The sequence below is a fragment of the Eretmochelys imbricata genome, chromosome 26 (genome assembly GCF_965152235.1).
Source record: "Eretmochelys imbricata isolate rEreImb1 chromosome 26, rEreImb1.hap1, whole genome shotgun sequence".
In the NCBI taxonomy this organism is placed as follows: Eukaryota; Metazoa; Chordata; order Testudines; family Cheloniidae; genus Eretmochelys; species Eretmochelys imbricata.
In genome coordinates this window covers 5,969,769-6,080,743 of record NC_135597.1, presented here as the reverse complement: position 1 = coordinate 6,080,743, position 110,975 = coordinate 5,969,769, and the positions used below count along the sequence as shown (strand labels likewise).

Here is a 110,975-nt window from a genome sequence, read left to right as displayed (position 1 = left end):
CTGAGGCACTGGTGCTGTGGACGCCTCTTGTGCTAGGAGCTGGATTGAGACAAACTCATTTCACACACGGGCTCCAGACGGGAACGGCTTGCAGTTGCTGCTGACCTGGGCTGTGTTTGAACCAGGGACTAGCCCCGGGGCTAGCCACCCCACCCGCGTGCGATCCATTCTTCACCTTCGATCCATTCTCCATCTTTGCACCCAGCCTCTATTGTATCCAAGCCACATTTCTTAGGAGATGGGATGAGGGGAGTCAGCTGGATGCTCAAGTAAATTTGTTCATCTCTAAGGTGCCACAAGTCCTCCTTTTCTTTTAGCTGGATCAAAGGTTCTGCTTTCGGCCCATTTCTCATCTCACCATCCGCTGCTGCAGGCCAGACAAATATGCTGTGGGCGGCATATTGGGCAGCGCAGTCCCCATCGCGAAACCATTGCTCTGCAGACCACCCTGGGATCGCCCGAGTGTGGGAGATGGTCTAGCAAGGCAGAGGCGGAGCATGCAGGAGGAATGGAAGAGAAGTGGGGATAGTAGAGACTAGGCTGGGTGGGATAAACTAGGGGGGGAGGCGGGCTGCTTCCTTGAGCTGAGAAGGGCCATTGCCCCCCTGAACTGGCTGTGAGGTTATTTCAGGGATCCATCCCTGGTGCACAGTGGGAGTTTGGCAGCAGCCTCTCTTAGCCTTATGATCCAGCTCATGGCTCTCTGAGCCCAGCTCCCTGGAGGGAAGAGATGAGGTCATGGAGTGGAAACGACCGGGCATGACTGGCTGCAGCTATGGTACAGGCAGGTTCTCATCTCGTGTCTTTCCTCTGGTTTTGGTCCGGATGAGCCTGGCTTCCACGCTGGGGTGTTTGCAAGCGACACGCAGAGAGGGGCAGTGAGCCAGGTCCTACCGCCCCTCCACTACAGCCGCTTGCAAGGCACATATATCATGCAGAGCGTGCTGGCTCTTCCGAAGAACTCTGCAGCGGTGGGACTAGAACCCAGGAGTCCTGCCTCCCAATCCCCGACTCTAACCACTAGAGCTTGCAGCCTCCAGCGCCAAGAGCAGAACCGCATCTATTCTTTTAACCACTAGAATACACTCCCTCCTCGAGCTCAGGATAGAAGCCAGGAGTCCTGGTACCCAGCCCACCCACCCCTCCCCCCGCTTTAGCCACTAGACTCCCAATCCCCTCCCAGAGCTGGGAATAGAACCCAGGAGTTCCGACTCCCAGCCCCAACCCGAGTCCAGCGGTGAGACAGGAATCTGGGAAGAAGCAGCTCCTCCCAATCCGCTGGGTGTCTCTCCGGCTACCTCCATCTTCTCAGCAGCAGCAAAGGACTCAAGGGGGTAGGGCAAACTGGGGAAGCGGGGAATGGAGGCTGGGAACAAATGCAGCCCCTGACCATTGCAGAGCTGCATGAACCAGACAAGGAGCCTCGGGGCAGACAAGCAGGGCCCGTGCCCCGGGAGCAGGGGTGCTCTAAGGGATTTGGTTAGAGGGGTGATGGCAGGTAGTTGGGGACTCAAACACAGCAGGGGGAGCTGCCCTGGTTCTTGTACAGCGGGTGCGCTGCATTGCTGGTATGCAGCCACTCCTGGGGTCAAATCTTCACAGGTGCATCACAGAGCTAAACCTCTCCCCCCCCTGCCTTGGACAGCCTGATGCCCAGGGGGCATCATGCCATCTGGGACTTGTGGGCAGGAGCACATGCTGGAGAGGGAAGGCAGAGACAGGTTTCCCGAGGGACCGTGCCATGTGACTGGAAGCACGAGCCACAGCAAGCTCTGCAGACCCCTAAAGGTGAGCGGACTGTGGACGGGCTGTGCTGGAAACCCAGCTCTAGCCCTAAAGGATGGATCCCCGGCGTGTGTATGTTAGACCGAGCCCGAGCGTCCCGCGCTGGAGGAGGAGCTGGGCAGCTGCGAAGGCTGTTTAGACAATGCTTTAATCTCTTGCTTCCTGCTCCAGTGTCCTGGCAGCCCCCCAATGGAAGCCCCACCCTCTCCTGCCCAGCTGCAGCTTCAGGCCCATGCAGAAGCGATGGTGACTTGCACAGAGCCCGGCCCTCTCCACCCCGGGACAGAGCTCCCTTAGCATGTCGCTGTGGCCAGAGGGGACAGGGAAGTGGCCTCTGGGTTTAGTTCCCAGGGGTTTAGTCAAAGCTAGGAGACTTACCTTCCTTCCAGCTCTGTCTGATCCCACTAATCCCAGCACTGCACCCCTGCAAGGATTCCTCAGTCCTTCCTCCCTTCTCCCCCCCACCCAAGCCTCGCTCTAGGCATCATTCCCCAGCCCTGCACCTGACTGCACCATCCTGGAGGCCACAGTGGCTTTTATGCCCCAGCTCTGACCCCCGCATCCCTTTCACCAGCCCAGCACTGACCAGCACTGCTGTGCACCTGGGCATGCACAAGGGGCTTTGCTCCCCAGCCCTGCCTCACATCGTGATCATCTCCACTTCTCTCTCCTGCACTCTCTGGGCCTTCCTTCCCCTCTGACTACAGCCACTGCTCTTTCGGCTCACCACACACACAGGAAATGGGGCAACACCTCCCCAGCCCTGCTCTTCCCAGGCCCTGACTTGAGAGCTCTAGTTATCTTGTGCCCTGAGCAGGCAAAGCCGACCCTGCAGTGTCCAGATGAGTATTGATCTGCCCCCGTCGCTGGAACCAGAGCCCTGTGAGGTGGGGCAGACTCCACGCTGTTGCTGCTCTAGGGAAGTAAAAGCAAGGGGGATCTCCAGAAGGAAGGGATTAATCCAGCAGGGCAGCTGAAGGTGACAAGGCACTTGCCTGCACTTCCCTTTAATCAACATTCCTACAAAGGGGAGGGAGAGTTGGGAATAGTGGCCGAACTGGCTCTCAGGCTGCCCTTCCGCACTAGGGTTGCCAACTTTCTACTGGCACAAAACTGAACACCCTTGCCCCGCCCCTCCTCTGAGCCCTACCCCTTCTCCAATGCCCCTCCCCCACTCACTCCATTTCCCCCCCCCCCGGGGCCAGAAACAAGAGGTTTGGGGTACAGGAGCAGGCTCTGGGCTGGGGGGTAGAGCTGAGGGGTTCAAAGTATGGGAGGGGGTTGGGATGTGAGAAGGGGTCAGGGGAGCAGGCTCTGGGCATCGCTTACCTCAAGCAGCTCCCAGAAGCAGCAGCAGCGTATTCCCCCCGCCGGCTCCTACACGGAGGCGCGGCCAGTCACCCTCCCCACAGCTCCCATTGGCCGCGGTTCCCACCCAACTGGAGCTGCAGAGCCGGCGCTTGGGGCAGGGGCAGCGTGCGGAGCCCCCTGGCTGCCCGTGTGTGTAGAAGCTGGAGGGGGGACATGCCGCTGCTTTGGGTCACTTATTACCCCCATCCCCCAGGAGTTCCCAGCTAGTGCCTCAGTGACAAGCTGCTGCCACTCTGTGCAAGGGGGTGAAAAGCCTCTGGAAAGTGGAGTCAGCTCAGCAACCTACAATACCTTACTGGTTAGTTTCCTTTTGTCAGAGAACTGAGACATTCCTTCAATGATCCAGAGCCTCGGGCACACAAGAACGGGCTGTGGCTGAATTCCCAGAGCCCCCTGCTCTTTCATCTTTAACCCCTCTGCAGCGAGAGCCTGCTGGGCTCTCCCTCAATGAGTCTATCTCATCCGCGCTATCCAGATAAAGAGGCGTCTTGGAAGAGAGGATGGAGCCCGGGCTAAAGCAGATCCCTCACTTTCTGTCCCCCCACTACTCCACATTGCCTTTGCATGAGAAACTGAGCACCAGTCCATTGCTTTAATGCTGACAGAGTATAAACAGCTGATGTTGGCACAAATCACTCAGGGTCTGGAAAGATCTAGGGGAGTTAGCATAGAGCTGGTCCAGTGCCGCAGTGGGCATTCTTGCTACCGAAGGCATGTAGCCCAGAGTTGAATACACACAGACTGAAAGCTGCTTTCCCCAGCAAAGCCCGCCAATTAAAGACTGGCCAGAAACTCAGGCACCTGCTGGAAAGGGGTGAGTATGTGTGTTTAAACAATGAATTCATTTTCCTCCGCCTGAGAAGAGTTAACAGGGCACCTCCTGCTGGTTTGCAAACATAAAGCACCATATAAGAAAAGCCTTCCTCCAAAGGAGATGAGGCTGGGGAGTACACAGGATGAGAAATGAAGAATCAGAAAAGAACAGGCCTACTACAGTAGATAAATCCCGCAGGCCGAGAGGCACCACCGATTCCAGTCAGTCACGATGTTCCGATAGTGAGATCACAGTTGTTTGAGATGGGCAAGGATCCCCGCTGTGGGTCATAGCGGGCTCGATCTTAGTGAAAAGGCTAAGAACAGGCTCTGTTCCACCGCCACTCCCCTTCCACAGCACACAGACAGTGCCAACAAGTTAAACCTCAAGGCTGCAGTGAGCAGGCACGTGAGGAGGACAGCATGTGGGCGCAGGGATTGGTTCACACGGAACGCAATGCAGGACTGGGGCCTTCATTTCTAACATGCAAGCAGACATTGTCAGATCCAATCTGAACCCCCAGAATTAGATTTGGTTAAAAAAAAAAAAGTTTCACAAAACTTCAGACCAACAGAACTACTCCCAGGATTCCCCCCCGCCCTCCATTTTTAAATTCCAGAGGAAATAGTTAAATAAATTCATTAAGTGAACAGGCCCTTGCCAAGTTTGCAAGGTGTTCATCACAGCAGGGTCAGAAGAAACTGACTAGGAAAGCGACTAGTCAGTTATCATGATTCATTTATGTTTTGGGGGGCAGGGACTGTATTTTTGTTCTGTCTGTACAGTGCGCAGCACAGAGCGCTCCTGGTCAATGACTGGGGCTCCCAGGAGTTACCACAATGCAAATAACAACACTGAAAAATGCAAAGAGCAAGCAACAGCATAACTAGTGACACACAAGCTGGATTTTTACAGTCCTCTGTGTGAGATTTAACAATCACTGGTGGTCTTGGTAACACAGGGAGGGACAAGAACTTGGCCTTGTCTCTGCTAGTGGAATTTCTCCCATTTCTCTCTAGCCCATCTTCCATCAAAACAGTACATTTGCCTCTATACTACACAGGCAAGGAGTGTAAATAGCTCATGTCATCAAGCCCAGAGGTTAAATCCTAGACCAGGGGTTCTCAGCCTGGGAGTTACGTGTTGAGGGGTTCTGACCACCCTGCCTTTCCCTGCTAAATGGTTGCGGGTTGCTGGGGAGATCCCAGTTAGATGCGGGAGGTCCCAGAAGGGGAAAGCCTGAGAACCACTGCCCTAGATCTCACTGAAAATGACCCTTGCAATGAGATCTGAATGACATGCATTCAGCTCCTAACAGGCTGGTGGCCTTTGTACCCAATGCACATACAACGCCATAAGGAGAAAGAGCAGCTGCCTATGAATGATCCTTTCAGAGTGCTCTGTAGCTGGAGACACACAGCCACAGCCCCACGTCGTCACATGCCTTGCTGACCCAGAGAGCTCCCACCAAACCAGCTAACATCCACAAGGGTCATCACAAAGTCTGTGCAGACCTCACTCACCTCCCTGGCTCCTCCTTGCTGAGTGGTCTTCGCCCTGCGATCCTCCTTCTCAAAGTACAAGCTTTCACTCGCCCTCACGCTGCACTGCTCCTGCTGATCTGAGCCCGGACCGTCCTTCGGTCACAGATAAATATTTAACGCGCAGACTGTGACAGAATCAACAAAGCTCGACTGTTTCCTGTTTGCTAGATAACACGGTGCTAGCCGGACAGCTCTAGGAGCATGCAGGCATGGCCTGATTGATTAGATATTATTCCCTTCCAGCAGGGAAAGCCGGGTGCACAGAGCTCATGTCTCTTACAGCACTCACTCGCCTGGCATTGCATTCACAATATTAAGCTTTAGCTTTCACCCAGGGATTTCAGAGGTCTCTAACCTAAACCAGTGATGCTATCACCAATTTACAGAGAGTCTGTGGCTTCCCCAAGGAGGGAGAGCTAGGACTAGAACCCAGGAGTTCTGACTCCCAGCAGGGGGCAGCTTTAAAGTTTAGGCTGGATAGGCAGCTGCCGTGGGTGGGTGCGTGCCTGGGGGAATTTTCATGGTGCAAAGGAGATCTCCAAGGAGAGCACCAAGTTCCAGGGAACCAGCACTAAAGAGGAAGAGGCTCTGAAAACGTCCGCTCAATGCGCAGCAGTAGCCAAAAAAGCGACCAACGTTAGGAGCCATCAGAAAAGGGGTGGATCGGAAGACAGTAAATATCACAGTGCCTCTGTATAAATCTAAGGATTTATAAATGCCTGAATGCTGTGGGCAGTTCTAGTCGCCCCCTCTCAAAACAGATCTATTGGAATTGGAAAAGGTGCAGAGATGGGCAACGAAAATGAGTTGGCGGATGGAACAGCTTCCGTATGAGGAGAGGTTAAAAAGATGGGGACTTTTCAGCTTGGAAAAGGGACGACTACCGGGGGCGGAGGGGTGGTGAATACGATGGAGGTCTATAAAGTCATGACTGGGGCGGAGAAAGTGACTAAGGACGTGTGATTTCTTCCTTCTCATGACACAAGAACTAGGGGTCACCCAATGGAATGAATAGGCAGCAGGTTTAAAACAAACGTAAGGATGTACTTCACACGATACTCAGTCAACCTGTGGAACCTGTTCCCGGGGGACGTTGGAAAAGCCCAAACTATAAATAGGCTCAAAAAAGAACGAGGTAAGTTCATGGAGGATCAGTGCATCAATGGCTGTTAGCTAAGATGGTCAGAGAGGCAACCCCATACTCTGGGTGTCCCGAGCCTCTGACTGCCAGAAGCTGGGCGTGGTGGCGGGATGGATGGATCACTTGATGATTCCCTGTTCTGTCATTCCCTCTGGGGCACCGGGCACTGGCCACTGTCGGCAGACAGGACACTGGGCTGGATGGACCTTTGGTCAGACCCAGTGTGGCCATTCTTATGTTCTTAGGAGGCTCAGAAAAATAAGTTCCCCGTCCTAGTGAGGAGGAGAAAACAGACAAGACCAGAGGCAGTGCCAGACCAAATCTGAGCAGGGGTATCCTGGTATCCTGGCTCTGACATGACCCGTACTGGCTGTTTCAAGAGCAAGGTGCAAGAAAGTCCCCTAGTGGCTAATTAGGCAATAACCTACCTGTGAGTGAGCTTCCTTCCTGACCTCCATGAGTCAGTGCCCTGAAGCAGGTGGGGCTTTTATCCCTTCTCATTATTTATTCTGTCCAACATAACTGAATGATTGTGGGGGGAAGGGGTGGAGGGAAATGGGGGAAAGTGAGTGAGAGATGGGCAGGTTGAGGGGATGGAGGCAATGAGCCAGGGGAGGGAAAACACTATTAGGGACTGGGGCACTGGAGAAGAGAGGAGGGTCCAGTCTGTTTTAAAACAGCCATAACAATGCTGATGCCCTAAGGAAAGGGAAAACAATACCTGAAATGTAGCCATATAGGCACATAGCAAGTTCTAACAGTAGCCATGATTATAATACAGTACTTCCAACTCCGGGAAAGTGCCTGCTGGATTCCCCTACACTGAGCTCCCCGACTTAGCACATGTCCACACGACCAGTGACAGCTGCAGGCAGCTATGTCTCTACAGCGTAGGCACTTGCTGCAGTCATGGATGGGGTGTTTCCACACTGTGGTAAATCCACCTCTCAGAGGGGGGAGCTAGGTTGGTGGAAGAATCCTTCCACCGGGGGGTTAGGTCAACTTAATTACTTTACCTGGGGCATAAAATTTTTCACAGCCCTGAGCAATATAGCTAAGCTGACCTCAGTTTTAAGCGTAGACCAGGCCTTAGATTGTATGTGTCCCACACCTGGGCCCCTGAGGCCCCAGTCACTGGTTGGAGGCCTTTGTTTACTCATGCTATTCTCATGAATAGTAATAATACAGAAAAATAAATTGTACCTGCATCAGCTCTGGCTCAGATTTTCTACTGTGATGGGGGGATATAGAAGAACCTGTAGGGAGAGAGAGATTTCATGCTACCCTTTATTTTACTCTGCTTCTGCCTAGGTCCTCCTGCCTGGGCTAGGCTATGGGGCCTTCTCCCGCTATTGCTGAAGTCTAGGCAAGTTTTGCTATCTATAGTTCAGGCCCACTGGCTTAGTGCATGCAGTCAAAGTCACTGGCCTCATATTTCACACTGAAAGCTCCATAGAAATGAGAGATGGGGAAAGACAGATGAGATTACACCTTGTCTATGGCACCTCAGGCCAAGGCAGTATGGTTCCCTATGGTATATTCTCCAGGGCTCTGTCCAGCTTGATTTTCCATAACTCAAGCAGAAAGCTCTCGCAGGGGACTGAGGTCCAGCAAGCGGCTGCACGAGGCATTCATGTATAAGCAGGCAGCGTAGCTAACTCCATGTTTTACCCTAGGAAAACAAGTCAACCCCTGGATGTCCTAGCATATCCCAATGGGCAGAATGAATAACAAGAGTGCAAGCAGGGGGCTACGTCTGCTTGTTGATATCTCATCTGTACAGGTACCTGCCTAATAGAGCTTATGTACAGGCTGAAGGCTCAGAAAACCACTTGTCCTGCAGGGAAAGTTCTTCCTTTGGTATTTAAAGATGAACTCACCATTATCCAGTGGAATCAATGCAGCAGAAGCATTTTAAGACACCAGAGTGGGCAAGCGCTGAACAGCACATGTTAAACAATAATAATAATAATTAAGTAATAAGGTGTAGTAAGCAAGCCATCTAGCTCTGGGTATATGTTGCTGAGCTGAAGGTAACTGACTAGATTTCACAAGGTGAAAGGAAAGCTGATAAGAAAAGCATGCCACAGCTGGGCCCTGCATCGCTTGTTTGGCTTAGCACTACCCTTGGTCTTCGTGCTCATAACCTTCCAAGGTCTTACTGGCAGCAGGCTCAGGCGGCAGGACTTGACCTGGCCCCGTCTCTCTTGAGGATGCTCGTGAAGTACATCAACACATTTCAAAAGCCACACTCTGTCGCTACCCCCATCAGATCATTAAGCAATTGGAAGCCCCCCTCAGATGCCTCCAGGAAGGGCACACGTGACAGCCACTGCTGCTGCCCTCCAGCACCTGGGTTTGTGTGCTCCTTTGTGCCTGGCCTAGGTTAATGTTGATCGAGTCCCCGCGAGCCCAGAGGAACAGCCGCGTATCTATTTGTGTCGCCTTGTGCAAGGGGGGCATACTTTCCAGCAGTCAGCAAGGGCTTCCCATACCACACAGGATCGGGTCCACTCCATGCACAGGATGACCTCTACTGCTTAGACAAGCACTGTTGCACAGGGAGAAGAGACAAATGCAGAATGTCAGGACTCCTGGGTTCTATTGCCAGCCCTGGCACTTATTTGCTATGTAACCTTGGGCAAGTTACTGAATGCTTATGAATCTCGGATTCTCATCTGCAAACTGGGCACACTGAGAGGCTGAATGTATCACAATTGGTGAAGTGCTTGGAGATCCTAAAAAGGAAGACGTGAGAGGACGGGGCCTGCGGGTATATGGTATAGCTGTTCTGGCAGCTCTGCCTGCAGTTGGGTCATTTTTGGACCAGCAATACAGCGGAACAGCATGAGGTAAGTCGAACATGTTTTGTTGTGGTGTGTTGTTAAGGCATCAACTGCAGCCTCTAATCGCCTCTGCTCAGACCTGCCACAGCCCCAAGGGGGGTTCTGGTAAGTAACCACAAAGAGCAGCATGGGACTGGTCATGTTTGCAAAGCCACCATTCAGAATTTAGCAAGAGGGGAAAAGGATTCTAAAGAGAAACAGCAGGTGTAACTCAATCTCCATTCAGAGATCTAGGCCAGCAAGAGAACCAGATAGCTGAGTGTTTGTTTAACCTCTGAAAAGCCCACAGAAGGACACCGTACACTAGCAGGAACAAGCTATAGGATGAAGTTAATCCCTGCTGAGGGAGTCACTCTCAGAACAGGGCTCCATCCCCTACAGCAAATTTGGGAGACATTTGCACATATTCCAAGGGGCAGTGATAAATGGACAGCAATGATTGTCTAAAACAGGGGTCGGCAACCTTTCAGAAGTGTACGCCGAGTCTTTCATTTATCACTCTAATTTAAGGTTTCGCGTGCCAGTCATACATTTTAACGTTTTTAGAAGGTCTCTTTCTAGAAGTCTATAATATAGAACTAAACTATTGTTGTAGGTAAATTAAATAAGGTTTTTAAAATGTTTAAGCAGCTCCATTTAAAATTAAATTAAAATGCAGAGCCCCCGGGCCAGTGGCCAGGACCCGGGCAGCGTGAGTGCCACTGAAAATCAGCTCATGGGCCGCCTTTGGCAGACGTGCCATAGATTGCCTACCCCTGGTCTAAAACTTAGGCCCCTGATTCACATCGAGATCATTTTAAACAGCGAGAACAGCACAGTAATAAGGTGCAGTAAGGCTCATCGCTTCCTCTTGGTATTTACATGGCTCTCCTCACTACAGGATCTGTAGCATTACAGGGGAAGGGCAGAGGGGCCCTAAAAGGCAGTTGGCACCAGCCTATACGCAATCATTGTTGACAGTAATAAAGCCGGAACTAAGCCCAGCAGTGTTTTCTAACTGTTATGCAAGATCAGAGTCATGTTATACACATTACCTAATCCTCCTTCAGTCATCCTTGGTGAACTATCTCCTCCTCCACAGAGATCTCCATCCTAGGTTAACCTAGTTTTACTGTGTCTTTGTAACGCACATGTCACTTGACTCATATGAATGTTACCCTCCCTGTCAAACTTGAACTGGGAAGAATTTCAATTGCTGCTCCGTAATGCCACTGAGAGGGGGTAGGGGAAGAACTGCTGCTCTAGGGTGAGGAAGGGGGGGGGCGGTTTCAAGGAGGAATCGGAAAACATAGGCATCATATATAATATTTATCACCACCCTCTGTAATCTTACTGGGTGTTCACATGCCACTCCCAGCTTTACGAGAGAAAGCCTGTCTCAGCAGATCGGGCACCAGACTGGCTGTCAGGAGAGCTGGGTTCTCTTTCCTGCTCAGCCACTCACTTGTGTGTGACCTAGGGCAACATCCTTCCCCGTCCCTGTCTTGTCTGGTTAGACTGAAAGCTCTTGAGAGCAGGGATTGTCTCCACCCATTGTGTACGGCGCTTGGCACACAGGTGCCCTGATCTCAGGTGAAGATTTGAGGCCCTCCTGGAATATAAATTAATAGTAAGACCACATGTGAGCCTGTGACATCTTATTCGATGGCCACAGTTCAGAAAATGGAAATTATCTCTGCACAGACATGACCAGGGAATTAAAAAAAATACAGAAGCACAAGAGGGAAGAGTCCTTAGCCTCGATCCATTCAGATCCTTGCACTTGACTTGGGGGAAATGTCTCTCCCGCCAGCTTGTGCTAAACAGGGGCCGGGGCGGAGGGGGGAAGAGACAGCGGAGGAGGCCGGGTGCAAGCGACTTATCAATAAACCCTGTTCAGTTTTGAATGTTAAAAATAAAGCAACACCAACATCTCAGCACCTGACCTGGGATTCTCTGCAAGAGCAACAGCCCCCTCTGCTGGTGTAACGGCAGCACGAGCCGTGAACACAGCAAATCCAGGCAGAACGTGGGAATCGGGCACTGGCTTGTCGAGTTTTCAGTAGAGGGGGTGGTAAAGACGAGCTACCCCCAAGTACAATTTAAAAATGAAGCCCATTCCAGACCATAATGCTTCCCCGTGAAAGCCCTGGGAGTGTAAAGGACAACACTATTTACAGAATAGCGATTGGGGGACAACTCACAGGCATTTGCTGGAATAGTACCAGCTACTGCTCTGCCTTTCAGACAAGGATCTGAGCACCTTACAACTATAATTAACCCTCAACCTACCTGGGGAGGGAGGTGAAATGTAGGAATATCAGCAACCTCTAGCCTGCAATGCAGCAGCTGTGGTGAATGCACTATCCCACAGTTTAAGGTAGGAAGGGAAGAAGAATCCATTGGAAACAAAAGAGGGAATTTAGCCAGGCACAGTAGTGTTAACTGAGTTGGAGTTTCACTGTATTTAAACACCCGCATCTTTAAGAAAAGACTAGCCATCTTTAATCACTATGATTATTCAGCCCCTCTTACGCAGAGGACTCCGTCCTAGAGCACAGCTCCATGAGCCATGCTAAGAGGAGAGTACCTACCAGATCCAGGGCACCACAGAGGTACTCTGAGGCTATGGTGATAACCATGGTATTAATACACCTAAATAAAATAGAACTTCCTGCACCCCCAACCTGCTTCTTCGAAGCCTCCCATCAAGTCCTGAGTCAGCCCAGCCAGACTTAGCGGCAGGAGACAGTGTGGGCCAGTGCCTCGGGCAATGGACAGAGTCAGGAAACCTGCATTCTATTCCTGGCTCGGCTGGGTGACGGGTAAGTTACTTCCCCTCTCTGTGTCTGATTCCCCATCTGTCAAATACTGATCTTCCTTTTTATAGGGCGCGAGATCTCTGGCCAAAGTGTTATACATAAGAAGTAGGTAGCAGTGTTACCATGTGAGATCACCACAACAGTGGTGTGGCTGCAGGTCATGTGACATGGAAAGGGCATTCCTATCCCAAAAATATCACTCTGAGGAACAAATCCCTGTGCAAACAGAAGCAGGATTTTCCTCTCCAGGCCTTATATGCCAATGACTGGAAACCCACTGACCAAAGCAGACTGTGAAGATCTTCAAAAAGATCTCACAAAACTAAGTGATTGGACAACAAAATGGCAAATGAAATTTAATGTAGATAAATGTACAAAAAATAACCCCAACTATACATACAATATGATGGGGGATAATGTAGCTACAACTAATCAGGAGAAAAGTCTTGGAGTCATCGTGGATAGTTCTCTGAAGACGTCCACACAGCGTGCAACCGGCTGTCAAAAAAGCAAACGGGAAGTTCGGAATCATTAAAAAAGGGATAGAGAATAAGACGGAGAATATCTTATTGCCCTTATATAAATCCATGGTACACCCACATCTTGAATACTGCGTAGATGTGGTCCCCTCAACTCAAAAAAAAAAAAAAAAAAAAAAAAAAAAAAAAGAGAGACATACTGGCATTAGAAAAGGTTCAGAAAAGGGCAACTAAAATGATTAGGGCAGAGGTGGGCAAACTACGGCTCGCAGGACCCTCCTGCCCGGCCCCTGAGCTGCTGGCCAGGGAGGCTCGCCCCCTCCTTTGTAGCCTCAGCTCTCAGCGCCGCTGGTGCAATGCTCTGGGCATGGGGCTGTGAGCTCCTGGGGCAATCCCCGGCCTGACCTGGTGCTCTGGGCTGTGCGGCTGGCTCCAGCCGGGCGGCCCAGGTGCCTGCCCTGACGCAGCTGGGCCACCAGCCACTGGTGCTCCAGGCAGCATGGTAAGGGGGCAGGGAGTCCGGGTTGGATAGAGGGCAGGGGAGTTTGGGGGGTGGTCAGGGGCGTGGATAGGGGTTGGGGCAGTCAGAGGGCGGGAAACAGTGGGGTTGAATGGGGACAGGGGTTCCGGGGGCAGTTAGGAAGATGGGATAGTTGGAGGGGGCAGGGGTCCGTGGGGGGCAGTCAGGAAGGAGAGTAGGGGTTGGATGGGGCAGTGGGAGGCAGTCAGGGAACAGGGAGAAGAGGTGGTTGGATGGGGCAGGGATCCCGGGGGGGGGGGGGGCAGTCAGGAAGGAGAGGGGGGGTTGGATGGGGAGGCAGGGGGTCCGGGGTCGGTCAGGGGCCAGAGAGCGGGGGCAGGGGGTGGATGGGGCAGGGGTCCTGGCGGGGCTGTCAGGGGACGAGAAACAGGAGGGGACAGATAGGGGGTGAGGGCTGGGCCATACCTGGCTGTTTGGGGAGACACAGCCTCCCCTAACCGGCCCTCCATACAATTTCTGAAACCCGATGCGGCCCTCGGGCCAAAAAGTTTACCAGCCCCTGAATTAGGGGTTTGGAACAGGTCCCATATGAGGAGAGATTAAAGAGGCTAGGACTTTTCAGCTTGGAAAAGAGGAGACTAGGGGGATATGATAGAGGTATATAAAATCATGAGTGGTGTGGAGAAAGTGAATAAGGAAAAGTTATATACTTGTTCCCATAATATAAGAACTAGGGGCCACCAAATGAAATTAATGGCAGCAGGTTTAAAACAAATAAAAGGAAGTTCTTCTTCACTCAGCACACAGTCAACCTGTGAAACTCCTTGCCTGAGGAGGTTGTGAAGCCTAGGACTGTAACAGGGTTTAAAAGAGAACTGGATCAATTCGTGGAAATTAAGTCCATTAATGGCTATTAGCCAGGATGGGTAAGGAATGGTGTTCCTAGCCTCTGTTTGTCAGAGGATGGAGATGGATGGCAGAAGAGAGAGATCACTTGATTATTACCTGTTAGGTTCACTCCCTCTAGGGCACCTGGCATTGGCCACTGTCAGAAGACAGGATACTGGGCTTGATGGACCTTTGGTCTGACCCAGTATGGCCATTCTTATGTTCTTGTTCTTATGATCCTCAGACGCACCACAGTGAGTTGGATTTAAATAAAGACTCCAGAGCCAAATGACTGTCATTTAATTTTTAACTTTTTTTTTTAAAGATGACTTCCAATTTACATTAAGACAGTTCTAACAAATTCATTCCTTGTTCACAAAAAAGAGAAATTATATTAAATAATTTCTGCCAATAAATAACATTTTTCACCATTTTTCTTTAAACATAACTAAAAAAAGCAAGAAAAAAGGAGGCAGTCTCCAGGCAACGGGCATATGCTCCTTCAGCGGCGAGAACCTAAGTTATCATCACCATATCCAACACATGTTCTTAGGGGCTTGACCGCCTCCGAGCTGTTCCATTACAAGAATCTAGCTAGGTAAGATTTACCCGAGTGTGGTGGTGTGCCAAGAAAGGCCCTTAAAAATAGGTGTGCGGGATGGCATCACAGTAAAAGGTTCTCCCAAAACAAGGTGAATGCACCTTTGTTCCCAATGCTAAAATATCCCATTGCTGACTCCCTCCTTGTTACATGCACCTTGCTATAACATGCAAAAATAAGACAGGCTGCTAGGGACAGCCTTGTGGAGAAAGGAGTGCACTGCCCTTAATAGTCTGGAGTTCCATGGACTGATTGTACTCCTTGGCTTTTGTGTTTTTTTTTATTATTATTTATTTTATTTTATTTTTTTGCAAAGTCTCATTTGTCAAGCTTCTGCAGCTGGCTGGCAAGAGGGGATGGAAACAGAGGACGGAATGGAGCTCTGAGATGAGGCCTCTTTAGACATGCATAGTTCCAAGGCAGAACCAGCGCTGGGTTTCTGGGAGATGGGATGGGAAGCTGGAAGAGGAGAAACTACTTCATGTCTCTGCAATACTTTTGCACTGGGAGCAGGGGAAATATTTAAGCACCTCCCTCTCTCAGACATGGCTTTGAAGGCCACAGTTCTTTGCACTCGTCTGTTACAATGCAGAAGGACAGGAGCCCCTCTCACACCAAAGGCTGTGGTTGTGGGATGATGCTTTGCTGGGAATGAGCTCTGCTTTCTTTCCACAGCTGCCCAGCTTCGAGGTATCTCTCCCCCTCCTTCCTTGGGACACAAAGAACAGAAGTGAAGGGGACTGCAAGGTTTAAATGCTTAGCACTGAAGGTTGGTTCACATACTGTTTACATTTTAAAAGCAAAAATCCTGGCCACTCCTGGCTCTGATTGCAGGTGGAATCTCAACATGCCCAAGACAACCACAGCTGGTGATGGTACACTCTTCCCCGACTGTCAATGCACGATCACCACTGCTCACAGATGGCTACCCACTTACAGCACCACTCGGCGCAACAGGAGCTAGTTAACCTCTGAATTAAACAGGAAAAGCCAGGACAGGGAAGGTTACAAGATGAACATCAATTAAGGGGTAATTAACACCCACTCTCCCCAATCTGCGCTGCTGCTCACCCCCTCGCCCCATTAAGAACACTGCATACTGTGCTGAAGAAACACAGACCCTGGCACTGTTCCCATAGCAACGGGAGGCTGTTCTTCGCCTGACAGCATCCTATCTGCATGGGCTTGTGTGGGATATGGAATACGTTTCCAGCAGCTCTCAGCTTGATCGAATAAGGAGGGGAAAGACCGGATAGCTCCTGCATGGGGAAGCCATGAGTCACCCAGAGAGCTCCTTCCGCCCACAACATGCTGGGCTAGTGACTGCTGTCAGAGCCGCTCAGTACTGCTCATTCAAACTGATTGTGACTAATGTGAGAGCTGGGCTCCTCCCCATCGGAGACAGCCTCATTGACTGACAATTAGCAGAGGACTCGGGACTCCTGTTTAAGGAACACCCAACAATTAACAAGCTTAAAAACAAGCCCCCTCTGGCTCAACGTATTGCTAAGTCACAAGCCAATCAGAATTTAGGAAGCCAGCTGTCACCCCCAGTTATGTCCCCCGATTATTTGAGGATGGATAATTGCGGCAAGCACACAGCTCCAGTAACTATGGTTTCGAAGCTCCATGCTTTGCAAACACCACTTAAGCAATGCTATGGTGAGCCTCCAGGTTTGAAACAGAAACTGATCTTTTTCTTTGAGGAGTAAGGGCAAAGAGGGTTACAGTAGAAGCTGGTAGGGCTGAAGTGCGACCTGCTTTTAAAAAAAGCACAGAACAGGACAGCGTTTCATGAACAAACACCTTTTCTTTTCAAGAAAGCCAACACCAGCAGCCCAGAGCCCACGAGCAAAGCTTCCGTTGTAACTGGCGCAGAAACAACGGTCAGTGTTAAGCTTCCAAAGCGTGATGAGCAGAGGATACCTTGGCAGTGTCTTCTCCTCCCACCATTACTATGTACAGGAGGGATCCCACCTAGTCAAACATCTGCCCCCCGTTATTCACTAACCCCTAAGGAGGGACAGATTCATCTCCTTCTGGTGCCTGCCACATGGCTCTTGAACCAGAGATGCTGCTCAGAGAAGATCTCAGCCAGGTCAGAGCGTGTAGGGCAGCATACTGCACTACCATCCATCTTTTAAAAGGAAGATGTAATGTTTAGGTCTATTCCTGCTTTGGAACAGATGCCATAGAAAGAAAAGGGATATCGAAAGGGACCCCTTGCCCCACATGGAGTAAGAAACAGACAAGCCTTCCAAAAACACTCACTTTCACAAAGCGGCAGTCATGTAAAAAAAATGGTGACACGTGACTGTAAGAGTCCATCGCTAAAACCCCCATCTGCTCAGATGCAGTGTCCTAAATAACTGGTATGAAATTAAGTTTGTGACATATCATTAGAAGTGACAATTTAAAAGATTCCTGTAAGGCAGCTGCCTTCCTCTGGGACTGAGAATCAACGACTATGCCCACAGCATGAAGGAAAGATAGTAACATCAAGGGACTTCAAGACAAAACAGAGAACAGGGTGCGTGGATCAGCTAGAGGGTAGAGTTTAACCCTGCTCATCTGCCTCATCTGCTTGGTGGCACAAGATGTCATACATTTGTTCAAGTGGGAAGGCGAGTGAAAAGCAGCCAGGGACTAGCATTTGAGTGATGCTGCTTTGCAATAGAATAAGGAGGAGGGGATTTAGCTAAAATGACCAATAAGGGAAAGGCAGGAAATGAGGAGTTTGCATTTTGTAAAAATAAGCAACCAGGTTTGGATTTTTCAAAGTCGGTTTCAAAACTGGATTCAGTCAAAGTCTGAATAAGTAAATGAACCAAACTGGGTACTTTGCTTATTTAGATTCCAACTTCAAAACACTTTACAGTGTATAGTGGCCATCTTTTGGCATCCCCACTGGTGCATTTATAGTAGAAACCCACCATCCCCGAAAGAGATCTCCTTTCCCCCAACTCACTAAGAGATATACTATACAAACTGCCTTCAAGAATCTCTAGCCCAGATCCACTGAGTTCTTCAAGCCACTTTTCTTCTCTAAAAATTATCCTCCGCAGTACAACCAAAGGACACAGAGGTTTCCAAGAACGTACGTGTTTCACAAGTCCCTCTCTGCACTGACCATTCAACAGCACAGATATTTAGGGGAAGTGGGCAATGATCAATATACATCACCAATCCTTCCCCATGCCATCTATCCACTTATCTGTGGCCAGGTAAATTACTCCCTCTTTCAGATGGAGTCACTGATGTTCCCTGGATGGCTCACCATCTTCCATACAGCATACATCTTCCATACCTCCACTGGCCACTAGGTTCTTGCTCGCCTAATCCCTTATGGTGGGTGGGTGTGGGGTCGGTCTGTCTGTCCTGGTTGTTACTGCCTGTGGCAACACCAACACCAAGGGCTTGTCAAGACACAGTGCACGGCAAGCTAGGGTGTAAATCCTAGTGCATTAACTGGCTACATGGATCTTGCTGTTGTGCACTAAATGCTCCCTAGTGTGCACTGACCTACTCCTGTTTCAATGGACTGTAAATCAAAATGCATGGTGTTCTGTAAAGAACATTTAGATGCACTTCAAGTGTTGTCTGTATTGATGGAACGATGCAAATGGTTTGCTTCACAGAGTCTGAAAACCAGAAGCTTTAGAAAGAATGGTGACTAGAGGGGATGCTTTCCCATGCCCACCTTCCAGGTCATACTAACAAGTTTTTTGTTCTATTGGAATCCTGAAAAAAATATGCTAGAACTGGAAAATTTGTACCCTTATCCCCAAGAGATAATGCAACACCCCAGCTGGAATCTGAACTATCCACTTTAACATCACCTAGGATAAAAATTCTTCCAAAAAGTGAAGGATGGGTCTGAGCCAGTCGCACCACGCAGCATGCCATCTTCCACAAAATCAATTGCTAAAGCAGCGGATGCAGCTAGACAACAAAAGTTGAAGAAAACAACAGCAAACTCAGTGAAGACAGTTGTGAAAACATGTTTTAAAATGAAAGTTGCTGCTTTTGAAAGCACAGGCTAATTTAAAACTGTACCAAAGTCAAAGTTGCTTGGGACTCTGTGTGGGTTTTTTTTTTTTTAATCCTCAGAGGATCCCCTTCTGTGTGGGAGAGGTCAGCTGTACAGCACAACACTTCATATATGCACTAGCAATTAGATTGGTTTCTAAATTAAAAAAGATGGACTTTTTATATACTGAACATAAATTAAAAAATTACAAAATGGTCACCTTTCTTACAGAATGGATGCAAACTGGATTATGAACGTGCCTCCAGGTTAAGTTTATTTCTCCCCATCCCTATCCCACCCCAATAATAAATAAATAAAATTCATTAAGTTTTGGATCCTTTAGTGGTGCAGATTGGGCATTAGAACCATTACTAAGCTTTCTTCCCTGTGCCGTTCTTTTCCGCAGAGTTTGTTGAGGTTACCAAGTTCACCGGCCCGTCTGGGTGCACTGAATCTTTGCGCGGCGGCATGCGTTCGTTAATGCGGTCCAACCCTCTGGCTTCTTCGAAGCTGCGGATCTTGTGCTGCGGTGAAAATCCACGGATGGCTAGAGCAAGGAGGGGAAAGAAGAGCGTCAGTCTGTGCAACAGCATACCAAGGAACAGCCTATCAGCACACACCATACTACAGAACCGAGAGTCGTGGCTACAGAGCACATGTCTGGTTAAGAAAAAGTAAGTAGCAGATCTCTGTATGATTCTGTTATTGTCTCATGCACTTGGCAGAGTTCTATTGGTGACATGTAGAGTTGCATTACCTTTCACTAAACTGATTTCTAGGGCCCAGTTCAATTTACTCAGCAGCACAAATAAAGCCAGTGCTCATTTGCATGGTTTTCACTTATGACTTCCCTTGCGATACTGTTTAGCGGGGGCAACTTGCAGGCCAGACATGTGCCCTGTGTTCTGAAGAGTTAATGCAGTGAAATAGCAGCACACTTTCAAAGCTGAAAAACGTAATACTAAAAAAAATAGTGAGGACAAATCAACAAAGGGTGTTTTACTTCAACACAAAAACCACGCACTGCAACACCACAAAGAGGAGAAAGAGCTAATCCTTGGATCGGAAAGGAAGCATTTTATCTTGCATGACCAGGAGCTAAACACATGGGACAGAGCCCCACTGCAGATGCGTATGTCTTTGTTTCTACTCAACCTTGCAGTAATTCAAGTTCCTTGCAGGGACTGCCCTACACAAAGCATTTAGCTGGTTTGCTTTACAATAGATTTAAGTAAAAGGTTTTGCTCCAAGTGTTTTTAAAGATTAAATTCTTTCGGATATTGTAATCTCCAAATAGTGCGGTTTTACCCAATGTAAATCCGATAAAATTGCGAAGGAGAATGTAAGTTTCCAAAGCAGTAATTTCATTACTCTGGTATTACTACTTTAACTGCAGAGAGGATACTGCCTCTCCACACTGTGTTCACTCCACCCGAAGGTTAGGGAAAGGCTGAGATCAGATCCCAAGGAGCCACGATAGCAATAAATACAACCAAATATTTCCTATATTGTTTTGGTCAACTGTTCTTGCAGCCTTCAGAAACATATTGTCAAAGGCCCGAGCTGAGCAACAAACCATCCAGTGATGAAGTTTCAGGAATCAACACTAGGACCTTGATGAGACACCCGAATTCTCAGTCTGGGATCCTGCTTCAGAAATACAGCAGTCCCAGAAGCCTGGTCTCATGAAATTAAGCATTCCAACTCATCTCTGGGACACCAAGGCTGAGACAGATCTGAGGTAGCCCAATATGTTATTTATTTCCCCAGAAGGGGCCAATCCTCCCCCCTTTTTGGTGATGCAAGAGTAAAAAGCTTTCATACTGCTGATAAAGCTCCTTAAAATTAGCAGACAAACATGATTGAGTCTCTCGCAGGATTCTAGCCATACCTTCCCGTGCCTCTACCGCTTCTACTGTGGCTGTAAGACAGGAGGAACAGTGGCATGCAAAAATGAAGACAGAAAAGAGTGAGTGAACTAACATTACTGCTGCCATTAGAGACCCACAACCTTCCCCGCCCCAGTAAGGATCGTGATGAAGATCAGCTGGCAGAGAAGGACTGACAGGAACTAGAGACAGAAGGACTGGAAGGGGATTTCACTCAGCTGGGATTTTCAGCTGAGGATTCAAGCTTCAGGCTGTTTGGGAGCCTCCTTCCTCTTAGTGGCACGAAGTTCACCATCCATGTCAAACTGCTGAGTCCAAAAAAATTAACAAAGCAACTAACAGGGCTGGCCTTTCAGCACCCCCTGGGCCAGGTGCATGTGTGTCCCATGACAGCCATGGGGCTGGTACCTCCCGAACTGAAGAATGCCACATTTAATGGGCACCAGCTATTGCCTTCAGCTTAGTGATGCTCTGGGAAGGAGACTTCCATGGATGGAACTCACTGCCTCCTGGAGATTGCAGTGCACAAACCTACCTGTGGCAGAAGTGCCCTTGTCATTTAAAGAAGCAGCTGACCTTAACCAACAGGCTGGCACTTGGACAGGAGGGGAAGGAAAGGGGGTTGGCTCCTTTTCTGGCAGCGGAGTGCTGAGTAGCACAGTAACTAGGCTGTTCGGCTCCTGATGTCTTGAAGTAGAACGCAGCACAGGCAGATATTTCAAACCTACTTGGCTTCAACTCCTCCCACAAAAAGGGTTACTAAGCAACAGGACACCATAAGGTTTCAGCAATGTCATGTCTCCCTCCGCCCCCGGAACGGCTGTGATTGTCAACGTGCTTGTGCGCTTAACCCCTGTCAGAACACCTGGTAGCAGGGCATTCTCAATGGAGGGACCTTGACTGGAATCTATTTCCCCTTTAGGCTTGAGAGTGCCTGAGATTGTTAAATCCTTGTGGCATAATGCACAGGTCACGTGTTCAGGCTTCCAGACAGAGGGTGAGGAAGGGATAGCGTTGTGCGTTAACATTGTAGCTCTGGGTTGAGCATCTTTAGTTGACTCTTGTTAATCTCATGTCATTAAAGATCTGTAAATGGCGCAGAGACGGTGAGAAGGGGAGCAAACCAACTCCCAGCCCCCCCGCCCTCACAATGAGGGCACAAGATGACCCAATACAACACTGAATGCTCACAACTCAGTGTGGACATTATCTGTGGAATGCATGACAGAACAGGGGAGTTTCTAGAGTGGTTTTTGAAGGAGGGCATTTGGTGCATGTTCCAAGCATATGGGTAGCATGGAAGGCAGCATGAAGTTAGGAGTGGACAAGAAGGACAAGGAATGACCAGGAGAGAGGCTTGGGGAGGGCATGAGAAGCAGGATGGTGCTTAAGAGCTGAGCATGGAGATGCAGGTAGCAGTGGAGTTATGATTGCCTTGAAGGTGAGAAGCTCAGACTTCATACGGAAGAGGGGAAGTCAACAGAGACTGAACGAGGAGGAGGGAGAACAGGGTAAGAGCAGCAGGAATTATCTAATTGATCTGCCATCTCTCTCACTATTATGATCAAACCACAAAGCTCACTATGAAGCTGTGTAAAGCTAAAATCCTTCACTTCAGGTCAAAGCGTAGCTCTTCAGAAACTTTGGGACATGTCTGCATTGCACCTCACCTCTGAGGAGGTGGGCGTTCTGGGGAGAGGAATAACCTAAAAAAGCAATAGACAGAAGTCTGTGTCCTAAGCTTGTTTGCATCTCTCCGGTCTATAACATGCATCATCCTTCAAACTAGAGCTGCATAAAACAATGCTACATGACTAAGTCCAGCTCTAGTCTTTTGTATCCCAAGGTCATCAGAACACTTTCAAGGTGAACACCTGCTCTCTCACCTACTGACTTTCTATTCTCATGCCTGTAGCTTAATCAGTGTGGCAGAAATCACCTTGGACAGAGCATAAAGTAAACTCGCACATCTCCTTGGACAAAGAAAACCTACAAAGCTTGGGAAGATGCTACATCCTCTAAACCCAATAGCAAGTCTCCTCTCAAGCACCCATAAAATATTTAATCAAAGAGACACAGTCCCAGAACACATCTCTTTCTGAGCCATCAGGAAATCACCCAATGCTCACTGGAAAGGAAAGCAGGCCGATTATATCCAGTACTGAAGATCTGGCAGCAGGAAAGGATTAAAACACTAGATTACGGGATTCCCTCTGGGGGACACACGTTACGATAATAACTCATTCCCTGACCACCAGCCAATCTCCACCCCCTGTGGCCTGAAACACACTACTTATGTGAGGTTTGATCAGTGCTACTCTCAGAACGTTAATATAATTTGAGACTGATTGGTGGGAAGCCCAGGTGGGGAGCAACAAGCGTACTTGCCAAAAATACAGAGAAAGTAACAAGCATACAGGAAAGCTACTCAAACCCAATGGACCAAGTCACTGGGATTGCCAAGTTTGAACTTCAAAAACATACTTGAGAGAACTAACCTATTTCAAAGTAAAAATATAAGTTCCCCCCCTCCTGGAATCATAATATTAGGGTTGAAAACAAAGGGATTTATTTTGACAAAAAAAACCTAAAAAGCAGACTCATTTATCGTACTATTCAGGTACATTGTTACACAGCAGCAGCAGAGTAGCTGAAGCAGAGAATGCCTGGAGGCAATGTTAAGAGCGGGGGGACAACCCTTTGACCACGAGATTATACTAGTATTTTAGTAAAGACCTCCCACCCAGTTTGTATCACTACATACCAGGAGTTCTCAACCGTTCCCTCCTATGACCCCACACAATGGTCCTCCCGAGAATCCTTTGCCCCCATTCCCATGGTGCTGCAGGAGAGGAACTGTAGGAACTGGCCCAATGGTTTATGGTGGCACCCGAAGGCCAGATATTTCCGTGCTAGCTCTGCTTCAGCAGAACACCAGATATGGCAAATAGAGAATCTTGACTCCTCCAAACAAGTGCTGGTGGCTCCCTCGCATGTCCCAAGCCACACGTCGAGAAGCACCTATGTACACGTGTAACACTGGAGCATGAGATACACTGTGCATGGAGCTCACTGAAAGGGTTATTTCACATGTACTCACCAGTCTGTAGAGTCTGCTTTCCCCCTGAGAGGACTCCCAGGGGCAGTGTACCTGTGGGAGTCAGGCCCTTGAGAGTCAGCACGCTCTCACTCTCCTCTCTGGAAAAAAAAAAGGATGCAGAAGGATGGATTACTCTTATCAGAACCAGCATTTAGGCAAGAGGGTTACAGCCAGCGGCATGCTCACTAAAATATTCCTTCCCTCCTAGGGGAATGCTACGTACTTACCTTTGGGTAACCCTCAAGCCTAGGTCTGTACCATCTTGGCAGTAAACTGCCGAAGGTGATCCAAACAGCTTCCATTTGATGTCTTTTTCCACCAGGAAGTTTAATACAACCTTGCAGGCTCAGGTGCTCTATTTACCAGGACGACGTGCAGCAAAGCCAATGGCAACTTCAACCAATACTTCCTTATTTAAATGAAATGCACCTCTGATCTGGAGGGATCCCCACTACAGGTCTAATCTTTTCTGTTGATGAGGATGCTAGCTTTGATGGGATGGAGGTTTTTGTAGTCCCCGAAGAACAGGACTGACCATCAGCTTTGCAGCACCAGACTACGGATAGATGGGAGCAATTTCCCCAAACCCAGACACCCCATTTTGATATAGTTTTGCAGTCTCTCTCAGCTAGATTCCTGCCTGCATACTACCACCTTCACTCATACGGGTCAGACAGAGGAGCAACCCCCCACTACCCAGATTGCACTTTAAGCTCACACACAAGATACTCCCAAGTTGCCTTCTTACCGGAGAACTGAAAAAACACGCGCCATCTTCCCAATGGCTCTGATCTTATTCCTGATGATCTCCTTACGGACGGTCGTGCCTGCTTTGAAAGAAAAAAAATTGTGTAAGGATTTTCTGCCCCCCTTTTAAAGCCACAGGTAATGTCAGTATGCGGCATCTGTCTGGCTCTAGGAAAGAGAAATCATGGATTACAAATTTACAGCTATGTTCTCTAGAAAACAATCTCTTGGGAGGGAGTAGGAATGGAAATGAGAATGGTGACACTGACAAAATGACACAGAATAAAGGTCTAAGGAAAGAGCAGAACCACCAGAAGAATGGATCTCACAGTTCTTGCGGGAAGCAGCAGATCTTTACTCGACAGGTCAGATCACGTTACACAGAATGTAACACAAATGACTCAGCCATGTAGACAGTTTGGTAAGGCAGAACACAGACAAACCTGACCGCTGATGAATACCTTGGAATGCTGGGCTGTGCTTGTAGAATGGAGAGTGGTCACACAAGCATCACCTCTGGCATAAACACACACTGCCTTGCAACTCTGCTTTGACTCTCACTCAAACATACAGTGAGGTAGGTGTACTCCCCTTTTACTATGTATGCTGGGAGAAAAACATGGAAGGTGATTGATGATAAAATAGGATAGATACATCTCCTCTCAGCTAAGACTCTTCAAATGGCACTATCAAACATTAGAACAGTACAAGCCAAACTGGAGATTGAACATGCACCAATGGTTCAGCCATGCACAAGGTGGCTGCATTTGGAAGCCAAATAGAAATGTGACCCCAACTCTCAAGTTCCTAGAGGAACATAGCAGGGTTAAAAAACACACGGCGCTTATGTTAAAACTGAAAGGAGGACGGAGAGCCTCCCCAACTAGTCAGCTATTCAAATCCACTCCAAGGAATCTGGTGACACAGGCAGTGAGAATTAAGCTTGCAGCAAATTCTAGCTGGGTACCTTTCTGATAGCTTGAAATGTAGTGATCTTCAGGGAGAGGAGACACCAAGAAACAAGGAGATGAAGACAGAGATAGAAGAAACAAATTTAATTTTCATGGGAGGGAGGGGGAAAAAAATCAAAAATGAAATTCAATGGGAGAAGCGGGTTAAAGTCTCCACCTGTTGATAGAAGTGGCACCTTGTTACATTATACCTCCCTACTACTTCCATGCCACATTTACTTTATTTTCTCTCAGTACTTTTCCATTTATCAAAATTTATGTATTACTCCACCTGCATTCAGCTTTCTTCACACATCATCACTTCAAAAATCACTAATCAGGACCAAATAATTGGCTGCTATTTCTGGAGCTAGTATGAAAAGGAAGGACAAATTGGCCCAGTGCTTGAGTGTTAAAGTTTAGATCTAGAGGGGCAGAGTAGCAGCGGGAAGAATGTCTGCAGCAGTAGATTGGGTAATAACGTTTGAGTCAGAAAAAATAAAATGGGGAATAATCCCATGACCTCGTAATGCCAGGAAATCATTCTTCAGATTATCTAGCGAGGAGTGCATTGCCACAAATAAGTACAACCCTATGCACTTCACTGTCACTAGATCGCAAAGGGACAGTTTTGTTTCTAGTTCTAAAGTGGATGCCAATCTCTTAGCTTAGCTTTAAACCATTCCCTCACCACTGTTATCAGCCCAACTTGTAATAAAGGTTGTTACCTTCCAAAGTTTCATCACCATCTGAAATCAACTCATCATCAGAGCATATGTTGAGGATGTTGACCAGCATCTCTGTGACTGCAAGAAGTAGTGACAAATCGGTAGGAAGATTAGAGGGGGCTGACGCTCACACTGCTCAAGGGGGGAGGGTATCTGAGATGGTGAGCTGGATTGAACCAATGAGATCAGTCATTTATACATTTGAAGAGGGAGCCCAAAGATATTTTATAGCTACATTCTGCAGCATCTTTCATTGCAGAGGATCCCAAAATACATTTGATTAGATACTTGAGATCCTCCGTCATAGAGGTGGGCGCAATCTGAGCATTGCACAGAATGCTGCACAACTGCATGGGAACTGGTCAGGGAGTGTGGTATCCACAGTGTTCATGCAGAAGAGATTGGGTCTCAGTTAAGAGCCCTTCCCATTCCCCCTTATCTCCCCCTACCCCATAAAAACTGCATAATACTCCATCTGTTTCAGGGAATGTCGGCTCTTCTGGAATTTCAATCTTTAGTTCCAGAGTCAACATTTTAGACCTTTAAGCTATCCCCAAAACCTAAAGCCCTGAAAGAGAATCTAGACTGTTTGGGAGAGAGCAGCGCTCCTTTATGAAGAAGCTGGAATTTTGGCACAATCTGTTTTTTTAGGCAGCCATACCTTATTAAAGCTGAAATCAAAGCCTCTCCCTGATTGTGGTGAATGCTCTTTCTGATGGACCACACATCTACATCGTATTTACCTCTTTCTTTGTGTACCATGGAAGATGTCAGCACAGTTGGGGGAATTACCTAATCAGGGCTGGTTCATCAGTACAAAAATACTGTGAAACAGGGACCATTTTATTTAACTTCTTGGTAATGGCAAAGCAGACTTTTTTCCCCAAAGAAATTTAAAATCTGACGAACTTTAGCAATCAGAGTTCTACTAATGTACAATAGGTCATGATAAGTCTGAACTACTTATCCATACCATTTTACACTGCCAAGCTGCACCACATATTAAAAACTTCCGAGATAATCCCTTGATTTGATATTTACAGATATTTAGTTACCCTCAGGAGGCTTTTATCACATACAGTGCTATGATCTGTCACTGTTTAGGCCAAACAGAAATCTGAATGCTTTATTTTTCTTACCCTTTTCCCCTACAAAAGGTAAAGACCATGTGAAGACATCCATGAAGTTTGGAAGCCAGTAGGGGTGTGGAGAACAGTTGAACTGTCTGATGTTCATGACATTGTTTTCATATTTCAGCACAGCAGCTAGAAAAGGAGAGGGAGGGAGTGTGTGTATGCAGGCACTGTGAGCTCTGAGGCGCAAAGACGGTCTCCCTCTAGCACTGAGCGTTAGTGATCAAACAATGACAACCAGTTCCATTTGCGCAGCACCAAACTACTACTTATCTAGAATTAAGAGGCTTAAGTGGTATTTTCAGTTTATCGACGACTACAGGGCATGAAGTTTTAGACATTTCACAATAGCTCATCTTCCATATAGCTCCCCAGGACAATATAATGAGACTCTAAAGAAAAAGTACACTCTGCTCAGAAGCCTCAAAACGGTCACCTCAAAAAAACCGTGAACTAGAAACTCTTGGATCCTAAGTAAAGGTTAGAAAGATAGGCGGAAAGTTTCCCTCACTTCTTATTTAATATCAGAGGGGTTACAGTTTATGAACATGGACAGCAACTGCATGTTACAGTGGCACAGTCACCATTACCAGCATGTATGTCATTCCCCCAGGGCTTATAACTGGACAGTTTAGTTATAACAGCATGCAAACTTGCCATCTTAGAGGGGGACGCTTTAATAACCAATTAAAGCCAGTTAAAGTCAGAGTGGGAAAGAAGGGCTCTTGCTTAAGTTTGCTACTTAGTCTAGTTTAGACTAAGAAAAATGCTTTAGCTTTTAGTTTTAGAAACAAGATTCACAACTGCTTTTAGTCCTCAGTGTGGTTCTAATTTCACAGCAATCCTCCTTTTCCCAATGCATGTCAGTATTCATTTAAGGGCCCCTGATGACATGGTACAAGCTGACACTCCCACAGATACCAGAATCAGAGGTGAAGGCCTATTAAGCACTCTTGACCAAGCAGTTTAAGATTGCTCCCTCTGAAGCATACACTTGGTCTGTGTCCAGAGTAACTAAGTGATTGCCACCAACTCCTCTTCAAGACTATTCCTCTGCCCTACAGATCAGGCTCTTAGGAAAGAGTTCCTGCTCTCAGCCTAAATTTTACCTTTGCTCATTTTCATCCCATTATTTGTATTTCTAACCACCACGGACTATTCTGAACAATTTTCTTCCTCCTTCTCCTTCATGTTTACATGTGTCAAACGCTTCTAGCTATAGTGTGTCCTGTGGACCCACTGACCTGATGATGTCAACGAAACAGTGCGTGACTTCAGTTAGCAATGACAACAATCTGCTGCCAATTTGAATGCAGCTGCAATGCTAATAGCAGAGCTACTTCTCATTCAGTGCCATCACCCAAAAAAGGAAAATAATGTGATGCTGAAGTATCTAAGTTCAACTGATTAAAGGAAAGAAATTCAGATCCAAAGCTACTAACTCCATGGTTTCTTTATTCCTTTGTGCACTGGTACTTCAACACATGGGTTGGGATAGGGTCAAGTCATTCACAGAGTGGCAACCTTCACTATGAGTTTACAGGCTTTTGTCAAAATGACACTTAATGAAGCTCTTTTGGATTCAACCCTAGCTTACCCCAGGCACACATCACATTGAAGAGGAGATGTTTTCTTAGGCTTCCATCAGACCACTGTGGCAGATAAAAGGTAATACTAACTTCAGGGATCTTGAGGAGCCTGTTTTGAGCTGTCCCACCTCCTTCCCCAGCTGTCACTTCCCAGACACCCACCTCCCCCTGAAAGCTGAGAACCAGATGAGTGGGAGTAGAATCATATCAGCAGGTCAGGCCAGGCTGGTAGAAGAGGGGTAGCAGCACACAGCAGCTAGCACGATGCAGTTGGGCTCAGTGACTAGCATGTTCTGGCTCACAGGCTGTGCGCGCACCTAGGGAAGTGGAAGAGGCTTCATTCAAATGAGAAGGATGGAGTGAGCTGGGGCTACTGCCAACAAAACAGAAGGAGGAAGTTGGAGAGGGGTTTCCTAAGGGTTAATATTAAAACAGCACTGGCATCCAAAACAACTGCAGAGATGTGGCCTTGCCAGCCTTACCCTTGTTGTTATACACATCTAGGTAGTTTGGTGCAGAGAAGATTGTGATTAGCGATGGAAAGCCTGTTGTCTGGCTCTTCCTGTACATTCGGTACCTAGAAGGCAGGGCATGGTGTTAGCATTCTGGTCTGGCTAAGGGTAGGGAAAAAAAAAAATCAAGAAAACCCATTCTTGCACAGTCCTAGCACTGCAGCACTTACCCGGCATCCTGGGCTTCATGAGCTCGGATTACAGATAACAAACTATTGTTTTGCAAAAATTCACAAACGGCAGGGTAACTGAAAAGAAGAGTTTTAAATACATTAGTAGGTAGCAAAGACAAAAATCCTCCCTCCTCTAGGGATGCAGGAGAAATGAGAACAAAGAGCATTAATGGTCTCATGAGCTTTGGAATTAAATCTTTAAATGAAAGCACTGCACATAGTTGTGGGCTGATTTCAGACGTACTCAGCATCTTTGCATAGGTCTACCCTACAGCTGGGAGCAAGCCCCCAGCCTGGCTGGCAGACTGATGCTTGCATGGCTCAAGCTAGTGTGCTAAAAAGAGCAGCGTGGATGTTAGTACACCAGTGGAGGCTTGCACTAGCCGCCGAGCTCGGATCCACCTGATCCTCTGGCTTCGCGCTTAGGTGGCTAGAGCAAGCCTCAGCCAGTGCAGCAACGTTCCCAATGCTATTCGTAGCATGCTAGCTAGAGCCCTGCAGTCACAAGTCTGTCTACCCAGGTTGGGAGACTCACTCCCAGCAGCAGTGTAGTCACATCCTTCAAAGCCAATGAAAGCTGCAACCACTCAGCGCCTCTGAAATAAGGCCACAACCATGTACAGTGCCATCTTTTAAAGATTCATCACAAAACACATTGGAAACAGTAGTCAGTCTGGATTCCTATGCTAAATCCCAACCAGCCAGGTTGCAAGGAGCCAAGTACAAAAAATTATTTTTTAAAATTATTTCTTTCCTTCTGAAATCCCCTTGATACTTTCTGGCCCCTGAAAGGCTCTCCAAAAGCACCACAACAGGTACCAGAAGTCTCATTACAACCTTGGATACTTGCGATTTCATCAAGTGATGCATCCTGGGGCAGCTTCAGGGAGTCAAGTACCACCCAAGTAGATTTCCCATCGGGGAAAAACAGCTTTAAAGCAAGTTCATGTATTTCTGTGCTAACACAGACAACCCAAGAACTTGGTAAGTAGGGGCATTTAACACCACAATTGGATTTCAATCCCTCTCTCCATTTGATTTTAAAACACTACCCAGGGCAAGTCAGAAGCCATAGTTCATCTGAGCCCCACTGAAACTCTGCTTACCTGTAGAAATAGGAGCAGCCTCGAACAGTGTTGTGAGTGAAATGCTCTAGCGTCTTCTCATTGCCGTAATCCTCTGATGGATCAGACCAGAGTAGGTCACACATCGGACCAAAGGCTGGAGGCTCTTTAAACCTGTCTAACTGGAAGGTGCACACAAAATGAGGACAATTGTGGAGGTCAAGTGGCTTTGTAATGAAGGGGCACATGCCCCTAAGCAGAAGAGCTCTGGAGATGGGCTAGTTCGAATGAATTAGGATTAGAGCTTTGGACACCTCTCTTACTGAGTCTACTCAACAGATTTGAGCTTCCTCCCTTCCCTTTTTCCAATCTTCTGGGGAGCAAAGTCTGAGTGGCAGCCATCTGGTCATCACTTGGATGCTCATGAGTTACCTGGCTTTCTGCCCCTGCCTGCTTTCCCTTTTCCCTCAAAACATTCAGAAGAGATCTTCGCTGTGGGAGAACCAGCATATACTATCTGACTAAGCTCCCTGGTCTAACCACTAGAGAATGTTGCCTACACTCAAAGTGTCTACAGAAATTCAATGCCATCAGCATCAAGGATGTTATTAACTTGTTACATGGTGGAAGAAAAAGTAAATTCTATACAACAACAAAACACATACTGCAGACTTAAAAATGCAAAGTATACCAGTGACAAGCTACCAAGTAGCAATTTAGGAAGAAGAGTTGGAACCAAGTCATAGTAACCAACCCAAAGGCCTTTAATTAGCCTGGAGTTTTGCTGACTGAAGGCCCAACTTTGGGACAATCTGTCAGGCCCTTGCAACCAACCAGCTCTGGCTGTGTGAGAGAACTAAGGATGAGGTGGGAGAGAGGAAGAAAAGTGTGTGATCCATTACCCTCAAACACAAAGTAGCTTGAGCTGTGCTGCAGAACTACAGACCATAATGCTGTCTCAAGATACATGGGGGAGTATCAGAAACAGCAGATAAAATGGAGGAACATCAAACGTCCATAGCTTGTTTTTCAACAAAGAACGTCAAACTACTTATATGCAGCAGCCACCTGTGGGGTGCAAAGGCTGTTAACCAGTGCACCGAACGCTCCATAATAAGGACTAAGGAGTGTAATGTCCGTGCAATAGACAGGGCTTTGGCTTGTTTACATAGTGTCCAAAAGGCCCACACACACTGAACTGCTTGGAACTCAATTTCTTTACCTCAGAAAGAAAAAAAGCTGATTTTTTCCTGCTTGGATCTTGGGCTCCCAGGAGGGTATCGAACCCGATGCTTAAACTGCAGACAACCCCTTTCGGTAAAGGGATCAAAGAAAGCCCTATTAAGACCAAACTTCAACAATCCAAGATTCCAGAGGAAGCAATAACTCATGTCCACCAGAGATGGGTTGTGTGAGTATGCAACTAAAAATCGAACCCTCGTAATACAAGTGCCCAATAAAAATGTCAGTGTGAATGACGAGTGAGATTACTTACTTTCCTAATGTCATCTAGACATGTGATTTCTGGAGACAGTCCTCCATGGACGCACAGGAACTGCTGGTTTAGGAGGGCGGCGAGAGGAAGACAGTCAAATGTATCCATACATGCATCATACACTCGCTCCGAATATTTGATTCGACCTAATGGGGAGAGCAGGCGGGAGAGAGAGAAGATGATTTATCTTCTACCCAATGTGGGTTGATCAAGTTGAATGAAAAGGTTCCAGACCGTTCGTGCATTCAGACTAACATACTACAGGAACTGGCAGCAAAGGCCTTGATCTGTAGGAGCATTGTCAGAGAGATTCCAGGAAGCCAATATAGACAGTGAAATAGAAACAGTCTACACCTATGACATTCTAAGCAAAGCTTTCCTCTAGCCCATTAATAGAGCTGTCTAGGAAAATACTTAATGACCCTGAAAGTCAAAAGGCTTCCAGTGTGGCCCCAGTTAGGAACTTTTACTTTAATCTTCTTCCCTCAAGCTCAGAAATTAATTTATCCTAGTGCATATTACCTCCATACCAAGAACTTCCTGGAAGAGGCGCCTCAGCATTTGCCAACGGTTAGAAAGAACTTGGTTGACTAATAAAATCACGTAAATATCTTACAGTCATATTGCACCTTTCATCTCAAAGGACCCCAAAGAATCTTACAAGCTTCAACTACTATGCAGACTATACACTAGGAACTGCAACAGCTGTTTAACTTGGCACAGCAATACCATGTAATGGTTTAGATCAGGAATTGCAGTTTCAGTTGGATACAAGTGCTCCAAGGGAGACTCGGGGAGGCTAAGGAGCTAGAATTTGACCAGGATGCCAGGGGTTAACACACCAAGTCTTACAAGAAATAGCATATAATCTTTAATGCCCACATATGGTCAGGTTCTCAGCTTTATGCCTCAGCCTGATATCAGGGGGACAATCAACTAGTAGCTGTTCTCTCACCACGCTGAGGCACTAGCTCATTACTGATTCAGAGAGCAAAGAGCCCTTCAGGGCACTTTCAGCACCATTCCCTGCCACTTGTGTTATTTCAGGGGCTCCTGAGTACTGACCTGACCCAACCTTTTCCGCCCGAGGCCCGACTGGATTAGAACACAAAGTGATCTGGTTCCTTCCCCTACAAGGAGCCACTGAGAACAAGTTCTCTTATTGAGCGTGCTGAGTTGGCCCAAATGGCTCCAAAAAAAAAAAAAAAAAGTCACATTCAACAATCTCCACATTAAAATGCATTCTAAAAGCCAATGTTTTCAATTTCTTTTTATGGATACAACAGGAGGTGCTGTTCTAAGCAGCAATATGTCCAGACACCTGCTGGCTTAACCATTAATGCTCTGCAATTGGATGTCTTTTGCTGCTTGTTTTAACAGACAGGCTAGGAAGGTTTTCAGTAAGCGTCACAGAATTGATATGGGTTTCCTAAATGCAGAAACTAAGCTTTCACAACAAGCTGCCAGACGGATTCAGAAACGTTCCCCCTCAGGTGTTATTGAAGTAGTAAGACCCTACAACATCATGCAGTCACATTAGGAGATCACCATATCCAAGTACACATCGTCTCATGTCTGGCAGCCATCTTAGATGGTGATGTTTCATCTCAACCATGTCTTGGAAAAATCTTACTGTTACTGTAAGATTGACCTTCATCTACAAGGAAAAAGTGGTATTACTGAATTTTTCGTTTTCTCCTGCCCTTATTTCTGTGGCTCAAAAAGGCTTCTGTAGTGAAACATTTATGTACAAGAAAAGGCAGTTTTTGTTTATTATGCTTTTTAACAGGGGATACTGGGAACAGAATACAGAACCTTTAACCTCTAGCACACTGGCTCAAATCCAGCCCAGCTCAGTCAGGAGCATTAACGACCACCATCAGATGGCTCTTCATTGTTCAGCACGAAGCAAGCTGTGCCTCAGCTCATTTCTGAACAAACAGGTACTTTCCTGTCACACCTGACCCCTCTGACAGCAGTCTGAGCCACAGAACTGAACTACTGCATGTCTTCTAGAGACGACTCTTTCAGGTAAGGGTCAAAGCACACACAACTGCTGCCTCTGCTATCCTTGTTGTGTGGAGAGAGGATCTCAGTCTCCAGGGCTGGCACGCCACTTGACCTTTCACCAGCACTAGTTTCACATACTTTAAAAAGTTATAAATACTATATTTAACTAAAATAAAATTATCTTAGCGGTAATGATTCGCCCAGTACAAACACTAGGAAGAGTCCTTTATTTTCTTCCAGTTGTAATCACCAATTCCAGCTGCACAAACTGAACTGAAAGTCACTTGGCAGTAATTATAGGGTGCTAGGTCTAGAAGCTGTGGGGGAGACGGGGGGACTTTGCATGCAACCATTTGTCAGTAAGACAGGAACACAGGAGATGGGCTTGTGCTCCTTTTATCTGCATTCATATTCCTTTTACCAAGAGAACTCAAATGCTACTTTAGCATATGTTCAGTACTCAATAGGATTGGTTCAACCCAAAATACTGAGCAGCATTTAAAGCAACGTGCTAGAATACTGGAAACAAGAGGACAGCTAGGTGCAGATACATTTGCCAAAGCCAGCTGGGCCATCCATGGCAGGCCCAATAGAGGACTTCCTGGCCAGGTCGTGCTAGTGCATCTATGTCATTACTGAGGAGAATTGGGCATACTTACATTCCTGTTTAAAGGTGAAGTATTCTGTGAGGTGCCTGCACTCATGGTTCCCTCGAAGCAGGAACAGCGTTTTGGGATGATTTATCTTTAAACTCCATAAATACAGCACACACTACAAACGAGATGGAAGGAGAAGATGGTATGTCATAAAACCTTTTGTAGGGCACTAATCATCTATAGACTTTACTGAGAGTGTTTTGAAATAACATAAGGATGGCCATACTGGATCAGATCAACGGTCCATCTAGCCCAGTATCCTGTCTTCTGACAGTGGCCGGTGCCAGATGATTCGAAGGGAATGAACAGAACACGGGAATTAATCAAGTAATCCATCCTTTGTCATCCAGTCCCAGCTTCTGGCAGTCAGAGGTTTAGGGACATCCAGAGCATGGGGTTACCTCCCTAACTATCTTGACTAATAGACATTGATGGACCTATCCTCCATGAACTTATTTAATTCTTTTTTGAACCCAGTTACAGTTTTGGCCTTCACAAAACATCCACAGCAACAAGTTCCACAGGTTGACTGTGTGTTGTGTGAAATATTTCCTTGTGTTTGTTTTAAACCTGCTGCCCAATAATTTCACTGGGTGACCCCTAGTTCATGTGTTATGTGAAGGGTTAAAGAACACTTCCTTATTCACTTTATCCACACCATTCATGATTTTTTAGACCTCTCACATTGCCCCTTAATTGTCTCTTTTCTAAGATGAACAGTCTTGGTCTTTTTAATCTCTTCTCATATGGAAGCTGTTCCATACCCTGAATAAATTTTGTTGCTTTTCTCTATACTTTTCCCAACTCTAATATTTTTGAGATGGGACAACTAGTATTCAAGGTGTACCATGAATTTATGTAGTGGCATTATGATATTTTGTCTTATTAGCTATTCCTTTCCTAATGGTTCCTAAATTGTTTGCTTTTTTGACCACTACTGAACATTGAGCAGATGTTTTCAGAGAACTATCCACTATGACTCTAAGATCTTTTTCTTGAGTGGTAACAGCTAATGTTGACCCTTTCACTTTGTATTTATAGTTGGGATTATGTTTACCAATGTGCATTAATTACTTTGCTTTATCAACAGTGAATTTCATTTGCCATTTTGTTGCCAGTCACAAAAGGATCTCACAAAACTGGTTAACTCTTCTCAGTCAGCTTTGGACTTAACTACCTTGAGTAATTTCATATCATCGGCAAACTTTGCCATTTCACCGTTTACCCCTTTTTCCCCACACAATTTATGAATATGTTCAACAGCACTAACCCCAGTACAGATCCTTGGGGATCCTGCTATTTACCTCTCTCCACTGTGAAAACTGACCATTTATTCCTATCCTGTGTTTCCTACCTTTGAACCAGTTACTGATCCACAAGAGGACCTTCCCTCTTATCCCACACTACCTACATTGCTTAATAGCCTTTGGCAAGGGACACTGGGCTTTCTGAAGGTCTAGTACTCTATCACCCTTATCCACAAATTTGTTGACCCCCCTCAAAGAATTCTAATAGATTAGTGAGGCATGATTTCCCTTTACAAAAGCCACGTTGATTCTTCCCCAACATACTGTGTTCATCTCAGTGTCTGATAATTCTGTTCAGTACCAGGCAAATTGGTTGAAACCATAGTACAGAAATTCATTTTACCAGCCTATAATCTTTAGGATCACTTCTGAAGCCTTTAAAAAAAAAACCCAACATGACATTAGCTATCTTCCTATCATCCGGTACACAGGCTGATTTAAGCAATAGGTTACATATCACAGTTAGTAGTTCTGCAATTTTGTATCTGAGTTCCTTCAGAACTCTTGGGCAAATACCATCTGGTCCTGGTGACTTATTACCGTTTAATTTATCAATTTGTTCCAAAACCTCATCTACTGACACCTCAAGCTGGGACCGCTCCTCAGATTTGTCACCTAGAAAGAATGGCTCGGGTGTGGGTATCTCACTCTCATCCTCTGCAGTGAATAGCAGTGCAAAGAATTCACTGAGCTTCTCTGCAATGGCCTTATCTTCCTTGATTGCTCCTTTACCATTTCGATCGTTGAGTGGTCCCTCTGATTGTTTGGCAGGTTTCCTGCTTCTGATGTACTTCCAAAAATTTGCTGTTAATTTGTGTGTTTTGCTAGTTGCTCCTCAAATTCTTTTTTGGCCTGCCTAATTATACTTTTACATTTGACTTGCCAGAGTGTATGTTTGCTAGTCCTGCCATGACTGCAGGGGACTGGACTAGATGACCTCTCGAGGTCCCTTTCAGTCCTACGATTCCTTTCTATTTTCCTCCGTCAGATCAGACTTCCAATTTTTAAAAGATGTCTATTTATCTCTAAACACCTCTTTTACTCAGTTGTTTAGCCAAGGAGGCTTTTTTGGCGCTCTTTCCTGTTTTCTCTTTTATTTGGGGTGTACACATAAGTTGAGCCTCTATTACAGTGCTTTTTAAAAGGTTCCATGCAGCTTACAGGCATTTCACTCTGGTGACTGTTCCTTTTAAATTCCATTTAACTAGTCTCCTCACTTTTGTGTTCCCCTTTTTGAAGTTAAATGCTATTGTAGTGGGTTTCTTTGGTATTTTCCCTAAGGATGTTACATTTAATGACATTTATGGTTGCTATTACCAAGCACTTCAACTACATTCACCTCTTGGACTGGATCCTGTGCACCATTTAGGACTAAATCAAGAATTGCCTCTTTCCTTGTGGGTTCCAGGACTAGCTGCTCCAAGAAGTAGTCATTAATGATGTCTAGAAATTTTATTTCTGTATCCCATCCTGACATGACACATTACCAGTCAATATGGGGATAATTGAAATCCCCCATTATTATTGGTTTCCTGATTTTGTAGCCTCTCTAGTCTCTAAGCATTTCACAATCATAGTCACCATCCTCGTCAGGTGGTCAGTAATATACTGCTACTGCTATACTCTGATCCAAGCATAGAATTTCTATCCATAGAGATTCTGTGTTTGATTCAGTTAAGATTTTTACTATATTTGACTATGCTTTCTTTCACATATAGTGCCACTGCCCCACTAGTGTGACCTACTCTGTCATTCCTATATATTTTATACCCTAGAATTATCGTCTCTCTTTGATGATCATCATTCCACCAAGTTTCTGTGGTGCCTGTTATATCAATATCCTTATTTAATAACAGGCATTCAAGTTCATCAGTCTTAAAATAAACCCAAAAAGTTGATTTCAAGTAGAACCTTAAGAGCAACCTAGTTCCATAAGCAGCATCAGATCTTATCTTGGTCAATTTCACCAGTGGGGGGGAAAAGCCACAGCACACATTTCTCTATATTAGGCTTGAGCTAGAGAACTGACAGATGAGATCTCATTCAACTGAAACCAACTTTGCATTGGGTGGGGGCAGCTTTTCCTTCCTTCCTCCCTATCAGCAGAAACCAAAGTAAGAACACTCATTTTCAGAGCAGCTAAGCACAAACAGATGGACAGTATCTCTACAGCTGTCCCACCTGCAACCTAAACTGGAGATCATTATGTCCTTGCTGACCATTATATCAAGTGTGTTGAATATTAGTTAGAGCCTCATGTTTCTAGTATGGGGGGAAAAAAACCAAACTTCTGAGTACATGTTATATTCATGTGATATAGATGCTTGAAGAAATGAAAAAGCCCCAAACAGGAAAAACTCAAAACCCTTTGGGGGCTGAAAAAAGTTTCACAAGCTTGCTTTGAACAGTGTCACTGAACAAGTGCCTCAGTGTCACTGTGGAACAGACCAATATCAAATTGACACAACAGCCTTACTAGGGCCAGGGAAATACTCCAAGCTAGCTTGCCAAGGAAGCTCTGAAGATAAATGTTCTAAAGAGAAGATACTTATATCATCCTGTGGTTGGCAAACTGACCTAACCAGCTGATTTGTCTAACATGGGAGAAGTGATATCAAGTTTGCCTTGACGATTTTGAGAGTTGGAAGGTAATCTGTTATGACAACAAACAGTATGGCTTGGATTAAAGTTTGTAACAAGCACTTGCCCTTTAGGCTGACATGCTGCAAAAACTGTACATTCTTTCACAACATGAAAGATGAAGGTTGACATCAGAAAGCAAATTTTGCACTTAATACATGCTGGTTTGGGTGCACAGTATTCCAGAAACCAGCTGCTGTGGTACAAAAATTAATTCCAGAGCAGAGACAAACCAACTTCAATCCAGTTTCTATTACAGATGGCTAAAACATCAAGGTACTTAAATATTGAACCTCCAGGCAAACTCTGATTTACTCATTTGAAACCTTAAAATCTCCAGAGAATAAGGAGCCTTTCTGCCTAGATAAATGTAAGGATTTCCAGAGCCCCATGTAGTTCTGAAGCATCTCTCTGCATGTTACAGAATTTAAACCTTAAAGGAAGAGACATGCTTACACAATCCTAATTTTAATTACTACTACAGATAATGCAACATTGTCAGGTAATTTAGGTTGCCCATTTAGATCCAGAATAAAATGTTTTACTAAGACTATTTATAGGAGAAATGTTCCCACAAATTTATAAATATTCTGCAATTTCAACTTTATCCTGATGTGTTTGCAACCTAAATGTCACAGATCAGGGGTAGCACATGAGAACCAGAAAATGAAAGTTACTATAAACGACACAAACTAACATGAGGGATGGAGACAGAAGATCAGGGAACTGACTAAGCTGGTTTCACTGCCTGAGGGGGGAATATAGAAATGATGGAGTGGAAATCAGAGTTTAAAAGTTCTTTCAGTTTTAAATCATCTCTCATCATGTTAGCAACCTGGGGAAGAGCTATTTAAAATACGTACTTTTAAAAAAAAATATAGTCATGTAGAATAATGGATGTAACCATGAAACAATGCTTTCTGACAACAGAACAAAATCTACAGAACTCTAAATCAAACTTTACATTTTAATCTCAAATTGTGTATGGATATTTCACAATTACCTGAAAAAATCACTGGTGTTGAGAAAGGGAACACATAAGGAGAAACATAGCTCAAAGACAGGTTTCAGAGTAACAGCCGTGTTAGTCTGTATTCACAAAAAGAAAAGGAGTACTTGTGGCACCTTAGAGACTAACCGATTTATTTGAGCATGAGCTTTCGTGAGCTTACAGCTCACTTCATCGGATGAAGTGAGCTGTAGCTCACGAAAGCTCACGCTCAAATAAATTGGTTAGTCTCTAAGGTGCCACAAGTACTCCTTTTCTTTTTATAGTTCAAAGAGCACTGAACAGCTTGTTGATGTCTCTACAGGAGCCATGATAAGAAGTAATAGAGATAACTACAGTTGCATTCATGTGATTTTTTTAGTTGGTGTTTTACAAAGAGATCCCTTATCCAGATTTTCCAAGGCTCTGTGCCTAGAAACAGATTACTAAATGGTTACAACATTGCAGTAGCAACTTGAGACAATTATGGATTACCAGATTTAAGAATGCAATTTCCCTTTTTTTTTGTCTGTGACCTTAAAGCCTAAAGCCATGCACCAAGGCGTACATGAATATTTAATTTCTTCCCTTACAAACTGACACTCATACAAAAGATTTACCACTACTTACAAGAAGGAGATCAGAATTGCCTGCAATAAAGCATGATGGAACATTTCCTAAATGAAGCATAAGGAATCAAATTGTAGGGGGCCTTGAAGAACCTTTTTAAGAGTCCCTTTATGCAAATACATAACTAGCATTATAAACAGAGATATGTTCCTTTAAAAAAGGTCAGCTGAGACTTACAAATTAATAAAAATTGCATCTATAAAGTGCTTATAAATAATAAGCCTTCCATCCCTCTTCTGAAATAGGCAAGTATTGCCATTCTATAGATAGGGAAACAGGTACGGGGGTGGGTGAGGAATGGCAGTCATTGGCAAAGCAGGGAACAGAAAGAAAGAGCTCCAGAAGTCTATCTTCTGCTCAGACCGCCTTTTTTCTTTAATGGGTTATGTATTCTGGCATACTGCTAATGTAATGGATGGACAAAGCAAGGGAATATGATTAAATGTTTGCTATTTGAAAATATTATGCAAAAACAGACATTGAGAATTATTCAGTCTTATTGCAGGATGGGGTAGAGAATGAATCCAGCTTCTATTTACAATTGCACATAGTTTGGTGTGTTAAATCAAAGTGAATTTACAGCTTACATGGTTTAGCAAGAGAAGCTTATCACTGCTTTCTTTAATAATGCTAACAAGACAGAACAGAGTCAAACTGAAAGAAAAGGTGTAAAAGCAAAACATGCCCTCCCCTCTGAGAGGGGTCAGTTTCCCTTCAAACATTCATTGCTTTTTTCTCTCTGATGTAATATCAGAATCACCAGCAGGGTCAACCAGGCTGTGATAAGCACACTTGTTAGAAATTGTAGTGACATTGTCAAGGTTGGCAGGCCCCACATTAAGTCTACTAGAATATTAATTTTTAATGTGAATTTTGTGAAATATGCTAAAATTAGAAATCCCACTCTAGAGACCAAAGTTCTCTTAAACCACAATGAAGAGCTACAACCATGACCATGCAAGGTTTCCTGTCAACATGTCTGAACCTTTATTTGGCTAGACAATCTCTAGGGGTTTGGTCTCCTGAATCCGGTCAATCTTGGCCACTCGGAGGAGTGCTCCAGAAAATGGGTCTATTAGAGCTATTGTGTCTTTTTTTAAGGACACTTCTACTGGTAATTGGAACTGGAGTGAGCCAAAACTCATTTTACATGGGCCAGTCATCAGTGCCAACCTGAAGGTCAATTTTTGGTGATTTCCTCTGATCATGAAAAAAAAGTACATCTGGCCTCCAAACTGAGGGATGCAAAAGAAAGCAAGCACTCTAGGTGTGCAATTTTATATCACACCTCTTTACTGCTGCCTTCTAGTTTTAGTGAGATTTATAGGAATTCTACTCGATGCATATACCTGAAAACCAAAACAAGAGCTGTTCGATCTAATTTTAGGCTTACCAACTTTGACTGTGTTGCTTCAATATTTAATCATCCTGGATAAAACCGTACACTCTAGCCCTGCCGAAGTACCATACATTAAATTCTGTAATTAAACAATGACAACAAGGAGCCCTGATGTAATCTAACTTGGCAAATTAATCCAGCAAAGCTCTGCACCACCATCACTTCACCTCTACTGATAGATAAAACTGATTCTGTTTCTGGGCAATTCTTTTATTTTATATCTAAGAAAACAGATTTTATTAAATTGTATTATGGTACCACACCTAGAGTTTCCATGTAAGACGAGAACCCCATCACATGAAGCACTGTGCACAGAGTGAAAGATACTCCCAGCACCTAAGAGCTTTCAGTCAAGAGACAAGATGGGGGGCCAGAAAGAGGAAGTGAATCGTCCAATGCCACAGACGGTTACTGGCAGATCTGACGTAGAACCCAGATCTCCTGAGTCCCAGTCCAGTGCCCTGTCCTTTAGCCGCTGATATTTTCAAGGGGAAAAATTAGGTTAAAGTATCACTCCTGCTGTTGGTGCTTATACATTAGGTCCTTTTCTGAATACAGTGCACAGGAGACACTGGGTAACACACAACTGCTGAAATGCCTGTATGTAGGAGCCTCTAAGACAGGAGATCCTCGCAAAAGTGGAAGATGCACAGAATGTGTTTGACTAAAAATCTTATAGAAACCACACAATAATATAGGCATGTTTTAAAAAGCAGCTCCTCTCTCACTTCCAGATGATGGGGATAATCAGTCACCAAACCCCCTTCACATCACTGGCAGCAGAAAAACTGTCTGCTAGTGCACAGGCTGTTTATTTCTTAAACTTAGATGTTTCGTATGTGAAACAAAACAGTCCAGTAAACAGCCAGAACTTACATAATAGAATTACAAAGACTGCAAAATCATGGCTCCTTACAAGCAAGAATACCAGTCAGCTTTTACCACCAGACCTGCAGGAGATCTACAATACTATCTATAACAAAATGAATCTCTTTTTCTGAGAAAGGCACCCATGATATGAAAGGAAGGAAAAATTCATAAAGAGGAAGCTATGTGGAACTGATCTCAATCCGAGCCACAATTCTAACCAGCCTCTGAATACTGTAATATAATGGCTTACAGTCTTGCATCTGAGAAAGGGAACAAATGAAGTATGTTTATTTAGCACAGATATTGCCTGCATGTTAGGCTCCATTGTGCTAGGCACATAGCCTATAGTATAGCATCCAGACTGCATCTCACTACAAGAGATCACTAGGAATGAGAACATTTTCCTTTACTTTTAACTTATTGGGTGTGAGTTTAGTGCTGACAGCTCTGGAGACCAGATGCCTCTGTTTATCCCTAGAACAGGTACTAAAACAGCAATAGCAACAATGCCAGCTTCCCTCACAGACTGCTACACAATAGGGATCAACAACCCCACTCTGGAGAGACAAAGTTCAGTCTCTAGGTCCTAGTCAATCCCTGTCTTCTGCAATAGCTGCCAAATAATGAGCTAAATTAGACCCAGTTGCAATGATGGGTTTAAATGACAGGCACGGAGATCAAACGTTTCCCGGAGACTATTTCCCTTTTGCAATCAGAAGCCTCAACTTCTGTACAACAAAAAAATGTTGTGGCATCTTTGTGCTCATTTTAACTATCACCATAGGATGCTGCTTTTAAACTACAACACACAAACAGTGGGTCCAGAAAGAATTTGGTAAAGATCTCTGAGCTGACCGAACTGACTTTTGGGCATATTTGAATACTCAGTTTGTATGCTATGAACAGCCACTTTTACCCTGGCAACCCATTGATTATTAATGGCCACACAGGTATCTTCCAGGGGTCACTTGGGTCCCCAACAACTAATACAGTTTGCCTTAACACCTCCCTGATCCCCAGTTTTGCATCCTGCTTCCTGACTGCATACATCAGGATGCAATTATACAATTACATCCTATTTCACTCAGTTAAAAGGTCATGATCATCAGTAGCTCTGGGCAGACACTTGATAATATCCCCTCCCAGCATATGGATGCACAAGCTTGTGCCATGACTCACAAAAGGGCCTGTGGATGCCAGCATTCCTCACCTTTTTAAACTGGAAAGCACAGCAAAATCTGGTTGCCTTGCAACTACCTGAATCTCTGTCATAAAGAGACTGTGCCTGCAAAACTAAGGCACTCAAGTATCTCAGATCACAGCAGCCAGCCTTCTGAATCCAGTCACCTCTGAAAATGTTTTCACTGTATATGTTAGAAACCCTGAAAAAACCATAAAGAACTAGATTAACCAGCCACTTGTTAACTAGCCACTTCTTTGCCCACACAGCTGTTGTCCAAGCTGTTTGCTGAACTGCTGACATTTCACTATAGAAACTGGTGCTGCTGCAGTTTATTACACACCCAAATGGGAATCTCTCTAGGCAACACTTTGCAACATATAGGCAACACTTTGCAGTAGGTGGAAAGAAAAGGCACACATCAATAAGCACAAGGGAAACAAGCCTTCTATATTCTGTTTTATCAGTGACATTTGGATCAGCCCCCGCATGTACTAATCAAAGCCCACCCTGCTTCGTGAAAGATCAATGCTTGCTCTGTGGGGAAAGAGAATGCTTCATGGCTTTATCTCCCCTGCGGACTCAAGGGAAAGGGGGAGAGGAGGGTCAAGAATGGCATGAAAGGGATTCATGCTGACAGCTTACAAAGAACAGCTGTCCCAAATGTCTCCAAAGACTGAAAGGGTTGGGTTGCTCTACAAAGGTCTCCAACTTTTAAGATGTATTAGGCTTAAAAAGGGACCAGACCAAGCAAAATTTGACTAACTCAAATTTGCTGCCTTTATTCCGTGATAAGATTTTCTCAGCTCAATTCTCTCCCCAGAAAGACTACTTGGTGATCCATTTTCCTTGCCTGCTGTACACACTTCTTCCTGGTTCTGATACTTTCCCATTTTTAGTCCAAATTGCGCCCACCACCATAGTACTTAAGCACTTACTCCTTAATCTTTCTCCCACATGCTAGACAATCTAGCCTATTGTGATAAGGCTGGGGAGTGGGGAGTCACCTCCCTGTCCATGTTCTGTAGAGCATATGCTGTTGTGTATGCACAACTTTAACATCACAAAAGAAATATTCCTCAGATCACTGAAGGATTAAACTGGCATCCAGCAATATCTCTGACAGGTAAATCCATTTAAACACACAACACTGGAGTATGCACAAACCAAACTGTTTAAGTAGGAACAGTATGAAACTACAGTCCTTCCTTCTCCCTTCCAGAAATAATACACAAAGGCACCAGTGCCAGCACTCCAGAAATCCTATTGGCTGAACATGAGAAATCCAATCTCTCAAGCATCAATGTGTCCACTCTCCCAGCAACTGCTCAGTGTCTCACCTTGGCTTAAAGTCAATATGTAGGAGCCCAGAAGTATTAGGATGAAAGGAGACCAGGCAGCTGCCAAAACACAGTCAGTGGTACCCCACTAAATACCCTTCAAAGAACTATTTACACTACATACCCTTATTGCTGCCTTTTGTAGTCCCCGACTTATATCTTAACTGATCTCTGCAAACAGAAATTCTGCTTGAGTTCCAATAGGTCAGGTCTTCATTACCTTTGTTCTCATATCTGACATTAACTGACATTGCTATGCAGCATCTTATTCTATTACCTTTAGAAGCAAGACCCACAAGCCCTGGCATCATTAGTTTGGCCATCTTATGTCCTCTGACAGTCTCAAATGTCACTTGTTATACTGTGTCTGTACCTAGAATAAGCACTTCTTTAGTAGTCAACTCCACTTTCATGCAAAGTGAGATAGCACCCCTGAGGGTCTGTGGCATTTACTAGTAACTCTTCCACATGGAGACAAGCCACAACCACCTCCTGACATGAGAACTATGTGCTTGTTCAGTTACCAGGAACCATTCAGAGAGCTAGTAGCTAACTGTGACTGATCAAAGTCAATTAAATCTGTCCTTTAAGACCAACAATTCTCAACTTTGCCTAGCTGCAATACCACATGATCAGTGAATGGAGTCACAAAATTCTGGTGTGATGACAGACATTACACTGACAAAGCATGTAGCTACAACATAGTTAGGTATGTAGTTAGAGGACACTCTACTGTGATTATTGTGTGGCTCATTCGGGCCAATGTTCTGGACGAAATTCCACCCTCTAACTCCAGCCTTTTACATTCATGCAACACTGAATACTTTAGGGGCTAATGGGTAGATAGTATCTCTTCTTCCTCTGCTAGGAAACTCACTGCTTCCTTGTGTGTTATGGGCGATATGAGGAGTGCACCTGTGATCAACTCTTCCTCTTGCTCTGCTCACAATCAGACAGCCAGCCACATGTGAAATTAAAGCTACAGACTCAGAATCAAGAGTTTAGACATTAACCCTTCCACAGTTGTTTTCCTGTCTCTACATATTGAGGGCACAACTTTCAACTTGCCTCAAAAATAATGTCCCATTGGTTAATAAAACTTCTCTAATAAATCACACTGCAAGTAGAGGACCTATAGGCAACGTGCCTTCCTCTTATGCAGAAGCATACTAGAACCTAAAAATGGTGTAAGAGATAAATATTTGTTCGGCTTAGTTCAGACTTTAACATCGTAATCCCCAAAGGCACAGGTTTATTTGTCACCTCTATACTGAAGTAGCCTCTGTCCACGTAGTCTCCCAGGAAGAGGTAGCGGGTGTTATTGGGTGATCCTCCAACTTCAAACAACTTCATCAGGTCAAAGAACTGCCCGTGAATGTCACCACACACTAAGGGGGGTGAAGGAGAGCAAAAAAGGGAATTACATGCTGAGAAGAGAAAGATCATGGCAGCAACAGGGAGCATGTCTTCATTTTGACCTAAGCTACTGTGGCATTATATCCAGCTTCTGTGAAAACTTTACCTATGCTACCAAAATGCTCCCTCTTCTGGGAGTAAAGGCAATTTTAAAACCCCCACTGCCTGAAAAATGATGGAAAGAACACGTAGCAGCAGATCTGCTATTTTTGGCAGCTTGCAATTCTAGACAGCCCTTATATGTGACTTCAGCTTCAGAAAGCTCTCTCTGACCTGTGATTGGAGCCTCTACTTCAATCATTGTCTTCTCATGCCTCAGAATGGCAGCCCCATCATTGATTATCTTCAATGCTGCATCCTCTTCTAGCCGCCCTTCCTTCACCAAATGGCTTTTCAAGACATCAAGCCTGGGCTTTCCATCCTCAAACACTTCCTTCAGTGTGAGCCGTTGCGTGGGAGGAAATGGGACAGCTAGAAAACAGAAGCAAAGACATTAGCAATGTGTCTCTTTAAAGGGATTCATACTCACATTTCAGCATTAGACTTCTGTCCAGCGCTCAGACATGAACAGTCACAAGCATCTGTTTCAATACACATTTGTCTTCTCAAATGCAACAATATCAAAGTTATGCTTCCAACCCAACTAACAGGCAGCCTCACATTAGAACTCACCATATACAGCCATGCAAAATGTTATCTGTGTACCTGGGGCAGGTGAAAGGGGTGCAAAACTACAGTAGATGTAGGAACTGAAGTGTTTCCTGACTTTAGTGAGGGAAACCACTACCATAACACTGTTTTAGAAGGGATGGGTTATGGGTGCAAATATTATATACCAGTAGAATAACTAACCAAATGTACTTGTTTGTAGAGGACAGCAATCAAATGTTGGTTATCTAGAGCTTAGGGGATGACCGTTAGTGCTTACAGCTCAACCTGCATAGCTTATCAGGAAGTTGCTTTCACCACTACAACACCTTGCACTTTATTCAGTGCATGCACAAATTAAGTGTGACTCATACAGGCTCAGCTCAGGGTACCACTTGGCTAGCCATGATGATACCCTGTATTCATTTATTGTACATATTCTAAGGCACCCATCACTTCAATATCTAAGCATACCTTTGAGATGCACTGCTTAACTTTTACCACATTAAAGAAGGTGACACGTCAAAAGCCACTACACTTTCATGAAACAGAACTGTGTTATTTGTTAGAGGCTTCCAGGAGAAAGGAAGTATTTGAAATTCGGAAGAAAAATTTCTAATGATTTGTTAGAGGTGTCAAATTAAGGTTCCCATCTGCTATCTCTCAGGCCAGGATAAATTAAAAATAATAAAACACAAGTGACCCTTGCATAGTATTTCAAGGACACAGTGTTTCTATTTCTGAAAAATTAGCTCCAGAAAAACTGAATGCTGTGGGTGTTCTCCAAACAGCAAGAAAGGGAAACTAAAGGTAAAATCCAGTCATGCAGATGTAAAAGTGTCCCCCAACTAAAGATGGTGACAACATACAACTTAACTTGCTTGTAGCTATTTGCCTCTCTTATCACAAAGATGTAGTGTAGAGATGATCATGGGTCCTGCTTCCATTTCCTTGTAGAAACATCTTAAATAACCATGTATCTTTTCAACCATCTAGCTTCGGCTTTTCTCCCACAGCCCCCATCACTGCAGTATCTAAATACTCAAGATAAAGCATTACGAGTAAAAAGCAAAGGAGTACTTGTAGCACCTTAGAGACTAACCAATTTATTTGAACATAAGCTTTTCGTGAGCTACAGCATCTGATGAAGTGAGCTGTAGCTCACGAAAGCTTATGCTCAAATAAATTGGTTAGTCTCTAAGGTGCCACAAGTCCTCCTTTTCTTTTTGCGAATACAGACTAACACGGCTGCTACTCTGAAACCCGTCATTACTAGTAAAACGCTCCATAGCGAACAATTCTGCATTGGGAAGAAGAGGCTAGGGTACAGCTATATTAGGAGGAATTCTGCTTCTAGGGATTCCCCTGGGGCACTGCACACCACTAGGAGCATAAATTGACAGGAAAAACCCCTTATCTGGCCAGGGAAAATTCCTGTGGTGCAGGTACTGTTTATGCAGATCCCTTATCAACTGTGACACAGGCCATAGTGCATATCTCTGTGGAGACTGTAATTAGCACTGCTGTCCCTAAGCAGTTGAGGACTGCCCTTGGAACTACCTAGAATCCCGAGGGCACAAAAGTGGCTTAAAGACACCTTAGTCACTCCCACCCCTGGGTGTGCCTGCATGGGCTGCATCTCCAAGTGTCACAGCACACAAACCCAACTGTGACTAGGTAAGGTACCAGGTCTTTCCCATCCCCAACTTCAATGTTATGACCTCGTGCTGGGAAAATGGATTTGCTCTTAACTCTAAACCATATGCAACACAAAAATATTACTGAAATACAAATGAAGTTGATGTGCCTAGCAATCATCAATGAAAGAGGTTCAATATGCCAAACTGCTGAATTTATAGGCACGGTAAAGTTGCTTATCAAACAATACAGTGACTAACAGGAATGTAACTGATCTCTCTTAACTGCAAATACAGTAGCTCCTTAGGGCTTGTCTTCACCTATGATGGAAATGGAGATAAGCCCTAAGGAGTGAAGATCGGCTAGACTGCAGACCGCTCTCCCATTGACTCCGATACTCCACTGGAAAGAGAAGAGTCAGGGGAGTCGACGGGCTAGCATCTCCCATCAACACAGCATAGTGTGAACCCCGCAAACTTGAGTTACGCTACTAATTACAGGTTTCAGAGTAACAGCCATGTTAGTCTGTATTCACAAAAAGAAAAGGAGTACTTGTGGCACCTTAGAGACTAACCAATTTATTTGAGCATGCTCAAATAAATTGGTTAGTCTCTAAGGTGCCACAAGTACTCCTTTTCTTTTTACGCTACTAATGTAACTCAAATTGTGTAGCTTAGATCGACTTTCCCCCATAGTATAGACATGCCCTTAGTTTGGAACCCAGGGGCAGAGAGAAAGACAGCAAGTCTACACCAGAGGGTAGGTCTACACTGCAATTAAAATCCTGCTGCTGGCCTCTGCCAGCTCACTCCAGCTAAGGCGCTGTCTAATTGCAGAGTAGACGTTTGGGCTGAGGCCAGAGCCAAGGCTCTGGGACCCTTAGCCTTTAGAGCCCTGCAAGCCTGAATCAGCTGGCATGGGCCAGCGAAAGGCGTATAATTGCAGTGCAGGCATATGCAGAGAGTGTCTTAGAAGCCGAACACTATTTTCCAAATAACGTGGAATGTAGGACAGAAGAAGAACAAGACTGGATGTAATGAAAAGAGACCCAGTCCAGCACTCTGTGACTGGAATAATGTGACGTAACTTTATTAACTGAAAGTTGTCAGAAAGAAATTGCAGGATTTGGCAGCTGAGTAGGGTTAGAAGCAGGGGAAGGAAAGAAGGAGAGGGACACTAATGAGTGAAGTACAAATCTGTGTACAGCACCCAGCACACTAGGGCCTCATCCTGATTGAGGCTTTCAGGCACTACTGTAACTAATCATATTAAAAGTTAATTCTTGTATGGAACTCAGCAGTCGTCCTGCCACCTGCTAGCTCCGCCTTATGGCGGACTCATAGAATTTGAAAGTCAAATGACTCATAAGGGAGAGAAGAAAATTCAAGGTAAATCAGGAATTATTTTATGTAGCCAATATACCACTGACGGGTTTGGTCACAGAGATCCCCTTGGGACTGTCACCTGATGTGCTCAAATACCTCCGAGCCCGTTTTCCCTGCCAGTTTGGGGCTCTAAAACCCTGCCTTGTTGAGCCAGACATGCTAGCCTGCTGCAACACAGACCGGACCACGCCCCCAAAGCTGCAGACTAACTAAAAACAGCCCAGCAGGTTACCTGTCTCCAGCACCCAGACACCCAGTTCCCAATGGGATCCAAACCCCAAATAAATCCATTTCACTCTGTATAAAGCTTGTACACGGTAAATTCGTCAATTGTTCACCCTCTGCATCACCGAGAGAGAGATATGCACAGCTGTTTGCTCCCCCAGGGATTAATCACTTACTCGGGGTTTATTAATAAACAAAAGTGATTTTATTAAGTATAAAAAGTAGGATTTAAATGGTTTCAAGTAATAACAGCCAGAACAAAGTCAGTCACAAAGCAAAATAAACAAAACACGCAAGTCTAAGCCTAATTCATTAAGAAACTGATTACAGGTAATATCTCACCCTCAAAGATGTTCCAATAATCTTCTTCCACAGACTAGACTCCTTCCTAGTCTGGGCCCAATTCTTTTCCTTGGTACAGTCTGTGTTAGATCCAGCAAACCTCTCAAGTGGTAAGCAGCGGTTGTCTCATGACTGGCAGCCCTTTTTGTCTTGCTCCACCTCCTTTTATAGCTTAGGCACAAGGCGGGAATCTTGTCTGTGCTTCTCCCCACCCCCACCTCATCAGTGGAAAAGTACAAGGATTAAGATGGATTCCAGTATCATGTGATATGGTCACATCTCACTGTAAAACCCCTAGTCTCCATTCTTCCTAGGTTGGGCCACGAGTACACAGGAAGGCGTGCAGGTAACTAAACCATTTACAACCAACTGTCCTAGTCAATGGGAGCCATCAAGATTCTAAACAACCATTAATGGCCCACACTTTGCATAATTACAATAGGACCTGAGAGTTATATTTCATATTTCTAGCTTCAGATACAAGACTGATACATGCATACGAATAGAAGGAATATATTCAGTAGGTTATAACCTTTTTTATGACAGGTTTCAGAGTAATACCCGTGTTAGTCTGTATTCGCAAAAAGAAAAGGAGTACTTGTGGCACCTTAGAGACCAACCAACCCATTTGAGCATAAGCCCCCGTGAGCCACAGCTCACTTCATCGGATGCAGACAGTATGCATCCGATGAAGTGAGCTGTGGCTCACGGGGGCTTATGCTCAAATGGGTTGGTTGGTCTCTAAGGTGCCACAAGTACTCCTAACCTCTTTTATGATACCTTACAAGAGACCTGTTGCATAAAGCATATTCCAGTTGCATCATATTCACACTCATAAGCATATTTCCATAAAGCATATGGAGTGTAACGTCACAACCACGTCATTGCTTTCTCAAGTCTTAAAGATGGCCAGTAACTCTAACATCACCCTAAGCATTTAAAGCACTTAAGAAAAAGTCAGACCACAGAATTTAGGATAGCATGTTTAATGAAAAGGGTATGTGACCACAGAAGAGGCAGTGACCATCCACAATTCAGAAACAATCCAGGAAAAACTTCTGGCAAATTCTGCCTTGCCATTTCCCAGTAGTCTTAATTAGTAGAGTCTTATGTAAGATAAAATGAGGATTATTTGTGCCAATACATTGATGTGAGCAGCCAAGAACTTTTATATAAGTTTCACCGCTAGCTTTATGTGATTGTTAACTCCCAATGGAATCGGATATACATGATCAACTTATTTTCTGCTCCGCCAATTTGTCCACCACTCTGCAGTAACCCTAGCGGAATGGGTGCTGCATACATACACCAAGGAGGAGAATCTGTGCCAATTATTACTGCTTCTCCTACTGTATATGGGAATATACTCCTCACTTCACTTCCCACAGACCAAGCCAAAAACAGTGTTCTCTGTTCTTTATGCCAGTATTGTCAAAAGGTGCTGGAATAGTAGTTAAGCATGTTGTGATACCTGGAGAGGACCAAATATGCCAGAGTCCACAAGGAGGACAGATGAAAAATCCTCCCAACCAGACAGAGAGGTCAAAATCTGAGGCTCTAACCAAAACAAAACCCAACCAATATTATTAAGCAATGATTATGCCTCCTGCACACAGTAAGTGATAAGGATGAGCACTTAAGTAATTAGTGTTGCCAAAGCAAATAATCCTGTTAGCCAGCATAACTTGAATAAAGGCTTTAATCAACTCACTGCAAGTAATTATTCCATGTACTAATTTTTACCATTATAGATTTTGCCCTCATTTGCACTCAACCCCATTGAAATGGTCGATACTGTAAGAAGGTGCTGTGGAGGAAGTTTCTTTATAGTACTACCTTTAGTTAGCATAGGGTACAGGCTGCACCATCTAGTGGTTAGATCAAGAGACTGGAAGCTGCACAATCCCTGGCTCTGCCATCGTCTCACACCATGGGGCTATACATTTCTCTCTGGACCTCATTCTCCCCCATCTGTAAAAGGTATAAATACTTACCTATCTCACAGGGGGATGAGAAGGATAGTTACAGACTGTCAAAGTAATCTGAAGATGAAGACTACTAAATTGATCTGACACGAGGCTCTCAAGACACTGCTCATAAATACTAAGTTTAAGAAAGTTCAAAGAGGGTGGAAGGTGCACATAACATTGAACTTCTCATGATCATTCACTAACATCCTCGTGCCCGCTCCTTTTGTTTACCATCATGTCCTGTGTCAAATCTAATTTAGACGACAAAATCCTTGTGGCAGGGGCATACGATTTTGCAAAGCACCATACACACCTAGTATAATGAGTAATAGATTAGAATTCCTGGTTAGCAAAACAGCACACATTTTATACCACATGCCATGCAAAGACAAAGGGACACGATGGCACGTGAACTTTGAGGTGTAAACATCCATGATCTAAAATGGATTAAGGGGTCAGTTGTGTTTCAAGGAGTTCAGTAAAAGTAAGAGGATAGCAATATCCTTAGCACACTGCAGTGCAAGAATGCATGTTTGGTGAAATTAACATGCTCTATATTTACAAGTCCAGGTGTACACACCAACTGTAGGTATTCTTAGCCTGCAAACTAAGAGGCTGAATATGGCAAAAGGTTATTTACAGAATGACAACCTGACAAAAAGCCACTTCTCTGAAACACTGCAAAACCAGATATCAGGCAGCTCAAGTGTGGAACCCACTCACCCACAAAAAGTCACTCTGCCACTGCCAAATCTCCATGCCCTTTAAGTAGAAGGCCTGCACCTTTTCTACATTACAGCTTAAAATGTTCATAAGATGGTTACAGCTGCACTAATGCTACACATCTATTAAACATGGTAATAGTCTTCTTGAGCATAGACTGGGTTAGGCAATGCAATCCAGAGCATAGTTTTTTAACACTGTAGTCAATGTGTTCAGAAAAAAATGCTTATCACCCATCAAAGAAATCATGGTAACAAGCATTAAACAAGATCAGAGTTAAGTAATCCACACCTTTAAAAAGATCAGACCCATGCCATGAAAACGGAAACACAAAAACTCTATTACTACCATTACTCGGACAATTGTACAAAATAACAACCAATACTCATTACTGAAAAAGGAATAAGAAGCATTTGCCTAAAATGATGATTGGTACAGACTAATTTGTTCCCAAGCCCTCCATTAATGGTTCTGATGGACAGAACCAGACAGAGAAGACAAATTTTAAGTTTCAAACCATCCAAGACTTCCAGTCAAAAGCAGCAGCTCAGGATTAAAATGACAGAGTATTGCTCAGTAGTGAACATCAGAGAAATTATGCTGCAAGTCCTGAACCCAATATGGGAGCATACCTGAAAAGTCATTCACTGCAATGGGCTCCTTCTCTTGTCTGCTTCTAGTCAGATGACTGGAGGAATTACAGCTGGTTAGTTCAACAGATGGCTAAAAGCCTGGGGGGGGGGGGGGGGGGAGGAAGAAGGCATTTCAAGCATTCTGAAAGAACAGCTAACAGTTCTGACAAGAACCATACCCTTTCAGATAGTCTTTCATCTTGGTACAAGTCACAGTGGATTTTGGCGAGAGACTGTCATTTCTACACTCATACAAAAGTTAACTTGAAAGAGTCTCCTTTAATAGATTTAGGTAATAGATAGTACGTAAATCTATTTAAAGGAGACTCTAATAGCTTCCAAACATTTCATGCTTTCTACCACTTTGCAACTAGACATCTAAAAAGTTTGACAATCAGCTAACAGTCTGACAATTCATGACAACAGATGTCCACCTGTTACAGCAGAGATAGCTCAGGGGTTTGAGCATTGGCCTACTAACCCCAGGGTTGTGAGTTCAATCCTTGAGGGGGCCATTTAGGGAGTTGGGGTAAAGCTTGGGGACGGGTCCTGCTTTGAGCAGGGGATTGGACTAGATGACCTCTTGAGGTCCCTTCCAGCCCTATGATTCTATGAAATAATTATTGCCAAGATCAAACCCAGATGCTCAAGGTAGGAACATTCACAATAAAAATGCTGTACTGGATTCAATTCTGTAAAACCAAGAAACTATCTCCTGTGTTAAATTATGAATAGCATGCATGTCAGGTCTCTGGCATTTTCTATTCCAAAACATTGCAATGCTATATTTCCTGAGATCTTCTCTTTTTGTCCACTTGTAACTTAACATTCTTCTACTCAACAGAGCTGATTGCATATTTTTAGGGTTCAGACTATTACTTCACAGTCAATTGGCTCAATCTGAACAAATCCACCTGGTTCAGTGATGAAAGTAACCAGTGTGCCATCCTGTGTCCACAGAAGGCTAAAGTTTCAGCAATGCGCAAAGCTGTAACAGTAATTAACAGGGAACAAATACTTGGATAGCAAGCAATGGATGACATCTTTATACAGCCACAGCAATATTCTAGTCAATCTGTGTCACTATTTCTCTTTATTCCATGGCACCATAACAAGATCCTCCTTCAGCCTGCGTTATGCTGCAAACTTCCGTCACCCCACACATGCAGAACTTACTAATTTACTCTTCTATATCACCCTTCATCCCAAGACCTTAGAGCATTTTAGAAACAGCTCAAACCAAGTACACAACTGAGAGATGGGAAATGAACAGACATAGTGAAGTTAAACTGCAAGGGGAATGACAGGTAGGCAGCATGTAATCCCTCCAGATGAAATTTGGGCAGAACTCTTGGGCTGACATCTCGAAGACACATGAAAAGAGTGCTATGGAATTTTTAACAAGCCATCAGTATCTCTGTTTTATACCCCAGCTAACAGCAGCACCAGTAGTTCCTAGGTGCTAGGATACAAATAAATAATAGACTGTCCTCAGCAATATGCTGGGGCATTGGGCCCATACTGACTCAGAAGGAAGAATACCACATATTAAATCTTCAACACACGCTTCCTGCAGCACCTTGGATCAACCCAACCCTGCGTCACCTGCGAGATCTGACAGAAGCACGATGCAAAGGTTAAAGGTGGACATTTGGGGGGAGGGAACAGGAGAGAGAAATCATATTTAAAAGTAGAGGCTGTAAAGTGGAAGAGACCGAGCATGAAATTGCCTTTACAACCAGAGCTGTAAACATTAATGGCAGGCAGAGGCTTCCCAATATTTTTAAAAAAGACCAGGCCTGTCCTATGGATAACTGCTATAGGTGTACAGTCTAAACAGGAAACCAAGTTAGGTTTCTTACCTTTTCCCCAGACTGATTCCTCAAAGGGGTTGAACCCAGGCTGACCCTTAACATTTAAGTAAACTCATCAAATTCAAACCTGCTGTTAGTTCCCCCAATATATTTATAGCTAGAATTAAATTTTCCACTGAATAATCTTTACTTCTTGAAATGATCATCTGCACAAATCTCTGGTAACCCCAGGATCTCTTCATTCCTAGAGCCCCATTTTGAGATCTGTTTCATCCTAACTTTCTGAAGCATGGACCAACCCAGACAAATAATCTTTGCCATTATTCAGTTTAAAGCAACTCTGGCACAAGTAGGGATATTGATGAGCCACAGCAGAATTACCACTTCAGCTAAATAAGCACCATGGAAACTAAATAATCACAACATGAAGCAAACAACAGCTCCTCTAACCTGTTACCCACCGCAGAATATAACTTGCTCCATTAATGTTTGATCCTATTAATCCAAACGCAATTCATGCCTTAGGCAGGCCACTTAATAAAACGAGCATCTACCTCACAGGGATGTCACAATCACTATGTAAATACTTATTATTACACCACTTTATTGCTCTTTGTTCCTCTCTAACCACCTAAACTTTTGCAGATTATCGTATTTCCCTTGTAAATCGTAATTTTCCTTTTCTGGTATGAATATGGTGCCCGAATCTCAGAACATCCACAAATCCAGTTGAATTGGACAAGAGCTACAAGTTCTCAGCACCTTGGAAGTCAGGCCAATCATCATCATGTGGGTATTTACTGTCGCAGACAGCCAAGGTCCCCATGACAGTCCCTGGATTCACTTTCAATGTCCCTATTAACGTAGATATGCTGAATTTCAGACTCTGAATATCTTACCCTCCTTCCCTGTTTTTACAGAATACTTTATTTTTTAATGAATGGTGACTACCTCAAATAGATTAGGAGTGTTTAAGCACCTGATTTCCGAGGGGTGATTTTAGGGCTCCCTAAAAATTTTGATCTAATATGAAACCGGTCTAAGACAGCTGTATCTTCTGAATGAAAATTAATCCTTTATATGGAACAGATTCAGAAAGCTTACCCTACCCTTCATACTGAACCAGATCATTTCTTCTGAAATTAGGATAAAAACAGCTGCCTATAAAAAATCCTAAACAATCTACACAATATTTAAAAAAATCATTCATACTAAGTTGAACAATTTTTTCCATGGGGGAAGAGGGAAACACAGTAAGTTATCACAATACTAGATTCAAGTCACCCTGAGATATACCACTGAATTGAAATGCTCCCTTTAGAAATCAGAACCTAAAGTCTCACCACTACATCGCTTATTAACTGCATTCCAGTAAGGGAGCAATGCTCAACCTTTGAGGCCAAGTTCACCTTTCTGTTCCAACAGCGTAACAGAATTTGGCCCTCTATGTCTATTTATAAGTCACATGCATCTAATTCCAATAATCAAGTTACACTTTAATGTTTCAAAATGCAAACAGACATAATAAAGTATGTGCCAAGAGTGTAATCACTTTTAAAGCTCCTTTTGAAAGTGTACCCCACAGCCCTTCCCACCCTGTGGAGGGACCTACTGGTAAATACAAGGAGGTTAGAAAATAAAAGCCAACTAAATCTGAGTCCACAAGAACAGTTTGGAAGCAACATACAACACAGCCTAACCTTCCAGCTACTGCTCTGAGGCCACGTCTACAACGAGTAACTTCTGCTGGCACATCATTGTTAGTCAGGGGTGAGATTCTCCCCCGCCCCCAACTATATTTTTATTTTGGCAAATGCCCTCAAGCAGATGCAATTAAGTGCTTTAGCCAAGATAAACTGCATCTACACTGGGAGCATTTGTTGGTATAGTTATGCTGGGAAAACTTTTCCAATGCAAACTAAGCCTAAGACAGTGTAGAACTCTGCCATTTCTCACCTCTCCATTTAATGGAATTCGATATAAGACTCTCTGCACACACAGGGGGGCATGTTGCTCCCCTTTTCCCCAGCATCTGTAGAGAGAGGACTATGGTTTCACAAAAGTGCCGTGAGATTTGAAATAGGAGTACTATTAAAACAGAGGCAACTTAAGACTGCTGCTATGCATCAGCCACCCAACTCATAGCAAGAAGACAGGTTTCAGAGTAACAGCCGTGTTAGTCTGTATTCGCAAAAAGAAAAGGAGTACTTGTGTTAGTCTCTAAGGTGCCACAAGTACTCCTTTTCTTATAGCAAGAAGAGCAGCTACAAAACTTTCATTATGTAAATTAACTCTTCATGCATGGATTCATTGCCTGCCAATGGGATTTCCCTGCAAACCAAGCTCAACATCTCGGCTGCAGCCGAGACCCAAATTCATGACACATGTCTTCTGGGAAGACCAGTAGTGTTAGCCTTCTACCTGCAGAAGCCCTGTTTTACTTCAGTTTTTGCAAGACAGTCATGAAAATTTACCCACTGGAACACTAAATCTATTCGCCCACCTTTCCCATTGATGACTAAGACACCAATATTCTACTTGCCTGGGAAAGCTGAATTTAGTTTTAAAGTGTCTGCACTGCTATGCAACAGTTCCAGCTCCTAATGAGCCAAAGCTGAATGACTGATCTGCTGTCTTTGGTTTGTCTTGGATTTTAAGCTTATTGGGGCAGGGACCATGACTTACTCTGTTCTGACTTAGTACTCTGATGGCTCAGTAACATAAGGAACCTGAACTGCAAGCTCAAACTGCTAGATGCCGTAGAGAAAGGAGAGCAGTAAGCCCTGAAAAATCTTTGAGACACTGAAGCTCTACAGACTTTTCAGCAGTTAAAAATACACATATTACTATGAAAAAATCACTCAACAGTATGCCACCCAACATCAGATTTGTCATTTTCCTTTCATCAGCTCCATCAGATTGGATAATTTCCTCAGCTGACTAGAGAGGGTCATCACTAAGCTTGGAGGGGGAAAAAAAAAAAGCATGAGGTCCCCAGCAAACAGCTGCAGCTACTTAAAAAAGTGAGCTAACCAAAGGAGACCAGAAGGGATTCCTAGATGTCAGCAGACAGGGAAATTCACCACCTGTTTTCACAAGGTTAGCAAGCTGACAGCTAGTCCACTAATAGATTATTAATACAAAAACAGTAGGGTCTTTGTATCAAAGACAAATTCCCCACCTGCTGGTAAATGTAAATCTGACGCTACCAGCGGCATGGGGGGGAGGGGGTAGAGGAGGTTGAGGGGTTGGCTCTAGTTTTAAACCTACTTTAAGTGAACGTGATTTTGCACATAGTGTACTTTTAAGATCAGACTCAAGACAGCTCTGTAGGCATAAGCTGACCTGTTCCATATGGGAAACCTAAGCAAAGTAACGTCCACAAACACTTTCATAAGATTCCACTGCTAACTGTGACACAGGCATGCAGAGCCCAGCCAGCAGGCCTTAGACCAAAGTGTTGCATTATACTGAGCAAGAGACAATCACTACCAGTAGCAAAGATTTCAATTACTTGCATTATCCACTGCAGAAAAGTTACCAAGTCACACGGTATAATCGTGGATGACACAATTTCTCTGCCTTCCAATACTCATCATATGGCTGAATGCTTCAGTGTAAGCGCTGTTTACACTGGGATCAGTTCTGGTTACAAACAGATTCTAAATCACCGTACAATGTCTTTACTCCACTGTTCCCGGTCATCTGCACCCAGACAATGTCTTGCAATCACTGTGATAGTTTGTAGGAAAGATGTTGCAATATATGGTATTATAAAACCTAACCCTCCAGTCCCAAAGAGCCTATATTAGAGCTCAATTGGAGCAGTTCACCTCCAAGCAACTTATAAAGCGAAGCAGGAGCAAACCCCCTTTATAAAATCACCTAAATTCAATCACCATTTTAAGAGGAGTTATTCTACCCCATTGTAACATATCAAAAGATTCTTATACAAGTCTGTAAGAAAATCACAAGCTGTGATTTTGTTGTAGAAACAGAAACTTTTAAACACACATCACATCTTCTTGTAGTTCCCACAAATTTGATTAGCACTGCGATCACATGCACCAAGTCGCAATACCACTCACTCAAATTTGGTCTGGCCAGCTCTCCGTCATGCCATCCGCTCATGGGGTTTCAGCGCCACTCACTCAGAGTTGGCCCAGCTGCCCCTCTGTCATGACGGGAGGTGGCCAGGCCAACTGAGTGAATGGCACTGCACCTGGCACACTCAAATTTGGCCCTGCACCAAAGCCACAGCTTTAGCAAACCGTGGCAACATCTTTTGAACCGAAAAAATCATGACTTTCTTACAGCCTTACTCATAAATCAGTTATAAAACCTGGTAAGTGCCATAAAATTAATCCTACAGGTATGAACATGGGTAAAAAGTGAAATCACTTTACAGTAATCATACAAAGAAACCTACAACTATCACCAGAATGAACATTCTTCTTCATATCTTTATTATTGGCCATGCTCTAGGAAATCTTCAGGTTACAAATTTGAGCACTGCAATTTTATAAGATGAATTATCTTGCTACTGGTTTTAAAGCCATTTTATGCCTGATCACCATCCCTCGCCTGCTTATGAAATGGAAAGCCTTTTGCAGCTAGCTATGGGAGCTAATGCTGCATATTCTCTCTCACCTGGTCCTGCTCAGCTTGGGGTGGGGGCAGAGGGGCAAAATGTAATTCTCAGAAACCATCATCATTGCTCTTGCAGAAGCCAGAAGGTATTTATCATCACCCCCACCCTCAAAAAAATTAACAGTGTAGAGATGGATTTAGATTTCTGGATCCCACATAAATAAAATCTAGGAGTCTCACGTAAGTAACATACCCAGGCTCCCAGCTGGAAGAGGTCATATTACTCAATACACTCACCTCCACCTCTGCTACTAATGGCAACATAGCAAGAATCTATTATAGCTTCATAGGTGGAGATGCTGCTGCTAGAGAAGCCAGAGAGACTTCCTCTTCAGAGATAGGAGGTTTGAAGTCAGGAGTGCAGTCTAGATACTACTAGACACTACCATTCCCTGCAAATTAAGTCTTTTAAAAGAGCAGAACAGCATTTCATTCTCCTATCCTTCCTGGGGTCTGCCACATCAATGTGGACTTTCCTCATGTATCCCATTTCCAACCCCCATCCTCCCAACTCTGTTTTTCATCCTGTCAGCCCATCAGCCTTTTAGTCAGAGACTGACCTCCCTGTGGAGCCCACCAATACCAATCAAACAGAAATCATTCTGTTCTCCATAAGCTTTCATTGTACTCCTGACCCAGGACTCCAACCCAGCTCAGTATTGCAGGCCAAGAGACCAGTCTTGAAGAAGGGCTTTACAGCTGAGTTTTATATATTAACACTGCTGCTTTCACATAGCCCGCTCCCTTGCTTCAAACTGCTTAATAACGTCTAAACCCATTAACACACTGTACAGCTAGTAAACATACCCGGCATCGCAAGGCAATCCGTACAGAAGCGTAAGGGACTGAACAGGAGATGCCTGAAAACCAATAAAGAGTCATCAGAGATAAACTCAGTCAATTACTGGTCTACAAGCTAATATCTTGAGATTAACGTGTGGCTCTACCTCCACTGGGACTCCAGGATTTACCTAAATAGCTCTGCTCATCACAAACAGGCCAGCCTTCGTTACTATTTTAAGCCGGCACCCTGCCCTACTTCCTGCAGACTCAATTCCTAAGCAAGCAGCCTTCCTTCATTTTCTAGCCATAAAACCAGTTAAACACTGAAAATGATATTACAGCTAGGAGTGGTAGATTCGAGTCATGTCTTTTTTGTTTTATTAAATGAAAAATGCTAAGCATTTTAATTTCATCAAGATACCTGGCTGATTTGAACTCATTTGTTCTGACAGCTAGAGAATTGGGCTTCTGAGCAGCAGGTTCAGACCTTAATATGAAGAACAGAGTTTTAACCTTTCACAGAAGAATATCCAGATAGTAGGAATAGAGAAAAATCACATTATATACAGAAGATTCACCCATTAACATCAACTCTTGCCACTTACACATGGGATTCTCCCCCTCCTTTCCATGTTGTTGCACCATTCCGGCACTTCATATGTGGTTCTCCAAAGGAATACAAACGCACCTCAATATTTTATATTTTCACAAAGCCTCATCAATGATTTCTAATGATTTTATACCTTTGCTACCATATTGTAGGCTTTGGTAGCAGCCTAGACACCTCTGCTAAAATGCAGATAAATCAGAGGATAGCATAATGACGAGAGAGCAGTCATATTTTTAGCTACCAAGACCCAGTTTAGAGCACTTGCTCAAGCCAGGTTCATATTATAAAGGTTGATAGACACATGAACTGGTGGTCCCACTTCTAATATACAGGACCGAGCAGGAGACATTTAATCCCAGATGCACATTATAGTTTAATCTTTCACTCTTCCATAAGGTATTAGAGTGCCACGGTCTGCAATGCATTTGATTTCTGTTGCACTTTTGGATATATCATCACATGATCTGATAGCATTAGCATGAGTTTTGCAGCAGACAATTCAAGCCCCGGCTGCAAGCTGTCCCATCTCAAACCACATCAAATTAAGACCACCTGAGCTAAGAAGTGTCTTTGGGGCAGAAAAGATCAGTCATTAATTAAGGAATATTCAGTGAGATCTCCAGATTTCTATAGCCCTTAATGGTATAGCCATATCTATGCTCAAGATCTTGAGCCTTGTCCAGATGAGTACTTGTGCTGTGACACCACCTGGCTTTTCCACTGATGTGTCTTAAGTCAGCTGGTATTGGAACTTTTAGCGCGGTGCTCCAAAGATTTGAGAAAGCTCCCCTCGTCCCCCAAACAAGTTTGCACCCTTTGTCCTTACTTTTAACCACTACCTACAGCAGGCTCTCTCATTAGACAAGATAAACCAATTAAGTTGGTTTATCTTGTCTAATCTTACAAAAGAAAACATTAAATATTATGGGAGACCCTCACACATATATTTATGTCTTTTAATAAACATTTCCCTCCTATTAAGGTCCATCTCTGTGCCTCCTTATAAGATTCCCATTCCCAGTGTATGCAGTTTTAGGCTAGTATTTGATATTTTTATCCATGTGTTGTGTTATGAAATAGCTGTACAGCATCTGTGAGTACCTCAGATAGGGGAGAAATATATTCAACTTCAAAATAAGAATACTGTGTATTAACAAGGTATATATTTTAAAACCACAACTTTTTACGAAGTGCAAGGCCTCAGAACAGTTTTGACCTAGCATGGTAAAGCAGCGAATTTTCTAGCTCCTTCTTGATTCGCTTTGACACAATCTGAAGGAACCCCTTCAAAGCCACAGAAAAGCAGAATATACCAAATTAGAATCAACCCTACAGCTCTCACTCAGTGGTAAAGCTCTCATTGAAATCACTGGGAGTTTTGCCCGAATATGGACTGCATAATCAGACCCCATCTTTCTAAAAATAACAGCTGCCCTATACTAAGAGTTGCCCATGCCACAACTGATATATGGGACATGGCCTGCACAAAAAGAGCAAGATGAACCATCTTTTGTGCATTTATATTCCACTCAAAAACTATGCCTCATCTGAGCTGAACAAGCATACTGTTAAGACATCACCTTGACCAGCACACAGTGTCTTCCATTCCCATAAATACTGAAATCTCCAAGTTTTGGCTACCTCTTATTAGGAGTCCTTCTTTCCTAGACTTGCTATTTACTCTCTTGGCTAATTCCTCAATGGCATGCTGCCATAGGTCTTGAGATCTAACTCACGTTTGGAAAATCCAAACCAAGAACTAGACTCCTGAAACGAGAAAGGAAACACTGTTTTATCTTGAGAACTAAACGTTCTTATGATAAATTTGTTGGGTGAATTGTCAGAGCAGCAGCTCAAGCACTAGCAAAGAAAAGCTGAGGGCTTGTAAACTCACCCCCTCTTATGCTGTTCCCTTAATACAAATAAGCTGCATATGCAGCTATGAGACTGACAAAGTTTGAGTGTTTGTGAGAGAGGAGCACACAGGGAGTTCTGAAAGATGATAAACTCTATCTTAACCCGAAGAAACAATTCTTGTTTGTGGGAGATGTCTATCAATGTGGTCTCGACCAAAGCAGGAACTGCTAAATGCTAATCCCAGCATTAGCTATCATTCACAGCATGGCCTTAAGAAAGTCACTTTATTTCTTAAGGGCTTCAGTTTGCCCAGCTGTAAAACAGTGAATATGCTTCCTTATTTCACAGAAGGGTTGCAAATTAGTGGCTAGCCAGCAGCACTATATAAGTGTTAAGTATTACATTATAAAGCTATTACGTGGATTACTGAGAAACATGAAACGGTGGTTGTAGCCAAAAGAGAAAATACTAGATTTTAGCAATTCAGTTCCTCATAGCGATTAGTCAAGATCCCAACACACTGACATAACTTGGTGACTTTTTTTCAGGAAGAAGTAAAGATGAGGCTCTCGTTTCTTTGCCTTGATCTGGCCAAGTGTTGAAATAACAATATCAGGTTTTTTTAAGAACTCTTCATAAAGACAAATGTAAATATAGCTCAGTAGTCAGGCTGCTCTCTCCAGTCCACTCGAGTCATCAGGACATAACTTTTAGTTAAGATAAAAAAATCAGGATCCCCACTGCAGACAGCTACTCTCACTGTCACCACTACTTTCCAGACTATTTATTTTACACCCAAGGGTGATAGTTTATCCTTCATGTACAATGAAATAGAACCTTTACCGTACAACAGACATGTCTGAAGGCCTATTTTTACAAGTTACTTCTTTGTAGATCAATGCCCTATTTACCCAGAGGAGGAGAGGTGTACAGCATTATTCCCTGACAACATGCTTCACCTCTGTCCTGGATGATCCACCAATAGGTGTGAGAAGGGAGGTCAGCCCCCATGGTACACCCAATTCTTAACGACAGGTTTCAGAGTAGCAGCCGTGTTAGTCTGTATCAGCAAAAACAAAAGGAGTACTTGTGGCACCTTAGAGACTAACAAATTTATTTGAGCATAAGCTTTCGTGGGCTATAGCCCACTCCATCAGATGCACAGAATGGAACATAGAGTAAGAAGATATATATATACATACAGAGAACATGAAAAGGTGTAAGTTGGTATGGCAACTTCATGTTCTCTGTATGTATATATATCTTCTGACTCTATGTTCCATTCTATGCCTCTGATGGAGTGGGCCGCAAACCACGAAAGCTTATGCTCAAATAAATTTGTTAGTCTCTAAGGTGCCACAAGTACTCCTGTTCTTTTTACCAATTCTTAACCTCACTGCTGAGACTGCTAATAAGGGGACTGAATAGAAATTTCATTTGCAGTCCCATTTCAGAGGGTTCACATCTAACTAAAGTATCACATTCCACCATTATGAAATGCAACAAAACTTCAGAGGCTTTTGATCTATGCCAGGCCTTTTTAGTAAAAAAAAAATATGCAAAACTATACCTATCTTAATAGCTGAGTGATTTTGCTTCAAGTAATGTCTTGACAGCTTCCACTGAGACCTACTTCTGGCCATGTCGAAACTATTAACAATGTTTGAAGATTAAGATGTTTGGTTAAAACAGACATCACTTGGTTTTGTGCCGAGCTGCTTAATAGTGATATCTCATGAACCAGAAATACAAGGGGGTCTAACACAGGACTGAAAAACTGAGCTGCTTTAAAATAATAGGTATAAGTAGACAAACTTGAGGAACTACAGTGTTTCCACTTGCTTATGACTGAACATAATTAAGGCTAATGTTTTCACAGTCCTTTGGAAATGTAAGTTCTTAAGACAAACATTATTAAAATCTGTAACAGAACAGGAGAAACTTTTTCAGTGCAGGAATTGAACAAAATTAGCTCTGATTTCTCTTTAGGTTTAAAATGTGAATACATTTTACAACCACCTTTTAATAAGTGCAATGCAACCACCTTTTAATATTTTTTTTAAAAAAATCGATGAAATTCCTCCCAAGGCATCCAAAGCCAGTCCAAATCACAGCACTCTAGCTATAGGGCAGCCTCCTTATGAGACTATCCCCCATGCTTCACTACATACTGTCAGCATGCATTTGTGTAGTGAATGATCATACGGTCTCCCTTTAAGCTCCAGTGAACAACTCACTACATGTGTGTGAGCTCCACCTGGCTGAGGACTAATTATCAAAGGCCATTCCCAAACTCTGGCTTTCTAGATATCGCACTGCTGTCTAGACCCAAAGATACTCTCTCTACTGAATGTATTCAATCTAGTGCATCCACAACGCACACATCGTTGTTAATAGGATTTCCCAGAAATGAGTCCAAAGGCTCAGCTACAATGTAAGCTAACATTGTGTTAATATACAAGAGAGCTGAATTGACATTACCCTCTCATTTCTAGCAGCAATATTAAACTAAAATCACAAAAAAGACCAAATGTTAAACATCTAACCAACTCACAGGAACCTCAGGGTCCTGGCTGTCACCCTGTTTCACTTTGTCTATGTATCAAGCAGCAGCTATTAACATCTGAACAGGTAAAAATTAATTTGGGCCCAGGTTAGAGTAGTAGGTAGAAGTGACAGTGTAAGCACCTAAATGGTCAGCAGAGGCTCCATACATGTGAAATTTGACATATTTCTGTCCATATCTCGGTCCCTGTCACAGGATGGGTTCAGGGTAGCATGACTGAATATAACAATTTAAGATGCCCAAGTGAGCAGCTGTTGTAACGGTGCAATTGTATAGCAGGGACGGCTGCTGAGCAAAAATTTAAACAAATCAAACATATAAAATAGATGTTCTCCAATACGTGGGTATGAGAGATGGCATTAAATTAATTAGGGCAGCTAAATCTACATTGTACAAGCTTCCAACTAATCCAGGAACTTCTCGATTAACATTTTGCCCTCCTCTCTATTAACCGCTTCCAACATCATCAGCTCTTTTAAAATAGCATGGAGGAGGTGAGGTGCTCAGCCCAGGGCAGCATGCACCAAGCACAGCATGTCAAAGCAGAAGGACTTCAGGAAGACACTCAGCCGCAGGCACAAAACGAGGTGCCTTGCACATCAGGGGCTAGGGAGGGCAAGGGCAAATCTCCACCCTTCTTGGAGCCCAAAGCCCATCAGCACTGGCCAGGGCTCGTCTCCGTGAAGCTGAGTGCCCAGACTGGAAATGGGCAAGTGGGGTCGCCCACGTGCCCACACCGCCCCACCTGCGGGGGGAGGGGGGACACAACCCTCAACTCCCTAACCTCGCCCCCCTCCTTTACCTGTGAAGAGCGAGCTCAACAGGAAAGCCAGCTCCCCACCCTGCACCGCTCACCCGCCTGCTCCCTGCAGGCAGGGCCCCCCCCAGCCCCCGCACGCACACTCGGGGGCCCCTCCCCAAACGCAGTAACCGCCCCCCCCGCCGCCGCCGCCGCCGCCTCTAACGGTGCCCAGCCCAACCGCCCCAGCCTCCCCCTACGGGCCCAGACCGCGGGAACCCCCAGGCCCCTCCCCTCGGCAGTCACAGCGCGGCAGCCCCGTCGCCACAGAACGGGGGGAGGGGGGGAGGGGCAGCCCCGCCCGCCCGGCCGCGCCCCGGCCCCTCCCCGGCCCCTCACCCTTCACGATGCGCTCGGTCGTGGGCAGCTTGTTGTGGCCGCGCCCGGTCATGGTGCCGCCTCCCCGCGTCGGCTCCCGGACCGCCCCTCCCCGCGCGGCCTCCCCCGGGGAGCTGGGACTCCGACGGCGGCTGAGCAGGCCCCGCTGCTGGCGGCGCCGCAGGGATCCGGATCCGCTCGGTGTCCGGGCAGCGGCGGCTCCTCCCGAGCTCTTCTTCTCCCCACCCCGTCCCCGAGCCTACGCCGTTAGCGCGCAGGCGCCGCCCTGCCTCCGCCTCCCGAGCAGAGAGCGCGCAGGCGCCAACCCCCTCATGTCCTCTCGTGCGCAGGCGCCACCTCCCGTCCCTGTGCTCCTCTGCGCGCATGCCCCCCACTGGTGTTCCTCCCCAGTTCCCCACCCCCCCGCCCGGCCCGTGCCCGGCGCACGCGCACGGCCCCGCCCGCGCTGACGCTCTCCCGCAGGCGCCTTTCGGAACGGCCCGCCTCGGAGGGCACGTGACCAAGCTGCGGGGAACCCTTTCCTCCCCACCCCCCCCTCTTGCCTGACCAGTGTTGCTAGGTGACGAGGGTCCGGCCCTGCTTGCGGCCTGCGGCGGGAGCCAGGCGTCCTGAGCCCAGGGCTAAGGGTCGCCTCCCGGAGCCTGACTCAGCTCCTGGACCGCAGAGCTCGTGCCCCCTCCGGGAGGAGACCCAGGGTCGCCCTCGCTGCCCCCTTGGGAAGAGGGGGCTGGTGCTGCTCGCTCTGAGGGCAGAGCTGCAGGGGCCCCCTCCACCCCTTAACCCAGCATCCTCTTCTCCCAGAAGGGACCGCCTCAGGGGAAAGGCCTCCTGCCCAACGGCGGCAGAGGCCCAAAGCGTGGCCCAGACCACAGGATTTTGCATCCTGCAGGAAAGCATGGCAGGGTCGTGAGAGGACACTCCCTCTCCTCTCCTCCCCCCACCCCGCCTCCCCCGCTTCGTGCAGTAGTTTTCCTTTGATGACATGTGTAGGGATTGCGATGCACAGAGGACACTGCCTCCACCACTCTGCCCCACCGCCCACCTACCTGCTAATGCACATTGCCTCGCCGCTGCCCTAGAAATAACAGGCTACAGGGCACTCAGCCATCATCCCTAGCCCCAGGGCTCAAGCTAGCCCTTCAAAAGGCAAAAGGAGACATCACGCACTCAGAACACAGGGCTCCATTAACGCACGCTCTTCAAAGGGTATGCATTTAACAAAACAAGAATATTAGGCTCACCTTTAAAACAGGAAAAAAGGGAATTGCAAGTACTCCTATACAGGCAGAGTAATTGAATGAGACTGACAAATTTAGAGATAAAGGATAGGCAGCAGTGACTGAAACCAGAAGCGTGAGAATTATTGGTAAACAGGTACCCATCTTTAGAGAAAACAGTTTAAATGAGCCATTTTTAAAATTGGGGAAAAGTCATTTTAAATTAGCAGAGAAGAAGGGTTAACTGTAGCAAAAATTGCAAACGTTTCTGGGATTTCAACTGAGCCAATAGTCTGAGGTACAGAGTTGCTGACAGAAATAAATAAATAAAGGTACTTGTGTAGCCATGATTTTAAAACAGTCAAGCAGCTCTGGTCTATACTCAACATAGCCAAGTTAATCCTGCAGAAACCTTACTGATCAACCGTCTGGATGAGCATGCTTGATTTCTCAACTCAAACACTGCATTAGGAGGACAGCAGTAAGTCACATTTGTCCAAAATTTATTGTTCAGTGTTATGTATTATAAGGGCAGCCAGGTTGGTTCAAGGTTTGTTTGTTTAAACCTGGTGGGAAACCGTTGTTTTTGAAAGCAGTAAAAAAAATTTATTTAAACAAAAGTGATTACAACCAGGCTACTGCAGTTTTGGGCTAAGCGTACAAGAGCCTGGAACGTGATATTGAGTCAAAACTGACTATGCTCATTTTAAAAAAATAAATAAAGCAGCAAGAATGACACAGGCACCTCTGGCCCAGACTCGCTTCATGTGAACTAGAGTGAAATCCACAAGGCATCCCCAAGCCCCTCTAGGGGACTCTAAAGTCATAACAGGCAATTGGCTTGCTGCATGCACAAAGACAGCATTTTGAATGGACATATCGTTTTAAGAAGGTGAACACTTACAAAGTCAAAGTGTGAGAAAGGGGCACCACAAACCAAAGTATCCAACCGATCAAATGATGCATGAGTGGGCATCAATGCCATCTTCTGTTTAAAATGCAGCACTGCACTTAAAGCCAGCATCCGCCCAAGCTGGGTAATCAGAAGTTATAGATGGAAAAGTCATATTACATCATCCAATGCAGCCCAGCCTTCTAATGTAGGATCGCTCCCTCCAGGCCACCCCTACATCCCGCACCCCCCAGTCTAGTTTTAAACATCTGAAGTAATGAAGCTTCAGTCTTTTCCCAAGGGAGACTATTCTGCAACCTAAACAGATCTCACCGCAGGGAAGTTCTTTAATATTCAGGCTATATACTGCCTTTAAATCAGAATTCAATACTGCACAGAGCACACTTGCCATTCTCTTTCATTACAGAATAGATTTTAATTTATGGAATTTTACAAATAAAAACTTTACAGTTCACAAGACATAAGTTATGTTCTTTGTTTCAAGAAGTGTTTCAACAAGTATTTCTTATAACACCTGAGATATTAAAATACTGAGATGGAACTTGAGTTTCTAATCAGATGTGTAAAGGGAAATATAAATAAAAACACTCACAAGCTCAACTTAATGTCAATTTCCTTTCTCAGCCATCCCTCCGGCCCCTCCCACACACACCTTCCCTCCCTCAGGTTTCTACCATCCTGCACAAACAAGAGAGAGGAGCCTCTTCCAGGCACCCCTTTGAAATAACACATTGATTACCTGCCTCCCCCAGCTACACGTGTACGTAGAGAATGTTTCGTAGGTAACTCTCCCTAATTTCCAGCCTGCAAATTTCCTGATGTAGTCAGCTCCCAAGAACACCTTGAAGGGAAACTAGAGAAAAGACTCAGGATTTCTCTGTCATGTTCAAGGGCTCGGAACAGCCCAGAGGAAATTACACATCGGTTCTTATAGTTTCCTACCACCTGGAGCACAGCTTAGTTTCTAGTTGGTTTGTTAGTAAGTACAATTTGGGGGGGGGGGGGGGATGATGATGTTCCAGGAGATGGGCCGATTTGCCAGATGCTGACAGTGCAGTGCCTCCTCTCCGTGTACCATTGAACCATCCTTGCCAGAGATAGCTCTGGAACTATGAAAAAGCTAAGCCATTTTCTTCTCCCTTTTGGAATGCACTAGATGTCATGTGCTTTCCAAAAATTTCCTTGAGAGAGAATAGGCAAGCCAGACCTTTCCCCTTAAAACAGGGGTTAAATCTCTCACTCTCAAACATTACGTAACTCAGCTAGAGGGCTGCAGCTCTCCTACCAGTGGTAGTGCATGCTTTTTGACCGCAGGCAGTGTCCCTCTCTAGTACTGTTCCCAGAAGCTTGCCTCCTCACTGTTACAATGAGAACTTCTCCTGGTCAGCTGCTGCTGACAGATGCTGGCCTGACCAAAAAATTTCCCGTGTGACTCACACAAAAGAGTGCCATCCTATTCCATTCACCTCTCAACTGGGCAGCAGGAATCCCACAATGATGGTTATCCTGTGGGAAAGGACATGGGTCTACTGCTTTCCAGAGGCCCCTATTCTAGTTCTTTTATAAACATGTCAAGGAAGGGTTTGGTGAAATGGAGTTGGCAAAGTTGGGCCAACCCGTATCAAGCATTCATTGGTAAAAGATGGTCTAAACTAAGTAGGGTTTAGGCCTGGGCCATAAACAGCAAGAATGGCGTGAAGAAAAGTCTTTCTCCTGGCAATGGAGGAAGACAGTATGCCAGCTACCTAAGATACAGGCAGTGAACGTGAGATACCGCTGACAAGGCTGTGGTCCCTTGCCCAAGTTGACAGAGCTGCTCTGAAACGGTTTTGATCCTTTTCTAAAATAGGGCAGCCCAGTAGGCTACTATGGATAATTGGTCATGTAAACAAAAGGCTGTATTGCACAGATTACTACAGGGTTCTACACTGTACCCTCTCTTGTTCAACATGTTTACAAGGACTCTGGGAGTGCTACAAAGGAGACAGGGACTATGGTTTCTGCCGTATGTAAATGACACCCAGCTCTCTCTCTCCATTAGGGCCAATCGTGGACGGATGACTGACAGCTACAGGAGATTGGGGTTTGATATCCAGTCTTCATTGAGCACGTTAAAAGGAAATAGTTAGGCATTAGAAGGCAGAAGTCCGGCAGTCAAACCAAGTCATGATCCTGTTGGAGGCGCTGAGCCTGCCACAGCGCATGCTGTTGTCCCAGGTGGTTTTGGTTATGACATCTATTCCTTTGGAGTCACTCCGATCTCAGCTTGCCCTTACTGAAGGGAGGCAGGCAGTGGGCCTGGGTGTAGCTGCCCAGCTCACATTTACCAAAGAGGGGCCTAAACCCTTGAGGTGTAGGGTGTGAAAGCATTGGGTATGATAAGTGAACAGGCCTTTCACCTTTCTTCTGAAGGGTTGCAGGGGGAAACCATCAGGAATAGCTTCTGCTCAGCCTCTGCCACGAGGACAGCACAACAAGGCAACACAACTTTGTGTGTCAACGGACAAGTTACGAGACAAGGGACTGGACAACAATTGTTCCCTTACCAGGGAGCCGATCAGGCAGACGGAATGATCATGAGAGAGAGAGAGAGAGAGAGAGAGAGAGAGAGAGAGAGACTGGCAGCAACAAACTCGACACTCCTCACAGAAATAAGAATAATCACCATCCCTAGCTCTTATCTCGTGTTTTTCATCAGTAGATCTCACAGCACTTTACGATAGAGGTCAGCATCATTATCCCCATTTTCCAGATGGGGAAACTGAGGCACAGAAAGGGGGGGGGGGGGAGTGACTAGCCAGAGGTCACCCAGCAAGCTAGTAGCAGAGGCAGGAACTTCTGTTAGTCAGCAGCCACAAATTCACAACCATGGGAGGCAGAATCTGGAACAACCCAAGGGTGAGGGGAACCTCATTCCCTGCCCAAGCTGAAGGGGCCAAACATTAACAATAAGTCAGTTCATCTAGGAATCGAAGGAAAGCTAGCCCAGAAGCAGAGCTCTGAAATGCCTTTAACTCCCTTCCCAACTCCTGCTGCTACCCAGAGCTGGGTTCCAGTTCCACAGACTGTGTTCCTGGGACCCTGTGCCGTGAAGAAAAAGTACAGTATTTAAAAAAACAACAACCTTGCAACTCAGCAGTGTCAGTGTTTAAAACCAGATGTCCAATTCCAAGTGAACCTGGTCACAGTGTAAGGATCGCTCTCACAGGAAAGCCTGAGAAACTGGCACAAGGACTTGTGCTCCACACCGCCCCGGTCTGAATGCAGCTGCCATGCCCTTCCCTTGCAATGGTGAGATCCGGCAGCATCTTCGCTTCACGGCGCAGCTACCTCCGCTCTCAGAGTGTCCCGAGTTAGGTTGGAGGGACTCCTGGGAGAGGCTGCGGCGTTTGGCTGTTCTACCTCCTGGAAGCCACCCAGGAGTGTCCATTAGTGTCATTCTGACCAGCAGATGCAACTGTATAGTTCATTAAATCCCTACAGGAGCAGCATAACTTTCCTGCCAAAGCCAGTCTGACTGCATGTCAAACACTTCTCCTGCCCTGGTATCTTCAGTGCTGCCTCTGCAGCCAGTGGGAAGAGACCAGAGCAGCAACAGCTGTGACTAGTTTTCAAGCGCAGGGGGGGCAGGGAAACCAAGGCTGCCTGCCCAGTTCAGTACCCACTACCTGTGCCAGGAAAGGATCGATTCCAGCACAGCAGCAGGATACGTTCTTGCTCATCCCTCTCCCTGTGCAACCTTCCCAGACCTCTTCATCTCTCTTTCACACGCCGCACCTTTCCTCCAGCCCAGCACACTCTGCAGAGACATTGGCACGTGAAGCTTTTGGAGGAAGGAGACCCTTTCTCGAACAGGTCTCTTGACTGCATATTTAGGTCCAAAAGGCAGGCATGCTCCCCATGCTCAAGAGAAACACCAGATACCTGCACAATCGGAGCGTTGGAGGCTACAGGTAACGCGGGTAAATACTGGGGCTGTCCTGGGACCCATGGCTGTTCCCCTGCCTCGCATTTCCATTGCCTGTGGAGGGACTGAGTACGAGGGATGGACAGGCACAAGCCTCAAGCACAGCGTCTGCCTTGGTAAAGTAGCCTCGCCTCCAGCGCTGACCCCACATCCATCCCCCATCCGCAGCCACCCGAAGAGGATGGGAAGAAGTCATGTCCATGGTTGGAGCTCTCCGAAGGGGTTGATGTAGCCAGAAAGGAGCCAGTGAGCCCGTTCTCCTGATCCTCACACATGTCCTTTCCAGGAGTCCCTTTGACGCAAGGAGAGTAGAGGAAGGGATGCTACACTGGAAATAGGTCCTTGGGTCACTTTAGGTCTAGGGCAAGGAGCTTCATCAGCCCCCCTGAAATAAACAATACAAAGTCTATGGAACAGTTTTAATAGACATGCCTCTTTTCTTTAGTGCTTTTGCAATGCTGATGTCTCATACAGGTGCTGTCAGTCCGTATGCTTGCAGGTGGGAAAGCCCAATCAAACCAGGCCCGTCCCTACCCTATCTGGATCTGGCCTGAGAACATGGTGAGCAGCAGCATGATAATGAATCCTGTCAGCAGCCCTGCGTTCTGGATAGCGAAGGCAATCAAGGCGCTGCCATTCCGCTCGTCCTCCTGGCTCACTTCATTCATCTCAGGGAACTGAGAAAAGAATTGGAATGTTTCAGTCGTGGAAATTCTCCGCCCTCCAATCTCTCTGTGAATTTGCACATGCAGATCCCAGCGCTGTATACCCCCATCTATTATTAGGCATTAATTTATATAAAGCTGTTCACAATCAAGGCCAAGTGTTCTTGACCCTGACCAATCCTGCTAGGCTAAAATCTGATAAATTTACAGCTCAAAGTGGTCTGGCTATAGGTTAGCTACACACCCTACATTTGGTGGGCACGAGGGAATAACCATCCCTCTGTATGCTCTATTTTCCCCCATTCTCCCCTCCGTGCCCAGGGTTGCAGATACTTCTGACTTACACAGGTCCAGTCAATACCCCTCCTCAAAATCACCCAGAGGCCTCACTGTGAAAAGCCAGGAGGGAACCCTACTGTACTGCACATGATGTTACAGAGCATTGCCGTTAGGCAAGTCCTCTTAGCTCCCAGAGCCCTGTATCATCAAAGCTTTCCTGTACAACAATAATCCTGACAGAGGCTCATCAGCGCTCATTGGCCAGTGGTCACTGCAGAAAAAAACCCTGCAATGCTCCGATTCCCTATCCAGCAGCTACTGTTGGTTTGGGATTTACCATATCAGCCAGTGCAATGTAGAGGAACATCCCACCAGCTAGAGCAAAGATCCAGTTGGCAGAGAAGTGGCTGCCTGCCACGATCCCAAAGGCCAGCCCTAGGTAGCAGCAGCAGGCCGAGATGAAGTTGAAGAAGAGCGCCTGCTGGATTGTCATTCCGGCATTTAGCAGGATGACAAAGTCACCTGCAAAAGGGAGGATCACGTAAGGAGAGGAGGAGACAGACAGCTACACATGACCATCTATGGGATGGATGCATCAGCTGCCCAAATGCAGCATCCCACTGGAGAACAGCACTCAGCAATCAGGCCCCCTGTTCACTGAGGTGCTTAAGCATATGTGTAACTCTAGGCATGTGAGTAGCCCCACTGAAGTCAAAGTCAATGGGACTATTCAAATGCTTCAATGCTCAATCCTCTTGCTGAATCAAGGCCTTACATAATAAAATAAATAATAATAATGCCTTGCTCTTATAGAACATCTCTATCCATAGACCTCAAAGTGCTTTTAAACAGAGAGTAGGGTATCATCATCCTGATTTACACCTGGGGAAACAGAAGTAAAGAGAGGGGAAGTGACTGGTCTAAGGTCACATCGTGAGCTGGCAGTAAAGGCAGGAATAGAACCAAGGTCCTCCTAACCCTCAGAGCAGTGCCCTACACTGCTCAAGAAGCAGTCTTGTGTCAAGCCACAAATCTATGCAGTTAACTGCAAGAATGAGGCCACCCTAGCCCAAGGGAACCAAAACTTTGCAACACTGACAGAATCGCTGATTTGCCAGGTGCCTGAGATCCACATCTACTTCCATGTGTCACTCTCTACATTCAAACACAAACACATAACAGGCGTTTTACCAGCTGTCTCTCAATCTAAATTTAATCACAAACACCCCTGGTTTTCAGAACAGATTACACCATGTGATCCCACAGTTTTCCTACCCTGGCTAGCACGGTTTCACATACCGTCCTCCACCACATGCACACGCGTCTCTTTAAATGACTGAGAAGTTGGTACACTTTGTTGACGGTTGAAAGACAATGGTGAAATAGGTTCAAGTTAAACAAGTGCTTTCATGCGTTCCTTAAGGACTTAAGCACTTAAGCACATGCTTAAATATTTGGCTGGATGGGGAGCAAACGCAGTTAAGGTGCACAGCTGAAGAGCCACGTACCCAGCTCGTGGGGGAACTCCTCGCAGAAAATGGCCACGGAGGTGCTGATCCCTTGGAAGACAGACACGGTGAAGGAGGCACCGATGGCCAGGCCGTCGATGAAGTTGTGGAGCCCGTCACTCAGGGTGATCATCCAGGCCAGCGTGCCAATGTCAGAGTATCGCACCCCCTTCAGCCAGTAGCACGCACTTTGGGAAGCCTGCAGGTCCTGCAAGGGAGCACCCCAAGTCACACGTGAACCCCACTGGCTGGGTCTCCAACCCACGCCCGACTGTGGACAACTCCACTTGTCTTACTGCGCTGCCCAGTGCCATACCCATCTCTGCAGACTAAGCCAACGCCTCCAAACAGCTGTAACTGGTAACCCCAGGGGAGATAGGCACTAACCTGGACAGACAGAGAGCCCACAATGACTTTCTCATCCACAGATGGGTTCTTGCACTCTAGCTCACTGGTTCTGTGAGGGATCATGTGATCCATGTCCCCATTCTGCAGCTTTTCAGTGACGCCTTCCTCCTGGTCCTTCTTGGAGGGGAGGGTCTCAGGGCTGTAGTGGCTGTGCCCGTGATGCTGCTGGAAGGATACACAGATTCACAGGCTTTAGCCACATGCAGCATGGATGCATGCAGTCACTTGTACATTTCTGGCTCATAAACGCCTGGGGCATGCTGATTATTTTATCTTGCCCACAAGCTAGAACAGGAAACCTCACAGACACGGTAATGCTGAAGCTGACTAAAACCACTAGGAAACTAGAGTCTCTTTGATTATTGAAGCCCAACATTGTGATTGTACATTTTCATAGCATCTTTCATCCCAGAGCACTTCCACCTCTGCTAACTGACTGTACAAACTACACACACACACACGAGTCACTATAACTACTTCTGGGATGGCATGTGACAGCTGTTGGGGTGGATCAGGAGAAGGAAGAAACATACAGCATCATGCCCAAGTGCCTCTTACTTCCCCCTTTTCTGTCAAAAATATCATCCTCCCCCAAATGTAAAAAGGAACCACTGTTTGTTGTACAAAGATTAAGCTTTTCTATTCACACACAGGATTTAAGAGTCAGTAAAGCAGGTGGCCTTTCCAGAGTGCACCAGTCAAGGGCATGCAGCAGATTTAGATTCCACTCCAAACTGAAAAACGGGGTGAAAAAAATGGATTTTTGAAAATTGCATCAGAGTAAACCCATTGGGAAGCACCTTTCTGGCAGCGGTACCATCTGGGAATGCCTAACCCGCTCCTATGGGACTAACTCAACCTCACCTGATCTGTCTGCTTGAGAAGCATCTTCAGGATTTTCTCTGTGAAGAAGAACAAGTAAAAGCCCCCAAAGACCACTGCAGATTTGGAGACATAATAATCCTCCTGAGGGTTGAATCCAAAGGCCTGTAGACAAGGGGCAACAGAGAAAGATTTGAGAACCATGAACGCCAGCAGCGTCCCTCACCTCCCCTACCCATGTCTCTAGGAGCTCTCGGTACAGGGACAGCAGAAGAGCACTTCAGTTAGTCTTTTCTCCCCCAATGAATGCTTCAGGAAAAGGCTTAACACACCTAATTGTGCAATACTACTGCATGCTAGAAGGGACTGTCTTCCTGACCCCACACGTAATCAGCTCATGCCCTGATGCACGAGGATTGTTAGCCCATCTCATTTTTAGCTCAGACAGTGTCACTGCAGATCCTACTCACATTAATCTAAAATGTCCAATACCTCTATAAATCTCTCTCAGCTACTCATCTTGATATCCTGTGGCTGCGAGTTCCACCGGTTAATTATAAAATGCCTTTGCTTTAAATCTATTGGTTTTTAAATTCACTGTCCCTCCTCTCACAAGTCAGATGTGAGTATAAACATAGGCAGGTGGGCCAATTAAATCTATTGTATTAGCAAGTCCACTCCCAGAAAACATCATTAGCTGTCCTGTCCTCTCCTCTCCCTTTTGAGCACAGAATCAGGAGAAGCAACTGCACCAACAATCGCTGATCAGGCACCTGCATTGGGGATTTCTGGACAGCAACTCCACTTTTCTCAGCTTATTCATTTCTTGTGTGCATAGAAGGTGTTTTCTAGCACAGGGGCTGGGGATCCTTTTATATCAAAGCCCAGATGGTCTAAGTCGCTTCTCACAACGAACTCACCACTGAGACTATAGCCTGGAGCGCGACCACTCTCGGCCAGCACGAACACTGAGCCGTATAGAAGGGACGCGAGTGGCACCAACAGGCAGCTCAGACTCCGCTCAACACGGAATCTTCTCTCTACCCCATCTGCTCTCTACCATAAAAGTGACCCAGTCAAGCCTGGCTTTGTTCACACGTCAAAGCCACTTTCTTTATATGGCCTGAGAACGGCTAAGGCCTGGTCTACGCTTGAAAGTTAGGTTGCCATAGCTCAGGGGTGTGAAAAAACACACAGCTATGCTGACCTAATCCCCACGGTGGACGTAGCTAGGCCGAAGGACAAATGCTTTTTTTGACACAGCAACTATAGCTCAGAGAGGTGGTCTTCCTACAGCAACAAAAAACCCCTTCCCTTGGTGCAGGCTGCTTCTAAGCTATGGGGTTATGCCAGCATAGCTATGGAGCCATAGCTGTACCAATATAGTCTCCATAGTGTGGACGTATCCTAAGGCTTTGAGGTCCTCTGAGCAGTGCTAGACCATGGCCAGAACCTCATCCTGGCAGATAAGTAAATACAATCAGGGTCATTTTATAGATAGGCACCGAAAGGTGAGGTGGAAGTGACTTGTCCACGGTCACACGGTCAATGGCAAAGCAGCTAGGAGCTTAACACAGTCATACAGCAGCATTTAGCCTTGCTGATGGACCTTAAACATTTCCAGCTCCCAGATGCAGGCACAGACCAGGTCCGACCAGATCTTTGTCTCCCTGCAACATTCACTCATGTTTCTCTTCAAGTTCCACCGGCTTCTCCTCAAACCAGGGAGCGCAGGCAGACAGACACACATGACAGGCCCGAGGGCCCTCACCATACCTCAGGGATGAGCTGGAAGAGAGCATTGGAGTAGAGAGTTCCAATCGCCAGAGCTATGAAGTAGAGGAGCAGCCGCTTGTAAAAGGTCTTCTTCATGAAGGGCACCACGCTGGCTCCCACCAGGGAGCAGAGGGAGATGACGGTCACGCAGAGGAAACCGTAACCCCAGACTTCAGCGTGCGTGCCAACCCCACCCCAGTTACACCACAGAAGGCAGGAGAGTCCAAGGAAATCAACACAGGACAGCAAAGAAGTGAATCCACACCAGAGAGAGAGAGTGGGAGGGGGAGAAGGGAGGAGAAAAAGGGACATTTATTAGTGATTTCATATCAATCTCGAATTGGTTCAGGGAGGCCAGAAGCAAACCTGGTACAAGATGGCTCTGGAACTCTGACATGCTGGCCCCTTTGGGGAGGGAAAGATCGTGGCTGGAACACTACAGGGAACGTGAATCATCAGAGCTGGCCCTACAGCCCACGCTCCAGAATGCGGCTGCTGTGACTAACTGCACCACAGACTGATGAGAGGATGGATTCTCTCCTTGGGGAGGCCGGGATTTGGGTGAAGGAATGAGATTCCTCATCCTAACAAGGCTCTTACTTTAAAATAAACACTCCAAGAATGGAAGTTAGCTTGTGGCAGGTGGACGTGAAGTGTATTTTGAAGACAGAAATAAAATCAGGGTCCTACTCCCAAAACAGATTCACTTTCCTGGTGACCTTGTCAGACTCCCAGTGGGCACATGTCATTCCCAGAGGCATAAGGCCCATTTAATGGGGGGGGCCCGGGGTCAGAGTTCCAGCATTCCATGGAGCACTTCAGTTTTACAGCCAGCATCTCATACACTCCACCCTCATCGCACAGTGGAGCCGATTCACCCTGTGCATGCCTAGTGCACTCATCACTGGAGTATCTGGGCACCAGACAAAATCAGAGAGGCCAAGTGCTCTGCCTGGGCTGTCCGAGACCCTTCCAGCCTAATGGATTAACCTGCGTTTGCGTTCCATGCCGTGGGAGTTCTCCTGCAACGTGCATACCATGGGGGTGGAGTGTACACCATCATTTCAGTTCCCATCAGATCCAGAAACAAGGCATTTTGTTTGGTTTTTAAGAGAAAAAATACAACAAAGTTACAGTTCTGGAGCTGAAAAATACCTCCCCAAGTCCCACAAACAAGGGGCTCCATCAGACTCTGGTTTAGAGATGTGATAACAGCCCTTGCCAGCATGGAATATGCAGGAATACTGGGAGTTAGGTTAAGACCACCAGGCCTGGAGACCCAACATGAAACATACTAGCTTTGTTTTAGCTTGCGAGGGGCTGAGAGAAACAAGCACCAATCCTGTTGTCCCCAACTCCCTCTGCTTGCCAGCAGGCAGCTGACTGAAACAGCCAAGAGATCTTGCACTCTGGAGCACTGGCAAAGAAGGGTAATATCCATTTACGACTAGATATCCTGTCTTCTTCAGGGCAGTACAATGCACACACAAATGCTCAACGCAAAGCAGCCCTGGGATCACAGTGGAAGGATCACTCCAGTGAGAAGCTGAGATTTTATTTTAATTCCATGACTTCTAGGCTGAAAGTTTGAGGATCTAAATGGATTTGAGGTCCCTAAGTACCTAGACCCTGCTGAGAAAATCCTGCTGCCAGAAAGCAGGATGCTGGAGGAACGCGTGAGTTTCCAAAACCTGATTGTAAAGCACATGGGAATATTTATTTAGCTCCAGAATTGTGCAATTAAAACAAAAATTAGTTTGTAATGTATCTGACAAACCCATCAGGGCACCAGGAAACCTCACTTTGCATAGATCTTTCCAGGGGCTCTGCTGCCTTTAATCAGCAAGACTGGGAGCCAGAAGAAAGCTGGGATCCCCAGGCAGGAGGGGTTTCTTCAATTCCTTCTGTGCATTTTTACCCTCTGTTCCTTCCTTCCTTCCTCTTTCACACACCCTTCTTATGAGCCCCAGGAACGCCCCTACACCAGCCTCTGCCCATCAGACCAACGCTGACACAGCACAGATGCTGCCAACCCAGCACAGGAGTGCCCTGTCCTCTTAAAGCTCCCAGATGCTGCCTGACGTACTTGCACATGCTTGGTCTATGCTTAGTGTCACTCATCACGGGCAGGCTTTGGGAAGTCTCCCCTTTGGCAACCAGGAACATGAAGAGCAAGAGATCTTTATTATTACAATCTCACAGGAGCTAGGACCACCCATGTTTCGAACCACTATTACCGGCGGAAGAGAGGGGCTGTGTAACCACCCAGCAGGAGTCACGTGTGGGAGGGAGCTCTCTTCTCCCTCCCTCCAGAGCTAGGATCCCTGCCAGCTGCACTGCAACTACAGGATATTGCTGTTCTCAGAGAGGCTGCAGGCAACCCCACAGGAAGGAAGGAGGAAGCAAGCTAGGATGGCACAGGGCTCCCCATGCTGCCTGAACACCAAACGTTAACCCTGAGGGGACCACGTGATGTTTCCTGGTGCTCAGAGGAGCAAGGTGGTCCTGGAAAGCCACTGGCAGGAAGCCAGCATGGAAGAGAAGTTTCCCTCTGCCTTGGAGACAGAGGGATCTGTTTGGGAGGAGCTGGGTTGTAAAGGCAAGTGGGAGAGCCAGCCCTTTGAGAGAGAGAGAGAGAGAGAGAAGGGCAGGGTGTGTTCTACTGCACCTCTGGGATCATCTGGAAGAGCGTATTAGAGAACAACGTCCCGATGGAGAGCGCGATGAAATAAGTGAGGACCCGTCGGAAAAAGGCCTTGTTGGTGCAGGGCACGATGAAGACTCCAAGGAGGGAGGCCAAGTTAATCAGTGACACACTGAGAAAGCCAAAGCCCCACACTGCGGAACAAGAAGAAATGAGGGCTGGATTACCAAGGCTATTTGGGGGTGGGAAGGGCCAGACGCCAGCAGCTCTGGATACAGCTGGGCAGGGAAGGCCAGGGGAGTCAGGCCTCACTGAGGAGGGGGCCTTGTTATGACAGAGGATCACTCCCATCCACTGCGCTGCTTGGGATACTTTAATGGTGAGACAGTTACAGGACGGGGAAACGGTGGGAGAAATAAATCTGGTTAATGCTTCTCCATGTCTCTGAATTACTTTAAAGGGCACTGGGAATAATTAAGCTCCAGGCACTGAGCTCAGTTGTATGCCATTAACAGGCTGGAAAGAGTGAGCCAGAGCCAGGAACACCTGCGAGCAGCGGGGAGAATCGCAGGCACCAGAGAAGGTCTAACAAGGAGTTCCTGAGACCATAACTGTGCGTTCCAACAGGGGGCGTTATGGTTCCGAGAAGCCGATCGGCCGTCTGGGCCGCTTTGGATTGTTACAGGTCCCCTAGCACTTTTGGAAAGTTAACCTAGGACTCTACTTTGATAAGCTCCTTTGGGGCAGTGTTTGCACCGCACCTAGCGCAACAGGGTCCACGGCTGGGCTCCTAGGCACTACAAACCACCAGCACCCTGGCATACGCGGGAAATTCTAATCTGAGCAACCGCATGCTGCGTCCCTGAACTCCCGTAACTGCCATGTGACGGATGGCGTGCTATTCTTCACAGTCCGTCCCACAGCGCTGCTGTGTGGCTATTGAGACAGCTGCCACGATCCATTCAGAGGTGGCAGCAGCGTTTCAGAGGTGGGCAAAATACAATTCATGTAAACCGTTTGTAATGTGCTTTGGATGAAAGGGGCTATAGAAATCCCTGTTATTTATTAACCTGCAACAAGATCCTCTAGTGAAAGATAAAAAACAGGCCCTCCTGAGCTGAATTAACCTGGAACACATGTGAGAGAGAATGTGAGAGTGTGTGTGGGGCTGGGGTAGCAGTAACAAACACCAGTAATCAAGCACCACTTCCTCACTGATAGACAGCACTGCCTCTGCTAGAACTATGGAGCAAGAGAGCGCTGACTGCTCTGGGAACTAAAGTCACATGTCCCAGCAGCAAATTCTCCACTCTGCATTGTCAATGGTCCAATTCCTGCTCTCTCTCTGCCCCGCAGTGCCATGGGTAGGGAAGGCGAGGGCAGATTCAACAGGCTGCAAACACTAGTGCCTCCGCACTTTCCATGGAATCTGCGAGAAAATTACACTGGAGGAAAACCATCAAGATTCCAAGCTACCCTTGGAAAGTTAGCTTTCCAAGGCTATCACGAGAGAAATGTCTCTCCTCACCTACAACGAAGAGTCTTTGGAATGACCTAAGGAAAGGCAGAAAATCCAGCCCTGCATATGCAGGTGTGGAGGGGTGATTTTATCGGGGTGCCTCTGGTTCCAAACAACTGCCCCAAAGCCACTGCTAAGAGGACAGGCTTAATAGCAGTACAGTGCATTTTGACAGCATCTTTCATCCCAAAGCACTTCACTCTCAGGCAAGCCTCCTGGGAGGCAGGTAAGGACTGCCACTCAGATCATAGATGGGAAAACAGAGCTGTGGGGGGGTGTTTGATGTGACTTTCTGTAACGTAACACAGCTGGGGGATGGCGACAGACCACCCTGTCCCTGCACTCTGCCATCTAGCATTAGGAGGGCTAGCACCTAGCAAGCAGCCCCATTACGAGTGCCAGCCCGAATCCACATTCAACTCAGAAAGCACCTTCAAAGGGCTGCCTGTTGGAAAAGCTGAGGTTTAAATGTAAAAAAGGCCCCGCTGTCTAGGATCTCTGTCCCCACAACTCCCCTGTGTAACTGAGGGCTGGTCTATATGGGGAATGAGTTCACACTGTGCTGACACGCACTAGCTGGTGCGCGATACGTATGCTGCGTTAACAGCACGAAAGTGGGACAGCTGTGCCCTGTTTCAATTCACATCGTTGTGTACGTACGGCGGGGCGCGGGGCACACTAAGCGTGTGGTATTCCGGGTGGGTATCCTATGCTTCTTTGCTTCGCCAAGTGCATTCTGGGATTTTTCCTCGCTGCACATGGTGGGATGTGTCGTGAAGCTAGTGAAATTCTGGGACTTGGGAGTCAAACTCCCCAAAATCCATGATTCCGTTCCCTGCATCCCATGGTTCCTCTCTTTCTGGGCAGGCTAGCACCATTTTCTAATTACTGTCAGCCAAAGACACAGCCCCAGTGCGTCGCTCCTGCTGCAGGGCTGAAGCCATGGCTTGCCCTGGGAGGCTGGGAAGGGAAGGGTTATGAACAGGTGCTATCACATTAAGCCCAGAATATGCCCCATTTCTGCAGTGAGGGCTAGAAAAAGCATCTGTGCCCTGCACTCAAGAGAGGCGCTCGGAAAGCTTGTGCTTCAGCAATGCCTTTAGAGCTAACGCAGGTCCTGGTCCCCTCTCCGTGCCCACTGGCTATCTGTTCACCTTCTGCCGAGCTGGGCTTCCCCTCCTCCGTCTGCTCATTCTCCTCGTTCTCCAGGTTCTCTGCTGTGCACGCCTGAGATTCCAGCTGCTGTAGGATGGTCGGGCAGAACTCCTGGAACTTGCTCGGGCCAACATGGGACCCTTCGCTCAGGTTGTGGGCGGCGAAGAGCTCTGAGGAGCTGAAGCACTGGCGTGGGGAAAGAGAGACCTTGAGCATCCCATGGTTGTGCTCTGCTGTCTGGCTTGGCAATATGGGCATCCCCAGAGGGCTCTTCGATTGCATCCTCTCCCTCCTCCCCCTGCTAACTCCTTCCCCTCCTGGCCAATACACGTTAGGATACAGATATTCAGGCCTGTCTGCAAAGGCCTGTACTTTAAGAATTTAGGTGTATTCTTATCACTTGGCTAGTTAGAGGTATAAAAGAAAGAATCAAAATCACTGTCTGCCAGTGTAAGGTCCTTCTCTTACTGTGACAGTCTGAGGCCCTGTTCTTAGGCTAAGGCCTTTGGCTAAGCAACAGAGGCAGCCATAAGTTGGGAAGCAACAGAGGCAGCCATAAGTTGGGAAGCAACCGGTCACATCCTCACATTCCAAACTAGTCACATTGAAAGAAGGTGCTATTGGGCTGTTAGGAATACACTCCTGTCCTGATAGTGCCTATCACCTCCAGAGAAAGGGAAGTGCCTAGAAGATGTAAAAGGAAATTTAGGTTGATAGTTTTCTGTCTGGTAAGAACTCACTTATCAATAGACACAGCTGGGAAACCCTTATGTCTTTATAGATGTAGTTGTGAAATCCTCACTTCTGTATTGTTTTGTCATGATAGTTCCCACTTTGCTATTGTTTATTGGCATGGCCTCTGTCTGGTTCTGTGATTGTTTCTGTCTGCTGTATAATTAATTTTGCTGGGTGTAAACTAATTAAGGTGGTGGGATATAATTGGTTAGCTAATCATGTTACAATATGTTAGGATTGGTTCGTTAAATTTCAGTAGAATGATTAGTTAAGGTATAGCTAAGACTATTACTATATAAATTAGGGGCAAACAGGAAGTGAGTTGGGATTCGAAAATAAGGAAAAAGGAACTTCGATTTAAGCTTTTGCTGGAAGTTCACCCCAATAAACATCGAATTGTTTGCACCTTCGGACTTCAGGTATTGCTGCTCTCCGTTCATGCGAGAAGAACGAGGGAAGTGGGAGAGTGAAGGAATAAGCTCTCTAACAATACACACACAGCAGCCCCTCACTGGACACGGGCCTATCTCACTGCATGTGAGGCCCTAGCCCCCTCTGCAGGTCTAATGGGTCCCACGAACCACCCATCTACAGGGGCTGTTTTCCTCCCCCTCCCTGAGAATTTTCTCCACACAGAGGCAATATCCTGCCTGCCACCATCACAGCAGTTCTGCTTGCACTGTAATGGATTCCCCCACCCCACAAGAACCAGGGTTTCCCCGCTTTCACCCAACTTCACCCGCTGGCTCCCTGGGAGCAGAACACCGAAGGAATGGGAACACAATGCACAGCAGCTGGGGCAGCGAGTGGAGCAAGCTGATATAGCAGGAGAAGCAATGGTCTCCCGAGTGGAGCTCAAGCAGCTTCCCTGCATGGGTGACACAGGGCCCACGTGAGCCCAAGGAGTATCCTTGCAGAGAACATGGCCCATCTGATTGTCCATTCCGGACAAGCTTAGCCCGTGACATGGTGACCTCGCACTCTGTGTTTACGAGGGGCAGAGGGGCAGCAGTGTGTTAAGCTGGGCCATCCCTCCTTGGGCACTGCAGGGAAGAGACACAGGAATTCACGTGGCATGTTACCCGGGAGAGGTTCCTGCGCTGCGGCTCCGATCGGGAGATGTTCTCGTGCCCCACCCCCACATCGAGGCGATTCAGCAGAGCCTTCAGCTGCTGCAGGGTCAGCACGTCGCTCTCGCCGTACCGGCGCAGGAGATCCTGCAGGAAGGAAGCCGCAGTGACGGCGGGCTGCAGCGAGGCGTCCATGCCAGCCTGCGTCTGGCAGGAGATGCCCAGGAGGCAGAGCAGCATCACCAGGAGGTGGCATCGGGGACTCACACCCAGAATCATGGTGACCAGGCGATCCTGCAAAAGGAGACAGGCAGTGTGGTTAACTTTAGTATTCCCTGCAGCCCTGAGCACTAAGGGAATCACCAGCCACTGGCTGCTGGACTGAAAGGGCACAGACAGCCCAGTTGCTAAGGCATGCAGTCAGCACCTTGTTGGGTCAGACCTTCTCCAGTGGGTACACCTGGCTGCACAGGTGCTGGAACTGGGGGTGCTGCTGCACCCTCTGACTTGAAGTGGTTTCTATTCTATACAGAAAGAAAAGGAGGACTTGTGGCATCTTAGAGACTAACAATTTATCTGAGCGTAAGCTTTCGTGAGCTACAGCTCACTTCATCGGATGCAACTGTTGCTCACGAAAGCTTATGCTCAGATAAATTGGTTAGTCTCTAAGGTGCCAAAAGTCCTCCTTTTCTTTTTACGAATACAGACTAACACGGCTGCTACCCTGAATTCTATACAGAGTTTACAGTTCGGTTCAATCACTCGCAGCACCCCCATTATACAAATAGTTCCAGTACCCCTGCCTGGCTGGGTTAGGCCCCGTCCTTCCAGCTGTCCTATCCCTTACTCGACTTCCCCACACAAGATAACGTGCACCCAGCGGTGCGGATGACACAGGCCTTCCTACGCCCTGTGAAGGTATGGCGGTGTGCCCTGCAGGGGGCAGCAGATTCCCTTTGCAGCTGAACATCACTGAACCCCATGCCACCTGCACGCGTCCAGCTGTTAGCGTGACAGCCACACTGCCCCGCTCTCTCTCACCAGCACAGGGACAACAATTCAGCGTGGAACAGAACTCCAACACTTGCCTGGTTAGTGGCACCGATCCCTCTGGCAGAGGAAAGGTACCTGGAGTCTCCCCCCCCTCCCCTGCACAGTCTGTACCCGGATCAGGACCCCAGGGTCCATGACAGCTCTACTAAACAATTGCACCACGTAGGAATTTCACGGGGCGAAACAGGCAGACACTGCCAGGAAAGCAGCTCTGCCATGTGGCCCATTCCCGAAGGGTTGCAGCTGCAAGGCCTGCCAGAAAAGGCTCTGCTTGCTGATCTGCTGCATGTGAGGAGCTGGAGCGGAAAGGGAGAGAGAGGCTGTACGGCTGCTGTCAAGTGACTCCAGGAAGGTCAAGTCAGGTCAAGATTTTTTAAGGGAGAAAACCAACATCCAGGCAGATGGGCAGAAACATTAATGGAGAGGTCTGGCATGCCGTGAGGTCAGATGAGGGGTTGGTGGCATAGGCAAGCCCTGGGGGACACAGTGCTTCTCACAGCAGCTGGGAGCTCTAGGAGCTGGGTGTGGGGGCAATGCGCATTCCAGGCTGCAGATCAGTCTTGGGAGATAATTTCCAAACTCTCAGGCCTGGCAATGGTGCCACAGGCCACCGCTTCAGTCTCCGTTGGCCACCGTGCTGGGTTTGTGCCTAGCAGCTTCTCAGCTGCTCATGCAGCTACACAGTGCTCCCTGGCTGGCACCCCCCTCTGCAGGATGGTGCTATCCAGCAGATACAGAAACATTCCCCCCGATGACATGAGGAAGTCAGGATTACCACCAATGTTTGGCCTGTGGGGAAACCGAGGCACAGAGAGGCGTGACTTGCCCCAACCCACAGAGGGACTCTCTGTCAGACTCGGGAATTATCCTTGGGAGGCCCTGGCACCAGACAGTGCTGTCTCACTGAAGGGATTCAGCAGCGGAAGGGGACTGTCCATCTCTCCAGCCCAGCAGCACTAACCGAGCTCTGGTGGCAGACAGGGCCACGTTGCCTCACTCACCCCACCCCCACGTGGCACCGTAAGAGCAGACCTCGAGAGGCATGGTGTCATGAATGAAGGGAGAAGCCTCGGAGCATCTGCTGCCAGAACCACACAGGTATTTGCCTGCTTGGGAGAACCCCAGCTATGCTCATAGCAGCTTTCCCCCGACGCAGGGCACTCACCTTCGTCCGGTCCAGAGACACGCTGGAGTAACCCGGAACAGCCGCTGGCAAGCAGGGTGCGCCGAATGCTCACGGGCAGCAGAGCTCACGGTCCCTGGAGGGGGGAGAGGCAGTGTGAAGGGAGGATGGAGTTCGCAGCAGGAGGACCACAGCGTTCATGCTGCTCTCCTGCTGCCACAACGCTCTGCCCAGGGGACAGGACAGCGAGCTACTGAGGAGCAAAGTGTTTTGTCTACGTGTGGGGTTAAGGCTGCCTGCTGAAAGGTGTTTGCCCCAGACCCAGCACACCCTCTGTGCTTCTGCAACGCATGGGATGAGCCAGCTGCAGGCTGCTTCCCCCACCTCTTATCTTCTCGCGCCAGCACGCCGAGGCTGTCAGGCTCTTAGCACACCAGGCCAGCAGAGCCACCGCAGTAATGCAGTGGAGCGTTCTAGGGGACGCTCACGTCTACAGGGCCCTGAGGGAGACAGCCCACAAAACACGCCTCCTCCAAGACTGCACAGCTTTCTGGAGCACATCCCATGCACCAGCAGCCACCACTGCCCTGGCGCAAACATTGCCCCAGTCCCTGGAGGCTGAACACTGCAGCCTTGACCCAGCGTTACAAACATGGGGTCAAACCAGAGCAGCCAGGTCAGAGGTTTGGGAAACTTCCTGCGAAGGGGCCAAGCCAAGGAGTTGGCAGCTGGCTGCAGCAGCTTTCGCTTCCTTTGGACACCGAGCACCAGGAGGCCCACTCCACAAAGACCCACAGAGGGTGCAGGGGGAAAAATTTGTGCCCGCCTACTGCACCCAGGTCCCAGCTGGGGCTCTGTGTAGACAGATGGGCACCATAGCCAGGACATTAGCTGAGTGCAGAGTTCTGGGCCTGAAAGCTGCACCAGGCCTGGTTTTATTCACCCCTCTCTATCTTCTAAGTTACAACCACTGTTCAAAGCCTGCCGAGACGACGGCTTTAGACCTCTGCCCCTACAACCACATCCCTCCCCATATGGTCAGTTACCCTGACAGCCTACATAGGGCCTTGAGTGACCCCAGTGCAGGCTTCGCACACTCAAGAAAAGGCCCCTAACTCCACAGGCTTCCAGCTTAACTGACACAAATCCCACAGCCACATTCAGACAGGAGGCACAGAGAGGACAGCACAGCGATCAGCATGTGCAGCTTTGTGGAAATCTGGGTTCCGGGCTGTAGCGAGTCCTTCTGAGCTGTCTGGGAGCCCAGGAGATGCCTGCAGCAGCTCGAGGGCCTGAGGAATAAGATGCGTTCATTATGTTATATTTTAACCATGCTGCTAATTATAAGTTGAACCACATCCCAGCGGCCTCTTCCCCAGGCGGAGGCGTATATGTATTTATATTTACCGGGTCCTTGACTGATAATCTTTTATATAAATCAATAGAACAGCATGGAGCTCGAACGCTGGGCAGCACCAGCTCTGCCATGCAATATGCCCGGAGGCACAAAGAGGGCAGCCATACATAAGAACATAGGAATTGCCAGGCTGGATCAGACTTGTGCTCCCATCTAGTCTGGCATCCAGTCTCTGGAAGTGGCCAGTACCAGCTGATTCAGAGGATGATGCAAGAACAGTGTAGAAGGCAGTTATGGAATTACCTGCCATCAGTGGAAGTTTCCTCCTGACCCCCCCCCCCCCACCCCCCCGATACCTTGAGACCAGCTGAAGCCCTGAAGCATGAGGGTCAAAATCCCTTCCAGGCTCTTATTAAAAAATACTATTATAAATATTACTGACCAATACCAGTGTCCTGTAACTGCCAGGACAGTCACCAGACCACGCACAGGAGCTGATCTAGGGCTTCTCCTACCTATTCTAATAAACAGGCTTACAGAGTGCCTTACTGTAGGTAATGTTTCCTGTGTCCAGTGAAGTCACCCCGGTGTGTTGGGTGAAACAGTGGCCCAGTTAAATGGCAGTGACAGCATCGTCTTAAGGGGGGACAGAATTTTGTGCTCTGCATGGCAAATCTCTCCAGGGTAAAGCCACCTGGCACCCATGCGAAGGCTTCAGGGGGCAACTCCAGCTATTTCTGTCCCAGTTGGTTCATGGCCAGCTGGGGTCAGGAAAACACTCCCCAGCACAGCAACAGGAGGTGCATTACAGCACCCAGCACAGAACAGATCATTAAGCCTCCATATAAATCCACAAGGCTGAGAAACGGAAGACACTTGCCCGGACACAGCATGCACGGGGCTTCTTGCTGCAGTCCAGGGACGAGGCTATGGCTTGCAATTCTGATGAGCACTGCTGAGCTGGACTGTTTCCATGGGAGGGGAAAGTTGTGTCTCTGGGATACAGGAACATTGACACATTGTGCTGCTGAGACGTTATCAGGGAAAAAACCTTGGGTGCCAGGGAATGTTGGACTAGCTCTCCAGGAAGGTCAGCTGCACACTTCAGTATGGTTTAGGTTCTTAGCTTAGACCTTGCCAGATTTCTCCCCAGATCTCAGGCCACGTGCTGCTGAAGCAGACTTAGGTACAGGAGTAGCAGCACATCCCACAGTGGTGCCCAGTATCTTAGCAAGTGGGGTATCTTAGCCACTAAGCCTAAGGAAAAGCTGCTCCGAGTCCCTGCTGTGGACATAGTTATTTTCAGGACTCTGGGCTTCCATAAACTACTTCAACTGCCCAAGAGAAGGGTGGTGAAGTGGACAAGATGCTAGCCTAGGACTCCAAATATCTAGGTTCAATTCCCAGCTCTGGCACAGATGTTCTGTGTGACCCTGGGCAAGTCACTTAGCCTCTCTGTGCATCACTTCCTCATCTGATAACAGCACACCCCTGCTACACATGGGTGTTGTGAGAATAAGTGCACTGAAGTTTGACACACACTCTGATATTTTGACACAGACAGATGACCGCAAGGCTCAGGGGTAGGTAATTCACTATGAGGTCTTGGAGGTGGTTTGTATTCAGCTCAGGCTGGTAGGGACTCAAAGTTGCTCCCTCCTGGCAGCTGTTTAGTGCTCTTTGTGAAATGAGTCTGTGGGGAAAGATCAGAGAGTGAGAAGGCCAAGCATGGAATGGGCCAGGGGGACTGATCTCCCTTCCCCTCCCCTCGTGGTGCCTACTCTGGCTCTGGGTGGGATGCAGGTGCAACATGCCCCCTGCCTGAACGGCGTCATACGAGCAGTACATTCACTTTAAGACACGGACTTTTGTTGCTCTGCTAACACACCATACACACACACACACCCCACACACACACACACACACTCCCTCCCTCATCTATGACCTAGAGCGGAATTCGGGCTGTGCTCCCGTTCACTAGGCCCACAGCCATATTCAAAACAAACCTTTGCTGATGTGTTACAGACTTTGGTCTCCTCTAGAAGTTGACCTAAGGCATTTTTGGACTCCACTCAACCAAATGTTCTGAAAATAAGTCTGGCTCATTGGCCAGAGCCATATTTGGACTGGCAAGGCCTCTCCTGACGGGTCTGCCCTGCAAGGAGCAGTCCTCCCAGCCCCTCACATTGACCAGGGCTGGGCGGGAGAAGCAGAGGATCTGTTGTCACCAATTCAAGGCTAATCAGAGCAAACCAAACTCAGGCGCTCAACACTGTTATTAGGCCACATCCAATGCTTTCTTATTAAAAAGGGATCGACATTCTCAGAGTCTCAAGAGCTTACTGCAACTTTGAAATCTTTGTTTTTTAAAAAGCACCAGGAACTCCTTGAGAAGGAATTGGCCAGGGAGGTTTTAGCAAGGGCTTGGGGGGGGGGGGGGAATGGGAGGGGGAAGCTTTGCCGATTTAACCCCTCCCCTCCCAAATCTGGAGAAAGGCAATGCATCTGGAAGCAGTGCAGCGCACATTTCGGGACGTGCTAGGGACACAAGTGCTTCCGCCAGTCTCCCTGAAGACTCTGCAGTACCCACCCCTTGCTCCCACCCCGACTCAGAGCTCCTTGCTGCTTTAAAGAACTGGGGACAAGGCCTGGTAAAGATCTGCAGCAGGTAGACAGGCAACTGAGGTTAAAGGTACAGCCCAGCCTGACCACATACTCACCCTTGGGAGGATGGAGTGTGACACAGCTGCAACCCTCCTGTCTTTTTAAATGGGGTTGGCAGCTAGGTGAGAAGGGAAGAATAGCCTCAGGTTTCTTGTCTCCCCCCTTCCCAGCACTCAGTTTACCAGCTACTTCCGTCCCCCAAATCCATAGAACAAAGAAATTGTCAGAGCCAACCACACCAATGGTCCAAATGCACAGTGCCACAATTACAAGAGGGTAAAACCCTGCAATAACCTGCCCATAGGAATTTTCTTTTTGACAACCAACCGTTAGTGGCTAGCTCGTACCCTGAGGTGTGAAGGTTTACACCCCTTACACATTTCTATCCTAGCTACTTCTACCCTGCATCTGAAGAAGTGGGGTTTTTACCCACGAAAGCTTATGGCCAAATAAATCCGTTAGTCTTTAAGGTGTCACCGGACTCCTTCTTGTTTTTATCCTAGCTACTGTCACTGCAGACGATATCCTTATTCACAGAGATGTCTAATCCTTAAACACTTCGTCTCTGAGCTGCCCACAATGACACCCAGGTTTGTTTCCCTGAAGGGTGTTCTCACCAATGGTCACCAATCAACACGTAGGAGTAATTCAAGTTGTTGCTTCCAGCATACCTGCAGTGAATTTCATTTGATTCCATGTGGTTAGGTCCCTCTGAAGCACCTCATAATCCTTTAGTTCTAGCTAACCCACAAATGTTTGTCTCCACTGTCCAACCCCCTTTCCCAGATTAAATATATTTGAACAGCTCCAGGCCAAAATATACAGCCTATTAACCTCCTGCCTTGCTCAAAACTGACCACCTAAGTCATCTGCTCAGTAAATACAGTATGTGCATTATACTACCTGGAGAAGAAATTTTAAACTAACACCACACACAGACAAAAAAACCTTCCCAGAAGTCTGAGCTGCTGGAATTCATGGAAACTATGAGTATGTCACTAAGATCACACCACTCCCAAGTTTCTCTCTGCCAGCTCTGTATCCTGAGGTGCAGGCGTGAAACAAGAATGATTATTCAATGCGGTAAAAGTTCCAGCACTGTTCTCGCATATGCCACCGCTTTACAGTTTAAAAGGACGCCTGCTAAGCAATGCGTGTGGCGTGGGTCTTGTCTTGAGTGCTAACGGTGCTGTGTTTTTTACCTTAGGGTGGTAAATATGTGTGAGCTGTCCCAAGGTAAAAAACACAACACACACCAAGCACATAAACCGTCAGGAAACCCCACCCCAACCCGCAGCTGACCTCTGGAAAAATTTACCTCACAGTAAAACTAAAGTGCCTGGTCTTCTTTGTGAAAGAACATATCCCATAACCACTGCAAGAGTGGAGCACAACAATGCAAGAGCAGCCAGAGAGAGACCCGTCACAGTACATGACGAGGGTTTACATGGGCCTCAATGGCAAAGGAGAATTGATGACAGGATTCAGTCTCACTCTGAAGTTGGCAGTTCAAAACCAGACCACGCTGTTCGAGTTCAAAACTCGTTCCCCCGACACCTGTTCAGTGGCTGACCTGGAAAGATCTGGTGGACTGGTGTCAGTTTCACAAGTCACTGCCGCGTGCCTGCTGGCAATCTTGGAAGAGACCAAGGATGGAATGGGCCATGGGGAGCAAGCTCCTCGCTTCCCTAAAGGAAGTTCCTCCCAAGTGGGGCTGAAACCCATTGGCAGTGGATGGTGAGCCACATGCTGTGCCTGCCCTGGGGACAGTTCACTTTCCAGGGATGGCAAGCCAACATATTTCACTAGCACTACAGGAATTACAGAGGGTTAGATCTCCAGGAGCTCAGTCTGAACTTCATTGGCACTGGGGAGCAGGGTGTTTTTTCTGCATTTCTTTTAAAGGTTCAGAAGCTTCTCCAGCTAGCAAAGGCATTCTCAGTGGATAGTGTACTGGGATCACAGATCGGATCTAATCGCAAAGAGATTCCCCATCACACCCTCATGGCGCCTCTTGCCTTTGTCAGCATTTTCTAGATCATGACTACACAACGTGTAACTCTCAGAATGTTACAACCCCCCAGTCAGAAGAACCCCATGTTGCTTTGCAGCCATTTTTGCTGCACTGGGAGACTGCAGAAGTTTCTTCTAAGGGACCCTTTCAGATTGGCAACAGCATCCCTGGTGCATGCAGGACACGTGATACAGAGCATGCAGGAATAGTGAGGACACAGCATGCAGGAAGAGTTCTATAGTGCAGATCCTGTGTGTCGCTAGACATCTACTCCCATGCTGCTGCTGAGTGAAAGGTGCTAAAGAAACGCATGGAGGATGTCTTTCAAGATTTATTTCCCTATGCTTGGAGGAATCAAGCCCTACCTGTCCCCTATTCACGACTTAATTTGTTTGGAGCCCCCGGTGTCGTTTAGAGAAGAGGCAGGACAGGATAGAGGGCCTTCTCGGAAGGAAAGGCAACGAAAGCCTGAGAACAGGGCAGACTAACAGTACAGGGCAATAGCCTGGAAAGAAATGAAGCTGCGGGTCTGGAGCACTCCTTTCTGAACGGAGGAGGAATTTCCAGGGCTTGCTGGAAACAGGAGCAGTCCAGCTGCCTGTGTGCAATGGTTACAAGAGACACCTCACACAACTCGCAGTAAACCACCACCTCCCCCCCTTTCTCACACATTCAGAAGTCCCCTGCTAGATTGGCTGGCATCCTGCCTGTTCCATCTCATGAATTCTCCACCTCCACCACAGACTGACCTTCTGAGGTATCCTCTGTTTGATTCAACACCAGTTAGCCTCTCTGTCAGCTCACCGAGCCCTCTGACCAGGAACATTCTTGATAAAACTGTGAAGTCCACTGTGTTTTCATTCGAGAAGAGATTTGCCACATTACTTTTAAACAGAGGCCTGAGTCCCAATCAGGGCAGATCTAGCTCCCAAGCACCCATTGATGGCTCAGACCCAACACCTGGAAAATGACACAGTCAAAAGCAGCGCAGGGCCGACGTTTGACCTACTTGGAATCGAAGAGAACAATATTTCGTCCTTGTCTCTCTCTCCCCACCTTTGGCTCCGCTGCTATCAAAGCCCAGGATGTTTGAATGTCAGGAGGAAACACAGCGAGTAGAGGACTGAGAACCAGGATCCTGTGAATTAGTCATTACTCCCATTTACAGAGCAGAAAAATGACCTGCCCAAGGGAAACAATGAGTCGGGAGCAGAGCTAGGGGTAGACCCTAGTCCTTAAAGTGTATCTAATTCTTTGAATGGGCAACGGAAATGCAAAGTATTACACATTATTGTGATGCTTGAGCACAAGCCTGGAAGTAACATGTTAATTTCAGCTAGAGGGAGAACCAATGTTTCCCAGGGCAAGACGACACCCTGGTGTGAGAAAGTTATTATTGTCAAGCATGTGTATTGTTTGTTCAAACACACACAAACTAGGAGGAGTTAAGAACATATGGTGGTGTAAGCATCATGCTCCCTTCCCCTTCCTGCTCACCAGTAAGGTGCTACCCATCAGCTTACAATCCTCTGACAAAAGCCCTGGGATGTCTCAGCATCACGCCTCTTCATAACCCACGCCACATTCCAGAAACGGCACAAGACACTTGCTGTGTCAACATGAACGGCATTTGAAACCTCCAGCAGAGGGGACAGGAGAAGTCACTGCAGCTTTTACTGAAACAAGGTCAAAAGGGCATATTTTCCATATGCCTAACCACTCCCTTCATGCTTTAAGCTAAGACTTCTCCAGACTATTCGAGCCCTTCAACACTGATGTTTTCAACCCCACTTCTCCTCCCAGAGCGTGGCTGGAAAGGGAAGCATAATGCTAACACTGGTACCACAGCAAGGATGCATTCCCCTCTCCTCTCTCGCTACAGGCATGTTTCTCAACCCTCTAAAGCACATTCTCTCCCCGCATTTTTGCTCACTGCAACCATAAAGGAGTGTGCAATACGCCACAATCTTACACCACATGCACAACAGGCCAACAGTGCAAGCAGAAACAACTCCACTAACTTCACCAGAATTGTGTCTGCTCACACCAGTACTGCATTTGGCCTTGTAACGGTATCCCTGTTACCACCTACTGGGAATAGGCATGCCCATCTAAACAGTTCTTGGCTGTCTAAATCTGGCCCACGTGCCTTCTCTTTCAAAATGGAGAGTCCTATGTGGCATGGGATGGTGTGTCTCAGTCCAGTTCCCCATAGGCAGGTGTCCAGACAGCAAAAATCATTGCCACCAGGGGCAATAATTAACCCTCTTGTTGGCAGTCTCCCTGCAGAAGGCAAGGACTGAATGGCATACCAGCTGCCCTTTGCCTTGTGTATTGCTTTTCATCTACAGATATCACAGCAATTCACAAACAAGGGAGGAGAGCAGATTAAAAATCATGTTTAAAGAAAAAAACAAAACAAACAAGAAGTCCACACTCCTAGTAACACCCTAGTAATTTGAACTGAGGGACCTGTGAAAGCAAAACTGATCTCACAGCATTTATGCTATTAGTTGGTCTTCTGCATTTCTCCCAGCTCAGGGAGAGATGAGGGATTAGCCAGTTTCACTTCTATTTCTAACCCTTTTTCCCATTCTCCAGCCTCAGCCCAATGCCACAAGGGCCAAGTGGCAAGGCAGAGAAAGTTGTGACACGGAAACTTTTAAACACAAAGGAAGGGTCTGCGTGATTAAAAAATTTCTACCAATAGGCTGTGCAGATTCCACCCACCGGCTCTCAATCCACCTGCGAAGTAACCCTATCTCCTTTTGTGATAGGCAGATAGTAAGTGACTCACACAAGCCCAAAGAGGGAGTCAATAGCAGGACCACACAGAATCCAAGAGTTCTGACCCTCTGCCTCCCTCCCAGAGCTGTGAGTAGCACATGTGCTCTATGTGAGGACTGCAGTCCTGGCCAACAATTACAGCATTACGTGGAGCTAGGGTACCTTCTGGGATAAGAAGAGAAGAGCAGCCCCTCCAGTGCAATATCTGGCTTCTAGCAGCATCCACTCCTCTGGGGGGAATTTATTCCTGGCACCCATTAGGCGTAAGTGCACACTGTGACCTGCCCACCAGTTTCTCTGCTCTCCCAAAGCGTGTACCTGCCTGCCCTGCAGTGCCCCTTTAGGCAAATGAATGTCCACAAATTACCTCTGCTCCCTACATGCCCCCCGCCCAGGCCTTAATATCAGCTCTCCCTCAAGCCCGCTGTCTTTGTTACACCCTCTCAAAGATGCCACTACCTCTTCCACTCCCAAGGAACAGCAGATCCCCTTCCCCACCCGCAACAAAGACTTTCTTTCCCCCTCCCCTGGCTTCTCTTCACCCTCTACCTACCCAGTGCCCTTCAGTGCTCAGCTCCCTGCTGTCATACCCCAAGATACTCCATAGCCATGGCCTTCTCCACTTGCCCCACAGGCAGACCCACCCGCTCACAGCCACACTGATACCGCCGAATTCCTAGTGCCCTCAGCACCTGCCCTGGTATCACTCCAGTGCCTTGGGACCCAGAGCCAATGCCCACCACAGCAACCGGGCACGAGCATCCCAACTCTGCTGTACCATCACACCCAGTTCACACATCCCCCTTGGCCAACCCCCAGTTCTCCTGGAGCCTAAACCCCGCACACTCACCCACAGGCCCTACGGCCCCACCCTGCGCTGCTGGCCAGGACCTGCAGATCCTCAGATGCCCCCCCAGTGCCCTGACCACCCCCTACCCAGCCCCACCAGTGCCCTGACCACCCCCTACCCAGCCCCACCAGTGCCCTGACCACCCCCTAGTGCCTTGACCCCCCCCGCGGGCCAGCCCTCCCTCGTGCCCTTACCCCCCCCTCGGGCCAGCCTTCCCTCGTGCCCGGACCCCCCCCCGCCCAGCCCCCCCAGTGCCCGGACCCCCCTAGTGCCCGGACCCCCCCCTCGGCCCAGCCCCCCCTAGTGCCCTGACCCCCCCCTCGGCCCAGCCCCCCCTAGTGCCCTGACCCCCCCCTCGGCCCAGCCCCCCCTAGTGCCCTGACCCCCCCCTCGGCCCAGCCCCCCCTAGTGCCCTGACCCCCCCCTCGGCCCAGCCCCCCCTAGTGCCCTGACTCTCCCCCCACCCAGCCCAGCCCCCCCAGTGCCCTGACCCCCCCCAGGCCCAGCCCCCCGACCCCCCGCACCCAGCCCAGCCCCCCCAATGCCCTGACTCTCCCCCCACCCAGCCCAGCCCAGCCCAGCCCAGGCCCCCCAGTGCCCTGACTCTCCCCCCACCCAGCCCAGCCCAGCCCAGCCCAGGCCCCCCAGTGCCCTGACTCTCCCCTCACCCAGCCCAGCCCAGCCCAGGCCCCCCAGCCACGCGGCCCCCCAGCGCCCTGATCCCCCCCAGCCCAGCCACGCGGCCCTGACCTCACCGTCCGAGCTGCAGCCCCCGCAGCGCTGTCCGCTCGGCCCCGAGCCCGGCCTGTCCCCAGCTCCCCACGGGCCCGCGCAGGCTGCACGCTACTGGCGGCGCACGCTACGTAGCAGGGGGTGAGCTGGGCGGCTCCGCCTCCTGCACACAGCCATTCGCCACTGGCCCGCGTCGATTAGCATAGCCACGCCCCTGCTGGCTCCGCCCCACGCCCATTCGGAAGCCAGGAGCACCACGTGGCGCGGGTGGGGCGGCCTCTCTCCTGGGCCGCAGTGGCGGTGGAAGGGGGAGGGGAGGGTGCTGGGGTGAGGGGAGGAGGGGTGGTCGGTAGGGGGAGCCCCTCGTTTTGTTCTGCGTTTATACAGCGCCCAGCACAGTGAGCTCCTGGTTCCTGCCTGGGGCTGCTAGGCGCTTCTGCACTACCAATAATAAATAAGGGGTAGGTGGAGGAGGGACGCTGTGCATTCAAACTATGATCTACACTTGCACATCTGCCTGTGCGTCTGCGTGTGTACGCACCCGTACACACCCCGCCCCAGGAATGCAGGGCTCTGCAGTTTTCCCATGCAGAGTGGGGCCTGATTGGAATCACAGGCTCAGGGTGGATGACAACATAATAACAGGGTGCATGACAAAAGCATAAATAATAAATGAATACAAATGACCCCTTGGCCCTGCTCTAGCCCCTTCCCCGTGAGGCCTTCACAGCTCTTTACAAACCCTAATGAATTCAGTTACACTCCCATGGAGCAAGGCGGCCTCATCCACGATTTAGACAGAGAGAAACTAAGGGATGAGACTGGCCCAAGGTCACACACAAGTCAAGGGCAGAGACAGGAAAGAAGCATCCGGGTTCCCAGACCTGCACGTTAACCAAAAGAACATCCACCTCCCCGCCCTTGGTGTCATGCTCAAGCACTGGCCTTTTCATCCCCATCTGCAACAATAACCGGCTTTTCTGTAGCGTTTTTCACCCACAGACCTGGTAGCACTTTACAAAGGAGGTCCCCCTTTTGCAGATGGAGAAACTGAAGCACAGCAAACTGATTTACCCAAGGTCATCGCGCAGGCCTGTGGCAGAGCTGGGCATGGAATTCAGATCTCCTGAGGCCCCGTCTGAGGCTCTATCCTCTGAGACTAGCATCTCTTCCTCTTGACATCTCTTTGGCATGACAGAACCAGCGCTGATAGTGACAAACCAAAACCTTCGCCTACCTGCTTGTCTGTCCCTGGAAGTCAGATAGAACGTGACCGGGTCAACAGCCTTTCGGTCATAAGCCTGGCTGGTCACTTACAGCAAATGAGCACAGAGCAATCCTATTTAAGAGGTTTAGAAACCCTTCTGTTATGTGCAGCCCCCGTCCCATTCCCCAAATTATACTGTAATTATACTGTTGTAAATTACACAGCAACTCTGTCATCTCAGCCTTTAGAGAGATGGGTCAAGCTTAACCAACCCCTTTGATAATGGAAAACAGGGTCTTTGAGAAACCAGAGATAATAAATCTTCTGTTCTTTATAACCAGCCTCATTAAATGTGGCTGGTATGCGGAGAAATATCGAGGTGATGGCAGCGGCTAAGACTTCTATTTACATATTGTGAAAACAAAGGAAAGGAGAGGACACAGTATCTGTGGGCCTGATACCAAGTCGGCACACCACACATGGGCTGGAGCCAACTGTTGAACTATAGCCAGCCGAGAGTACTCTGGAAGAATTCTCAGCCAGGGCACTAGCCATGTCAGTTGTGAGGGAAAAGGCCATTAAATGCCTGTCTTTCTGGCAGCCTTTCCTCTTGCCCCTCTAGCCTCATCCCTAGTTACATTTCTAGAGCATTTTAAGAAGTGTTTCAAGGAGACTCACTGCAGCTAGTTGGGGGCCGAGATACAGCAGCAGTTTCAACAGGGCACAATAATAGTACGAAACAGCTTAGGCAAGACAGCAAAGAACACCGTGTCCAGCTGAAATGCTGGCAGAATTTTGGGAGGCAGAAAACAGTTAATCAAGCTACCTAGAAGGCGTCAAGGACTCAGGATTAATAAACCCACACTCTTGCAGGTGTGCCATGCGATTTTTAATGATCACAAGTTGTCAAAGCGTCCGTTTGAAGCCTCATTAAATAGAAAGTATCTTCAGCAGCCTGGCTCCCCGTAGCCCCACAGAGGGACATGCTCAACAGGAACAAGGGCTATTAAAGAACGAGTGGAACTTTCCAGAACAACCATTGAAGGGTTCATCTTCACCACAGAGTTACTGCTATTGAGTCAATTTCGAGAGAACACAACTGGCCATGTTGCAAAAGAGCAGTTGAGTTCCATGTGCTTCCAGTAATACCCTGCACCCACACTGACACTGCACCCAACTGTGGGAAATGCAAAGATTTTAGGGGATGCAGGCCATGGTTCGTAGTGCCCCAGCAAACCGCACTGTTGCAGGGTGTCTTCTGCAGGGGATAGGGGATAGAATGTGTCTGTCCTTTTGGGGATTCCAGGTAGAACTGGGATAAGCCTGAGGAAATCCCACAATTCAATGTAAATAATTCCAGGTTGTCTCCAGATCTTGTGCTCTCATCTTGTGTTGTAGGGTATGCCACAGCACAAAGATGCCATGCGACAATCGCATCCAAAGGTCATTAGGGGAATTGTGTGGGTTAAAGCACTCTGCTTTGTCTGGACTGTTAGACCTTTCCAATATTCCCGTATGTTGCAGAGTAGCTATGCTTCTCCAGGCCATGTGGTCCCTATGAGCCGTGATGCTTCCTAGGGGAACAGTGCAAGGTAGGAGAAGAAAAATAGGTACGGAGCGTGGAGTTTGGTCTGAATTCTGGACAGGGACAGAAGCCTGGGTAGCTGCTTCTTGGGACAGGGCAGCAGGGCTAGTCTGAGGCTCCCGCACCAGGGAGTTGCTAAGGGGCAGTTTGCATAGAGCACCGGGGCATGTTTTGTAAATTAGCAAATCATACTAAGAAAATTCCTGACTCCACATCACCAATTTCTGTTCCAAATGGAAAGGCTGGCCCCCAAGCTCTGCTACCGCTCAGCAAGGGCCCCCCCCTACTTTGGACCCAGCCAGAAGTGCGGCCCTGGAGCAGGTGTAGGATTACACATCGGAGTTGCTAATGGGATCAAAGGGCCTGAACAGTAAGAAATGGGATCTGGGACATATGAATAGTTTATAAGCTACCCATTCTCCTTCTATGCCTCTTCTGGCAATACCAGAGAGAACCACAACCTTCCCCAGCGACAGCATCCCTTCCGCTGCTGGAAGGGGGAAACAAGCTGCTGCAGGCAGAAACCAGAGGTGGCTGTTTTCTACTTCACGATTCTCTTTCCGATCACTCCTCACCCTTTGTTATCTGCTGCGGTACCCTTTGTACGAGCATCCCACAGAGTATCAAGCGTAAATAACAAAGCAGTTACAGTACAGCAGTGGCTCTCAACCTTTCCAGTCTACTGTACCCCTTTCAGGAGGCTGATTTATCTTGTGTACCCCTAAGTTTCACCTCACTTAAAAACAGCACACTTGCTTACTCTCTCATTTTTACCTTATAATGGTAAAAAATCAACTGGAATATAAATATTGTATTTACATTTCAGCGTACAGCATACAGAGCAGTATAAACAAGTCATTGTCTGCACAAAATTTGAGTTGGTACTGACTTCACTAGGGCTTTTTGGGTAGCCTGTTGTAAAACTAGGCAAATATCCAGATGAGCTGATGTATCCGCCTGGAAGAGCTCTGCGTTCCCGCAGGGGCACTCGGACCCCTGGTTGAGAACCACTGCACTACAGTACTAGATTTCTGATTCCTAACCTAAGAGTCGGTCACTTATCCCAACTTATTAGCTTACAGAGCAGACTCCTGGCCTTGGAGGCAGAAGGCCCAGTTGCTGTCTAGCTTGAAGCTGAAAAGACAGCGTTTTTCCCAGGCTGCAGGGATAGGGGCTTAACCCAGGCCCGGGAAAGGACACAGCAGGCCTTGTCCCCTTAAAGCAGCAATTAAGACGGTTTATAAAAAGAAGTCTGTTATTAGGCCAACAGCCCTGGGAACTGAGATAATTATAAATACTTGGAAACCACAGGGATGGGGGCCAGGGAGGTATCTAGAGACAGAGGATGTGGAGCAGGTAATGTCAGAGGGGGCAGATGTGAGTAGACGGTACGGGTGTCCCCCTATTAGCCAGGCCATGCACAGCAGGCCAGGGGACTCCTAATGTTGTTACCTGCACAGGCTAAGACAGCCCCTCTGAACAAAAGCTACAGGGAAGACAAAAGCCATGGGCCAGGCTTCCTCTAACTCTTTCCAAAGGAAATTGTGCTCTTTCCCCACCTGTATGGTCATTTATCTGCTAGCACGTCACAGTGGGCTAGCTCAGTGCCTCAAACCAACAGGCCCCCGCCCTAAGTTGCTTACAAAGTGGAGCTCAGACACGACATAAGCAGCGTGGCCAGGAGGCATATACAGGACAGGGAGAGGGCCATACTCACTGAGGGCTTCATAGGGCCCAGGACTGGAAGGGACTTCCTGGGTGATTGAGTGCAGCTCCCTGCTATCACAGGCAGATCTGCCCTATACTCCCATGAGCACAGCATGGTGGAGGAAAGGAAGAGGTCAGGGAGCATTGTTTATATTGCTGCAGATTGTGCTTCCCTGGAGATGCATGTGCTCTGATCCTGCTCCCCCCACACCCTCCCAAGCACACACGGAAAGGTGATAGACAAGTGCCCCTGGAGTATAGCTACTATTCTTTAATCACTAGTGTTTATAACTACATCCTGGTTATTTAGAACAGTCCCTCCACTAAGAGTGAACCTAGTCTCCTGCCCTACCCCAGCAAGGTACACCAGCCTGCTGGTGCTAGGGCACAGTTTGCTACTTCCAGCTATTGCAAAAATAAGGCTCGAGCTGGAGCAGTTGGAGCTACGGCCCATCTCTGTACTTGTTTGTGCAGCACCTCGCACGCTGGGGCACTGATCTTTGGTTGGGGCCTCCAGCGGCTACTGTAAAGAGAAACAATAAAATGATGCCCCTTGGCAGAAACTCTCAGAACTGTGAGGAAGCCCGGATAACGAGGCTGCCAAAGCTGCAACGAAGCACCCAGACGACCTAATTGGGTTGAGGGGCTGTGCCAGCACCCCTGATTTTATTGCAAGTCTCATGCTATTTGGTGTTCTCCTGGACTCATGTGACTGTGAGACCCTCAGCTTTCAGCTTAGAAAGTGTCAAGCCCTGCTCGTTGCTGAGGAAAGCTGAAGAACATGAACCAAGTTCAACCTCCAAAGCCCAGAAGCCACCCGATAAATAAATCCCTCCCAAAATGGATTCGCAAAAAGAACAGGAGGACTTAGGGCACCTTAGAGACTAACAAATTTATCTGAGCATAAGCTTTTGTGAGCTGAAAGCTCATGCTCAAATAAATTGGCTAGTCTCTAAGGTGCCACAAGTACTCCTGTTCTTTTTGCGAATACAGACTAACATGGCTGCTACTCTGAAACCTGCCAAAACGGATTGTTCGGCTTTAAAAATATATAGTAAGGTTTTTAACCCCAGCCAAGCTTTTCAAAGGCATGGGGCTGGCCCCACAGCTACCCTGCCTCTTGCTATCTCAAAATCTGCTTCTAGCAGGTGGGGATGTGCCCAGTGGCCGAAGGATGACAAAGCAGTCTGAGTGGCTAAGAAAATACCTCCAGCAGAAACTGAAGAGGCCAATCCCAGGGACTTTGGTCAAGGCTGGGCCGTGGGAAGCTGCTTCGAACCACGTCAGCAAGAAAAAGTGTTGACTCACGGGATGCAAAACCAGGACCTGGATTTGGCCCTAGAAGCAGCAGGTCGTGTCTGAAGGGGCAATCTACCACTTTACAGCAGGGCATGATTCAAATTAAAACGCTGGGTGAGCGAGTTGCTCTTTGCGCACAACAGATTTACTTTCACCTTTGTCTGTACAGGCGCGGAGATTAGGGTTCTCTCCACGACAGCCGTGGGCCAACTCAATGCACAACAAGGAAAAGTCATGGACAGTCACTACTGCACTAAGACTGGAGAGAGGCTGAATAGCAGCTGAAGCCAAACACCAGGGTTTGTTTCTAGTGGGTCTGGGCAAAGCCAACCTGTGGAACTCCTTACCAGAGGATGTTGTGAAAGCCAAGACTATAACAGGGTTCAAAAAAGAACTAGATAAGTTAATGGAGGACAGGTCCATCAACAGCTATTGGCCAGGATGGGCAGGGATGGTGTCCCTAGCCTCTGTTTGCCAGAAGCTGGAAAAGGGCGACAGGGGATGGATCACTTGATGATGACCTGTTTTGTTCTTTCCCCCTGGAGCACCTGGCACTGGCCACTGTCAAGACAGGATACTGGGCTAGATGGACCTTTGGTCTGACCCAGGATGGCCGTTCTTACAAAGCAGCACGTCTTCATGCACTCACACACAGAGCCCTCATTCAGAGGCGGGGCAGTGCACTTCCTTTCGCACCTGGCCTCCTTCCCGAGAGTTAACCGCTCTCCTTTCAGTGCCTAGGGCTCAGCACAGGCAGAATCCCGATGCTGTTTGCCCAGCTCAGCGAGATTGGCGGCAGAAGCCAATTTAGAACTTCAGAAGCTTCCTGCCCTACTTGAATGGTTTTGCTGCTGTAATCCACATGCCAGCTGATTTATTCCATGCAGAACAGTTCAACAAGGCTAGCTGTAAAGCCTCCAAAGTCAGTCAGTAATTCCAAGCAAAGGGGGAATCACATGCTGTAACAGGACCCAACATCTGCTATAACTATGTCAGAGACCTCTAAAGAGCAGGACAATAACTGTCCTGGCTGATGTGGCTAGTGTAGATAATAGAATCACAGGACTGGAAGAGACCTCACGAGGTCCTGCACTCATGGCAGGATTAAGTATTGTCTGACTTATAACAGCCTTGAGATAGTACATTTTTCTGGGGCACATTGAGCCTGACACGGTCTGGTCCAGTTTAGCACAGCTGTGCCCAGTGAAGGCATCGTATAGCGTCTCCATCGCAGAGTTAGCTATACATGAGTTATTCCTCCAGTTGGCCTGACTTGCGTGGCAGCAGCCACAGCGCAAATTAACCCACAGGCTGCCATGTCATCAGTGTAGCTGCACTCACTCGTATGTGGCCCTAAGACACGTGGGGGCCACATCCCACGAGCCTTAGCGATGCAGTAAGCTAAGCGCCTCTATGAATTCTTTCCTCCTACTGGAGGAGAACTTGTCTGTCCTTTCTGGGGCCCACAGGGAGAATGGTGGGAAGGTACTGGAAGACCAGCAGCACTCGCATGGCTGTAGCTGGCATCCACACGACAATGTGTGAGCAGCTCACTGAAGTTACACACACCACCGCTGTGGTTACACACGCCACCAATATGGCTACACCACCATTGCATGCATCTTCTGTTAGAAAGCAGTGCTAGGTCTGCTCACGGATATTCCTGTGCATTCTGATTTTGTGTTTCCAGACTCTCTTGCAGAGGTTATTGCAGGGAAACAGGAAGGTAAGTTCATGCTGTAGACGAAAACAGAGTTTTAAAATATTTTGTCTCTTTCCCGTGCAGTTTTGTTAAATTCTTTTATTTCTCACTGTTTTCTTTGGCCAAATACTTGGTCAGTTAAGATATCTTATGTCTCTCAACAGCAGAGACTCTTTTGGATTCTGATCAAAGGCAAAAGCTGCCCCTATAATTCATGAAAAACATCAAAAAAATCAGGGGGAAATAATGAGCGCCTCCTTATTTAGCAGCAAGGCATACATGTCCATTTTCTCTTACTTCTGACATCAGCCTGAGAGTCAGATAGACTAGGCTTCCAAGGAAGGTTGTGGAATCCCCATCATTGGAGGATTTTGAGCACAAGTTAGACAAACAACTGTCAGGGATAGTCTCGGTTTACTTGGTCCTGCGTCAGTACAGGGGGCAGGAGTAGGTGGTCTCTTGAGGTCCCTTCCAGCCTATGATTCTATGAAAATGGAGCAGGGGAATATTAATACCAATCACAGAGCTCAACAGATGTGGACTGAGTACTCTGAAGATCAACAGCTGTAGAGAGTCTCCATCACTGACAAATTTTAATCAAGATTGGATGTTTTTTTTAATAGGATATGCTCTAGGAATTATTCTGAGGAAGTTCTATGACCTGTGTTATACAGGAGGTCAAACTAGATGACCACACGGCTGCATTCCAGCCTTGGACTCTATGAAACACACCCGGCGTTATTAAAACTATTAAGTGAAAAAAATCAAAAGGTTACACAAAGAGTGGAACACAATATCTGGCAAAGGTCACAGTGAGAGCTATCGAAACAGTAGGTGTAAGCAAATACCTCCAGCCAACAAGCAGGAATGGAATCTTGCCAAAATACATCAATGCTACATTTGTTGAAGAAGGGAGAACTTTTCAGCATCCAGAGCTAGTCGGCCCAATGGCAGAGCTGTGGTAACATACACAGATCAGAGCACAACACGGAGCAGGTGTTTGGTCGGATCCCACCCACGGAGTGCTGACCACAGTACTTCTTGCTCAGGCTTATGCTACTGTGCTAAGAACAGCTGCACAGACATTGCGGTTCAGGCTGGTGCCTGGGCTCCAAAGACTAGGGAGTGGGGTGGGCTTCAGAGCCTGAGCTGCAATTTAAAAGTGCTGTTTACACATCTGTTTTAGCACCGTAGTGCAAGCCCCCCCAAATCTGTCAACCCAGGCTTGGAGGCATGCTGCCATGGGCTGCTGCTGGCTGAGTGGAAGTACCCTAAGAGGTCATCTTGTCATCCAGAGAACTGATTTGTGCCTGCACCAAAGATCTGATGTTCATGGAAGAGCGGATGTGGGGCTGTTTGCTGGATTACTTCCCATGCACCTTTCCCCAAATGTATTTCATACCAGGGAACAGTTATTAATCTGAGCAAATCTCAGCCTTAAAAACCAAGCAATTGGAGAGTGCCAAAGCTTACCCAAAAATACAACTGTGGATTCATCAGTCACTGCAAAAATATAACCAATCCCTGGAACTGAACGCAATGCTCACTGCAATTTGGATGTAACTATCTGCAAAGAATTGAGAGAGCCCAAGGCAATGGCTCACACAGAGCCTTGCATGGTGTCCAGTAACAGAGGGGTAGCCCTGTTAGTGTGTATCCACAAAAACGAGGAGTCCGGTGGCACCTTAAAGACGAACAGATTTATTTGGGCATAAGCTTTTGTGGGTAAAAAACCCACTTCTTCAGATGCAAGAAGAATGCAATTTGCTTGCAGGAAGAATGCATCTGAAGAAGTGGGGTTTTTTACCCACGAAAGCTTATGCCCAAATAAATCTGTTTGTCTTCAAGGTGCCACCGGACTCCTCGTTGTTTTTGCTCACACCGAGTGCAGGGATACCAACCCCGTCCTTTCTTCAGCCCAGTACTAGTTTGTTCTTAACCAGGTTTTGGTAAAGACAGCCAAAATCCACATGGGCTGAGGTGGGACTGGCAAATAAAACAGGATAAAACCTGCTATCGCTAGCACGTTAGGAGAATATAGTTGACAGAAGGTAAATTATTAACCAAAGGAAGAAAATGAAGTATGTGACGCATTCAGAAGTTCTGGAGATTGGAAGCGGGCAGAGAGAAAACACTGACTTCTTGCTTAGGGTGGTCCATCCCAGGCTGTCCTGCAGCCTCCTACTTTTGAGGAGAGCTGCCGTCTTTCCGCTCAGCCCCTCATGACAAGGACCCTCTTGCCTTTGGAGACGAGTTTCATTAGAAGCAGTGTTTAGACCCGGTGCCGCCAGCTTCCCGTGTTGGGAAGCACCATCTGTGACACCAGCATGGCATCCTGAGCCAACTACACCCTGGCATTGGCTGTGTCCACCCCCGGGACACCTTGATACGGTTTAATATTTAAACAAAGGTTTCAAGGCCTCTGATAGGTTTGTAATCCTGGTACCGAGGTTGCCCTGTCTGCAGCCCAGGTATCGTTGCCCAGCAAACATAAGGCTGTCTGCAGATGGCAGAGAAACGCTAGACACGAGTCTCTCCTTCCCCACATAACCCACAAAGAGGCCAAACGCCTTATCAACCCAGCCCCCTATTTTAGTGTATTAGAAATGATGACCCAAAAATTCAAGTTAGGCACCCAGCTCCATAGTTAAGCACCTAAATAAAGGTGGCCTAATTCTGCCAGAGGCTGAGCACGCTCAGCTTCCATCACTAGGAGCTACAGGATCCCAGCACCATTGGAAGTCAGGTTTCAGAGTAACAGCCGTGTTAGTCTGTATTCGCAAAAAGAAAAGGAGGACTTGTGGCACCTTAGAGACTAACCAATTTATCTGAGCATGAGCTTTCGTGAGCTACAGCTCACTGGAGTACTTGTGGCACCTTAGAGACTAACCAATTTATTTGAGCATAAGCTTTCGTGAGCTACAGCTCACAGTGAGCTGTAGCTCACAAAAGCTCATGCTCAAATAAATTGGTTAGTCTCTAAGGTGCCACAAGTACTCCTTTTCTTATTGGAAGTCAGGTCGTTTATCCAGTGTGCCTAACTCTGGGGATTTAAGGTAGTGAAATGAAGCATCCAGAGTTCAAAAGTCACGGGGCACAGAATCCCTAACTTCGGCCCCTTTAAATCTGGGACTGGTGTTTTAACAAAGATTCTGGCTGATATTCACACGTACAAGGCCAACAGCCCCCCCAAAACAGAACCAGAGTCTAGCATCACCATCTCATTGCCTTGATTTTGACTGACAGACACACCCCGCCCAGCTTTGTTTCTACATCACCTAGCTAGATTGTAAACTCTTCAGCACAGACTTCATCTCTATCTAAAGGACCTAGCACACCACTGGTGCTACAATATAAAATAATGTCCCAAGGCTACATCTTAGCATCTGGTGTAAGAGGAATTGCAGCAATGCAGGGAATGTCTTGTATCCCATCAAGGGAGAGGAGCCACTATTGCACAATAGCAGATACAGCATTAGATACACAAAAAGCACACCTGCAGGCCTTAGGTGTCAGGCAGTACCCTGAATGCAAAGGGGAAGCTCTGTTTTGTTCCAACTCCAGTCACCTGCAGATACTGTAATGATGATTTGTTCAACCAATGTATTAGAGGTGCGGGGGAATTAAGCCTCGTAGTGGGATAGATTCCCTGCACTTTGCCCGTTCTTCAGCACAGCACCGCTGGGTCTCAGTGGCAGTCCGAAGCCGCCACTTGTTTCAACACTCAGCAGAACCAGCTAAGATCTATGATTACCAATGTGCAAGACAGTCAGGGGTGAGGGGGAGAAGCCTGATCTGAAAAGAACGTTCAATGGAACTGAAAAATCTCCTGTATGAAAGTGAGAGCCCCACACTTCTTGCTCAGAGTAGAACTTAACTGGAAATTGCAAGTCATGGCCCATTCAGGTTCAAGAGCATTAAAGCAAGTCATTCTACATTTGTCAAATTCCTGTTCAAACCAGTATATCTTCAGAGGGACGGCTCCTTTCTAGGCCATCAGTTCAACTCTAATCCATGTCAGCACTGACTAGTAGTGGTTACCATCCAACTACAGTTCAGTGGCTGCCCAGTTCGTAGTGGAGAGGGGTCTAGACCACAAAAAAAGATGTGACAGTTGGCACTAAATTGCCCTCCTCGTTAGCAATCTGGATTGGAATGGGCTACGGAGGGAGACTCAAAGCCTTTCCCCTCCAGAGGTGGTTCTCTCACGTCAGGGATCAGAGACTTTGGCAGAGTGGGGGAAATAGGCAATGCCCAAATGACCATCCCCCGAACGGGGGATATTGGTTTCCAGGGCACTTTTCACAAGTTTGAACTTTTACTTATAGGGCACATAAGTATGTGTGGGAGAAACACTGCTAAGGGCATGTACTTAGGGTGAACAATGACATAGACCAAACTTACTGATTTCTCCCTGTCCTGTCCCTTTTCTCAGAAACATCGCACTCATGCCTTCTGCAGCATTTATAGGCCCTCAGTGCATTCATGCACAAAACCTGGACCACAGTTTTGACCCTTTGGGTTTACACCCTGACAAGATCAAGTAACAGAGATAAGTCAAGCAGGAAAAACGGATCGAATGTAGTTTTTTGCAGTCCCCAGAGCTACCTCTCCATTACTGCAGGGCTGAAAGCACACA

General features: G+C 46.9%; 2 protein-coding genes across 7 annotated transcripts; both read right to left on the bottom strand.

Moving 5' to 3' along the window:
* Positions 1-14,439: 14,439 nt before the first annotated feature.
* On the bottom strand, positions 14,440-67,799 carry PPP3CC (protein phosphatase 3 catalytic subunit gamma). 3 transcript variants are annotated; one of them, XM_077805989.1, is made up of 15 exons: positions 67,579-67,799; positions 46,871-47,068; positions 46,445-46,569; positions 34,831-34,942; positions 32,162-32,307; positions 30,709-30,848; positions 29,600-29,677; positions 29,400-29,494; positions 27,335-27,460; positions 26,196-26,273; positions 25,485-25,511; positions 24,519-24,600; positions 23,771-23,868; positions 20,673-20,702; positions 14,440-19,328 (listed from the first exon to the last, which is right to left on the bottom strand). In XM_077805989.1, exons 1-15 carry the CDS (start codon positions 67,628-67,630, stop codon positions 19,153-19,155), a joined length of 1,563 nt encoding a protein of 520 aa, XP_077662115.1. In that variant the 5' UTR covers positions 67,631-67,799; the 3' UTR covers positions 14,440-19,152. The 3 variants fall into 3 exon arrangements, with proteins under 3 accessions (XP_077662115.1, XP_077662116.1, XP_077662118.1); XM_077805990.1 differs by lacking the exon at positions 25,485-25,511; XM_077805992.1 differs by lacking the exon at positions 25,485-25,511 and having other exon boundaries at positions 24,519-24,597.
* A 1,923-nt stretch (positions 67,800-69,722) lies between these two features.
* SLC39A14 (solute carrier family 39 member 14) lies at positions 69,723-98,922 on the bottom strand. Of its 4 annotated transcripts, none has more exons than XM_077805604.1 (10): positions 98,860-98,922; positions 88,475-88,568; positions 86,269-86,550; positions 84,451-84,637; positions 79,134-79,303; positions 77,400-77,522; positions 76,515-76,700; positions 76,128-76,335; positions 74,957-75,141; positions 69,724-74,352 (listed from the first exon to the last, which is right to left on the bottom strand). In XM_077805604.1, exons 3-10 carry the CDS (start codon positions 86,533-86,535, stop codon positions 74,206-74,208), a joined length of 1,473 nt encoding a protein of 490 aa, XP_077661730.1. In that variant the 5' UTR covers positions 86,536-86,550; positions 88,475-88,568; positions 98,860-98,922; the 3' UTR covers positions 69,724-74,205. The 4 variants fall into 4 exon arrangements, with proteins under 4 accessions (XP_077661732.1, XP_077661730.1, XP_077661729.1 ...); XM_077805603.1 differs by lacking the exon at positions 98,860-98,922 and adding an exon at positions 95,217-95,398 and having other exon boundaries at positions 88,475-89,724; XM_077805605.1 differs by lacking the exon at positions 98,860-98,922 and adding an exon at positions 95,217-95,398.
* Positions 98,923-110,975: the final 12,053 nt, after the last annotated feature.

Coding starts and splice junctions, on each gene's coding strand:
- PPP3CC (XM_077805989.1), bottom strand. CDS start 67,630: ATGACCGGGCGCGGCCACAACAAGCTGCCCACGACCGAGCGCATCGTG. Junction 32,308..34,830: donor CTTCACCTTTAAACAGGAAT/GTAAGTATGCCC, acceptor TCTCCCCATTAG/GTCGAATCAAATATTCGGAG. Junction 26,274..27,334: donor ACCTTTTGTAGGGGAAAAGG/GTAAGAAAAATA, acceptor TACTTCTTGCAG/TCACAGAGATGCTGGTCAAC.
- SLC39A14 (XM_077805604.1), bottom strand. CDS start 86,535: ATGATTCTGGGTGTGAGTCCCCGATGCCACCTCCTGGTGATGCTGCTC. Junction 84,638..86,268: donor AGCGCAGGAACCTCTCCCGG/GTAACATGCCAC, acceptor TCCCCACGCCAG/TGCTTCAGCTCCTCAGAGCT. Junction 76,336..76,514: donor TGGGCTCTCTGTCTGTCCAG/GTTAGTGCCTAT, acceptor GCTCCCTTGCAG/GACCTGCAGGCTTCCCAAAG.